Raw genomic sequence first — 122,532 nt, 5'->3', positions numbered from 1 at the left:
GTGGATGCCCGGAGGTGCCGCGGTGCCGGTGCCGCGGTACCGGTGGTCCGGTGGTGCCCGTGCCCGGGGATGCCGATGCTGGGGGTGCTGTCGTGCCGCTCGGTGGTGCCGGTGCCCGGGGGTGCCGGTGCCGGTGCCCGGCGGGGCTCGTCTCGCTCCGATCAAAGGCGCCTCCTTTAGGGAGAGCCGAGGAGTTGTTTGTTGGTATTAAAGGCGGAGATGGAAGCGGGAGGGGGGATCCGCAGGGTGGGTATTTAAATTTTTTTTATTATTGTTATATTCCCACTTTTTGGGGGGGGTGTTTTAGGAAATTCCTCGGCGGCGGGAGGGAGGAGGGAGGGCGGGCGGGGAGGTGGTGCGGGAGCCGCAGGGTTAACCCCTGCAGCCCTGCAGCCCGGCCGGGGCTCTGCCGGGCTGCACCTCGCCCTGGGGCTGCGAGCCAAGAGGTGACATTAATGGGGTACATCACCAAACCCCAAACACGGCCCGGCTGCTCCCCTTCTCCCTGTCAAACGGCACCTGGACACCCGCCTGTCCCCACCAGCTGCTTGACATTCCCTCGGCTTCATAAAGCCCTTTAAATGACCAGTGTAGCCCCTGCCTTCAGGAACCCCCCCGGCCGCAGCCCACAATCCCAAACCCTCCTCCCACCGCCCAGCAGCGTGGAGAGCAGCGCTCCCACCCAGCTGCCGTCCGACGGGCATGGAACACCATCCCCTGGAAAACCACTGCTCATGCCGTCATCCCTGCAGAAGCCACCTGGCCTCCACACAACGTTGCTCCTGTTCCTGCTGCTCCCCAGATCCTGCACGAAGTGGTCCAGCTCGGGCTGCCAGCCCTTCTCTACCTGCCTGTGGGGCTCAGCTTTCTGCTCTCAAAGATCCTCATGGAGAAGTTGGGCAGCACCGGATCCTCCCTGAGCAGCTGTGTTTCCTCAGCAGGGCCACTTCCCGTGGCTAGGATAAGCCAAGGCCACCAGTTCATTATGGAGGTGAGTTTCTACAGCTTCCTTAGACCTGATTTCGTGTGGTTTTTTACCCATTGCTCCTGTTCCACCCTCTCAACTCGTAGGACACTTCATTAGCACACGAAATACAGGTTTTAATGCAGCAATGAACACCTTCATGTTCCACCACTGGGAAGGCTTGGATGGAGCTCCCAGACCTTGCAGGACTGCTGGGATTCTTCTTTGCAAATTAATTCATGCCTACAACACAAGGTCTCTCTCTTCCCATCATCTCCTTCAGCTTTCTCCCAGCCAGGGAGGAGCTGTCATCACCTGTGATCCCTTTGGTGACAGGAGGTCTCCTCCATCAGACAAGTTATTCATTTTTTTCTCTTAATTCAAGCTCAGGATTGTGCTTTCCAGAGTGTGAGATCTTTGTGCCTGCTGCCATCCCACACTGAGAGTGGCACCAAGCCACTGGTTTGCCACAGTGTCCCCAAACCCCTTATCCTGGTCACACCAACCACAAGGCCCATTTCTTACAGAGAAGAAAGAAATCAAGGGCAATTTCTGCAGGAAAAAAACTCTTCTTTCCATCCATCTACCAATTTTGTCTGTCTCTAACTCTACCCCAGGTTCCAACACATCCCCGTGTACCAAACCATGTTTGCAGGTGCCTGTTCCTGGAGCTGGATATGAGGGAAATCTTTGTAATAAGAAAGCTTTTGATATCCCTTTAAATCACCAGCTTTGTTATTTTCTCTTTAAGCTGCCAGCAAAAGAAATCAAGATGCATTTCTTTGCCCAAATGGGCTGGACATGTGTTCTGGAAAGAAAGTGGGAAACACAGAATCCTGGTGATGAAATGCAGGTGAATCTTCATCCCACCTTGAGTCTCCCCCCACCCCGGAATACCTGTGACCCTCCAAGAGCACAGCCCAGTGTGCAGAGCAGAGGACAGAGCTGAGACATCTGCAGGGATGCTCACAATCTGTTGTTTACCAGCTCTAACAACAATTTTACCACTCGGTGCCCTCCCCTGGGAGTGGCAAGTGCTACTCTGCTGAAGGACCCGGGAATTTCAGGGGATTTAGGAGCCCGGAATGCAGGGATACTTTGCACATCGTCTGGCACCGACCCTCTACAGAAAGCACAAGCTGTGCTGTCACATTCCAGGGCCACCCACAAATGGGAATTCTTCTCACAAGGGAAAATTTCTTCCCTATGTCCAACCCTGCCGTCTGGCAGTGGGAAGCCATTCCCTGTGTCCTGTCCCTCCATCCCTTGTCCCCATTCCCTCCCCAGCTCTCCTGGAGTCCCTTTAGGCCCTGGAAGGGCTCTGAGCTCTCCCTGGATCCGTTTTCTCTCCAGGTGAGCACCCCCAGCTCTCCCAGCCTGGCTCCATCCCTGGAACATCTCTGTGCCCTCCTCTGGACTCTCCCCAGCAGCTCCACGTCCTCCTGCTGTTGGCCCCAGAGCTGAAAGTTATCCCCACCTAATGCCACTTCCCTTTTTTCCCTGCTCCATTCATTTCCAGCTCTCTGCAAGTTTTTCTAGCAATGCCCCTCTATTTTCCCCTCATGCCTCGATAAAGATGTTTAAAGGGGTTTGGGTAAACAGCAAACTCCTTCCAGCTCCCACCAGGAAAAGCTGGTACCTCCTCTCCCAGCTCTTCCCTTGCACAGGGCTGACTTGAAAAGCCCATTTGTAGCACAAGTCTGTGGGCAAATTATGAAAGTACTTAGAAAAATGGGGACACAAAGTCCAAGTCAATGAAGTTATTTTGTACCTCTGCTGCAACAGCAACAGCTGAATTCAGGACTGTAGATCCTGGCCTCACATCAGGGCTAAAACTTATGGGAAAGTTCAGGCATGTCCTAAGTGCAGACCCAGGAAATAAAGGCCAGCCTTGTCAGGAGCAAGGTGCTGTGTTACATCTCTGTTGGGTCTCATAAAGAATACATTCACCCTTTGGCAAAACCAAGGCTCTTTATCTTCATCTGTGAAGGAATATGTCTGACAGTTCAATACTGCCAACATCAATCCATCTGTGATCATGAATCAGGCTCCAAAAACCATGGCATTTGCCTGCAAATAATAAAACATGGGTCTGTTCTGTTTGTCTTCTGGTTCCTGAGTCTTTAGGTCAAATTCACTTTATGTTTTCTGGGCAATCAAGAAGACAAGACAATTCTCTCTCTTTTTTTTTTTTTTTTTTCTTTTTTTAATGAGAATAAAAACAGAATCTCCTGCAAACTACTGAATAAACAGCATGGGCTCCAATAACATCCCCCACCTTGCAAACCTTGTGGCTGGAGTGTGAGCTGGCCAGGCTGCAGGCTGGAGGAGCTGGCTGCACACTGCACCTTTCCTTGGAAGTTTGTAGCCCTGTGTCCGTGACATTTGATCCGGCGTGGGCGAGGAGAAATGCACATGAGAAGGCTGTCAGCTGTAGGCAACGGAGCTGGAAACCTACAGGACTCTGAACTGTTGGAAGCTGGTCTGAAGAAATTCAGCTGCAGGACTAAGTCCTGTGGTGGGAATGGAGGAGCTGCTGTCCTGCTTGGAGTGAGGGGCCTGGAACTGCCCCAGGATTTGAGGTGCTCCAGCAGTGCCAGGACGGGCACTTCTGGTCCTGCTGTCCCCCCAGTGCTGGGACAGGCTGGGGTGCTGATGAGGCAGCTACTGATCCTGTTGTTATCCAGGATGCATAATCCAGCATCCTGCAGTGAACACCACAGTCCCTACTCACACCCCTGGCCAGGATCCTTCAGCCAGCCCCACAATCCCAGCTGGCACCAACCTCCTTTCATCAGGAGAGGAAAACACCTCAACAACAGAATGACTTCATTCTGCTGTTATTTTTAACCATGGGCTGTGGCATGGGAGAGACCCTGGGCAAAACCATGCCAGCCATGTGGGAACTGTGGCCAGGAGGAGGGCAGATGGGGCTGCCCAAAGCAGAGGAGGGATTCTTGATTCTTTCTCTAATTCCATAGTCTTCCTCCACTAATCTTTATGACTGGTGACCATGTCCTTTATCTTTGGCCTGTGTTTGAGGAGGAGTCACTGCATCCCACAGCAGGCTGCCAGAAGCCCAAGCTATGTCAGTGGAGTTGGAGATGAGCATTAAATTGAATGATTCCTCTCTGCCATATTCCACAGGGTAAAGCTAAATTGAGCCAAGGCCATATTTCCTTTGTGTTACACCTTCACATCATTCCTGTCCTAAGCCTGAAGCCTCATGGGTTTCCCTTCCCCCCTAGGGATTCAAAAACAGGGCAAGATTAGGTGGGCTATTGGGAAGGAATTGTTCCCTGTGAGGATGGGCAGGCCCTGGCACAGGGTGCCCAGAACAGCTGTGGCTGCCCCTGGATCCCTGGAAGTGCCCAAGGCCAGGTTGGATGGGCCTTGGAGCAATCTGGGACAGTGGAAGGTGTCCCTGCCCACATCAGGGGGGTTAGAATGAGATGAGCTTTAATGTCCCTTCCAACCCAAACCAGTCCATGATTCCCTGCTCCCATCCTGCCTGAAGAGCTCTAAAGCCACACCTTCTTGAGGGTTTAAGGCAGTCAATGACTGGTGAGACTTAAGAAGATAATTTACTGATGGAAGCACATAGTCCAACCCGGAATGGGAAATCTGGTCATTTTTTTTTTAGAGTCTGAGCATGTTGCCAAGAACAAACCCAAATAAAATAGTCTATAATCAGTGGAAACCAGTGATACAGAGAGGACAGTGGGTAAGAGATTCTCCTCCAGGGATAGAGAGCAGCAACCAAACAAGAGGCAGGGGTGAAGAAAGGCTGAGTAAAGCAAGGGGGAAGGGATAGAGAGGAAAAATGGGAGAGCACAGCACCATGGGTCTGACTGCATCTCCTGTATCCACCAGGACACATCCCACCCGCCCCCCATGGAAGGTGTCTGCGTGGCTAGATGATCATTGCCGGCAGGACCATGAGGAGAAACAGTGATGGCAGCACGCTGCCAGCTCCTCGGGAGAGGTGCGAAGCAGGTAAAGGTGCCCCGCCGGGCTGGGCGAGGCTGAGCTTTGCGCTGGAGCCTGGCACGGGCTTAGGGCTCGCTCTGCTGGCCGGCCCTGAGCACCGCAGAGCGCTTCGAGCCGAGACAACCTCAAAACTCACACCGCCCCTGCCCTGCCCTGGGACACCTTCCACTAGCCCGGGCTGCTCCAAGCCCACTCCAGCCTGACCTTGAACGCCTTCAGGCACGGGGCAGCCACGGCTTCTCTGGGCAACCTGGGCCATTTCGTTATGACTCTTACTGTAAAATATTTCTTCCCAGTATTCCATTTAACCCTTCCCTCTGGCAGTGTAAAACCATTGCCCCTTGTGGGGCTTTGGGTTGGAGGGCAAGCTGGAGACACAGAAACCAAGTTCTGTCCAGGGCAGGCTTTATGTGCAGGAGTAATTTGGGAGAACAGCTGGCGGAGATCCTTTTCCAAATCCGATGTGCCTGGGACTCTGCAGAGAGCTAAAGCTTTGCACAGCTCTTTGTCCTACAGGTAGCTTTGGTGGGGAAGTGTCTCCTATTTCCATGTTCCCTGTCCCTCCCCGAGGGCTCCCCAGTGCCCAGCTCCCAGGTCAGGCTGATCCCAGGAGCAGCAGCTTTGTGGGGAGCTAGGGAATAACACACTCCGTCTGACTCTGGCCAGCAGCAGCATCTACGGGACAGACACACAAATTGCTGGACTAAGTCCAGTCCCAAACCGCTGCCATAAATCATCTTAATCAAGTCAGTACGAGTTTTTTGTTTCGTGAGAAGGAACTTTTTGTCAACTGGCATTTCATGGAGCCCACAGCAGCAGGGATCCGCATGCTGGTATCCTTTTAGTCATTCAACAGCCAGAGACAACTAAAGATAGAAGTGTGGGTGAGATGGAAAGTTAATGATAGCCCCCAGCAAGTTCCTGGCACACGTGCAGAGGCTGTTCCTTGGACATGGATCATCCCTTCCTCTCCCCAGCCACGGAGACTGGGAGCTTCCTCAGGGAGGCTCAAAGGTGTAGGGCTTCGCCTCTGTCTCTGCAGCCACATTTTCTCTTCTGCCAACCCAAAGTAGCTGAGAGGCTTCATCAGAGAGGGTGCTAAAATATGATGAGAAGAGAGATTGGTTTGGTGCCCCAGTAAAGAGACGAGAAGCAGAAGAGAAGTGCAAGAGATTTCCATAGCAACTGGTGCAGAGGCTGTGTCTCCTCTGGTTTGCTCTGAGTCACACTCCATGGTGGTTTAACTCTGGCTGGACGCCGAGCACCCACCAAAGCTGCTCCATCACTGCCCTCCTCAGCTGGACAGCGGAGGGGACACTGAACAAAAGGCTCATGGGTCAGGATAAGGACGGGGGGAGACCGGGACCCGCTGCAATCACGAGCTGGGGGTGCTCACCTGGAGAGGAGAGAAGGATCTGGGGAGAGCTCAAAGCCCTTCCAGAGCCTAAAGGGACTCCAGGAGAGCTGGAGAGGGATTGGGAACAAAGCGTGGAGGGACAGGACACAGGGAATGATTTCCCACTGCCAGAGGGCAGGGCTGAATGGGATATTGGACAGGAATTGTTGCTGGGAGGATAGAAAAGCCCTGGCATAGGGTGCCCAGAGCAGCTGTGGCTGCCCCTGGCAGTGTCCACGGTCGGACACCGGGGCTGGGAGCAGCCTGGGACAGTGGGAGGTGTCCGTGCCGTGGCAGGGGCGGCACTGGATGATCCTTAGGGTGCTTCCAACCCAAACCACGGGGGATTCCACGATTGCCCGTGACCGCCGGGCCCGTCCCGCCAGGGAGCGCAGCCCGCAGGGGGCGCTGTCTCCCGCGGCGGTTCATGCATATTCATGAGCGGGCGTGGCCAGCGCGGGGGCGGGCGCGGCGCGCGCGGCGCTCATTACTATGAGCCGCGGGGGGGCGTCCCCTCATGAATTATGTGGGAAGGGCGTGGCCGCCGTGGCCCTTCAAAGTGTGGGAAGATGGCGGCGGCGGCGGCGGCGGGTGCCGGCGGCCGGGCCGCGGTGCGGGGGCGGCGGCGGCGGGGCCGGCCCGCGGCCGAGGAGGAGCAGGACGCGGTGGTGCTGTCGGTGGCTGAGTGCCCGGTGTGCCGGCAGGCGCTGGTGGAGGCGGTGACGCCGCCCTGCCGCCATTCGCTCTGCCTCTCCTGCTTCCAGCGCTGCCCGCAGGGCCCGGGCCTCTGCTGCCCGCTGTGCCGCAGCCGCCTCTCCACACGGGCCCGGCGGCAGCAGGCCGAGCCCGCAGCCACCACGGCCGCCGGAGCAGCAGGCGGGGAGCAGCGGCCGCCGGACCAAGGTGCGGCTGCGGCGGCGGCGGCGGCACCTGCGGCCCCCCCATCCTGGACCGGGAGGGGCGGAGGGGCGCGGGGGCGGAGGCGTGGCCGGAGGCGTGGCCATGGCGGGATGTGCGATGAGTTCGGGGGTCTCAGCCCCAGGGGATGTGGCCATGGCGGGATGTGCGATGAGTTCGGGGGTCTCAGCCCCAGGGGATGTGGCCATGGCGGGATGTGCGATGAGTTCGGGGGTCTCAGCCCCAGGGGATGTGGCCATGGCGGGATGTGCGATGAGTTCGGGGGTCTCAGCCCCAGGGGATGTGGCCATGGCGGGATGTGCGATGAGTTCGGGGGGTCTCAGCCCCAGGGGACGTGGCCATGGCGGGATGTGCGATGAGTTTGCGGGGGTTTTGCTCGGGGGAGCGTGTCCAGCTCGGGGCAGCAGTCAGACGCTGAGGTGCAATGAGTTTGCGGGGCTCATCCCGAGTCCTGCAGGGCCGAGCAGGGAGGGGGCCTTGAGGCCGAGCCACCCTGCTCTGTGGTATCGGGAGATGGAGGGGATGGACAGCATCATCCCCTGGAGGGAATGCCCGGCTGGGGGGGTGTTTCCCCTCTTCCTCAGGTGTTATTGTGATAACCTTGCCCCCGAAGTGGATAATTCCAATGCCAGGAGTTGGGCAGGTTTGTACTGCATCATGACAGAAAGGGTTTTGCACCATGGCAAGTCCTAGTCCCTTGCTGACATAAAGTCCTTCATCCCTGTGTTCATGGCTTTTTGTTGCACATTTCCTCCCTGCCTCCAAAGCTAGGTGCCTTCCCCAGCTCCTAGAAAACCGCTCCCTGTGTTCCCTTCAAAATAAATCCTCATCTGAGACAGTGGCATTGCTCTTTCCCGGTGTGGGCTGCGGGAGATGCCCACCTTGCTGTTAGAACTCGGGACGCACTGGGATCTGTTGGTTGGAGAGGTGTTGCAGCAGTGCCCACTTCAGCAGCATAGCAGGGCTGAGGGGAGCCCTGTAGAGCAAACAAGGATTTAAGCTACAGATAAACATCCTTTTAGCCCAGCCCGTTCCTTTCCCAGCGTGTTTCTGGTCTCCCGGTTCGTGCTTATGTCAGCACCCTCTAATTGGCTGTGGGAAGAATTGGCAGGATGAACTTAAACAGCTTAAATTGGTGGTTTGAACTAACCCCACTAACCTGGAAGAGATTTAGGAAGCCTTCACACGGAAGGATTTGCTGAATCAATGAACAGATGGGCTGTCCAGAGGGAGCTGAGCTGGAGCGCTGGGAGCAGTTCCTCCGGAGGAGGCACAGTGGGAACTCCCCGAGTCAATCTCTGCTCCAGGGCAGTGCTGTCAGTCATGCTTAAATGGACTCGGCGTGCTCCAGGGGAGCTTGGATCAGAGCATCCAGCCATGCTGCAGGAATGCTTGTGCAGTGTCTTAGCTGGGCTTTTTTAAGTAGAATTAATTTCAATTCTCTGCTTGTCCTGTGTTGTGTGAGATGTGTGTGGGACAAAGGGGGAATGGATTCTCACTGCCAGAGGGCAGGTTTAGATGGGATATTGGGATGAAATTCTTCCCTGTAAAGGTGCTAAGGCCCTGGCACAGGTTGCCCAGAGCAGCTGTGGCTCAGGTATTTAATTAAATCACTTAAAATGTGCAGAATCGTTAGAACTACTTGGTATGACCACTTGACATACATTGATTATTCCAGCTTCAACTAGCTAATTAATCGTGGTTTCCTGTCCCAGTTTTTGTGATTCCCTTTGGGATTCTTCCATAATAGCGGGCCTAAGGAACTCTCAGAACTTGGCCGAGGCTGTGGATTCTGCACTAGGTGTCCAAATAGGTATAAAGTCAAAGTCTTGTTTTGCTAAGTGAGGTTTCTTATATTAAGTTGCTTAGTGAAATTCTTGGAAGACAGAGAGGAGCAGCAGATGGGAGCCTGGAGATTGCGGGTGTGTGTTTGAGGACTCAGTTGGCCAAGGAGAAGGAACAGAATATGTTTGCAGTGAGGTGCTCAGCCTGATTTGTGAGAAAATAAGTACATTCACGTTTCAGAAATCAGATTTCTTTTGTTTCTCCTCTGCCCAGTAGCAATGCACAACAATCAGTAACTGATGCTCGTGTAAGAGGAGTAGTGTGTTTTTGCCAGACTTGTAAAGTGACTTCCCCCTCCTTCCTCCCAGTCTTTTTTTGGCAGTGGTTTTCCCCTTTCCCTGCTGGACCAAACCAGTCTAGTTCTTGAGCATTTCCTGGTGATTCCTTCAGTTCCTGTAATTTCTGTTGTTCTGTAGCCTGGCACTGCAGTTATTTTTTTTTGTCTCAAGACCACAGTGCTGTAAGTTTGGAAGTGGCAATCCCAAAGAAGCCTTTCCCTGTCTTGGGAAAAGCAGTGATTTACTCCCCACATCAAACTGACTAAAACTGACACCATCTCTTTTCTCCTCATTGTCATAGTGTTGTATTGCTGGTGGGATGGGTTAAATTTAAGATTTCCTAGGAAGGCAGGATAGGATGCCTCTCTGGGGGCAGAGGCAGAGCTGTCAGAGGGCTTGCACCTTCATCTCTTTCCTCGCTGTCCTCTCTCCAGCCCTCTACAATACTTAAACTATTTTTAATCTGCCATTCAAGCCATTAAAGAAGAGAATGATTAGGACCAGACCCAGAGCTAGCCCCAGTGGTCATTGTGAGAGGCATGGTAGTGGATCATTAACTCCTGGAAAATAATTTTCCAGTTGAGTAGTGGTTACACCTGTGCTAGGGTCAGGAAATTCCTAACTTCTTGTTATGTGTTTTGAAAAACATTTAAGATTTCATCTTCATCTGGAAGTGTTAACTGCCAGGAGTTTAAAGGAAAAGTAGTGAAAACCTCAAGGGAGATGGAAGCTGCAAAGCCTGCTGAAAGTTTCCATGGAAGCTGGGGGCGAGGGGGATTCGCTGCTGCTGGTGGCAGAGCTGGGACTTGCCTGGTGACATTGGTTTGGCAAAACCCAGGAGCCTCTGAAAAACAGACAGGGAACCGAAGGGTTCTGAATCGAGTTCAGCTTCACTTTTAGTCAGCCCATGTTGCTGAATTCACCAGATGGAGGTTTCTGAATCTTTTGCCAGTACATGTAAAATGTGCTGGTCAGGAGTGCGGCTCTACAGAGATGGTGTGTAAGACACTTCCGAGCTGGCAGGGAAAGCATGGACTCGTTCAGGGGGATTGAGGCTGCAAGTCAGATGCCTCTTATAAAGAAAACCAGTGTTAAATAATTAGAAAATGTTTTGTCCTCTCAAATAGTGCAGAAATCAGTTGTTTTTTCCAAGGCTGAGCACAATAGGATGCAACCCTTGTCTGCCAGCATATAAAAGCAGGATGCCAGGTTTGATCCTGCCACTGTGACTGTTTCAGTGCTCTCACCAGGATGGAAGGAGCATCCCAGCTGCAGCCCTCCCAGCAGCCCTTCAGAGTCAGCTTTATTCAGAAACCAGTTCTGCTGACCCACAGATCACTCGAGAGGAAGGGCAAGCAGGAGATTTGCTGAAAAATCAAGCAAAAAGCCTTTTCTTCCGTGGTTTTGCCTGCTTTGTTGTTGTCTTAGGCTGTGGCACACCTTGAACCAGCTGAGCACCCTTGTCCTGGACCTGAACATCCAGAATTGGCACGGGGAGGTGTGCCAGAGAAAGACACGATGCTTTGGTCACCTTGTCTTCTTCCCAGTGTGAGGACTGGTCTGGTTCCACTTGGAATGGTTCTGTGCCGATAGAAACATCCTTGGGTGCAGCACCCTTCTGCCCTGTCATTGGGGGGGATGCTGCCCCTCTGCCCAGCCCTGCTCCTCTGCAGTGCTGTGTCCAGCTCTGCATCCTCAGCACAGCAGGGACAGGAGCTCCTGGAGCTGAGCGAGGGCCTGGAGCATCTCGGTGCTCAGGAAAGGCTGAGGGAGCTGGGGCTGCTCAGCCTGGAGAGGAGCCCCAGCTGAGAGGGGCCCTCAGCCCTGGGTGTCCCTGGGTGTCCCTGGGTGCAGGGAGGCCCAGGCTCTACTCTGGGGCCCAGCAATGGCACCAGAGGAACGGGCAGGGACTGAGCCCAGCAAGTTCCCCCTGGAAGGAGAAAGAACTTCTGCCCTGTGCAATGACCGAGCACTGAACAGGCTGCCCAGAGAGAGTGGGGAGTCTCTCTCACTGGAGATATTCCAGAACCCTCTGGACACAATCCTGTGCTCTGGGATGGCCCTGCTTGAGCAGGGAGGTGGCACCAGGTGACCCACAGCAGTCCCTTCCAGCCTGACCCATTCTGGAGTTGTGTGAAATACAGATAGACATACATTTTTGTTTTCATCTGTTCTATACCGAGTTGGAAATTTGAGGGTCTCATTTCTTTTTGACCCATCTGTCAAGTATACAAGTTGGTACATAAAGATACTACTGATGAAGTTGCCTCCACGTGGTGTTGGACCCCTTTAGCTCAACCACTACAACTTACACATAAATGTTATTTCATTATTTAAAATTTCTTCCGGCTCGCTGAACCCAAGTGAGACGTGAGAGAGTTGACGTGGCTCATCTTTCCTGGTGCGTGTTTCCCTTGGGTTAGCTTGTGCCCTGGAGGGGGAAGCTCCACCTTCTCAGCTCTGGAGACCAGCCTTAAACATTGAGAAGTAATTGAAGTTTGCTGCAGGCGAGTTCCAGAGTGCTGCTGCTCTTGGGACCGTCTCCCTGGAAATTCAGCTTGATAAAGTTCACAAAGAACTGGAAGCGCTCAAGGACACAATTGGAAAAAACATTTTGGGAAGCCAGGGGAAGGTTTCCAGCATGGCCGGTTGTGGGCGCAGGAGCACGGAATGCAGCCTGACCTCCCCAGCATCAACATCGCTTGGGATTTTTATCACATGTGTGGGGACACTTGGGATGTTTTCCTTTAAAAACAAGCCTGGCTCGTGCAGGCGTGTGAGTAAGAGGAAATAGCAGCTCTTTTATGAGAAAAAAGGCCTTATAATCTATATGCTTAATGTTTGCTTGCATGAGATGATTTTTCTCCCTCTGAAGCAGATATTAAAGAAATGCTTTGTGATTTGTGCAGCTCTGGCATTGGCAGCATTGCCTGCTCAGAGCTGTGGAGGCTGTGGGGTTTGCACTGCCTCACTGGTGGAAGGGACTGAAGTTAGAGGGCTCCCTAGGGACTTTGGAAGGGAATCCAGGGGAAAGCAGGACAGGTGGTAACGGGATTTCCCCAGTCTGTAAATGCCATGTTTGGCACCGGGGCTGTGGCCCGTCTGCAGGGACAAGGGAAACGTGGCCATGAATCAGGAGATGCCCAGCAAAACAGTCGGCAACTGGTCATTGGGTGTTTGATTCACCCACCCTGCCATACCTTTCATTCTGAGCCAAATGGAAACACTTCCTGCAGAAGGAAAGCTCTGTGAGGGGGGCTCAGCCTGGAGAAACCAAGGCTCAGGGGGGTCCTTCTGTGTCCCCACAATTCCCTGACAGGAGGGGGAAGCTGGGAGGGTTTGGGCTCTGCTCCCAGGGAACAGGGACAGGAGGAGAGGAAAGAGCCTCAAGCTGCACCAGGGCAGGTTCACTTTGGGAAGCAGGAGGGGTATTTTCACTGAAAGGGTGGTCAGGCGTTGGCTGGGGCTTCCTAGGGAGGTGGTGCTGTCCCCATCCCTGGAGGTGTCCAAGGAACAACTGGATGGGGCACTCAGTGCTCTGGGCTGGGTGACAAGGTGGGGTTGGTCACAGATTGGACTCAGTGGTCTCAGATGTCTTTCCCAGCCTAAATAATCTTGGGAATCTGTGAAAACATGTGGTGGATCTGCTGGTTTATATCCTTTAATTTTAGCAGAGTGGGAAAAGGAAGTACCCGTGGTGTTTGCTCCTTGCTCAAACCTGTCCCATCCTGACTGTAGCATGTGGGATGATGAACTGTGCTGCATCCTGCCTGGAATACTGATATGGACTGAGCCAGGATGATTGTCCAGGGGTTATTGTTTTGTTCTGGTTGTTCCCCTTTCCCTCCAGGCTCCTCCAACTGAAGTGCAACTTGCCCAGACTTGCAGTGCACCGAAGTGGGAGGGAGCTTTGAGGCTGTTACAATCAAGGGACTCCTTTGGGAATAACAGACTCCAGGGATGGAAGTTAAGCTATAACCCTGTGCCAGTATGCTTTTGGTTCCTGAATTCCCGAGGGGAAAGGGAGGAAGTGGGAGCAGGACAGGGGATTTCTGCCAGACAGAGCATCCTGCCCGCTCGGCTGCAGAGCGCTGATGTGGGGAGTGCGCTGCAATGCTCCGGATCCGCGGGACAGCACTGCCCGCGGCTGGAAGGGGATGTGGAGGGGACATTATCGGGAACACGGGGAGCTTTCTCCATGCATTGGTGTCAGCGGCAGAAGGGCAGGGGTGTGAATTCGGGGTGCGCTGCTGCTGCTGGCTGTGCCTGGGGTGTCTGGCTGCGGCAGGCACCTAAATCCTGGCTTTATTCCTGGGACTCACATTCCCTGTGCCTAAAGCCTGGGTTTATTCCCGGGACTCAGATTCCCTGTGACATCTCCGGGCTGTTACTTCACCCCAGTGTTTACATCCTCCCAATGCTCCCTGATTGCTTAACTGCTTGTCAAGGACTCTTGAGAATCTCAAAGGAAACTCGGGAAGTGCAAAGTGGGATTATTTGGCCATCTTCCTCCCGATGTTTCTGTATATTAAACAGAGCTGTGATAGCAGTGGCAGAATATAAACATCTGGACTTGAAAAAAGTGCTGCAGAAGCTCTTGTGCAGCCTGTGGAGATCTCACCCTTTTGGGGAAATAATGGCCCACACCAGTTATCCTGCACTAAAAGGTATTTCCTGTTTTTCCCCTTTTCTTTCCAGATTTTATATTCAGAGCACCCATTAAATTAAGCAAAACAGGAGAACTCCGAGAAGAATATGAAAGCCAGCTAAGGAAGGTCAGTACTTGGGGTAATTGTGGTTTTTCTTCCAGTATAACTTGGATTTTCTGCAGGAATGCCATCCTACCTGTAGGGAAACCTGAAGGGCTCTTTTTTTTCTGTTTTATAACAAAGGTCATTTATTCTCTTTATACAATTCAGCCAGTTCAGGAAATGGCTGTAACTGAGCATGTAGAAGCCAAATTTTGCTGTCTTAGTCTGCCTTCCAGAACATGGAAATGTACTTTCTTTGGAGTGACTGTTTGGTTGTGGATGTAATTCCATAAAGGCTTTTGCAGCATAAGGCATCTCCTTCTCCTCAAACATCTCTCTCCTCAAAAAAAAACCAAAAACCAAAACTATTCCAAACTAGAGCTTTCTATTTATTTTTACTGATGGGCAGTATCACTGCAGGTTACTGTGATAGCTTTGGCTGACTATTTCATTAACTGATCATAGGAACTGCAAACTGTTCTCCAGCTGAGGTGCCTTGCCAGGAGGGCAGGGACACTGTATGCAAAGTCGTGGCACTTGTGGCATTTTCAGCAGCAGTTCTCAATCAAGTTTAAGGAAGTGCATTTGCAGCATGGTCAGGCTGCAGCTGAAAAGGATTTTACATCTACAGTTTGACTTCAGTAAAAAGATACCGTGTGCAGCCCAGTGCAAACACTCCTCCCTTCCCTTCCAGTCAGAGGGAAATACTTTACCATGTTTCTGGCATTTGGGCATGTTTTTGTCCAGTTCTTGTTCAGCCTGCTGCCTTCCCCTTCTTGCTCCCTGCCAGATGGGAGATGGGTTTCTTCCCCCTGCCAGCTTAAACTCACTTTTTGTGAAGCTGAGCTGAAAGAGCCATGTGGGAGGAGATTCTGTGAATCGTCATCCTGGAGGAAATGGCAGTGAAATTTTGCTGGTAAAAATGACAGCTGATGATGCAGTTGCATTGTTTCCTTATTCATAGAACCAGAATAGAATCACAGAATCATTTAGATGGGAAAAGCCCTTTGAGATGGAGTCCAGCTATTCCCCCAGCACTGCCAAGGCCACCACTATCCCATGTCCTGTGTCACACCCACATGGCTTTTAAATCCCTCCAGGAATGGGAGCTCCACCATGGGCAGCTGTGCCAATGACTGGCTACCCTTTCAGGGAAGAAATTTACCCTAGTATCCAGACTAAACTTCTTGTCCTGTCACTTGTTACCTGGGGTGAGAGACTGACTCATGTGGCTGTACCCTCCTGTAGAGAAGCAAAATTGTGACTGTTGCTACTTAACAAGAGTTTCTTGGTATCGCTGAACTTCTGAGTTAGGCAGGAGGAAGCAGGAACTCAGGTTTGGGAACCTAAGCTTGTATATGATTGGGTTTCCTTCCCAAGACACGGGGTTTCATCCCAGCTTCCCTGCCTGTGCAATGGGGATGACCTGGGCTTCCCTCCTGAGGAAAGGAGAGGAGCATTTCCAAACCTTTTTACATCTCTCAGATGTGAGCTGCTTTTTTGTGTGTGAACTCTTGACCTGCTTCCCCACTTTTTGCAGTTGAAAACAAAGTGGTACCATAATTATGTACTGAAGAGATTTTATTTGACATGGATTATCTCATAGCTTAATTTTCTCAACTGGCTTTCAGGATGAGATAGATATTTGCTGTCTGTGCAGGATAGCAAGGTTGTGTTTTCCTCTTTTGTGCCCTTGGTGCTCTTGCATTTTATGTTTTTCCAGAGGAGGCTGTCGTTTCTGTGTACTAAAACCCTAACTCATCCTGTCCAGCTGTCTTTCTATCACAAGCAAGTCTGTTGCTTGTAAGCACACACAGTGGGAGGGAAACTCCTACCTGAGGCATGTGCTGACATGCAGCTTCCCAGAGCCAGGGCAGACGGAGCAGGCTCCAGGAGGCAGCAAGCCTGGACAGTTTGTGGAGGGAAGAGAAGATACCAAACGTGAGTTTGCCAAACTTTTACAAATTAATGTTATAGTCAGGAGTGATGGTTCTGAAATGGGCATTTCTTGAATGAACAATTATCCATTGCTTGTACAGCATCTTTTCCCTCTGCAGTCGCAGTATCCAAAAGGACTAAAATGCATTTTCTGCTAACTGTGCTGTTCCCAGCAGCTGTTGGTCCTGCATCCAGTATTTCAGAGATGCTACTCAGATAACGTGAGGTCCTTCTCCCAGGGTACGTGTTTCAGTTTCTTGTTCTCCTGTCCCAGCACAGCATTGCCATGTCTGGAAGGAAATTCTCTGGGAGACAGTTTACATTAAGGCTACTTCAAATTATTATTTTTGTAATTAGTACAGATTTTATCATTAGAGTTTGATTTTGTTTGCAATCTTAATTCTGGATCTAAATTTTTTTTTGCATCCTATTAATTAGGATTAGGATTCTATTGTTGCCTTATTGACTTCACTGTCAGCAAAGCTTGCATTGTCACCTCACACTAATTGTGCCATGTATTTCCCCAAAATCCTTAAATATTCCTGTGTGTTGTTACATGTTCTTGTGTCTTTAGATTTTATAATTTAGCCAGAAAAGTGAATTTTTCCATATAACTTTCTTCCACTTGAGAAATTCATGAGTGCTGGGTAGTATTTCAGGCAGCCAAGAAACAAACAAAGCCTCAAACTTTATGATCAATCTTGATGTGAATTTGTTTTTCAGATGCTTCAGAAAAGGCAGCAATACTGTTGACTTAGAGCAGTCTATTCATCATATCTGCGTCATGTGGTCACAATCTGTGTTAGTCAGACACTGTTGTAGTTATTGCTTGAGATTATTAATAGATGAGGAATTTAAAGATACATCTTAAAACAACTCTTAAGCAAGGAGTCAAACCAGTCTTTGAAAATATTTGCTGAACACCCACTATCAGCCAAACAGTGGAGTTTTTCCTGGTTTCTGCCTTGTTTCCTCATTGTTTTCCTCCTTGTCTTCCTCCTTGTTTCTCTCTTCCTTAGCTCTGGGGGCTTGGATTCAGTAGGATTCGGGTCTTTCCCAATTTGAAAATCACAATGTGCTTTTCCTGTAATGCCTCCTGAACTCTGTTTTCTTTGTCATCCTTATGTCCATACTTTTGGGGTTTTCCCCTCCTCCAGCAGGGAAGAAAAGCACTAAATATTTTTGACAGAATGAGGAATTGTTGCATCATCCCCCAGTGCCTTTTTGAGTTAGGGAGGTTCTGAAGCACCTGAGATGTCTATGCCCAAATAGGAGGAAAAACCCAGGAATGTGAATTCTTAGTGCTGTGGTTCATGAGCAGGATGAAGATGTGTTGATCAAAGGTCTGGATCACTTGTGGATGGAGGCAGGAAGGAGAATCTGTACTGTATAGAGATCCATGTAGACTATTCCTGGGCTGTGTCTGAGTTGAGGAAGAGCCAAGACACAAGATGGAAAAATGGCTGGGTGATGGAGGGAGAAGGGAGCTGGCTACCCTGGGCAGGGACAATCTGCTGGTGTTCCCTGGAGTGTGTTCATCAGGAAAAGGTAGTGGAAAGGAGGAGAAGAGGGGTATCGTTGGTTCTGACAGTAAGTCTGCAAAAAAGAAAAAAACAAGGTCATGGCAGAAAAGGGGAGTTTGATTCCTTAGGTGAGGAGAAAAAGTGCAGCAGAGTCAGTGTCCATGTGCCTTATTTCCCAGATGCTGGCATTCCCTTGCATTTCTCTGTGTTTGAAATTGAATTCAAGCTTTGAGTCTGGAGTCAGCTCTCAGGGGCAAGGTGGCCTCTCTGGATCCTCTGCATCCCAACACATCGGTGAAACAATGGGATTTCACCTCTTGTGTAGCTTTCAACATGGGAATTGCTGTATCTCACCCTTTATTCTAGATAATGCTGCTTATGTGTCTGCCAAACTGTGTGTGCTGCATGTCAGGCCATCAGAAGGCTAAAACCAAAATATCACAGTTTGCTTGAAACTAGTTTTGCACATTTTAATTTTCTCTACCTACAAGTAGAGAAAAGCTTCTGTCTCTCTGTTTTAGAAAATACAGTGGCAGAGAAGGCTTTGTCCAGCCCTGGGCCTCACAGTGCCTTTGTTGTTTTGCAAAGAAGATGAAATCCATGGTACTTGAGTATAAAACACAAATGTGGTATAGAAGCAAACCAATCTTCACATTATTGTTAGAGAAAGGCAGTAGCTCTACCCTGGACTAGAGAAATGAAGGCACAAAATTAAATGATGTGACCAAACTCTTGTCTTGCCAATATATAAGTGTAGGACTTTAAATTATAACTGCTCTACGTCTTTTTTCCTTATTTCCAGCTGAGAGAAGAGAAACTACAAGAAGAAAAGACGTCTGAGGATCTGATTCACAAATTCATTCTAGATGACATGGACGTAGGGAAAAGAAAAATGGAAGAACAGCAGAAAAAAGATGAATCTGTAGTGCTGAAAGGGAACCAAGACTGTGTAAGTAAGCTCATGCTTCTCCTTCCTGCCCACATAGCAAAATTTTCATTCTTTGGCTTTCCAGGATTCTTTGCTTGAGTTTTAATAGTTCATGAAGGGTATGAGCTGGCAGATTATAAAGATCCTTGTTAATGTCTTCTAAGGTCTGTTATGACTGCAGATGTTCTTCTAGAGCTTTCTGTCCCCCTTTTTACCCTCTAGTATGTGACTCTTCCTAACACAGCAGATCCCCTCAGCTTGGGGGATATCCTTGGTCTTCAGGCTTGTGTGCATTTCCATGGACATTTCTCCATGAGTCTTGTGCAGTGAACTTGTACAACTAAAGTTCAACACATTCTTCCTGCTGACTTCTGCCTATTTCCAATGAGAGGCTCTGCCAGAAATGCTCTTAAAATTTCCATTTGATAGGCTGACCCATGGGGGCTGAGTAACCTATAGTAACCTGTATTGTAGAATTTTCCCACATTTTCTTGATCAATAAATTACCTTTGTTTGATGACTGACAGCTATATATAGGAGCTGTGTGCTTATATTTGTATCATTTATGCCTTATGTCCTCTCAGTATAATCAGAAATGTGGGGGTTTGGGGATCTTTAACACTTTTGCAAGGAAGAGCTTTATTTTCCAAGTTATTCTTTTTGTTGTACATGTCAGCTAACTGTTCCTTGATTGACTTCAGTTTCCTGAACGTCTCTCGGATTCTGAGAATGAAGAACCATTCCAGGGCAAGCAAACACATCGGTCAGCTTTTGTTTCCAAGAGCAGTGCCTACTCCTTTGCTTTCCTTTCAGGGTAAGATGCTGAGACTTTATCTGGTGTCCCTTAAAGATGTCCTTCTGACTTGTTTTAAACACACCTGAGATGCTCTAATTCAAATGGTGGATCCATTCTAAAATAAGTGGTGGTTTTTTTTCTGGAATTTTAGAGCAGACTTGTTGGTAGAACGTGGTATCTGTCTGATTACTTCCTGCCTGGAAGTTAATGTTCATCCCACGAAGGAGGAAAATCATTGCCTGTAGATTTAAACCGTTGGTCAGAAATAAAAATTCTGTAGGGTGAACTCAAGAGTGCTGGTTCCTTCTCCAGCACAGATATGAAGGGATAGCATAGCATCAGCCCCAAAAAGCTTTTTCCCTGGAAAGATGTTGCTTTGATGCAGTGCAAGCAGTTGAATAACCAGGTGTGTTTCCATATGAGAAGGAAAGGGGTTTCCCCAGCTCCTCCTTAGCACTGACCTGAGTTCATTGTGAGCTGTGGGCAGAGGGGTCTGTGTGTTCAGTGCAGAGCCATGAGCACAGACCAGGGCTCTGCCATAAATCCAGGATTCCTGGATCCCTTTTCCCCGGGGGCACGGGAGGGATCTCTGCCAACCAGGTGCTGCCAAGGCTGATGCCTCTCCCACAGGAAGCAACTGCCAGGGCTGTTGAGCTGGTTGTTCCTAAGGTCACAAACAGTCTCCTGTTCTCACCCCTCTGCTTTTCAGGAATTTAACCTCCAAGGTGGAGAGGAGTCGGAGCTGCAATGACACCATTCAGGAGAGATCCAAGAGCAGGCAGAGATCAGCCCCAGCCACCAAAACAAAGGTACAGGCAGTGTCTGGAAACAGATTGTTGTATGTAAATGTTCTTATCTGAGGTTACACAGCACCAGTAATCTGGAGATATAAAATATGGGCTTTGTGGCACTGTGTTATCGCCACGGGGCCAATCGCTTCCTTGTGGCTCCCAATAAAACCTGCTTGGTTAGGAATTACTAAACAGAAAAGCAGACAGGTGTCAGGGTTCTTGTGTAGCATTGGAGGCTAATTGGAAGTTGAAAGGGTTCTCATCAGGCTTTTGTTTTGTGATTCATTTTCTTTTCAGGGCTAAATCCCCAGCCAGGTAAAGAAAAATCTTTTAGAAGTTTAGGAAAATAATGTTCTCTTCCTTTCCCTTTCTCTCCAAAGCTGTTCAGAGAGAACAAAACCCACTGCTTTCCTGACATCAGAGTACCTTGGCACTTCCATACTATAGAAGATCCAAAGGCCTGGTCTCCATAGGATCATAGGATGGTTTGGGTTGGAAGGGAGCTTAAAGCTCATCCAGCCCCCTGACCTGGGCAGGGAGACCTTCCACTATCTCAGGTTGTTCCAAGCCTCATCCAACCTGGCCTTGAACACTTCCAAGGTGCTGACACCCCTCCTTCTTGGGATCAGTTCCATCCCTGATGGGGAAGGAGAGGGTTCAGATCCAGAGATCCCACGAGGAGCAGAAACTTGTGCAATCTGCCATCTGAGCTGATAGGAGCTGGACTGAGACCAAAGCAAAGATCCATAACTTACCTTCCCCCCAAGGGCTTCTTTTTTAAGAGGATGCCTTATGGCCCAATTAGAGTTCCAGTACAGGGTATTCCAAAAACTTATTTTGACCTCAAAATAAGTGAGTAGAAAAACCCTTCTTTCAGACTAAGGTGGGAATGGCTGCTATTGTACACACTAGCAGCTGGATAAAAATACTTCATCTCAGTGCTAAGCATAAGACCATTTGCAGTTGTGTGTGGTGTTTCCTCTCTGATTTATTTGTGCTGGGATTATGCCCAAGTGTAGCAGCATTCAGGGACTGTCTTAGGGATGACAAGAAATGTTGCTCTTAATCAGAGAATGATCCAGGTTGGAGGAGAACCTCAGGGCCATCAAATCCAACCATCCACACGGCACCACCACAACCACCTTAACCCACATCCCCAAGTGCCAGGAGCCTCTTACACCTTGGCCAAATCTTTATTCTTTCTCTCCCACAGCTTGGAAGGGAGCAAAAAGTAATTTGGAGGTAATTTCCCTTGAGAAGCATGATTACTTCAGCCAGGACAGGGCAGTGCTTCTTGGCTTCTCCTTGTCTTTACAGAATCACTAAATCATCCAGGTTGGAAGAGACCTTTAAGGTCATCTAGTCCAGCCATCAACCTAACACCACTGAATGGGCAGATTTATCCAGCTAAAGAGAAAACACATTTCAAGGCCAGTTGGACAGGGCTTGTAGAAATCTAGTCCAGTGGAAGATGTTCCTACCCATGGAAGAAGGTGGAACGAGATGGTCTTTAAAGTCCCTCCTCACCCAAACCATCCTGTGATCGTGTGATTTTGCCATCACAGTGGCAAGAGCAGCTCTTAGACTGAAATAAATTTGACACCCAGGTTGTGCTGGACTCTGGAGTCTCTGCTCACGTCCCACACCAGCCGTGGAAGGTGCTGTGACAGCAGAGGCTGTCAGGGACAGCTGTGCAGGGCAGCCACCCGTTCTGCCGCTCTCCTCTCGCGTGCTTGTCCACGTGCAGCTCCCTGAGCGCCTTTCCCAGCTGTGCTGCCTTGCCTTGCAGGTGCTGCCCGTCACGGGCGTGTCCACGCCGCTGCTCGGGGTGCTGTCGTCCACGCAGAACCATCGCTGCCTGTCCGCCCCCGACCTGACGGCCGAGAAGCGCCTGCTGCTCAACGCCGTGTCCTCCCTGTCGGCCCTGCACAGGCCCGAGCGCTCCATCAGCCCCGAGAGCAACGACAGCATCTCGGAGGAGCTCAACCACTTCAAGCCTATCGTCTGCTCCCCGTGCACGCCCCCGAAGAGGCTCCCCGACGGCAGAGTCCTGAGCCCCCTCATCATCAAATCCACCCCCAGAAACCTGAACCGCAGCCTGCAGAAGCCAACAACCTACGAGGCCAGTCCTAGAATACTGAAAAAATGGGAGCAGATATTTCAGGAGCGTCAGATCAAAAAGACTCTCTCTAAAGCGACCCTTACGTCCTTGGCTTCGGAGCCCGGGGAAGACATTGTGGTTCCTGACATCACCAACTCCAGCAGTTGTGCTAAAGAGCAGCCACAAGTGCAGGATGATCACCTCCCACCTGACACAGCAGGAGAGCCTCGCCCTGAGCTGGATTTCCTCCCTTCTGTCAGTGAAATGAAGCTGGGAAGAGGGAGTGAGAAGAAGAGAGGTTCACAGGCCTTAACCGCCGATGACAGTGCTGCTGAACCAGATGTGAGATCAAATGTAACCTCCCTAAACACACGAGTGGCTGAAGCCCCTGACCTAAAAGTGAATACGTTCATGGACAAATCCTGTCTTAGTCTAGGCCCGAAAATGCTGAGCAGGAGACTCATGGGCGTCAGCGCATCGCTGCCTGACAACAGCACGCTCGGAGTCCCCATCAAAGCATCGGGGAAGAAGCAGCTGAAATACCTGAACAACAGCGAGCTGATCAATGTACAGAACAGCACCTGCAACTCCGTGGAGAAAATCATCGGGGAGCAGCCACCGCTGCTGCGGCGGGGCCGGAAGAGGCGCTGCAAAACAAAGCACTTGGAGCACAACGGCTCCGTCAAAAGACTGAGGCACGTGGCAGGGGAGGTGGGCCTGCCTCCAGAGGTTCTGGACGTGGAGCAGAAGCTCCAGCAAGAGGAGGAGGACAGGAGGTTGGCCCTGCACCTGCAGCGGATTTTTGACAGCGAGAACAGGACAGTGGATAGGCGGAAAGTCCGTGTGGATCGGTATCTGCTGCGGTCCAAGAGCACTCTGGGTGCCAAGTAGCACTGCTGGACGATGTTGCCTTTCTAGAGGACGATGAGGTTTATCAGATTATCTTATAGGAAAACTATTTTTTGCCCTACTTCCACCCACACAATTGTTTTTTCATTTCGGTGGTAAGACATTTCTAGGTCCAGTTCAGAGAGAAGCCAGCGTCCTTTCAGATTAAAAAAAAAAAAAAAGAGAGAGAATGAGAAAAAAAAAATCCTCCAGTCCTCTCCAGCCTGATTGTCTGAAGGATTTGTCTGTCATCCCTGTGAATACACTGCAAGGCCTCCACAGCAGTCGGGCACACCCGGGATCCCCAGCTAGGAGGGTTGTGAACGTGGGCTATGAGGACCATCCCTTGCCAGGAGAAATCTGAGCTCTGCTCATGGAAATTGTCTGAGAGTCTTCTCTCTGCCTGCCCCATTTTCTCCCTCAGGCTGCATCTGGTTGTGGGGTCAGCCTCTTGCCCATGCTCCGTGTTTCTCCTGGGGAGTCCTAAACAGAGCCCCCCCCATAGTACTTCCAAATGAATGCATCTCACTGTCTGCAGCAGCAGCACAGATCATTCATCACTTTCGTGAAGCAGAAAGCCAAATGCAGTGAAAAGAAAGACTTAAAATAAGGATTTTAGTGAAAGACATGATAGGGATTTGTAATTTCATGTTTGTGACAGGGGAGAGAGCTCAGGTGGAGCAGCTGGAGCCACATGCTGAGCACTGGGACCCAGGGAGCTTTTCTCCCAGTCCATGTCTTTTCCAAACCAAGAGGGTTTCCTGTTCTTCCCTATTCCCTGAAGAAAGGGAAACGCTGGCCAGGGAGTTTCTGGAAGGACATGCAGCTGCCACGTCCCCTGCTCAGTTAAGAGCTCTCTCAGCACACCTAAGGCCTGTCCTTGCTTGTCCCAGAGGAGCATCCTGAGAGATCCAGCCAGGCAGCCGATGGAACAGGAGCCCAGCTGTCCCAAGGGCCCTGCCCCTGCTCCAGCTTCCTGGCTTCAGCTTCAAACCACTAAGAAAGCTCAGGTGAGCAATGCACTAAAAACTTCCGGGCATGAAACTGGGCCTGGAGCAGAGCTGGCTCAGAGCCTGGGCTTGGTGGAGCGTGTGTGCTCTGCCCAGATGTGGCAGGCCACCCTCTGAGTGTTTCTAACCCTCTTCCATGATTAATTTCATGGATTATTTCCAGTAATGTAGCTCAAAGAGTACCGTTCCAAATCAGTCGTTGGCAGCTGCCTTGCAGAGTATTCACGGGGACCCTCCAGGCCCATGGGGACCTTTGTCTGAGGCAGGGCTTGTGGCATTACCCATCCTGCCCCCCCGTGTGCCGGGTGGCAGGGCTGTTCTTGGGATGAGCACAGGGCAGGGGCAAACTTCCCTATGGATCCTGTGAAGGGAGGGCAGCCAGTGCACATAAATAGACGGATCTGATCTAAGACAACTGCATTGCCCAATTTCCTCTATCTAAAAACAGTTGAATTTTCTCCCTCCATCTTAAACAGTCAAAAAGAAAACAGGAACTGGTTTTCTTTTTCACTGCAAGGACCCTGGCAGTTTCTTTTTTCCTAATTGAACTGGATTTAAAAAAAAAAAAAAAGAGGAAAAAAAGAAATCTTATATTTTATTGGGTAAAATTTATATATTTTAAATACTATATTTCAACAGATCGACACTTTTGTTTTGAGAAATCTTATAGCAATGATTCCATAATATATATCTCTATCTCTGTATCTCCTTGCCACACAAACTACTGGATGGTTGAAGTTGTACCTGGGGCTGGTGAGACCTGGCCTGCTCTGCCTTCCCTCTCCTGCACCACAGCCTCGGCAGGTGCTGCTTGAAGCAGGCACTTTTGACCCAAACCAAAACCTGTTCTTCTGTGCAGCTGTGAACTAGAAGGAAATTAAGGACTTGGAGCCTTGACTGGACCTAGAAGAACAGCACAGAGAGAAGTAGTGATGGCCTGGATCTGCCCTCAGAGCTCAGGAGGGAAAGCCACAGCTTTAACTCGGAATCCGTGCTGTTTTTCCCAACATTTTGAGCTACAATATGCACTTCCCAGGTGCATTTAGATTTAGAATTATTTTTACAGACCCCCCTTTTCTGCGGCTCATCCCTTGAGCCCCAAACTGACTTCCCTAAACTGTTTCCTTTTTTCTCGTGGTGTTTGTGGGGGTTCAGCTGGGCCTGGGCTGCTTACACCACAAAAAATAGATTACATGCTGAATGTATCTCTTCTTTCCCCTCTTAAAACAGATTTCACAGCCCAATGCACTAGGCCAGTGTCTTAAATACCTTCTTTTGAAAAGATTTTATAAATATTTTGAGGTTTGTGCGTTAATTTCCTGATCCCAAATCCAAGCTGGGCAGAAGTGTAGGAGGCAGTGCCTGGGCTGGAGCTTGTCCCCAGCCAAGAAAAGCTTCATGGGACCCCTCGTGCTCCTGGCTGCCCCCTAAACAGAGATCCCAACTCTCCAAGGATCACGCACAGGCCATGGCATCTGCGTTCAAGGAGACCTTTTTGGATGTGGAATCACAGTCCTGTCAGGGAAGGGTTGCGGCGATGCAAAGCCGGGATGAATGTTTTATTAATTTAACACTCTCGATGTTTGTGTTAGCTTGCAAAAAACAACAAAAATTGTAAATAATTACACTCAAAAGAGCGGGAATAGCCAGCCTCTCCCCTGTAAAGGTCAAGAATGTCACCACCTTTGCCAGAAATCGTGCCAGCTGAGAAGGAAAATACCTCCTGCTGAACAGTGGATGCAGCACGAGATTAAACCCAGTATTTATTCACACTTCTGTGAAAGTCCTTTGTAACCCTCAGCTGCCTTCCCTCCGGGTTGAAGGCATTCTTTGCTGGCTGTGGGACAGCACGGGCATGGGAGTGTCCTCCCAAGATGTGAAGCTGTCTAATCCGGAGGGGCTGGGGTTGGTTCCGTGACAGAAGGACTGTGTCTGCCAAAGATGCCACCGACTCCCAGAAAGTTGTTTTCTGACCCTCTGGAGCTCTCTGCCCGGGAAAAGCCGTACAGAAGGGTCCGTGTTTGGAGTCAGCAAGATGAGATAAATGAAGGAAAAGTGCCAAAAGGGATCATGCCAGGTGATTGTATGACGTTATTCTATATTGTCAGTATTTCTCTTCCAATGCTATTGTACATGCAGTGCACAGTAGTCATGAAGTGTAGCTTGAACAAGCGCTTCTTTGTATTTTCTCAGTGAAAGCAAAGGGGGAGATCGAAGCCTTAAAGACTCTCACTGATTTTAGAAAACAAGCCTTTAGCAATGCTCCGAGGGCAGGGCTCCTCCTGGGGCCCTCCGACAGCCCTGTCCTGTCTCCCAGCTGTCCAGCAGAAGGTTGGCAAAGAGCTCGTCCCACACATGAGGGGAAGCGTTTCGGAGAGCCTGGACCCTCTGGCCCAGTGGGAGACACGAGACAGAAACTACCCACTGCCCACGGTGGAGCCCCACGGGATGTCCCGGGATGGAAGCACAGCACGGAGCTGGGATGATCCCCGAGTGCCGCAGGCTCCTGGCACCGCCCTGTCCCCTCCCCGCGTCTGTGCAGCTCCGCAGTTCGCTCCTCACTATGCAAACGGGAAAGCCTTCAGCTGGTCACGGCCGGGGGAGCGCGCCTGCTTTCCTTGGGGTTTGCTGTCAAACTGTTCAAAACCAATCTAGATGTCGCTACACTTTCTCCAATAACGCTTTAAATCGTTGTGCTTTCGTGTTCTCCGCTCGCCAGCAGAGCACCGGCTGGCTGCAGACTCTCACGGTCGTTCTGGTCTCCGCTGAACCCCCGTGGCTTCACCTGAATGTGTTACAAAGCGATGGAAGGCACCAAAGGACCGCTGACTTGCATGTGTGAAATGTGTGAGTGGAATGACATGCAGGCATCTGTCATGTTGTGGCTTCTGTTGTTTGAAACAGAGTAAATCCTGCTTGTGAAACAATTGTCACAAACCAGAAATATGCCGACAAATGTGTACAAATAACAGTGTTTGTTTTAACAGCAACCAGGACTTGAACTGCAGGGCAATGGCCGAGGTTCAAACAGAATAAAACCAGATTCTGACAGTGAAACTCCCTGCTTCTTGCTGTGCTTGGAAACAAGCAGGATCCTACTGCTGCTTGGCCCAGACAGGTGACACTTGCCTCCATCTGAAGGAGGTTGCAGAGTAATTGTAGAATCACAAAATCAGTTGGTTGGAAAGGCTCAGAGAGCCAGGTTGCACTTCCTCTCAGGACAAACCCATTTTAATTCGAGGCTGATCTCTCAACAGCTGAGTTTGGGCTGGGGTTAATGCAGCTGTAGATCCCAGGGAGCCCAGCAATGTCCATGTGGCACCCTGGCAGAGCTGAGCCCTCTCCCACTGGAACACGCCTGTGCTTTCCATGGGGGCAGGGAGAGGCTGCTGCTCGCCCATCCTGTCTTGGTCCCTGACATCTGCAGCAGGACATACTCAAGCTGTCCTTTCTCCACTTCCAGCTCCTCTGGCACCTCCATGTGACCGGGAACGCTGCCAGAGGCTGCCCAAGGACTTGAGCCGGCTCAGCTCCCACCCTTTCAGCTCTCACAAACACTGAGGACAATGGGCCGTTTCCTCCAGGAATGTCTTGGCACAGTCAGGGCAACAAGCCAGACCCAGTTCCCCCCAAAAGGAGCAAAGGTACAAAGAGGTTCATTAATAACAGGCTTGAGCAAAGACAGGTGAAAACCATCACTTGCTGTCACTGTAGGGAGCTGCGTCTGCCAGGAGACCGGACTGGGGCTGCTGTTGATTCTTTTAACATAAAACTGACATCCTACATCAAAGCAGCTAAACTGGATCAGTCCAAATGGCCATCTAGCTTAGCATTGCATCTCCTGCAATGGAAAACAGGAGGTTCCTTGTCGTGGCAGCTGCGGCGGAGCTGTACATGAAGGGTCTCATTAAGGAGGAATAAGCACCATCCTCCTCACATGGCTCGGCCACACAACAGGGCTGCTGTATTGTGTTGGAGATCATAGAACCGTGGAATAGTCAGGGCTGGAAAAGGCCTCCAAGGTCATCGAGTCCCCCAGCACTGCAAGGCCACCACTAACCCCTGTCCCCAGGTGCCACATCCACATTGCTTTAAATCCCTGCAGGTATGGGGACTCCGCCACTGCCCTGGGCAGCTGTGCCAGGCTGGACAACTCTTTTAGGGGTCGGACGGGGCTTGGAGTAACTTGATCTAGTGGAAGGTTTCCCTGCCCATGGCAGGGGGTGGGACTGGATGGGCTTTAACCTCGCTCCCCACCCAAATTTGTGACTCCATGATGCGAACACCTTCTCCACGTCACAGGGATGGCGGGCGGGGCGGACTACGTTTCCCAGCGTGCCGCGCGGCGCGGGGGGGCCGCACTTCCTCCCGCACGACCAATCAGCAGCGCCCAGGTGTCGCGGGCGGGGCGGGGGCGGAGGCGGCGAGAAGATGGCGGCCAAAAGCGGCCGGAATGGGCTCCTGGACAAGGTACCGCGAGCGGGGCTCCTGAGCCGCCCCGAGCGTCCCCCGCCCCGGCCGGGCCCCTGGGCAGCGCCCAGCCAACCCCGCGCATTCCCCCGCCGGCCCCGGGCTTCCGCCTTTCACTCCTGGGTATCCCTCCCTCAGCCCTGGGCATCCATCCTTCACCCCTGAGCATCTCCCCGCCAGTCCTGGGCATCCTCAGCCCTGAGCATCCTCCCCAGTCCCTGATCATTCCCCCTCATCCCTGAGCATCCCCCCTGATCCCTGAGCATCCTCATGCCTGGGCATCCCCCCTCATCCCTGGGCATCTCCATCCCTGAGCATCCTCATCCCTGAGCATCCTCCCTTCAGGCCTGGTTCCCCCCCTCCAACTGCTGTAGATGCTTGTATAAGGAAAAAAAAAAAAGCGGGAAGAATTCGACCCTATCCTCTTACAGCAAAGGCTTTGGCTTCCAATTAACATGTGTGCTAATTAACCGTGGAAGAAAATGCTTCAAAAAGCAGCCACTTAAAATATTTGGTAGCATACACTGATGTGAGAGCTCTGTCCCAGTTCTCCGTGATTTTTAGATCCTCCTGGGCGTTGCTTTTGTGCAAACCTCGTGGACACGCGGTGACATTCACTGTGTGCCTCCTAATTCCCACGTGCCAGGCCTGGGGGATAATTGGGCTTTTCCCTCTGTGGCTGCAGGGGAAGCACATTGAGTTGTGCATCATATTTTAAAGTGGTTTTGTTCCTTCCAGAGGAGGGAAAGGAGCTCTTTGGACTGGAAGTTAATCAGTCCAGCTTGGGAGCTTCCAGAGCAGGAAAATAACACGAGTGAAACTGAGGATTGCTTTATTGGCAGCTAAGATTCCAGCTCCAGTCACTCACCTGTTTGAAATACGGGATGACTTAGGATACTCAGGGCTTGGATGGATGTGTCACCAAAAAATAATGTAGTTCAGGAGAAGGTGGACCTCTTGGAAAAGCTGAGCCATTGTATATGGGAATTGTTAATGGGGAGGGACCCATCCCTGCAGAAGATTTGAATATGGAAGAATGACCTTTGAATATGGAAGAGTCCTTTGCTTTTGTTCCAGAGAATTGTTCTAACTGAAATTTCTTGTTTGTGCCTTTTAATTCTCCTTTTGTACAAAGAGAGTTGAAATTTCCCTCCATCCCCCAAGAGCCCGTGTGTAGCAGTGTGGCTGGAAAGCAGGAGTACATCCAAAGGCAGGAATTCAGCCCAACTCCTGAGGAGTCACTCCTGGGGATGGCAGCGGGAGCAGCAAATGTAGAAGCAAAATGAAATGTGCTGTCAGAGCCACTGCAAACTTGTGATGAGGTGTATAAGCAGAAACCTGCCCAAGAACAGTGCTGCTCAGGCAGCTTTTGGGTGCAGATTGCCTCTGCCCAGCCAGGTTTTCCCAAACAGGCAGCTGCTTCCTGGTTTGCCTCCTGTCTTGGTGCTCACAGCAGGAGCAAGCAAGTGTTGGGATGAAATTCCCCTCACTCCACACCGTTTCCATTGCAGTGGAAGATTGATGACAAGCCAGTAAAAATTGACAAATGGGACGGTTCAGCTGTGAAAAATTCCTTGGATGACTCTGCCAAAAAGGTAGGTTCTCTGTCTGTCGAGTTGTCCCTCCTGGGAAGCTCTCTGATTTTCTTTCCTACTTTTTGGGGGTTGGTTGTGCCCGTTCCATGCTGGGTCTGTAGCATCTCTTGTGATTCCCACGTGCTTGTGCCTAATAGGGATCAGTTATCGAGATGCAGACATGAATTCCCCATAAACTTTCTGCTCAGTTTACCGCTGGGATTGTTCCCTTCAAACCTTTCCCAGAAACAGTGTGCCAAGTTCCTGAGAAGCTCCCAACAGACTGGGCTGCCTGTTTCTCCCACAGGTACTCCTGGAGAAGTACAAATACGTGGAGAATTTCCGTTTGATCGACGGCCGCCTCATCATCTGCACAATCTCTTGTCTCTTTGCCATTGTCGCTTTGATTTGGGATTACCTGCACCCTTTTCCTGAATCCAAACCGGTTCTTGCCTTTTGTGTTGTCTCATATCCTTTACAGATCTTGTCTTGGTTGTACCAAAAGGGTTTGATTTTCCACATGAACAAAAGCCTTGTGGATATTCCTGTTTTCAGGTCTGTGGGAATTACGCTTCCTGTCGTGTGGGGCTCAGCTGACAATCAGACAGTTTTCATGTGATGGGAAAATTCCTGCCTGTCTGGGTCTAATGCCCCTAAATTTGGGTGGTTTGAAGCAGATCCTTTTTTTTAAATTCTCTCCACAGTCTGGTTACAGACACGTTTGCTTTTCCCTAATACCACAGGTCAGATACTGAGAGAGGAAAGAGGAAATTCTTGCCAGCAGCTCTCTGCAGAGGGATCTGGACAGGCTGGATCCGTGGGCTGAGGTCACTCCATGAGGTTCAGCAATGCAAAGGATTAGTGGTGGCCTTGGCAGGATTGGGGGAATGGTTGGACTCAGTGGGCTCAGAGACGTTTTCCAACCTAAAAAATTCTGTGATCCTAAGGAATTTCGTTGTTCCAGGCTGTTCTGGGTGGCTTTCAGAACAAATGGGTGATTTGTCTTGCAGCACTTGAAATTGTTTAATTCCAAAAATGGGAAAGAGGAATTGCTTGGTCTGTGTTAGGAGGAAAGTCCAGCAACTCATTCTGGGGCTTGTTCAGTCTCAAGTTTTCCCACTATCTCCCAGCAAATGTCAGAGAATCCCAGACTGGTTTGGGTGGGAAGGGGCATTAAAGCTCATCCAATTCCACCCCCTGCCATAGGCAGGGACACTTCCACTAGACCAGATTGCTCCAAGCCCCATCCAGCCTCGCCTTGGACACTTTCAGGGAGTGAATAAATTAAAGTTTAAATTTATTACTTAATTTCTCATGCTAATGAAGCATCAGCCAAGCATCATGTTTGGAATTAAAATGTCACAAGAGGTGGTTGAACAGCAGTGTCTGAGGGGATCCGAGTGACTTCTCTGCCTAATTTCTTCTTCTCCTGGCACCTTCTTCATTTCCTTAACTTCTTCTGCACCTATTTTGTCATGATGGGAATCCTGACCATTTATACCTCATACAAGGAGAAGAGTATTTTCCTGGTGGCCCACAGGAAGGACCCAGCAGGGATGGATCCTGATGATGTCTGGCAGCTCTCCTCCAGCCTCAAACGGTACTTTTTGCTCTGGCAGCCCGGGCTGAGCCAGCAGGCACCACTCCCTCACTAGAGATTACCCCAAATACTGCCTTTTCCTTTAAAACCTGCAAACCCGTTCTGCTCCATCAAAACCCATGTCCTGCTCTAGGAATGGGAGCAGCTCCCGGTGGTTTTCTGCCACCAATGTTTCACTTTTCTTCAATGCAGGGTATAAAAGCCTTTAATTGTTTTCATTGTGAGTGCCCCGGTGGGGGCCTGCAGTCCGGGAGGGTTTTCCCCTTAGGCAGGAGGGGAGTTTCTGTCCCCACTGGGGTCCTGCTCTGAGGTGTGTCTGCCCTCACACAGGTTTGATGACAAGTACACCCTGAAGCTGACCTTCATCAGCGGGAAAACCAAACAGCAGAGGGAAGCCGAGTTCACCAAATCCATCGCCAAGTTCTTCGATAGCAACGGCACGTTAGTCATGGAGGCCTACGAGCCTGAGGTGTCCAAGCTGCACGACAGTCTGGCCCTGGAGAGGAAAACCAAATGATTTTGAAGCCCACCCGCCTCCCAGGAACCTGCTAAATTAACACCAATAAAGTCAAATGGCAAAGAAAGTGAATCATGGCCTCTCTTTTTGTCCTGAAGTCCTATTGCATTTTGGATAAGCAGGAGTTTTAATCTTGGACCCAAGATTTGTTGAAGCTCATGGCTAAGCTTGTTCTGTGGGCCTGTCTTCCAGGCTCTGGGGCAGAGCCCAGAAGTAGATTCTGGGCACCCTCAGGAGGGGAAACATCACCAATGCTGCCCCAGCATCCTCTGCTTTCCTTGGCAGTGCTCTGTGTCCAGGGGTTTTACCAATCCCACCTTTCCATTTTCTGTTAGGAGTTCAGGACAAAACCCTTCTGTGAAACAACCATCCTCTCCCAAACAAGTTTGCTTTATTTTTGTATTTAACTAACTGGCGCTAGTGGATTGTTTTTATAGTAAAAAAAAAAAAAAAAATGTGTTGGGAGGGAGAATCAAATATGCTACTTCTGTGTGCTCAGCCACAAAGCTTCCAGAAAGTGTAAAAGATTTTCCAAGCTGTGTCTGTCCGTCCTGCGGTTCCCTTGTGGCATCCCCTGTTCAATGTGTCCCTTCTATAAACGGGCATTTTTTAAAAGAGAGATTTTTTGGTTGTTTTTTCAATAAAAGGGAAGAACAGACATTAAACGTGTCCTGGAGCATCTCTGGGGTGTTTCACGCCAGGGGAGGGAATCCCAGTTCACAAAATCCTCAAGGCTGGAAAGTCCTGGCATTCCCGTGGCAGCACCACAACCTTGCCACCTAAACCTCATCCCCAGGTGCCACATGTTGATGAAGATGACTCCTCTTTTTATCTTGTAGAGCTGGTTGGGCTTGGCTGCCTCACCTCAGGGAACTCCCAGATGGACCTTCATGATTTTTCCAGCCCTCCCTCTCCACACCTGTTCCATAGGAGCATCCGGGAAGGCAAGGACAGCCAGGAAGGGATTCTCCTGCCTTCATCCCTCTCTTGGCTCCCCTCCTGCCTCTTGGGGACTTCTCGGCAGCGACTCCACCAGTCAGTCTCCTCCTGATGTTCCACCAGTCCACCTCTCCCGTGGGAGCGCCGGCAGAGGAGCGCATCCATCACGGGCTCACACCTGCACAGGTATTGTCCCTGCTGCCCTCCGGCACCAGCGCCAGGCTCTGGTACCCGACAGCTGGATCCCCGCCCGCTCTCTCGGTCGGCCGAGCGCCTCATCCGGCCCCTCTGGCTCCGGGAGCCGCAGGAAGAGGCGGAGCGGGGCGGCCGAGGGAGGAGCGGGGTGTGCGGGATGAGGAGATGCGGAAATGTGGGAATGCGGAGATGCGGGGAGTGCAGGGGGGTCGCGGTACGGAGGGGATGGGGGGTCGGTGCTTCCGAGGTGTAGGGGGGTGCAGGGGGACTGGGGCTGGGGGGTCCCCGGAGGCTTGGTGCATGCGGGGTGTAGGGGAGTCGGGCTGTGGGGGTGTCGGGGGGTACACGGGGAGAATCTGGGTACCGCAGGTGGATGGGGGCGATCAGTGCCTGCGGGGGCGAAGGGGGGTCAGGACATGTGAAGGGGGATGCACGGAGAGGTGTCTGTCGCTGGGGGGTCGGGCGAGCGTAGGGACATGGGGGTGCAGGGTGGGATCCAGGTGTGAGGGGTGCGGGGGGTGCGCGGGGAATGGAGGGGTGCATGGGCACAGGGACTCTGGGAGCGTAAGCAGCGGGAGCCTGGGGGTCCTGGCGCGGTGCAGGAGGTGCACAGCCCTGGGGAACAGCCTGGAGGTGGCACCGTGGGTGAAGCAGGGCAGTCTGTGCAGTACAGGGGAGCAGCACAGACAGGCAGGAGGGCGAGTGTGACCCCACCGAGGGGCTCTGCTCTCACCCCACTCTCCCACCCTGCTCAGGTCCCAGGGGAACCTCAGGGCGGCCACCATGTCCCAGGCCACCACCTGCCCCAAGGTGAGCCTTCATCCCTGTCCCCCCCCGTACAGACCACCCCCTCCTTTTGCCGGGATTTAACCCTTTCCATCTGACTTTTCCACCCTTCCAGCATCAGGGGGATGGCGGAGAGAGGCCCCCACCACTGCCACCACCACCAGGATCGCCGCACATTTTCTCTTCGGAGACGCTGTTCCGACAGGCAGGTGGGGTCACCTACCGCATCCCGGCTCTGCTCTACATCCCCCCGGATGATTCCTTCCTGGCCTTTGCCGAGAAGCGCTCCTCGGCCCGGGACGAGGATGCCAAGTACCTGGTGCTGCGGCGGGGCCGCCGGCACGGCTCTTCGGTCAAGGTAAAATCCCTCCGGGCTGTAGGAACAAGAGATGGGCGCGCTGCCGGGCGGCTGCAGGAGGCAGCGAGCCCCTGACTGATCCAAATTTTCCTCCTTGCCGGCAGTGGGGTCCCGTGGAGGAGCTGTCGGCGCTGGCGCTGCCCCGCCACCGCACCATGAACCCGTGTCCTCTCTACGACGCCAGGAGCGGCACCGTCTTCCTCTTCTGCATCTGCGTGGAGCAGGGCAAGACGGAGCGGTGCCAGATCTGGAGCGGGTGCAGCGCGGCGCGGCTCTGCTTCGCCAGCAGCGCCGACGGCGGGCGCGGCTGGAGCGCGCTGCGGGACGTGACGGGCGAGGCCATCGGCGGCGACCTAGCCCGCTGGGCCACCTTCGCCGTGGGGCCGGGCCACGGCGTTCAGCTGGGCTCGGGGCGGCTGGTGGTGCCCGCCTACGCCTACTACGTGCACGGGTGTCTGTGCGGGGCCCTGCGGCTGCCCTGCTTCACCCGCCAGCATTCCCTCGTCTTCTACAGCGACGACGGCGGGCGCCGCTGGCACAAGGGCGCGCTGCTGGACGGGGAGCGGACGGGCGAGTGCCAAGTGGCCGAAATCCCGGGCGGGCAGCAGCCCCTGCTGTACTGCAGCGCCCGTGCCCCGCGGGGCTGCCGGGCCGTGGCGCTCAGCGCGGACCAAGGGCTGCGCTTCCAGCGGCCGGCGCCGTGCCCGGCGCTGGGCGAGCCCCCGCGGGGCTGCCAGGGCAGCGTGGTCAGCTTCGCCGCCGCCGAGGCACGCACCTGGCTGCTCTACTCCCACCCCACCGACCGGCACGGCCGGCGCGATCTCGGCCTCTATGTGAACCCCTCGCCGCTGGACGGGGCGGGCTGGAGGCGGCCCTGGCTGCTGCGTGCGGGCCCGGCCGGCTACTCCGACCTGGCCGTGTGCCCCGGCGGCGTCGTTGGGTGCTTGTTCGAGTGCGGCGCCAGCAGCGCCTGCGAGGAAATCGCCTTCTGCCTCTTCACCCTGGACCTCTCTGGCGATCAGGACCTGAAGGCTTCCTAAAATAGACCCGTTTTAGGCAGTGCAGTCACTACTGAGCATCGGCAGCCGGGTCCAGTGAGCGCGGCAGTGCCGAGGCATCACCAGGATATTTCAGAGGCTCAGCGTCATGTACCTTTTATTTAATTATGCCTTTTTAATCACCCGTCAGATTCTGTCAGGGACCTGCGGCAGGGCAGTGGAGGATGTGCTCTGGCTTGGCCAAGGGGGATGCCGGCACAGCGTACAAAGTGCCGCTGCTTCTCCAAAAGGCAGCATTTTTCACCTGGTAGCAGCTGAAGAGCAGAAGGTGCCAGCAAGAGCAGCTGATTCGACGAGGAAAAAGTACCCAAAAATCTTAGTTCCGTTAAAAATGTTCCAGTTCCTGTGTTCCTGCAGGTGGCGGAGAATTCCCAGTTTTTACCATTTTTATCCTGTTTTCTTCACTTGCCTGCTTTAGGCTGAGTTTCTCCCTTCCTCCTGGGAAAAAGAGCTCTGAATTTGGGAGGGGGCGATGTAGGGGAGGGAGGGGACTGTTGGGGGGTGTTTCATTCTGCTCCGTAGGGAACAGGTTATAGCATCCCGACAGTGACAGTGACCTCTCACATCCCCGTGCTGCTGTCAAATAAAATTGTCCCAAAACACGTGAAATCCACTCAATATAGGGAAAATCCCAACATAGCTGACCCAGAGAGATGCAGGACGGCCCCAAGCGTGGCACCTCCCACTCGGTCCTGGTGCTGTGTTTTGTGTGTATGGAGAGGCAGGATGGGGCAGGCAGGATGGGCAGAAGATCAAATCGAGATGGGCACAGGCAGGATGTGGACAGGGACGGGCAGGATGGGGCCAAGATGGAATGAGGACAGGCAGGATGGGGCCAGGACAGAGTAGAGAAAGGGGCAGGGACAGGCTGGATGACTCTGGGGCAGGACGGGGACAGACAAGAGGGGGACAAGCAGGATGGGGACAGAGGCGCAGATTGGAATGTGGACAGGGACAAGCAGGACGGGGACCAGCACCACACCGCCCTCCGCAGCCAGCGTGGCGGATCCGGGGCACCCCCCACCCCTTTTCCCCCCAAAGGCGGGGCCTCTCCGCCCCTTTTCCCCCGGCTTCTCCCGGCGGCGGGCGGATGCGGGCGCTGCGGCTGGGGGCACGGCTGGGACTGGGAGTGCTGGGGCACTGTGGTGTTGGGGCTCCTGCTGAGGATACGGGGGGCACGGGGGGTACTGGGGCCACTGCTGGAGGTACTGGGGGTACTGGGAGCACTGACGGTGCTGGTGGCCTTGCCGGGACTGGAACACTGTGGGTACCTGGAGCATTGGGAGCGCGCGTGATACGGGGAGTTCTGGGGGCGCTGGGGATTCTTGGAGCACTGGGGGCGCTGGGAGCACTGGGGGCGCTGGGGGTGGTGTGGGTGGTGTGGGCGCTGCTGGCGCTGCTGCCGCCCCCTGCCCCGGCCGAGACGTTCTCTGCGATGCTGAGCGTGCGGGGAGCGCTGGGCGCCGAGCGCCGCCTGCTCCGCCGGCTCCGCTCCTACCTGCGGGACGAGAGCTCCCGCCTGCGCCGCCTCCGCAGGTACCGGGACCCCCCAAACAGCGCCGCGGCCACGGGTGGGGCACCTGCAGCATCCGCTCCCCTCCAGCCACCCATCCCGCCCCCCCAGCCCCAGGTGTGGGTGATTCCCTGGCTACGAGGAGGGCTTAACCTATCCCCACCTTCCCCGCAGCACCCAATTTTCGGGGGTGGCCGTAAATAAGAGGTTGGTGGGAGGACGGCAGGCTGAGACTGGACGTAGCTCACGTCCCCGCTTCTCCCTGGAGGGGACATGGTCCTCCCACCCGTGGGGATCTGGATTGCAGCATCCCCAAGGCACGGGCCATCCCCACACACACACCTGGGATGGGTCGGACAATCCCTCAGCTCTGGCTTGGCCAAAGAGTGGACGCTGAGGCAAAGCTGCCCAGCACCGGGGGGGAGTCAGCCCTCAGCCCTGGGTGGTGTCAACACTGAGGAGCATCGAAGTGTCCTCCGGTGGGTGCCTTGCAGGTTCTATGAGAAGGTCCAGGCACTGCACCAGGACCCCAAGGCCTCGGTGGACAACCCTTTGCTGGCCTTCAGCCTCATCAAGCGCCTCCACTCTGACTGGCCCAACGTCATCTACAGCGACGAGGCCACCAGGAACACCCAGGGTATGGGGAAGGTGCTCGGCCTTGTGTCCCCTCTGTCACCTGGGCAGAGCCAGGAGGTGGTGGGGAGAGGATGGAGGAGCAGGAGAATAGATGAAAGGGCAGAACATTTGGAAGAATGAGAGAACAGATGGAGGGGAAGGGTCAATGGGTAGAGGAGCAGAATGGATGGAGGAACAGGATGTGGGGTCCCCAGGAAAAGAGCTGATAAGGTTGATTGCACCTCATAATTTAATTTATTCCCCCCCACGCCCTGCACCTCTTTCCAACCCTGCAGCACTCCATGCTGGCCTCAGGGAGGTGGAGCAGGAGCTGCCTGGAGCTGAGGACCTGGATGGGGCAGCCAGGGCACTGATGAGGCTGCAGGACGTCTATGTACTCAGTGTCAAGGGCTTGGCCAGCGGTGTCTTCCAGAGAGCCGGGCACCCGCCCCTCTACAGCCCCGGCCGGCGCGTCCCCCTCTCTGCTGACGACTGCTTCCATGTGGGAAAGGTGAGGGAGAGCCCCACAAGCCTCCACAACGCTTTCCAGCTGTTGCTTCCATAGGGATAGACATGGGGGGTTCTTTACACAGGATGAGATGGAAGGGCAGGTGCAAATGGGGATGGAGATTGAGGTGGGGATGGGACAGGATGGGGATAATATGGGAGGGAATGGAGATGGCAACAGGGAAGTGACGGATGGGATGGGATGGGATGGGATGGGATGGGATGGGATGGGATGGGATGGGATGGGATGGGATGGGATGCAGGCCAGGCTGGCCCAGCTGGTGCAGGTGATGTGCTGCCTCGCAGGTGGCCTATGACACAGGTGACTATTACCACTCCATTGCGTGGCTGGAGGAGGCTGTCAGCCTCTTCCGCCTCTCCTATGGCAGCTGGAACCTGGAGGACCGGAGCAGCCTGGAGGATGCTCTGGACCATCTGGCCTTCTCCTACTTCATGGTACAGCCACGAGTCCCCTCCCCATTCCCAGCGTCCTCCCTCCCAAACCATGGGCAGGAGGATGGATGCTCATGGGGTCTCCACTTCTGCATCCAGGCTGGAAACATCTCCCATGCCTTGAGCCTCTCCAGGGAGTTTCTCCGCTATGGTATGTGGGACAACCCTGGATACAGCAGGAAGAGGGAAAAGATTTTGGGATGTCCCCATCACCTCTGCATGGCAACAGCCTCCCTCACCCCATTTCTTGCCCCCATCTGGGGTAATTCTCCAGGGACCGATGCCAGGGAAGGGGGTTGATGGGGATGCAGCAGTCTGGGTGACACCACCTCCCCAGCAGATCCCAGCAACCAAAGGGTGTCGAGGAACGTGGTCAAGTACAAGAAGCTGCTGGAGATGGGGACAGGGGCAAGTGCCAGCCCCCTTCAGCGCCCCAACAGCACCCGCCTGCAGAGCCGTGATGCCTACGAGGAGCTGTGCCAGCGCCCCAGGGGGCAGGTGGGACTGGCAGGGGTGCCGTGGTCCCCCACCACTGCTGTGCCCCCCTTATGCCCTCCTTGGTCCTTCCTCTTCCTCCCCAGGCAGCCCCAGAGCAGCTCCTGCACCTCAGCTGCTCCTACGAGACCAACAGCAGCCCCTACCTCCTCCTCCAGCCTGCCAAGAAGGAGCTGGTCCGGATCCAACCCTATGTGGCTCTGTACCATGATTTCATCACCGATGCTGAGGCTGACACTATCAAGGGGTTGGCAGGGCCCTGGGTGAGCCATCCCTGTCTCCAGGGATGTCCCTTTCCTGCAGCAGAGTGTCCCAGGAGATCATGATCCAGGGTGAAGACAGAGATAGGAGGGGTTTTAAGGCCAAAGCCTCCTCCAGGGAGTTCAGATGGGATGGGGCTTTGGAGAAACCTGGTCTGGTGGAAGGTGTCCCGGCCTATGGTGGGAAGAACTGGATGATCTTGGAAGGTCCCTTCCAACCCAAACCACTTCAGGATTAGATGACACCCTGGGGATGATGACCCTAGTTCCATCTGAGCCCCCCCAAAAGATTTTTTTTTTAAGAAATCAGGTCCACGGAGGCACCTAAACTGACACCCTCCTGCATTGGCTCCACCTGCTGTCACTGCTTCCCTCACCCCAGTGAGACACCTTGGGGTGGGATGTTTGGCAACTAGCTGGTACAAACCCACCAACTTCGACCTTGACCACAGCCTCTGCTTGGTGTGAGGGTCCCCATGTGTGGCAACATGCATTCCCCATGTGTTCCTCAGCTGCAGAGATCCGTGGTTGCCTCTGGGGAGAAGCAGCAGAAAGCCGAGTACCGGATAAGCAAGAGGTAGCAGCCTTGTCCTTGTCCCTCGTCCTCCAGCCACGGAACCACCTCTGAGGTGGCAGTGAAGCCATGCTGGGAGGCCTGGCTCCTCCAGCAGTGCCTGAGGGTAAACTCCTGCCCCACATGAATTCGGGGGGCTGACATGGGGTGGTCCCACAGCGCCTGGCTGAAGGACACGGCTGACCCAGTGGTGCGGGCGTTGGACCGGCGCATCGCCGCCGTCACCGGGCTGGACCTGCGGCCACCCTACGCCGAGTACCTGCAGGTGGTCAACTACGGCTTGGGAGGCCACTACGAGCCACACTTCGACCACGCCACGGTCAGGGAGCTGCCAGGATGGGCCGTGGGGGGACCATGGGGTGATGCCCAGGGTGGTTCCTATGGTGCTCCTGGGATGGACTCAGAGGTGGTCCCTGGGATGTTCCTGGGGACAGGCCCTGGGTTGGCCTTTGGGGGGATCCCTGAGATCCTGAAGGAGAACTCTTGGGTTGTCCCTCAGATATTCCTGAGCCCTGGGATGCTCCTCATGATGCTGCTGGGATGGTGCCCAAGGGAAGACCCTGAATGGTCCCTGGGGGTGTCCCTATGATTATCCCTAGGTTATTACCTGAAATGTTCCTAGTGATGTACCCTGGGATGGCCCCTGGCAGGAGTAGGATGGATGGTCCCAGGATGGTGATTCCTGGGTGGGTGCCTGGTGTGTTCCTGGGAAGGGAGAGGGAGGGATTTTCTGGGGGGGAGCAGTGTGGGGCAGCTCAGAGCTGCTGGGGTGTGAGGGGCCTCTGGGCTGAGCCATGTCAGTGCAGGACTGACCATCCCCACCTCCCCTTTTGGAGCAGTCCAGGAAGAGCCCCCTGTACAGAATGAAGTCGGGCAACAGGATCGCCACAATCATGATCTATGTGAGTCCTCCCTCGTTTCCGAGCCTGGAGACATGGCACTGGCTTGGCCCTCAGGGTGTGGGATGGGTGAGGGTAGCCCTAAAACACTGCAGTGGGTGGGAAGTGCCAACGTCTGTGGAGTATTGAGGAGCTTGTGCCGTCCCCAAGTGAGGGGAACAGAGCTGAGGCTCAAGGAAGGTTTTGTGCCTCCGTCTCTCTGTGCAAAGGAGCATCACAGGGAAGGGGGGATTAACGGCTCCTATTTTTGCTCCTTTTCCAGCTGAGTGCAGTGGAGGCTGGAGGCTCCACTGCTTTCATCTATGCCAACTTCAGCGTGCCCGTGGTCAAGGTGAGGGGTCTTGTGGAATCCCTGGGAGTAGGGAAGGGAGGATGCTGCTCTATGTGTCTTAGCTCTCAGGGGGAGTTGTGGTTAAGCCCAGCCTCAGGGCTCCCTCATCCTTTTGGGGTGCCAAAATTCAGTCTTGGAGATCTCAGCTCCGTTTTAGGGTACCAAACCCGTCTCTGCCCCGCAGAATGCAGCTCTTTTCTGGTGGAACCTGCGGAGGAACGGGAATGGTGATGGGGACACCCTCCACGCCGGCTGCCCCGTCCTGGCCGGGGACAAGTGGGGTGAGAGACGCTACCAGTGTGACCCGGGGCAGGAGGGAGGCAAGAGGGGCTGGGAATGTACAAATACCCTGGATAATAGGGAAAAAGTTTCCCAATACCAGCACAGGATTAGAGAAGGGCGCAGAGGGATGGGAACAGAAAAGGTCCGTGTCCTTGTCCGTTCCAGTGGCGAATAAGTGGATCCATGAACACGGGCAGGAGTTTCGGCGGCCGTGCAGTGCTGACCCACAGGACTGAGCCGCCGTGGGATCGCAGATGGGACACCTGCAGGTGGCAAAGCCACCCTGGCACAGCATGTCCCCAAGGGAAGGAGGGAGGGAGGAAGGGAGGGAAGGGGGCTGCAGCAGGGCAGGGGGTGGTCGAGAGGGGCACTTGCTCAACCACGGCCAAATTGGGTGGAAATAAAGTCAAAAGACACTAAACCGGAGTGTGTTCTGGGGTGCCAAACCCTATCCCCGGGGCTCCCATCTGTTTTGGAATGCCAAAATCCAGCCTCGGGGAGGAGGCAGCTCCTTCCAGCCGTCCTGGCCCCTGCCTGCCGGCACACAAATTCCCTTTCTCCGTCCCGACAGCAGCCCCTACGTGACTGGAAGGCAAAGAGCAGGCACCGGGATCACGGCAGGCACGGAGCCCGGCACTTTCCATGGGCACCGAGGGTCAGACTGGAGGGCACCGGGGCACAGCAGCTCCCCAGCCCCATCCAGCCGCATTGTCCTGGGGGGGATTTCTGTTCCCTGCCCATTGCTCTGTGCTGGACAGTTTTCAGCTCCCTGCCCATAGCTCCCTGTGCCCGGGAGCCCCGCGCTGTCACGGCCTCAGAGCCCGGCGGCCGCGGGGCCGTGCGGGCCGCGCTCCCTCAGCTCGCTTGGGTTTTGTTAGCTGAGGCAAGAGCTTTTATTTTTTTTCCTTTCCCTGGCCTTGGAAACTGTGGGAGCAATTCTTCGGCGGATTTTTTTTTTTTTTTTTTTTTACCCCTGAGCTGTTCGGTTTGGCTTTGGTCCAAGATCGGAGAGCCGGCGGGAGGAGCTTCGGCCAGAGACCGTCCGGGCCCCAGACCTCGGGACAGCCGAGCCAACAAGAGAAAGGAGATGAAATCCACCAGCCTCATCTGCTGTGAGGAAGGGACCCACGCCAGAAATTCACCAGGTTCCCATTTGTTTTGCCCGGACTGCTGCCTGACCCCTTTGTTTTCCCTTCCCCCACACAGGAGCCGCCGCCATTTTTTTTCTTCCCCCTCACGTTGCGGCCGTTGTGGTTTTGGTTTTTTTTTTTTCCTTTCCCTAGGATTTTGTTTTGATTTGGGGGATTTTTTTGTTTGGTTGGTTGTTTTTTTTATCGGGGGGGAGGAGGTGGGGAGTGGTGTTAAGGTCGGACAATTCAGTATCTAGCATTTATTAATTTTCTTTTTCCTTGCCCTGTGGGCACTCTGGCAATAAACGGTTGGGTTTTTTTCACTTTCACTACTGTTAACCTCCTGCTGGCAGAAGGGGATTGTTGGAACCCTTTCTTTAGAGGAAACACTCACTCCAGAGCGTTTCTCTCCTAAGCTTGTCTCTAAACCGAGACACTCATTTCGGTGTCATTGGGATGAGATTTAAATCCTCCGTGATGGGAACACAGCTTCCCAGGGAGCTGCAGGTCACCGTGTCACCTCCTGGTCTCCTTCCTAGCTGGAAGGAAAAGGTCAAAAATCGGGGAGGGGGATAGAAACAGAAGGCAGAGCTCTCCCAAGGCTCTCCTGGTTGCTTTGGGTTCAGAAATGTGCGATTATCACTCCTTGGCTGTGTTCATCCACCATGGATTAACCCTTCCGTAGGCACACGGGATAGGGGGTGAGCTGCAAGGAGCATTTGGCAGGACAGCAGGAGCTGGAGCACTGGGAAGAGGCTCCAGCAGCCCTTCGGGGCTGCTAAACCTGCCTGAATGTAAAACAGCCTGGAAGATTTCCAGTTTCTTCCAATTCCTGCTTTTCAGTCAGGAACAGCCACCGCAGGACTGAGAGAAGGCTGAATAGAGCACAGGTTACTCACCAGCCTGGTTTATTACCTCCAGATGGTTCTGTACTCATGGGAGTCATTGGTCATGGAAAGGAGGGGGAAAAATAAAAGCTGTGGCTAAATTCCCCCCTCCTCCCCACACTGGGGTGCAGGGAAGGGATGGGGGTGCATTCTGGATGACAAGAGGCTTCCGTGAGTCACCAGAAAAACCCAAGGGTTGGGTCTGGTGCAGGAACAGCTGGATCAGCCCCCTTCCTCCACAGGCTGCTCCAAGGAGCCCAAGTATCACAGCTAGGAATTCCTGCTCCGGACTTTTCACAAATGCTTTATTTGTAGGCGAGGGAAGCTGACACAGAACAAGACGAGACCAGGATGAGGCTGGCACGGGGCACAGTGTGTGGTCTCCAGAGAACTCACACACACACATACACATATATTTTCCTTCTGGGAACAGCAGCACGTGGCAGGAGGTCACCCTGCCACACTGGGAAAGCTCAGCCACGACTGGCCAAGCATCCAGCAGCAACACCTGGAGCCAACACCCAATGCCATTCCCGCCGTGTCGGATGCCACAGGGACACCGTGCGAGGGGACAGCATCGCTGGATGGACACAACCGAGGGATGCAGGTTTGGGCAACACAAAGGGCACTTCCAGGCTGTGAGCCGGGTGGTGGAATGCACTAGGGCCAAGGGTTCTGGGAAGTGAAAAGCCATAAACTCATGTTCTTGACCTTGCCTAAAGGTCCAGGTCTAGATTTCTAAGAGTGTTGATTACCAGTTCAAACCAGTGCATGGCTGGTTACCAGGCACCACCACACAGCCCTTTTCCCAGGCCCTTCTGCTCCCAAAAGAAAAGGCAATAGTGGAGAAGAGGAAAAATGTCAGTGCTAAAGCCACAGAATCAGAATACTTTGGGTAGGGACCAACCTTACAGCCCACCCAGTGCCACCCCTGCCACGGGCAGGGACACCTTCACTATCCCAGGCTGCTCCAAGCTCCGCCCAGCCTGGCCTTGGACACTTCCAGGGATGCAGGGGCAGCCACAGCTTCTCTGTGCAGCCTGTGCCAGGGCCTAAATTGTAAAAAAACTTCTTAATAACCAATAAATCCTCCCCTGGGGGGATTCTCTAAGGTCTGTGTTTCTCAGCTCCACCTTTTGCAAATCATCCCAACACTGCTTGCAAATCACAAACATGCAGAAAGCAGAGCTGGAATGGGCTTCCTCAGGTTGTCCAAGCCTTTCTCTTGCCAAAGGGGGGAAAATAACAACTTTACCTATTGCTGCATCACCTCTGCAGCCCCCTGTCACAGCCTGAGGGGAAAATTCTGGCTGGAGAGCCCCAGGCCCGAATTTAATTCCTTGCTCAAGGGCTGATTTATTCAAAGCAAGAGTACCTGCTTTGGCAATACAGGAAATAATATTTTTCCAACAGTCCCAATGCTCCAGTCATCTGCAAGTGCCTGATGGCTTTCTCCAGTACACATAATCTGGCAAAACCCATCCTACATCTTAGACATTTCTTTATTTAATTTATTCAATTCAAATGAAGCCTGCAACAAACGAGCGTCCTGAAGTGCATCTCCTGCTCCTGCCAAACCCTGGGATCTTCCACTGGGTAAGATGCCACTGATCCTCAATCCAACATGTGAAACAAAACCAAGAGAGGTTTCTGAGTAATTCAGAGGCTGCAGGAAAAATGCAAAACTGGGAGTTTTGCGGGGGGGGTTTGGGGGGTGGGATTTCTCTGTGTCTCTGTTTCTCATGGGCCAAAGAGAAGACTCCTTCTCTCTGCAGTTACTTTTACCACAGCCCGTGTATCCTTCACCAAATGCCATTTATCCATCTGCAGCCCCCTGGAAACTGCAGCCAGGAGCATTACTATTTCTCAGACAAAAACACAGTCTGAAAAATGTACATGGCTTGACAGAGCCAAAAGGAATTTCCCTTCCACCCACCCCCACAGTGCTGCTGCTGTCCCTGGAATCTGGTTTTTTTAATCCAGTACCACATGGGTCCCTGAACAGGCACCTACCCAGGGCAAGGCGGGGCTGGGAGCTGGCACGGAGCGACGCACCATTCAATTCAATAGGCTCTTGAAATATTTATTTTCTTGTCACTCACTCAATGTTAACAACAAAACAGAATCCCAGGGAGCCCACAGGATTTCAGAAATCATTCCTTTTCCAGTGGTGCTTCTACAGAATACAAAACTGATTTGCTTTCCACGGAGGGTTCTGTTTGGTTGGGCTTTTTTACGAGCTCACAAATCAAAGGGATGACGCGAGGAATCACTCCAAGTCAGACTCTCCAAGTTACTTCACCACGGAGGAATGTGACTTCACCACGATCATTCATGAGTATGATCCCGGGAAGTGAGACTCTGGATGTACACACTGGATTATTCAATCCCTAACGATCTGAACAAAGGAGTTGCCTGCAAAAGAGAATTTTGGCCATTTGGGGAACATGGCTGGGGAAAGAACTATTTTGCATCTCGACTACTGAAGATCATGGACTCCATCAGGAACTAAACCAGGGTGGACGCTACACCAAATTAATGCATTGACACAATGACTCACAGAGGGAAGCACAGAGAGCCAGCAACTGCTCCTGTAACACCTGAGTGCCGTGGCCAAAGTGCCAGGAGGGCATTCCTCTCTGGAATGAGGCTTTCCTGTCTCTAATCCAGGTGCTTCCCAGCCTGATGTGTCAGGGAGGGGACACGGAGCAAGGCCATGGCTGTGCCTGGTGAATCACAGCTGAGTGGATGTCCACCAGGCCCAAGGCCATGGTTAAACACTTTGCCCCATCTGCACCTCTCAAATGCCAAGAATTCCTGATGGCTCTTGTCATGGGATGCACAGGGCAGCTCCCAAATCACCATAGAACTCTGCCTCGGCAGAGCAGGGTTAAAATCATCGGACAGCAGCAAGGGGTTATGGACACCAGGCAAAAAAAAAAGGGATTTCAGACATCCACCAGCGAAATAGTGAGGAAAACTGCTTCAAAACAAGTCTGCTCTTACACTGACAAGTGACTCTTAGGTGAAAGCAAGCCCAGGAACTATCTGTGGATAACTGAACCCTGAACAAAAGCTCTCTGTGCACATGAAATTCTGGAAGGCAGGCAGCGAAATGATCTAGGAAGCAACAGTGGAAACAAGGTCCTTCCTCCAGTACTGGGGAGAACAGCTGCCTACACCTCTGCATCAACATCGGCAGGACTGACTCCAAGCTCTCCCAGGGTTTTCCCTACAGCCCATTCCACATTTTTCCATCCCAAAGGCGCTGATCTCTGCTCAGCTGTGTGTGGCAGCTACAAGAAGGGAAGAACAAACACATTCCAGGGGCAGAAAACAGCCAAACTGCCTGTTGACCACGTTGTCCCTGCTTCTCTTGGGTCTTCCCCATAAACACAGGTTCAGAGTCCTCTGGCCTGGGATGTGTCTGTAGCAGATGGAATTATCCAGGATTTTCTTCCCGGAGAGGACTCGAAACACGCATTAGAAAAAACTGCAAGACTCTGAAATGGAGCTCACAGTCCCCTCCTCGCCGTTTTGATTTACAATCCCGTCCAACTTTGCCCAGGAAAGTGGCCTCAAGGCTTTTCCCACAGCTTAACCCCTAAGGCTGGCGCTGGTGAGATGAAACCTGAGCTCCTAATGAAGCCGATTCCTCGTCTGCTTTAGGGGGAAAAAAAAAAGTGTATATATAAAACCCAAACCTAAGGGGCACTTCCAAGATGATTCTGTGATTCCACGGAGAAATCCTGAAGCCTTTGGCTGCACTGCAATGCCCTCAGTGGATCTGGACTGCCAACAGCCCTTCTGCAGTTGGGTCCAAGAAAGCCTGAGAATTGATGGAGATTGCTATGATCAACTACATGGGATTCCAGGAGGTCTTTCCTTGTGGCAGCAGAGAAGAGGATCCCACTTCCAAGGGCCTGAAGAGCTTTTCATGGTCTTCAGTAGAAGCTGCTTCCCAGCAAGGAAGTCCCTAAGAATTTAGATATTCTGGAGAACTAGTTCTAGGGGATGAATCTCACACCAACTTCTCACTGCTGCTGGGCTGGGAGATGAGAGGATATGGATACATCACAGTGGCCTCTGGTGCAGTTTATTTACAATGGGAATCAGTGCTGGAGAACACCAGGATATTAACAAGCAGGAAACACACTAGGAGGCAAAAAAGAGAATGGAACAAAGACCCCATGTTAGCATCAAGGTATTCTCTGCAAATTCCGTGACAACCTAAATTTAGCTGTTAAAGCCCTTAGGTCTTCTCCCCCTCTCCCTATTTACACATCAACCTACACTATCAAGCTTATCAATCACACCCTTCTCTCACTGCCTGGCTGATCACAGGCCCTGGCTTCCACAGGCCATTTTGATAAGAAAACACATGAGATTAAGTATGGAAAGTCTGTAAAGTGAAGCACACAGCTTTATCTGCCTGATCTCACCAGTATTTCTTGGCCAAGGGAGTGTGATGCAAATTGTTTCCACAGCACAGGGCCTTGGTTACTTAATGAAATACTATTTAAGCTAAATGGCATAAAATTTGTCATTTTGGTTTCTGGCAGGCTATAAAGAAAGAAATCTGCTTTGTTCCTCTCTTCCAAGGGAGGAGGTTTCATCAGCACATGTAAATACATGAGAAATTTAAAAGCAACACAAACACCAAATGTATTACTGGCTGTGATTCAGAGCTGTTTGTTTATCTGTGGTTTTTAGCACCATGCTAAAATTCCAGCCTCCCACCTCGAGAGCCAAACAGGCAGTGAGAGCAGGAGCTCTGCTCAGGGACACAAATCCATGCAGCCTTACCACTGGAATCCACCAATGGGCTCTGTAAACCTGTGACGGATCAGGAACGTTGCAACAGCTTCAGCAACCTGAGAGAAGGGAAAAAAGTAGCTCAGGATTTAAAGGGACACAAAGAGAACACGAAACCCAGTCAATTTTCAAAGCTTGCAGTATTTCCAACAACAGCTCACGTCCTCAGCATTCTCTTGCTGAACTGTTTGCTCCTTTAAAACAAGAGCTCTGTGTAACACACTTCCAGCTTTACTCCAACACCGAGCCTGCCATCAAGAAGGGACCAAACTTTCTCTCCACCCATTTCAGTAATTCTTAAAATAATGTCTAAGGTTAGCAGGGAGAAAAGGTAAATTCAGGATGCAACACAGTGACTGGAATGGTTTGGGCTGGGAGGAACATTAAAGCTCATCCAGTTCCATCCCTTGCCAAGGACAGGGACACCTTCCACTGAACCAGGCTGCTCCAAACCCCATCCAACCTGGTCAATAATGCTTAGAATGTATTAAAAAAAGAGCAACAACTTAAGAACTCAGTAGGTTTAGATAAAAATACCTATTTCAGACTGGTTAAAGTCAAGCACAGAAAGGCTGAGTTTTAACACAGCTGTCAGTGCAGAATGAGCTTTAAAACCAGATGTGCTCCCAATCACAGGCTCCACCGCATTCCTGCTTCCATCTGGACACAAACTCCAGCAGTGCCCAGAAGCAGCACTGCTCTGTCAAAGCTGCTTCAGGAACATTTGGTTTCTATTTGGAAAATGTGAGCCACCCAACTCAACAAAACACAGACCAACCCTAAAGCTGCAGCTTAGTGCGAGGGACAGTGGGGAACTGCATGAGGAAAGGAAGTGGGGAGAAATCCACACTCCACATGGGTAGAATTAGGTACATCACCACAAGCCTGACAGTTAAATCCATAGCCCAGCCCTGTGGCATGTAACATCTTAGCCACGGCTTTCCAGACAGCTAAGAAATCCAAGCTGCTTGTGAAAGCCAGTTGTTGTGCCAAAAAGTGCCCCTGAAGTATGATCTCTGCTCCATGGTAAGGAACAGATCCCTTTTTGCATTTCAGATCACAGCCTGTGTAGCTTCAACCCCACGCTGGGGCTCACCTTATCTGGAGCATCTTCATGGACTGCGTGGCCACACTGTGGGAGGACCTGCATCTGGAACTTCCCTGTGGATTGAGAGAGTCAGCACACGGATCTCATGCTCTGGACCAACTAACCTCACTAAATGTAGCTGGAAAAGAGGCCCCAGGAATGGCAGGAGGTCTCAGCAGACTCCACACCATGCACAGCCCATGGTGTCCAAAGAAAACATGGACGAGCTGCTTAATTCACCTTCTCCAGGTGTAACTAGGACAGGTTCCCAGGAGTGAAAATGAAGCTGAGCTTCTCAGAGCTTCTCAGTACAGGCAAGTGTCAGAGTTGGAACTCTTACTGGATTTACCTTAAGGTAATGTTTATCCTGCTATCCAATACTACTTTCCAGTACTGGTTGCTCTGCAAAGCCGGGATGGGGGAAAAAACCCCAACCCAAACCCCAAAACATGAATGAAGGTGCTTAATCTTGGTCTGCTGTCTGTCACAAACACTGGGAGATGGGACAATTTTGAATGCTTCCAAGTGTTCTAGCTAGGAACATCAGGAATGTAGTACTAGAAAAGGAAAATTTGGATTAGGAAGAAGCCCTCACAGACATTGATTCTGATCCAAGAGAAGTGTGGCACCTCCACTGCTGGGAGCACTGAATACTAGCTTGAACAAAACCCACAGCAACAGCCCTTCAGATGGAACCTTTCCCTCCTCATCTTCCCCACCTTTCCTTGACCACAGTAAGAGAACATTTTGGGATGGACAAATTCTTTAATGCCCATTTGTTTGGATATTGACTGTACCCATAGCAGCAAGCTGTCATGCAAAAAGAGCATTACAGTAAGGCTGCAGTAACAATATTAAATACTTACCTTGCATCTGTCCAATGGTCAGATCTTTATCCAGCCTGTCAACACCTACAATCAAATAAACAAATGTATTGGAGAATAGCCAGAAAGAACACAACTCTCTGAGCCAGGCTTTACTCCATATTTTAAAAGAGACATTAGCTTGAAAAACAGAAAATAAACACCTCTGACACCCACAACAAGGACATTTCACTGCTGCACTTCAAGAGAGTAAAGTGATAGGAAAGAAACACAGCCAGAAAATGCAAGAGCACAGCCCTCCCTACAACTTAAAAGGATATTTATGCACTATATTTCCCGCTGAGGTACAAAAAGGGCTTAAAGCTTTGACTTTAAGTATTTGACTTTCACTTGAGTTCACATCACACCACGCTCTTTTAAGGGACAGAGAAGCCCAGGTATCCCCAGGAAACACAGGAGCTGTTGTCTAAAATACAAGTGTGGCATCACTGAAGTGCACACCAGGACTGGAAGAGACACGTACCAGCTAAAAGCAAAAGCTTTGGAGTCGGGCAGCTCAGGAAGAGGTTGGATAAACCCCTGAACCAGCCATCCCAGTACTTTTCTGTTTTGGCCAGTTCGATTCTCCACGTGTATAAATGCTCCTTCTTTGTCTGCAGGGAGGAGAGAGAGCTCTGCATTAGAGATCAGTAAAACAGCAGAAAGAAAACCAACTCAGGGAGCCACTTGGAAATGCATACATATATAGATACAAAAAAATTAAAAATACTGGCTCCCTCTGGTGGATTACACACTTCAAGGGATGACACTCCTTGCTTCCAAATCTCTCTCCAAATCAAAGTACATGAGTAGGGAACAAGAAAGTCAACAAGAGCTACACCAAGAGGAGAAGAGCTTTCAGGAGAAGACTGCAGGATTCAGGGCAATCAATTTGCTATTTTTTACTGACACAAATAGCTCACAAATTGTCTGAACATTTGGGCTTGGCTCTTGTCCAGTTTTCTCTCCCTGGAGTGGCTCCCTTTCATGTCACAATGATTTGGATAACCACAGGTGACAGCTCTTGCAGGGGAAGCTGAAAACACAGCAACAAACTCCCTACCTCTGTGTCATCCTCTTTCTTCCTTTTGTTGACAGAGCCTCCCCCTTCCTCATCCTCGTCCTCCTCCTCCTCTTCCTCAATAATTCCCTCTACTATGGCTTTAGGGCATTCAGGGCTGGCAGGCCCTTCGCACCTGTGAAAATAAAATCAGAAACTGATTCCCTGACAAAAGAAAAAGCTCCAAAACACCACCCAGGATTAAACCACAGGTGTTCATCAATTTTGCTTGAAAAAAATTTCATTTCCAAGTGCACTTATGTAGCAGTGGTATTGTAAAACAGGAAAAAATGGTTTTAAAATAATAAATAAAATAAACCAAAGGCCACCTACTGTTTGACTTGACCAACCATAGAAACTCTGGCAGATTCGAGATTTCTTATCTGTCCACTTTTTACACTAGGAAAAAAAAACAATCAGAAGACAGAAATATTTACTGAAGAGATTCAAGAATCAGCAGGCCCAGAAGCAGGAGTTAAAACTCCTCTACAGCTCAGGATTTCCCCCAACTATTCCCAAAGCTCCTGCCCTCAGACTGAACAGAGTGGCTCACGCTAAATTTATGTGAACCTGCCGTTGTCACTGTAACTGTGACAAAGAGGGAGAAGTGTTGGTGGGGAAACAGTGCAACAGGGTTAAACCCAGGGCAGGGGGCTGGGAGAGGGCCTGTGAACAGCCAAATTATATAAACTTTGTTTCCTGCCAAAGTCAACCTACAAAAACAACCGACTGGAGACACTGAGCCCAAGATTTACCTCCACTCAATGGCATTCTCAAGTGACTTGAATGTTTTGGGACGACTCCTTAGGAAGTTCTGCATGCTGTTCAAGGCATCCATGGCTGTACCTAAAAGCAAATGGCATCATCTTCATCAACTTCATGGCCTCTGATGAAATCGTTGCCACATCCCTCTATACTAAACTGGCTGCAACACCCTCAGAGAGAGCTGGAGCTCCCCAGTGATTTAATGCTGCTGAGGAAAGTACAGATTGGTATTTCCAAGCCAACAGTCGTATTGGAAAATTACTATTTGAATAGGTAGGATGTTCAGACAGTAAGAAAAAGCAGCAATCATTTATCAGCACCAAGCATTACAGCAAAAGCCACCCTCTTCTCCACCAAGGAAGTGTTTCAAAGAAATTAGTGCCACGGTCTAGCTGACAAGGTGGTGTTAGCTCATAGGTTTGACTCGATATCAAAAGTCTTTTCCAACCTAGCTGATTCTCTGATTCTGTGAAATTAGCAGAAAAAAGCAAAGAGAGGGTAGACCTGGGAAAAGGAAAAGGAGGGGTCACACCGGTAAGATTTTTGTGTGCACAGGATCTGTTAGGAGGACGAAATGGGTTTAAAAATGGAGCAAACCGTTCTGTATGCAGGGATTTGGGGCTAAGAGAAGAGGTGTAAGGCAGAAGCCCAGCTGAGGGGCTGGGAGGGCACCCACACTCACCTTCCACGACGTCGATCATGCAGAGCCCCAGCAGGCTGGGCACCAGGTTGGCCACGGCCGTGTGCACGGCGATGGCGCCCCCCATGCTGTGCCCGATCAGCATGATGGGCGGGGGCAGGTCCCCGTACAGCGCCTCCACCACGTTGCCCACGTCTCTGCAAAGGGACAGCAAAGCCTGCGTGGCACCTCCGCCTCCACGGCAGCACAAGGGACACACCCCGACCTGGACTCTCCGAACCCGCAGGCAGCAGACACCTTTATTCTCCTGTCTCTGCTTCATCTTAGTAGCAAAGCAGGAAACCCTGCAAGCCAATGCCTTCCTGAACATCCATGTAATTTCTCTTGTTATTAACGCAATCCTCATTTAAAATATACTACTTTAAAAGACATTAAAGCAACCTGGTCTAGTGGAAGGTGTCCCTGCCCATGTGGAGGAAATTTAGAGTCCCTTCCAGCCCAAATTCTGTGATTCCTTGTAGAAAACATTTTAGGCTGACACTTGCTGGTGGGAATGTTAAATAAAAGGTGAGAAAAAGCTGTCAGATCATCTTGCATGGAAGCACAAACCAAGATATTCATTGTTCTTGAAAGAAGAAACTGGAATTAGAGAGAGAAAAATAACTGGGCCCTACTGACCACGGCAAAGGTGAACAACACTGAGCAAGAGCAAAAGGACTGAGACTCTCTGTAGAGCACAGATGCCACAAGTCAAGGGGCAACTTCTCAATCCTTCCCATAAGGCACCCACTGTTAAACTGAAGCTGTCACTTCTTGGCACTTTTCCCAGGAGGGGAGAGCTGGCTGGTATGATTCTCAAACCCCAAAACAGCAGCACAGCTAACAACTGAAATCTGCTGAGGAGCAGTCTAAAGACACCCCCACAACTGGCTTTCCTGGCTACAACCATTCAGAGGAGCCAGAGAACTGAGCAGTACTGAAAACGGAAAACAGGTGAAAAAAATGAACAGGTTGACCAGCTTGTTTGCTCAGCTAGAGAAAACTGCTTGAGGATTTGATTTAAAAGAACAAACAGGAACACTAGCTATAATTTAAGGCTCTTATTTAAAAGATATCCAGGACTAAGTTGGAAGCGCATTGCTAAGATGAGGGGAAGGTTTCAAAACAAAAGGAACTTGCTTTCCCCCCACAGCACTGCTGCTCCAGATCTAAAATATTCTAATTATTTAATCCAGCATCTCCTCAGGACAGTTACACATCAGGATCTGACAAGGCATAAGCAGCAGGAATAAGGTATACAATGGAAGTCAGAATACATTTCACACATGGCCTCCCTTTAACAAACCAAGTGGATTTGTCCATGGGAAGGTTACAAAATCCTTCATCATTTAGTTGTAGTCACAGCAAAGAGTCTCTTTGTACTAAATATGGGTAGAACATAATGTGCTTAGCAGTGAGTATTTGCTTTTCTTACAGTTTTGTCGAGAGGGGGATGGATTTGCATGCCAAAGCGGGTCATGACAGTTTGAAAAAGCAATTCTGTGCTTGAAAATCCTATCTATGATCCAGACTTCGGGGGTGTTACCAGGCCAATGTGAGCCCCCTCTGAACTCTCACTCCAAGGGTTGAGGAAGGGTCAAACTGGTGATTTCAGCCTGAAATACACCATGGATGTCTAAGGAAAGCATTCCACCTCCATTAGGAACTCTTCAGCATGTTGCAGGGTTAAAGTGCTCACTGTTTAAAAACTCAGGGTACTCGGAGAACAACTCCAGTTCTTGGAATCTGACTCAGCTGGGAGAGACATCATTTCAAACTGTCCCAGAATGGAAGGAAAGAAGGGATAACTACCAGAATCACTTGAAATTAAACTATCTTCCAGCTCCTTTGAATGAAGGCTGTGTGCTCTCAAGTAGTTTATTGTTCAGCCAAGGAAAGAAAATGGAGGTTTGTGAAAAGGGAAACGAGCATAAGTTTCCTTACTTTGACATAGTCTCTGCAGACAGATCTTCAGGATTCCTTACTTTTGTTTCTCCTGAAAAAAACCCAACCCAAGTTAAGTTCACTTAAGTTGAAAAACTTCAGGCCCCTCAGGACTTAGAGCAGTGATGATACAAAGCTTTTAGGCATAGATATGAAGAGCAAGCCTACTGCAATGAACATGAATAATTAAGGAACACAGAATTAACAGGAACACTTGGTACTATGGGTAGGAATCACTGCCCATAACTGTTCTTTATGGATCTTAAAATGAAAGAACAGTCCTTATTTCTCATGGCAAACACCACCTATAGGTTATGGAAATATTGAAATAGGGCTTGGTGGAAGGAAGTAGTCCATCCACACAAAAGTTCAGGGGGTCTCAGCTTCTGACAGAAGCCAGTCTTCCATCCCTGCTTTTGAATCAAAATTGGGATTCCTTAAGGAGGTTTTCCTCGTCATCCTGTGAGGAATTCATTGCATCTCCTTTAAAAAATGGGAGTGTGCAACACGCTGATTTGACTCCAGATTTATTTCTTTGACTTACCATGGCCTCGGAGGTCTAAAGCCACAATCCTACACTGGATCCTGTTAATAATTGCAGACTGCAAGGAGAGACACAGAGAATATTGTTTGCAAAGTGGGATTAGCAACTCCCTAAAAACCCTTCACAGCCACCAAAATGGCTGAAGCTGGATTGGATGGGGTGTTACAAGCAAAAATATTCCGTAAGACTGTCCTTCATGGGCCAAAGCCTCATCCTTGTTGCCACTGTTAACGTGGACAGTTTTTCACTGTGTTTAAGACATGATGTGGCTTTCCTGGGATCACGAATTCAAGCCCTGCAGCACCTCTGGAAACTGGAACAGCAGTGAGATTATTGACAGCAAAGGGATTCCCTTGCTTTTCAAACCCTACATGGTACAAAATTGCTCTTGGCTCCATGGCTGACATGGAGGACATTGCAGTGCCTGTTCAGTTTGCTCTTAAAGAATAGAATTTTACAGGCTGATATGTATAAAAATTGATTAGTCCAAAGAGGTCAGGGGGAACAGCTAAGGAATCTTTTTAAGGTAAGGACGAATATAATAATTGCAACACAATTATGGCTCTATTTGTCCCTGACAGATCCATTTAACTAAGTTATTTCAGGCATCACAGAGAAGTGGCATGTTTTGTTGATAGAAGACGTTGGTGTTAAGGAATCATTGATTATTTAAATACCAGCCTGGCAGAAGTGGGGGAATTTGCTGAGGGATTCTCAGTAGAACCACCTACACAATTGGCAAAAGCTACCCAGACCTCAAAGGTACCCAGTCCTCTTATTTTGATTTTCCAGCTATTCAGTTCTTAAATGACTGAAGCAGTTGCTTTCCCCAAACCCCCTAAATGCACAGAGTAGTTTGGACAGCCCAAACCCTCCATCTGCAAGGTGCCCATGCCCCTAAGCAATAACCCCAACCACACAGAGACAATATTGTTATCTTTTAGAATACTGTTTTCCCACGTTTCCCGGAAATGAATGGATAACTGCCTTCCACACTCAGAGAGCTCCATTTCCACACATTTATTTCTATAGAGCAGCAGCTTTACTTACAGTAAACACAGCCCAGGACAGAGCAGAGTGGCCTCCACCATGTAACAGCAGCAAGACAGGCCCCTCCAACCCACTTTTGTAAATTCGAAAAGTGTATGAACAGTTAAGGACATTTCACAGAGTTAATTCAAGGCACTAGAATTAATTTTGGAGCTTCCAATAGCCAACAGTATTTTATTTCAATTCTTCATTTCTCTGACCAACAGGAATATTCAAGCATTACCTGGACAAAAATGTAACTCAATTTAAGCTTCAAGAGTTGTATTCCTGCTGCCCAGGTTTTCTTCCCTCCCACTCTGTAATTTACTCATCTCCTGTCCTTTTCTCCCTGGGCACAACAGGGAAATGAACGAAGAGAAAACTAGAAATCCATTAGTAAAAAAGATAGTTATTTTTTATACAGGCAAGATAATGAGAGGACAAGGGAATGGTTTTAAACTAGCAGAGGGGAGATTTAGGTTCAATGTTCATAAGAAATTGTTCCCTGTGAGGGTGGGCAGGCCCTGGCACAGGGTGCCCAGAGCAGCTGTGGCTGCCCCTGGATCCCTGGAAGTCTCCAAGACCAGGCTGGACATTGGGGGTTGGAGCAACCTCGGGTAGTGGAAAGTGTCCCTGCCCAGGGCAGGGGGTGGCACTGGGTGAGCTTTAAGGTCTCTCCCAAAACAAACCATGCTCTGGTGACTCCATGATTCATGAGGGGCACCTCATGCACATTTGATGAAGGGCTGTGCACTCCCCCAGGGGTTTAATATAAAATAAAAAGGGTAATAGACCTATTTGGATAGGTTGTATATAGAAGCATCCCAAATTCAAGCAAATCTTAGTTGTTTGGGATTTATGCTGCTCCCTTCAGCAGAAGCTTGAGATGCCATATGAGAGGCTGTGGATAGATGTGAACTGTGGAAGCAGCTGAATGAATGACTGGGTTGGTGCCCACTGCTCTGTCCCAGGGACCTGGTCAGAGCTCCAGCACACCCCCTTTGTGGACAAACCCCAGCTGATGAAACTTGTCTCATGTGTTGGTCACAGTTTAAGGCACTGAACAGAGATCTCACACCTCTCAGCATGTTTGGAGAGAAGTAACTTGGAAATTTGGTTTTCCTAATGGCATTCCTATCTTGGAGAGAAAACAGCTGCAGAAAAATCTCTGGCTGGCACAGCCAGAAGACATTGATGGCATCACAACCTCTTCCTTGGCCAGAAATCTGGAAGTATTTATTCACATCTACATGTTTCTGTAGAGGTTTATCTGTTGTACTGCTGCTATTAATCCTGAGCAGACAGTTCACTGATTGCCACAGATAACCACTGAATTGTAGTTAATAAAAATCCATGAACAGCTTTAGTCCTGACATGGTTTGAATTACAAGAACCTGATGAGTGTTTCTCTGCAAAATATGCTATTGAACTGCTGGAAACACTTTTTAAAAATTAATGATTACTAAAGAAGCAGTATCAGGAATTGGCCTTGCTAGGTACAGTTTAACTGTCAGTCTAGAAGGGATAGTTCTAAATACTGACACTGAACTCTGCAAGAGACGTAATGGAAGATGAGAAGGGACACATGAAAAAGCTGGAAAACCCCAATAAACTGAACAAAATGTGATACCCCCCCAGTTTCTGAGATTATGACAAATTGAATATGAAAAAAAAGGATATATCCTTGCCAGTGTCATTTTCTACCACAACGTCCTCCATAGACTCAAAGTACTGGCTCCAAAGCACTGGTGAAAAATCACGCTTTCTTCCAGGGCTGCAAAACAGGAAAAATTCCATAAGAAAGAGTTATTTTTAAAGTCTTCCACTGAAATTGGCATCCAGGCCTCCTCTCACTGAGGAGAACATGCTGATGTTACACAACAGTTCACACTGGAAGCAAACGACGCCTCAGTGAAATTCCCATGCAACCACAATATTCAGAATTTTATTGTCAGTGAAGAAATCCTCCCCTTTTTTCCCCTCCCTATTGAGGAAATGTAGTGGAAACAGAGAAAAGAGTATTTTCCTCATCAAGTAATTCCAAGGAAGACTGAACAATGGTGATTTAGACTCCACAGACCCAAGCCAAGGGAATATAAACAGAACAGTGATACTGTCCCAGTACAACCTCCGAGTTTGCAGTGACCCATGGACAAAAGGTGCCCAGCTGACAAACCAATTTATGTTTTGCTTCCTTCAAAAGGTGCAGCTGTGCCCTCTCCTTGTACTCCCATTACTGACAAAAGACTCTGCAATGAGAATTTTCCTGATGACTCAGTTGATGCAGAATTTGTTTCTCAGGCTGGTATTTACTCAGTAAGGCTAAAAGAGTAGTGCTTAATTTTGGAAGTGGCATAATTAGCTTCAATTCGAGCCCAGGATACAGGATGAGTAACAGTGCACCATTTTAACCATGTTTTTGCACTTCAACTCTTCTGGGGGAGGCAGGCAGGCAGCACAGAATATTAAAATCAAGCATGGGCGTGAGGGGTGAAAGACCTTCACAGCAGAAAAATCCCTGCTGAAGAAGTTTCTCTGGAATTCTTTGCTTCCTAAAGAAATAGAAAATAACAGACAAAGCAGCTTTTCAATTTTGTAGAAACAAAATTTCTGGTTCCCCTGGTGTTTCTAGGATATGAAACATAAACCAGCCACCCCCTGAATGGACCAAATTCCCTCCTGTGGGCTTCCAGACTTCTTGTCAAATCTCAATTAAATAAAATGAGATGTCACACACCTACATAAATCCAGAAAATATTAATCTCTTTTACTGCCTCAGCTTAATCTCATTCTCTGATCAAGGAAAGAAATCTCACATTCAAAGCTTAATTTTTCCCTGGAAGCCATCCCAGCCCTGATCACATGCTCTCTCCATACCAGTTCTGGTTCTTTCTGGAGATGGAGAGAACTGCCTACAGCTTGGATGATTTCCCTTCTCTGCTTTTTTAATAGGTAGGATGTGCAGTTAGCGAAAATAAATTCCATCACCCTTTCAAAATGCAGCATTTCAACTGCAGTCAGACTTTTGCACAGCGTGTTACAGCTGGTTTTGGGTTCCATTGCCCTGAGCAATTCCAGGTGATCAGTAAATATTGTCATCTGCCTGGCTACACCCCTTCCCACATAATCCATAAGTCTGGTGAGCAGCAGGAACTCCCTGGTGACCCAGCCCCTGCACTACAGTGGCACCAGAAATCTGTAAGGAAATTCTGTTACCTATAGGAGAGGCGGAGCTCGTGCTGACTGACTGTGTCATGCTGCATGAAGAGCTAGGGCTGTGTGCCAAATGAACCCGTGTTTGTGGAAGGAGGGCTACAGGATGGACAGCCACTGTTACACAGGGGAGCACGGCAGCCTCTAGGCTGGTGCCAAGAATAAACCTTTCACCAGAGCAGGCTGCTCCAAGCCACGTCCAGCCTGCCCTTGGACACTTGTGAGGATGAGAATTTTTGCGTCTCCTTCGAGTGCCATTTCTGACAGCAGAGATCAATGCTAGAATTTTCCAGCAAGAGGCAGGCAGATGAGGATCCAAGGCAGATCCACGGAGAGATCTCATGAACTGCAAGAGGAATCCATACAACCAAGGCAGAGCCCTTCCCTAGGAGCTTGCCACACCCCGATGCGTTTAGCAATGCTTCAAATTAACAAGAGCAAACACCCTCGGAGAAAATGTTAGTAGTTGTGTCATACATGAAGTGTCTGGGAAATACATATAGCAGATCTCCTATGTTTGCAAGGGAATTGGAGCAGAAAGTGAAGAGGAGCTGGGAATTAAAAACTATCATCATCTCTGATGCAAATACGTGTCCATCATGGCTTAAAACAAAATACTCGTCTCCAAGCAATGCTGAGGAAACATGAGTGACCTCAGGTTTAACACTGAACCCCCAAAAGGGCAGAATAATCGTTTAGTTTCCCACAAAATCTCAGGTAACCACAGAGGGTCGAGCAAAAACATTTCTCCAAAGAAAAGAATCTTCGATTTTGAATTTTTCTAGAGCTGCTTTTTTTAGTGAAGCACCAACACACATTCAAAATTAGAAGTGTGCCCAATAAACAGCAGCTGTGGTTTTACACCTTCCTATGCTGAAGTCATATTTTGCTGACCAATATTTAAGCTGACAGAACTAATTACAGCTTTTAAAAGTATCCAGCAAGCCAAAACAGAAATGGATCTGACATAGTAACTTTTCTAGAATGATCCTTAAACTCCAAGCCAGACAGCCAGCATATTAAACTGGAATTACAAAAAAAATTCTGGGCATCCTCTGCAGATGTTTTATCCTATTGTGCAGTTTGTTCTCTTTATCATGTCCTCAATTCCTTGGACACCCACATGGCTCAGCAAATCTCTCCCCAATTTTTTAAGGGGTTTTCTTTCAGATATTTTCCTAAAATAAAAAAAAGATTGCACCAAGCAGAAGGAACCATTTTCAGAAAGTCTTTTTCTGCTGAGAGCCCCTATTTAAAAACTACTAAAGCAAATATAGAACAAGTGCATGAATCAAGAAATTTTATTCTCGCATCATATTTGAACCTAACCAAATCAAACATCATCTACAAGTAAGAACTGCCACGGCTGACAAGTTGTATTTAGAAATTCTAAAAATTGACAAGGACAGTATCTTAAGCTTTGCCTTAGAGATGCTGAATAGATAAAATGTTTTTGTTTTTTTTATTAAAAGGATTGCAAGGGGAAAAAATGGATTAAAAAGGAAAAAATGAGTTGGAATTTCCATGGTTGAATTACACAGATCTGATCCAATCATGCCCTTCTAGATAATTAAAAGATCTTCAGAGATTGTACATGATTTTTACTCACACATTGGAAAGAAGCAGCAAACTGACTTTCACTTTTAAATCCTATCCGGGTGCTTAACTCTGAATGAGCAAAAAACAAAAGGCAAAAAACAAGACAGGAAATGCAGAAGCTGCTACAGCTGCTGGGATCTGCTGCTGTGGGTCTGGGGCCTCTTGCTCCACCAGTAACTCTACAAAAGAATCAGGCCATAAAGCCTGATTTCGTTTCCATTTCAGCAGAGCAATTGGAAGGAATCCCTTGCAACATGCAGGCAATTCCCAACTCAGCCCTGGCCATGAGCACTCCTTAAAGAAATGGATGCTGAATTCCTCTCAGTGGCTGAGTTTCAGGTATTGGAAAGAGCCTTTTGGAACCATCATTTCATTGGACAGTTCTGCTGGAGAGCACTTAAATCCAGGAGGAGAGGACTGTGCTAGCAAAGCAGGAATCGATGCCACGTGCTATGAAATACAGTGAAATTCCAATCACACAGCCCATGCTCCCACTAAACCCAGTCCAAACTGTATCTCAGGAGCCATGCTGGATATCAGGGAAAATCCCTTCCCTACAAGGGTCTGTCCAGCCCTGGCACAGCTGCCCAGGGCAGTGGTGAGTCCTGATCCCTGCAGGGATTTAAAGCCATGTGGATGTGGCACTTGGGGACATGGGATAGTGGTGGCCTTGGCAGTGCTGGGGGAACGGTTGGACTCCAAGATCTTAGAGGGCTTTTCCAACCTGAACAATTCCATGATTCAATTTGCTTTGGCCAGTTTGACTTCTCAAATGAGACTCTCCCACAGAGAGACATTAGAAAGGGATTGTACTGAAAAATAGCAAAAATAGAAAAAGCTAGAAACAAGTTTATTTTCATATATTTAAATGCAGCAACAGGTGCCATTTTTTACGAGCTACTGAAACACACACCTTTTAACAGCATATTACCAAAAAAATGTATGACTTTATTTCGGTTAAGAAGTCCTCAGTAAATTATATTTTTCTGAAGCAATCTCACATGCTTGACCCTGTGCTTCTCAAGGTCTGCTTTCAGCCACACCACAGTCACATTAAGATGACCTGCATGGTGGAAAATAAAAGGGAATATAAAAAAAGTGCCCAACACACCAGTCAGGATTTAGCCATGGAAAAATCAAATTGCTGGCACTCTTGGATATTAAGTTTAAATCCATTTCTTTAAGAGAGCCTGGCTTGCAATTCAAGAAATTGAAAGCGCAGAAGTAAATCACATTTATAAATGTGAGATGCTTAATGCAGCAAAGAGATGTTTTCCTAAGTTTAGTTATTGGTGCTCCCTGTAAAAGTTTGAATTCTGAAGGACTATTTCAGTGCAGCCCTGTACATCTGCCAGCACTGTAAATCACTTTGTGTTTTCCTTGTACAACTAATCCCATTCTCTTTTGGTGGAATTCTCTTCAGGGGGAATCTTGCACTTGTTTGTACTGAACTGAATTTTGATAAGGCTTAAGCTAAATTTTCTATCCCACTTCCTCTTGTCTCCTTTTCACAGAAGCCCCAAGACCCTCTGGATGAGGCCATTCCATGTTGGATGTGCAGTGCCTCCACAACAGGAACATCACCTGTAAAGGGATTGACTGGGTGGCAAACTGGTAAATCGAAAATACAGCTGTGCTGTGCAACCACAGCATGATTATTAACTACTCCCCACTGCTTCCAAGGGAAGAATTCCAGGGGAATTCTTCATCCTTAACCGCAAGCAACACTGCATTTTGTATCAGTGCTCTCTGAAAGCTTTTGAAAAAGAAAAAAAGAGGTTTATAAAACTACAGAAGACAAACTTTGATTCATAATCATTTCCCTAACAGCGTTTACAACCCCTCCAATGCATGGTAAGAGAGAAGAATGATATAAATTATTACATGTTACACCCTTAGACACTGGTCAGACTTCTCCCACAGCTCCCAAAATGTGCTCTCAACCCCCACTTAAAGTATCGCAGACTTTTCCATCACGTGGAAAAGCAGATGTAAACTGGGATTAAAGTCAAAGAGCTCACCTACTCCACACAGGTGCCTGTGGCTGAGAAGTCTCGTTTCACAGACTTATGGAATATTGTGACTTGGAAAGGGACCCACCACAAGGATTATCCACAATCATAATCCACAAGGATTATGAAAGTCCAACTCCAGCTTAAGAATTCAGCTCCTGAGATTTTTCAACACCTCTCTCCCCAGCCACACTCTGAGGTACCACCCAGACATCGTGCCTGACCCGTCCTCCAAACACTGATGGCAACAGGACTGGCAGAAGAGGGCTGCAGAGTTGATCCCAGCACCTGCCACCTTCCCTGAGGATACTGAGGATACTCTGGGCAGTGAGACCCCAGCAGCTGGAGAAGCCGGATCCAGATGTCGTTCTCCTGGAGCACTGGGAAGCAGGACCAACTCTCCCTCCAGACCCCGTAAGAATGACCACCCCTCGCTCCAGATCCCCCAGCAATGACCATTCCCTCTGTCCAGAACCCCCAGTACGAGTCCCCCTCCCTCCAGAACCCTCGATAATGATCATTCCCTGTCCAGATCCCCCGATAGTGACCATTCCCTGTCCAGATCCCCCGATAATGATCATTCCCTGTCCAGATCCCCCGATAGTGACCATTCCCTGTCCAGATCCCCCGATAATGATCATTCCCTGTCCAGATCCCCCGATAATGACCATTCCCTGTCCAGATCCACCGATAGTGACCATTCCCTGTCCAGATCCCCCGATAGTGACCATTCCCTGTCCAGATCCCCCGATAATGGCCATTCCCTGTCCAGATCCCCCATGACGAGCCCCCCTCCCTCCAGATCCTCCACTCCGTTGTAACCTTTCCCCCCGATCTCCCCCCGCCACCCCGATCTCTGCATCCGCCCCTGCCCTTCCTCCGCCTACCCCATGCGCATCTTGGACCCGGACTGGCCGCCGCCGCCGGGCAACGGGGGCCGAGGCGGGAGGCGGCCCAGATGCAGCTGCTTCTCCAGGGCAGACATGACAGCTAGGGACGCACCGGGAACACCGGGACCCCCGAGCCACCCCCGCCCCGCCCCGCCGGAAGCGGCTCCCCCAACAGCGCCGCCACGCGGCACCGAGCACACCCGTCCGCAGGGCACCAAGGGAAATGTAGTCCGCGTCGCCGCTGTGCCCTGCCGGGCGCGGGGCATGTCGGGAGCTGTAGTCCTCCCGCCGTGGCGGCGGTTGCCGGGCGGGCGGCGCGGGCGGGATGCGGCGGAGGGGAGGTGCGGGGACGGACGGGGCGGCGGAGCTGGGGACTGGGGGGATGGAAGCGTGCTGCCGTGGGACGGGAAGCGGCACGGGTGCTCGGGGTGATGTACGGGCCGCTGACTCCGCCTGTCTCCGCAGGTGCCGGAGACCCCGGCGCCGCCGCCGCCGCCACCAGCCTGCCGCCGCTGGTGCAGGGCCCGCCGCGCTGCTTCCTGCGCTGCACCGTTCCCCGCGTGCTGTGGGCGGCCCCGCAGCCGCCCGCCGTGGTGCGCCTGCGGTGGTGGGGCGAGACCTCCGGCGGCACCGTGCTGCAGCCCGCCGGGCGGAGCGGGCAGCCCGCGGGCAGGACCAGCGCCCGCTTCGCCGTGCGCTGCGGGCCCCGGCAGCTCGCCGCCTACCTGGCAGGTAGGGACGCTTCGTCCTGCGAGACCCGCCACAGCCGGGCAGCCGCTGGGATTAGATGGGGGCGGGAGGACACGGTCCTGAGGGGTGCCGGGGGGGTGCAGGTTGGGCATCAGAGGGAATTTCTGCACGGGAAGGACGGTCAGGTTTGGAGGGGCTGCCCGGGGGGGTTGCCCCTAGCAGTGGTAAGGCACTTCCCTTTGTTCTGTCCTGAGCGTTCCTTTTCTGATCATCTTGTACTTATTTAGTATTATTTATCACCAGTGGTAATGTCTGTATTGACCCTTCTTTTCCTGCTGCCTCGTTGTTGTAATTTCCGTGTGCAAAATAGCATTAATCTCTGCATTTCTGACCTTTTAGCCAAAAAGTGTGAGTTGTGACCATGAGACTGACCTGGAGATTGATTTTTGCAGATATGGGTGTTCTTGTCCTGGAGGTTCTGACCAAACTGGACCACCTCCCCCTTGGCAGAGCACAGATCACTAAACTGTCCCAGCTGTCTCCCAGCCATCCCATCAAAGGCTCTTTTGCTGTGGTGTCACCAACATCAGAAAAACTCGGGGAGCTGCAGGTACTCTTGATGTCTTTGCTAATTGTTAGAAGTTCTGTGCTGTGACTTTGGTATAATCAGGTGCAGGATCAAGTTGTACATGGCACACTGCAGGCCTGCTCTCTGTCCAAGGCATTTCTGAGCTAAGGTAACAAATGAAAATCAAATACTGGTGCTGTTGACTTTATTTTGTTTAGAGGGATGTGGGGTACTTGAGCATAATGAGGAACATGTTGTCATCTGTACACTGAGAGTGACTATTAACAGTGGATTTAAAAGGGGGTATTTGGTTCTTACACTTCACTGGGCTGGAATAATAGAAGATTTGGACATCTGGAATTAAGAAAGTTCTGTCTTGCAGCCCTGGCTCTGGAAAATTGATTATGAAAGATAGTTGACTGAGATTCGAAAACATGGAACGAGAAACAAGTAGCTGCAAATATGTGACATAGCTGCATAATGTAAATATTGCTTGATGTAGAAAAGCAACAGTTTTCCATTGCACAAGTGAAATTGAATGCAGTATTTACTGCACTCAATTAAGAAAAGAAAAAAGTCGTATTTTCACATTTTGTCTTTCAGGTCTCACTGATTCTAGAGCCTCTGCCAGAGCTGTATGACACCAGCAACTCTGTGCCTGCCACAGAAGGAGCTTCAGATGCTGCTGCTGCTCAGGGAAACAGCAAGCCCCAGCTTCCTGCTCCTTCCCAGCAGCCCGGGCACACACGGGTGACTGTTGAACAGGAGTCTGTTCACAACAGCAAAGCCACAACTCTTAGGTACTTTTTTTTTTTTCACCTTTGAAAAAATTGTGGTTTGTTTTGCAGTTCAGACAGAATTTTTAAGTAATGGCAGTACACTTGTGAGTTATGGGATGCTTGATCTTTTCAAATGTGCATTTTATATGATATCCAGAATGTTGAGGGTTTCTGAGGTGACAGGGACAATTTCTTGTTTGATAGAAATTTGCATCTGATGCTCACTTAGTTCAAGTCATGCAGGTTCACACAAGAGGTGCCTCAAAACATCAAATCACAGAATAATTTGGGTTGGAAGGGGTCTTAAAGTTCATCTCACTTCAGCCCTGCTGCCAGAGCACCTTCCACTATCCCAGGTTGCTCCAAGCCCCATCCAGTCTGGCTTTGGACATTTCCAGGGCTGAGGCAGCCACAGCTTCTCTGGGTAACCTGTGCCAGGGTCTCATGCTCCAGCAAAGAACCTTCTCCTGGTATCTAAACTAAATCTACCCTCTGGCAGTGGGAATCTGTTCCCCTTTGTCCTGTCACAACAGGCTCTTGTGAAAAGGGTATTTTAAAAAGCCTTTTTTAAAAAAATCTTTTATTTGCAGTTTGGGTCATTCTCTCTGATGGTTTCAGTTGCAGGCAAGGAATCATTAAAATAACATGTCATGTTTCCTTTTGGAGCATGTCCTGAAGGGAGATTTTGCAGACTTCTGAATCCTTTCACCCACCCACTTCAGTTATTACTGAAATAACGTTTCATTTTTCTCTAGAGGAAAGGACCATTTGTTCTACCAAGAGAACTCTGAAAACATGCAGGACACCTTTTCTGCTCCTCATCCCCGTGTGATTTTACCAGATGAACATTTGAAGCTGAATCCTTCAAACCAGCCCCTGTCATTTCCAACCAGCACTGATCCCAAAGCACTTCCCAGAAGGAACACAGGGGTGCTCTCCATGCACAACCCAGCTACAAAGGACCTGCTGTCAGGTTTGTGTGCAACTGGCTTCATCCTTTAGATTTCACTACAAACAGCTCTTGATGATACCTGTGTGCCTGGCTGGAGATGAGATTCTCTGAAGGGAGAGAGAGACTTGACACCCTCCTGCTGCATTACACCAAAAAAACCCGTTATTTAAAAACCACTGTTGCCTGGGCTGGATTGAAACAAGCATTGGAGTAGGGCACGTTTCCAAATGTGCTGTCTTTTGAGTTTCATATTTACAGAAAACAACAAAAATTAGACATCCTAAAGTGGCAAACTACTCTTCCCTAAATTAGTCCTGCTTCTGTATCCTAATAATGCCCTTCCAATACCTGACCCAGTGTGTGCAGACAAGTTCTTTGTACAGCTGAGTGGGAGACTGATGGAGGATCACCCTTCCTCACTCCCAGCTGAGCTGTTTTCTGGTGTATAAAATGAATTTAATCCCCAGTGCATCAAGATCTCTTTTTAACAGCAGAAAACAGAAGTTTCTTGACTGTAGCTGACACATTTATTGTGTCTCCACATTGTTTTTAAATTGCATTTGAATGCTGAAATGTCATCCTTCTGCTTATTTCCCAGCTCTCTTGGATCAAGGCAGTAAACTCCGTGATGCCATGGTTGTTTCTGCAATGAAATCCAGCCCAGACATGGACATTCAGCTGAATAAAATGTCTCATTTTATAGAGAGAGATGATTTTAAAGCACCAACAAAGTGAGTTTGAATTGGGTGAAGTGAGATTCAAGCTCTAAACCATAAACATTGAGGCTTTATCTGGAAAACTGTAGATCCTGAGTTTCACAGGATGTGATTTAAGATTCATTTAGGGTGAAAGCAGCACATCATTCAAATGGGAAGTTAATTTCTATATGTGAATAAGTGCCTAAATTTTGTGTATTCATTTTAATCATCGTGTAGTAAGCCTTGATTTAAGTAATTGATTTTAATGTCATTTCTTAGTATATTTGTATTTAGTTCAAAGTTACTTGACAAGGAAATATTAAATGTTGGTAGGGAATAAGAGTAGTGCAAGAACATGCAAGTGAAATGGCACTGCATCACAAAGAACAGCTTTTCAGGGAAGTGTAAGTAATTGGTGACCTTAATGCATGTTTTTTCCTTAGGAGAAAAGAAACTTCGATTTCTTGGTTTTCCTTCGGAAAAAATATTAATATTGCCCGTTGTCCTGTGATAACCAGAAAACAATGTCATTGTCTTTGATAGTCAGTGATGCTATTGCAAACTCAGTTTCATTTCTTTCTGCACAAACTGTTCTGTGTTCTGCACCAACTATTTGTATTTTTGTTAAAGTAGATTATTTTTGACTTCCCAGAAAAAAATGATAGACCAATTAATGGATTAATCTTGAGTGTGCCTTAATGTCTTTATTTTTCCTTTTACTGCTCTCTGTGCTTCTATCATGGTTACCCAGGAGCACAAAAGGTTTGAAGTCCAGTTTTGTGCCCACTCCTGAAGATCCCCATCACTTTGGATCTGAAGTTTCAGGTCAGCAATTTGGCCTAAACTCTGAAGAAAGAGCAATCCAGCTACTGTTGGGCAGGTGAGTGTGATGCACTGGAGGCTTCTGCAAAATTGTCCTATTTGACCATTTTGGCTCTTCAAGTTGTCCACATTTTTGGGATTGTAGCCAGTGGCTCGTGTGCAAGTGATGGAGATGTGTTATAGCTCAGCTTTAGTGCATGACATAGCTCCAAGTCACTTGGTGTAAAAGTGACATCAGAAAGATTAATCATAGTCTTTGATACTAAGTTATTTGATAGTTGTAACTGTTGTGGCCTAAAATATTACATAAAGTAAGTACATAAAACAAATACCATGTTTCTTTGAAGAGGAAACACTGTAAATTAAAAATAATGAGAAAAAGTAGCTATTTTTAATCTTTCTCCAGATATTAAGTGGGCCTTTTCCTCTCATTTTGCCTAACAGGAGCATAAATGATGTTTCCATTGTGTCCATCTGCACCCTGAGCACACAGCTTCTGGGTCAGATATGGTTCAGAATTTCAGTTCATGTTTCCTGTGCCCTGCAGTTGTTTTTTCACTGTGGTTTATCAGTGGATAATACTGGAGTGTTGCAGATTATGAAATTATTTTAGACTCAGAGCACAGAGGAAACCCTTAAACCAAACTAACCTCAGCTTGTATCTAAAGATACTTGTATTTGCACCTACTGAGGTATACCTTGGGGATTTTTTAAATCTAAGTAAACTGTCCTTAAATGTTACTGCTATCTTAAAGCATTCCAGAAGTTATCAAGTAGTGAAGGGTAAAAATCAGAGGCAGATATTCATAGGTATATTTTACAACAAAAGTCATCAAGGTTTGGAGTCAGTTGCCCAAAGAGGTTGTGGAATCTGCAGCTTTCAAGATGCCCCAAATCCAACTGGACAGGTTTTTATTTGCATCCCTTCCCTCTGAGCAGGGGTTGGATCTCTGGGTGATCCCCAGAGATCTGTTCTAACCCGAGCTGTCCCTCACTTGACACACTGCTTTCCTGTTGGGGCAGAGATGTGATCCCAAGGTGACCCTTCTGGCTGGGTCCCAGACGTGCTGGGTGAGCACAGTTTGCCTCTGTGTGGAGCCAGCAGAGCCTAAATCCTGGATAAAATGAGCAGTATTGTCCACATCCCTCACAGACTGACTGCAGAACTTGGAACACTGAGGTGTGTTTCTCTCTCTTGTATCCACAGTGCTGATTTCTCTCCAGGGCATTTTTGGGATCAGACTGGCTCCCTGTGGGATTCTCTGTCCCTTGGCAGTGAGGTGTATGACAGTGAACTCGGTGATCCCCATTACGACCAGAGTCTGCTGGAGAGGCTTTTTTACACAGCTCCTGTAAGTGGAGATCCAAAGGAAAGGGTGCATTCCCTAATGTGCAGAAAAAGAGAAGTTTGCAGGATGAGTGAAACTACAGATTTCAGTATTTTAAAGCTTAAAGCATTAGGTATCACGTAAAAGCTTGTGAGTACATTTGTACATTGCTTAAAATTAATATTATTAAAAGAATATTGATAAGACTAAGAAGTCGGTCATCGAGTTGGGAAATTGCTGGGATTGAGGCTGTCCAGGACGACTTTTTGTTTTTTAAGTCCTTGGAATTTTGATACCATTTTATTTTGTTTCAGACGATGCAATGCACAAGTTGTTTTCCATTTTTCTGTTGTGACCATTATGGAACTCTCTGTACAATGATAATTAACTTCTTATTTATGTGCATTATCTCTGCTTTAGAAATCTGATTCCAGTTTGAGTGATTTCCTCAGTGATGATGATGTTAAATCCTCAAAAAAAGCGTCCAAGACAGAAACCCTCAAAAAAGCAGGTCCAGTGAATCCACAGAAGGATTTTCCTGCCTTTGATCCGAATGTGACAGAAACTAAACCCAGGTAGTTACATCAGTGACTTCTGTTCTGACCTTTTCTAAATTGTATTCCCTTTTTTTCATGATGGAGGCAATAGAAGTGTCCCTAAAGATCCAGTTATCAAACTTATCTTGTACAATACAGTTAGTGTAAAGGTTTTGTGGCTCTTTTTTTTTTTTAAATTCAGTTCCAAACAAGTATTTATTTTTTTTTCTGACTGATGTTTTTACATCAGAGAAAAGTAAAATTCATATCCCCAGAGGAACCAACACAAAATAATTTGCAATTCAAATCTTGCAAATTGCACAAATGAGATTTGAAATTATGGCAAAAATCCTGTGCTGTTCCTCTGCAGCAGAGACTTCTCCTTGTGTCTAATTGTATCACCTCCCTGCTTCTGTACATGGCATTTAATGAAGCTTTTCTTGGAGAGTTAGGGTCATATTTTTTTCAGATAAACAATGTGGAATGTGCACTTCCTGGGTTGTTTTTTTTTCAGTTATGGACTCCAGATAGTGTAGGATTTTTGTTACAGAGAATTACAGAGACCACCAAATTTGTTGTAAAAACATGTTTAAAAAATGTATATTTTAGTGAACCTTGGGCAGTTTTTCAGTAACATCCCACCAAGCTACAACTTTCCTTTCATGTGGTCATGTCAAGAATGTTTCTGCAGTCCTGAACCTCAGTTTTGTCTCTCCAGCTGCTCTCCCAGTGCTCCTCCAGAAGACCACAGAGAAATGGCTCTTCTCACACCCTTGGGTGCAGACAGGTTGGCATTGCTGCAGCAAATACACCTGGCCAGAGTCACCATTGAAAGCTTGAAAATCCCTCCTGAGAGCATCCAGATCTCACCAAGGAGGAAAGGTTTACTGGGGAAGCCTCCACGGCCCATGTCTGTTCATAAGTGGTAAGGGACATTGTTTCCTCCTGGTTTGTTTGCTGTGGGAGATTTCCCTGGGCTCTCTTGTGCAGTCCAGCTTCCCCAAGCTCTCCAGGCTTCTGAGACCTTGCTGTTTCTCTGCTCCTCTCAGGAAATTGCATCCCATAAACTCGGGAAAGTTAAGAGATGTGACTAATTTATCCTGATATGGACTCACTTCAGGCTGTGTCTTTCCCAGGGTTTTGGGGAGGTGCAGATGTACTTTGTGCCTGGCAGTACACTGAAAACAAAAGGGGGTTTTGTTGGAGGAGAATCTAGCATATATATAATCCATGGAAGGAATTCATAGAATAGGTGTTTCAATTATCCTAAAAAAAAATGTTACAGTAAACTGTGAGTCTGGAACTTGCCTGCTGTGTTCAGTTTCATGACTCACATCAGATTCTTGATAGATTGTGGTCCCCCTTCCACTTTTTTATTCACAGTACTTTCTTTGTGGAGTACCACTTTCCTGTGAGAGTCTCCAAGGATGATAAAGGACATGTCTCCGTAACAACAGAAGCAATTCGAGTAGCCTCAAGTAAAATCACAGATGATGGTAAGAGCACCATTTTTCCCCCTTAGATTGGATGTTGACTCCATTTCTTAGAAACTATTTATTATTGTTTTCCACATATTTGCTTTGCTGCCTGAAAATCACAGTGTGATTAGTGGCACCTCTGCCCACAGAGTTGCCATGCTGCAGGTGGAGGAATGATTCTGTCAGAAGGAAGCCAAGTGATATTTTAAATTATTTTTTTCTTCCAAGAAGTGTTCATACTGGGATTTTCAAATTTCTTCTCTTAGGGAAAGAACAAGTTAGTAAGCCCATTCCTTCATTTGAACATAAAGCCAGTATTCTTTCTGCAATAGTAGGAGGTTGACCAAGTGCTTTTAGGAATATCAGAGATACTTATAGCTCAAATAAATAATTTCCCAGATGTTGAACTATGTTGTGTAGTTTCTCCAGTAGGTCACATAATCTGCTGGATCCAAGGAATCTCGATTCCTGTGCTCAAATCAGCAGACATTAATCTTTTTTACTGAGAGTCACCAGTATTTGTATCCCTGAGAACAATTTCTGTTTCTGTTCCCACTGAGTAGAGAATTCTCGATGAGCAAGGTGCTCTCTGCCCAATCTTCCCAGAAACTGGAATACCAGGGTGACTTTCAAATGCCTCTGCCATGTGGTCATTCATTGGCTTTGCATCTTTCTGAGAGATTTTGAGTTCTCTTGTATATTCTCCATTTGTGGCCAGAGAAAACATGTTTCTTCTGAACTTTTGTAATACAACCTTTGTAATCTAAAACTCATCTGTCCTCCTGCTCTTTGTCTTGTGTGGAGTCCAGCTCTTTGGGGACCTAGAAAAATAGAATGGACAGAAAATAATTTGAACAAGACTTGAAGTCAATCCACTGTAGCATCATCCTTCCTGAGAGTTGTTTATGTCATTTATTCAAGATGCCTAATGGGAAAGATTCCATAGCCATCCCAGACAAGGTGGAGAAGTGCTGGGCATCCAATTGGAAATTTCCTTATGTGTAACCTGCATTTTTGTCATAACTAGAATATTTCCTTATCCCGTGTGAACACTGTTATTTTACTGCTTGTACTCTTTTTCAGACTAAATGCCAGTTGATTCTGTCTCTGCTGGCAGATACTCCTGTTCTCCTGAAGCTGTGATTTTTCTTGCAGCTTTGACTCTCTCAAGAACCATCTTGAACTCTGTTAGTTAAAATAAGGCAGGGTTCTCCCACAGAAGAAGGGCAAGTCTTACTGCATGCTAGAATGGCAGAGGCTTGGTGTCACCTGAAGTCTTTAAATACTGTTATCATGTTGGTTTATGTTAATGTATTTAATAATAATTTCTTAATTGTTTTTATTAGTTATTTATTAATTCATAATCTTAATTTTGTCCTGTTGGCCTATTGGTGTTTGCTGGCCTTCGAAAATGAAAAACAGTTTATTTCGGCCTTGATTTTAATAAATAATGCAGAATTAAATGACTGTGTGTCTAACAGAGCACTCTCCAGGGGAAAGTTGGAGCCTTCATTATGTCAGGGAATTTATATCAGGTAATTTTGGGTATTTGTTGCTCCTCTCTTCCTTCCAGTGGTGAAATTCCAACAGCGGTCTGTGTTCCCTGTGTGGTTCGGAGCAACGATGATCGAGCACTGGTGGGGCTCTGACCTGGCTTTTAAAATCTTCATGAGAAAAAGCACACAGAAAAAGGTACTCACTGGAAGTTGTTCCTTCTTTGTGTATTGAAAAGCAAAGGAATTCTTTGCATTTCCGTTCCCCACAGGCACTCAGTGCAGACAATCAGATATTAGGGGGGGAAATGACATTATTTGTAGATAGTTGGACTGATTGCTGTTCAGTCTTCACAGAATCACAGAATATTCTGAGGGACCCACAGGATCATCCAGTCCAACCCCTGGCCCTGCACAGACACCCCAACAATCCCCCCCTGGGCACCCCTGAGAGCTCTGTCCAAACGCTCCTGAAGCTCTGGCAGCCTTGGGGACTGTGACCATTCCCTCTTCCAGGCTTGTCACTCCATTAGAGGATTTTCTGAGTTTGAGACTGGAAAGCAAAAAAAAAATTGTCCTTCCCTCATCTTTGAGACTGCTCTCTTGCTGTTCGAGCACATTGGATCAGTTATAAACATTGTCCTTCAATGAGAACACAGCTCTTTTAGCACTGTAGTACGAGTTCACGTGGATGCAGTTTATAGCTTACCCTGCCCAGTGTAAGGGGAGTAATATGAGCTGTGAAAAGCAGCTGTAACTCGTACATTTTGAGTGGAAAAAGGTATATTTCTATGTGATAGGAGTATTTGCATAACCATCTGCCTGTGATGAAGATGGTGAGAGGAATTAATTCAGTTTACGTTATTTTAATCAACACCAAGGATATCTGCTTTTCTTTTAATGGGGGAGTAAATTGCATCTTTCACTATGGCAGTTTTGCTCATTTACTAGGATTTAGGTTATTCAATTTTTGCATCAATGTGGAATTGTTTACAGTAGGTTCTGGGAAAATTTGTCTTACTGTTCTAGTGAGACTTGAAATTGGAAGTGAAGGAGATTTTCCAAATCCCTGTTGGTACAACTGATGTTGGGAATGGGAGTGGGAGTGGGAGGGTGTGTGGCTGCTCATGGCTTTCCAGAAAGCTTTTATTTCACAAAAGTTCTTTACATCTGATAGAAATCTTGCAAAATTAATTCTTTGCCTACCCTCAGCCTGTGGCCATTGGCTCAGCAGCACTTCAGCTCCGCAGGGTGATTGAGGCTGAGCTGCTCAGTGTCAGCTGGGAAATACCTGTGGAAAAAGAGGGAGATCACACACAAGTTGGACCACTAAAGGTATGTCTTTTGCCATCTCAGGCTTGAATTGTTACTAGTTTGGCTGCACACTCTTACTTTTAACTCCTCTTTTCTCTCTTTGATTCAGTTTACCAGGTCTCAGATACAAAGGTTTTCAAGACCAGTATAAAATAACAGGAGCCCTTTTTTGTTCCTTAGGGTTTTGGAGAAATACTTTGAAACTCCTGCATGTCTAGGAATATTGTCAATGAGCTGGGACTCAAATACAGAAACCACACATATTCAGGGCTTGGAGCTTTTGCTGCTTTTTCATATGTGACATGAGCTGAGGTCTCTCCTGCTATGGAGGCCTGGTGTTCCTTGTCCTTGTCACTTCAGGGATTATCTTCTCCAGTCAAAAGTTTATACCAGTCTGCTCAGCTTCTGATTGAGAAGCATTAACAGTTTGAGAGATTTGACAGTTCTGAGGATCAGCAGCTCTCTGTATTAGCAGGTGAAGGGTTGAGAATGAGGTGAGCTTTAAGGTCCCTTCCAACCCAGACCATTCAATGATTCCTCTGTAATTGTGTGGTCTTGCACTCCAGTCTGGACTTGATTTCATAAAGCCACACGTAGTTTATTTTACAGCAGCAACTGTAGCTTGCAACCAACAGAATGCCTTAGGGTGAGTTCTCAAGCACAGGTTGTGATATGTTTTGCTGAGTTTTTGTTGCATCCCTTGTTTCTGGATGGGGCACATCTGGCCACCTCTGCCTTCCCTTGCAGGTGTCCCTGCAGCTTTTGGCCAACAACAAAGGCTCAGCGTGCGCCGCGGCCAAGTCAGCTACAGCTGAGCACCCAGCCCCAGCTCACGCCGTGAGAAGTGCCCAGCTGGGGCTGCAGGAGCCCAGCAGGACGAGTGCACATGCAGAAAGCCCTGTCTGCCCCAGGAGGAGCCCTGAGGACTGCCAGGAGGCAGGAGCGGGCAGCAGGGACGTGGCGCGGCCGCTGGGCACCGTGCCAGCCCCCGCAGCCCAGGCCGTGGCCACACACACAGCCCCAGCGGAGGAGGATGGCTTACTGCTGCACGTGCTGCTGATGGTGCCTGATGGAAAGGATTTTGTTGCTGAAGGCTGTGGGCTCCCCACTTCTTGCAACGTGTATTTAAACTGCAAACTGCTCAGCACTGAGGAGGCAACGAGATCCGCTGTCGTCTGGGGCACAAGACAGCCTGCCTTTAATTTTTCTCAGGCAAGTCACGTGTTCTTCATTTCACACTGGTGGAAGTGTGGTGTTCTCCACTCACAAACACATTTCATAGTTAAGTTAGTTTTATATACCTAGAAACATCTCTGCTTGGCTCTGTTGAATGCACATTTGATTTTTAACTTCTATCTCTAAAAAGCACAGTTCTGTAGACTGGAATAAGTAGACTTACCAGAATTCTCTGTACTTAGCCAATACTTTCCAGTGTATTCTGTGTACTAATTCTGCTTTAAACCTTTCAGGTGATGCCTTTTTCATTGACTTCCAAGCACTTGGAGCGGCTGAAGAACAATGTAATGATTATTGAAGCATGGAACAAACTGGGAAGCCCTGGCTGTGACAAATTGCTGGGATTAGTGAAACTCCCTCTGCATCAGTTTTACATCTCATTCAAGTAAACTTGATTTTTCCCCAATTTTTTATTGGGTTGGGAAATATCCTAATTGAATCTTAGAGGAAGAAGTCAGTGATGGTGTGTGGGGTTTGTGTGGGAGGGTTCTTAGTCGCACTTCATAGCATAAGGCACTTTTGCCCTGCCAAGCTTCCTGTAAGCCTTTCCTACATTGAGCAGGGTGTAAGTTACACTGTCATAGTCCAGAAGTACAGGTAGAGTGTGAGAAATAAAGTCACTGCTGCATCAGAGTTGGTGCCTACTTAATTTGTGGTCCTATGGCAGAATAAAACTAGAAGAAATCAAAGTGACTACACAGGAGAATGAAGTGAGGCTTTCCATCAGTGATTTTCCAAGATTGTGACTGATTTGGTTTGCCCCTAATAATGCTCTGCAGAGATCCCATAGGGATGTTGGTTTGCACAGCCTGGGTGTCAAAAAGACTCCAAAAACTTCATGTTTTAATTGTGTTCTCATCAGATGGGATTTTCCAGAGCTTTTGGGTTTCTTGGGTTTAGTCCATTGGCTTCTTGTTCAATTAAGTAATATACCTGCTTAAAACAGTTAAAGTTGCTGGAAATACTGGACAGAAGAAATTCTTCCTAATGCAAAGGATTTATTCCTTTTATTTTGGTCAGACCTGGTGACATGTAGAAATTGGATGGTGCTAGAGCTGGCTGGCCACTACTTTGTTAGTTATTACAGTGTCATTTGTATCTTTTTTTTTTTTTTTCTAAGTCACTGTAGTTTATCTATGTAGATCTTGGAATCCCAGAATGGTTTGGCTTGGGAGAGACCTTAAAGCCCAGGCAGTGCCACTCCTTGCCATGGGCACCTTCCACTCAAACAAGTTGCTCCAAGCCCCATCCAACCTGGCCTTGAATAACTTCAGTGTACGATTGGAGACTTTTACATCTTTCTGGGAGGCTGTCACTGTTCCTTTTCTTCCATCCCCAAAGGCACATAACTACCTCATCAAAATATGATATGGATACAGGGTGTTAATGGGAGTCTTGTTCCCATTCGTTTCTTCACAGATCTCTAGGCTGGCTCAAAGCAAAGGCACTGTTAGGTTTTGGGAAATTGTCCTTTGTCATTGCTGAAAATGACTTCTTGCACGCAGCAGCTCATGGATCTCTGCTGAGTGCAGACTGGATGTAAGTGAGACAAATTTCAGAGGAATGGAGATAGATTGGTTTTAATCAGCATTGAAAATCCCATCTAAAATGAGTTGTGTGTGATTCTACTCCTCCTCAGATGGCTCATGCTGATACTGGGGCTTTTTTGTTTGTTGTGTAGAGATCCCAAGATTTCCCACCTGCTGCTGCAGGCCCAGTACCCAGTGGTGGCAGTGGATGGCCACATGCCCGTGGTCGATGTTTTCAGCGGCAGCACGAGCGGCAGCCTGAGGGTCATCCTGGCCATGGGCTCAGCTGAGCAGATAGTGGCACTGCAGAGGCTCAGAACTGAGGAAGGAATGGCACCTCCAGTCACACAGCGTCCTCCTCACTCTCTGGACCATCCACCATCCACAAAATCCACAATGGTATTTATTCACTAATTCCCCATTCTCGCTGTTAAGGACTTGTGAAAAGGGTTTTACCAGTGGGTTCATTAGCACATCAATGATCCCCCATCTCTTGAAGCTGTAGCCAATTTTGTTATGTTCTACAAATTGTACACAGAATTATATTGTTTATACTCTTTTTTTACCAGCTTGCTCCACCAGTCTTGACATTATTGCCCTTTTTATTGCCTTGCATATCCACTGCTTCTAACTTCACAAGTCCAGTAGAAACAAAAAAATAGCAAAATTATAGAAAATCTTAATTCTCACAGCCTTATTGTGGAGGTTTTGCCATTACCTTGGAGTTGGATAGGTGGGGAACATTTATGCTTTTTATGTGCTTTGCAGGAAAAAAAATAGTTTTCTTTCAGGCTTTGAATGTTTCTGTGAACTTTAGGAGGAAAATGGCAGATAAATGTTTCTGCCCCCCATCTCAGGCTTCTTAGATCCTTAATGTAATCATTTAGGCTGGAAAAAAACCTCTATGCTCATTGAATCCAACCACTAACCTAGCCCTGCCAAGGCCACCATTAAACCATGTCCCCAAATGTTACATCCACATGGCTTTTAAATTCCTCCAGGGATGACTCTTCTTCCCTTTTTTTTATTAGCAGTTGGACCCAAAAGGGGAAGACCTGGTGGAGCATGTGTTTGAGATCCACGTGCAGGGTGTGAAGGGACTCACTCCCTTACAGTCCACAGTCTGGGGAGAGGCAGACTGCTACATCCAGTACCACTTCCCAGTTCAGGAGCCTGGCTGTGGGGCACTGCAAGGACCTGGAGTGCATCAGGATGGTAAGTTTGTTTTATCATTTTCCCTTATTTAGAGCATTGCTTTAATTAGATACTGTTTAATCTCTCTGCTTGAGTAAGAGGGGGCATGTTTCTCTGAGCTTTCATGCAGCCAGTGCTGGCTTTCTTGGAAAAACTGAACTTGGGCTGTGGCACTGGATTAAAAGCCTTGTTTGTCTGAGACTGGTGGCAAGTGGAAAAAAGAGACCTAATTCTGAATCTCTTCACATGGCACCTTTTGTTAAAGGTGCTAGAGGGCCGTGCCAGCTGATCTGACAAAAATGCAGGAATAGGTCTGCAGGGATTGTACACAGTGAAATTCATGCACAAGCCTTTCAGGGTGCTCATTTTGCTCTCCACAACTCCCTGACAGGAGAGTGCAGCCGGGTGGGGATCAGGCTCTGCTCCCAGGCAGCAAGGGACAGGACAAGAGGAAATGGCCCCAAGTCGTGCTAGGGGAGGTTTAAGTTGAATATTAGGGAAAATATCTTCATCAACAGGGTTATCAAGCCCTGGCACAGCTGCCCCGGGCAGTGGTGGAGCCACCATCCCTGGAAACGTTCAAAAAGTGTTTGGATGTGGCACTTGGGTACATGATTTACTGGTGGCCTTGGCAGGGCTGAGTTAACAGATGGATTTGATGATCTTAGAGGGCTTTTCCAACCTTAACAATTCTCTCATTTTCATGGATACACCAACAGAAGAGTTGCTTGGCTTAGATCAGTAGGATTAGCATAGAATGGTTTAGGTGGAAAGAGACCTTAAAGCTCATCCAGTGCCACCCCCTGCCATGGACAGGGACACCTTCCAATGTCCCAGGCTGCTCCAAGCCCCATCCAACCTGGCCTTGGGCACTTCCAGGGATCCAGGGGCAGCCACAGCTGCTCTGGGCACCCTGTGCCAGGGCCTGCCCACCCTCACAGGGAAGAATTTCTTCCCAGTATCCCATCTAAACCCACCATTTTTCACATTATAAAAGAATATTTAAATAATTGTAATCGTTGGAAAGAACATAATGTTGAGTGGTTTGCATCACTAACATGTATTCCCACTGAAAAATGACAGGCAGTAAATGGCTCTGTAGTGGCTCCTCTGGGATTTTTGTTACTGCCTTTTAAGCAGTAGCTCCCAGCCTGTGGCTCACAGGGTCATGGGGCTGCATGGATTGCTTATAAAAGCTTTGTGAAGTGAAGATCAGAAGAGCAAGCCTTGTTCCAGGAGGATTTCAGTAGCTGTCCATGGGTCCTGCCTCCTGAAGGACTGCAAGCAGAAAAAGGCTGAAAGCTGCAATTGCCACTGTTTTTAACCAGCTCTGCTTGACTTCTAGGCATCACATTAAAGCCATTTAGAACAGCCACCACTCTGTGTGTCCCTGATCCCATCTTTAATGATGAACATCATCATTCCCTGTCGGTTCCTGCTGATGTCCCAGTCCAGAGGCTCCTGGTCAGTGCATTTATGGCACCAGGAGCAGCAGGAGGAGGAATCCAGTTTGAAGTCTGGTGCAGGTACAGACCCAGGTCCTGTTCTTTGTAGGTAGAACAGCAATTAAGGTAGAGATAGGTCTGTTCTTGAAAAATCTCCAGCTCTGGGATGGATATTCTGTAATATTATTTAATAATAACTAGAAAAAAATGTAAGCTCATGAATATTTGGTGATAGTACCTGCACTTAAAGCCTGTGAACCTTTTTCCCCACCAAGAGTCCTAATTACTCCTTTTTATAATTTACTTGTATGTTCTTAGTTTGCTTTCTTCCATCTTTTAATCAGCATAACAATCTAAAAGTAGTGTTTAAATGCTTGACACATTTAAATTTTACTTAGTAGCACCCTGAAAGTTTAATTTCATTGTGCTGGGTTTGCCTTTTTCCCTCATACAAGTCACTGAGTACAATAGAAAGAATATAAAGTGTTTTTTTAAAGTTGAAAATGCTTCTTTGGCCACTGAAGCCAATTGTTAGTAATAATGGAGAGCAGAAGCCATGAAGACAAATAGCTTTAGGAAAATATAATAACCTGTTCGTTCATTCTATAGCAAACAAGTCAGGCTTTTTAAAATTTGTAAAGTCACATGAGAATTATTATGGGCTGTTTGTAAGATACAGTGCCAAAATTTTTTTCAAGATGAAGCTGAAGCCAAGTAATCCACTAAGAAAAGGTTTAGAGTCATTTTTTACACTCACAATCTGGTACTACAAATCTGTTCTGCAAGAGAGGTATTTTCATTTTTTAATGGGAAGTGAGAATAGAGAATATTTGGTGCCAGATTCTTCTCTTGTTTTTCTTTGAGATGCCAATTTTTAGTGGAGTTCCTGCTAGTTGACTTCTTAGGACTATTGTAAATATGTATTTGTAGCATTATCTACTTAAGCACTTAATAATTCTTTTATTCAGTGGAAATACATTTCCTTGAGTTTCTCCCTTAGCTGGGGAGGCTGATTAGGCTTTGAAGACACTCAAAATAAAATTGATGTGTGTGCAGTTGTGAGAGAAATGTTGATGCTGGCTTTTTGTGTCTCACCAGGTATTATTACCCAAATGTCAGAGACCAGCTGGTGGCCAAAGGGGCCTTGCCTTTGTCACGGCTCTGTGCCATGGTGACTCTGCAGCATCGTGAAGAAATAGGGATACAAACCTTTAATCTTCCCTTGGTCCCCCGGACTGGTTCCTCAGAGGAATTGCATCTGCACTCTTCAGGTGAGGAAGGCTCCAGGACTTTAAGTTCATGTGGTAAAACCAGGCTCAGTTGGGGGAAGCCTCTGAGCAGCACAGCAGTGTTTGACGTGTGTTAGCAAAGGACAAAGGAAGTGGCCTCAAGTTGTGCCAGGGATGTTCAGGTTGGATATGAGGGAAAATTTCTTCCCCCAGAGGGCTGTCCAGTCCTGGTGCAGGCTGCCCAGGCCATGGTGGAATCCCCATGGCAGGATTTTAGAGCTATGTGGACATAGCACTTGGGGACATGGGAGAGTGGTGGCCTTTCAGTGCTGGAGGAATGGTTAGACTCCATGATTTTATGGTGTTTTCTTGCCAAATCAATTCTGAATCTGTGTAAAATTCTGTCAAATTGTATAAAAATCAAGTCTATTTGCATTCAGGACAAATGAAAATACAGATTTCATCCATATCAGTGTTGGCAACTGAGACCACCCAGGAGTGGCTTTCCTCTCAGCTTTCTCTAAAACCATAATGAATAAAAAATCAGTGATTAGACATGGGGAACCCACAAACTCTCAAAAAGTTTTCAAAAGCCCGTTCTGTGTATTTACTTCAGTGGCAATAAGCCCCAGCCTGTAGTTATTTCTCCCATGTGAGGTGGGCAAGGAGGATCTGAAGAAGGGCTGTTTATGGTACATCGTGTAAGGACAGATGGAACAAGTCATGACAGGATGCCAGGGCGGGATTGTGGAGCTGTGGCACTGGGAGCAGAGCAGGGGACAGCATTGTGGAGCTGTGGCAGTGGGGGCAGAGCAGGGGACAGCATTGTGGAGCTGTGGCACTGGGGACACAGCAGGGGACAGCATTGTGGAGCTGTGACACTGGGAGCACAGCAGGGGACAGCATTGTGGAGCTGTGGCAGTGGGGACACAGCAGGGGACAGCATTGTGGAGCTGTGGCAGTGGGGGCAGAGCAGGGGACAGCATTGTGGAGCTGTGGCACTGGGGACACAGCAGGGGACAGCGTTGGGAGCACTGGGAGCACAGCAGGGGACAGCGTTGGGAGCACTGGGAGCAGAGCAGGGGACAGCGTTGGGAGCACTGGGAGCACATGCCAGGGCAGCGCTGCTGCATCGCCCCTTGCTGTGCTCAGCGTTCCCCACAGGAGGGTGACCCCGAGGCCGGTCCGTGCGTTTTCCCTCTGTTCCCCTGGGTCCGGCCGGGACTCCGGGCACAGACACGGCTGGGCTGAAGCGCAGCCTCTTCCACTGCCACTCTCAGTGGCTTAACGGAATCATCTTTTTTAGAAAAATACTCATTTAATAGAGTAAGTTTTGTATTGATAGGCATCGCTAAATATTGGTTGTGTTGGATGTTACCTGCATTAAGAGCTGACCATTTCTTTCCTTGCTTTCTTTCATTTAATCCAGGTTTGCTCGATGTGAGTGTGAGGTACCAACGATCAGTGAAAACAGCAGCCAGAGTAACTGCTCAAGCTGTTTCACTTTCTGTACAAATACACAGGGCAGCTGGTTTGCAAGCAGCAGCCAGGTAAAGCCTAATTCAAAAAGGACTATTTTTCACTTAGAACAGCTTTATCTGGAGGCAGCAGGCTGAGGCATAAGATTAAAACAAATTCTTGCTGGCCAATTTTCCATCTGCAGAGACCAAGATGCAGAGTAAGTTCTGCTCTAAAGTCTAAATAACTTTTTAAAGACCATCAGCAGTTATTCTGGTCTCTGAAGCTGCAATACAGGGTGGTAGCATTTATTCTGCAGAAAAATGCAGATTGGAAGGGTATGTTTTCCTATATTTCCACATTTTTCTACACCAAAGACTGATGTAAAAATTGGCCAATACAACATGGTGCCTACTGGGGCATTAGATCCTGGTGTTGCTGATGCTGTTTAAAAGCTAGCTGAGGTTGTTTTCTTGCATTTCACTGTGAAAACCTCAATAAACTAACTAGGAAATGAAACATGTTCCTTTCCACCTTAAGGCTTTTGCTCCAAGTATGTGGTATCAGCTGGACATAGTTCCAGAATATTTGATTTTCAGGAGTTAGGAAAGGGCTAGAATAGAGGGAGACAGTTCCACAAGAGAAGGATGGTTCCTGTCCTTCCAGAGCCGTGGTCTGACCCTTTCTCAGTGTTGCTGGGAGCCCCTGATCCATCTTAATTTGAGCAGACTCTGAAAGGTGAGGATCACTTTCATATGGTGCTTGGAGAGGTCAGGGGTATGGAATTACCTCGGACCCCACATCCTTGAGGTGTATGACCTGAGTAATGCCTGGGTCTGGTTTACTTCTAAATTATCCCATTTGCTAATTTCACCTCCTTTTGCTGGTCAGTACTGGTCTGTAAAAACAATTTGGCTTGGCCTTTGGCTTCTTTCTGGAGCAGGTTCTCTGGGAAGTTATTCTACAGTGCAGTGTATCCTTAAAGATGCTGAGCCCCTTTCTCAACCACAGATAAGAGCACAGCCACCACTGATGGACCTTGTGAGTGCCTCTCACCATTTCCTATCTGTTCCTAGTGTGTTCAGATGGAAAGAAAAGATGAAAATGCTGTGCAGCCAGAACCCACATACATTTTGGCTTAGAACATTCACCGTTAGTGCCATCTTTTCACCTTTTTTTTTGAGAGTGTTTTTTCCTACATTCCTCGTACATTCAATGCATTCTCTCCCTTCTTTTCTTTTTTTCCCCATGTGGAATGCAGAGCTGTGGCACAGAAGAACCCCTCTGTGCAGTACTATGCAGGGGTGGGAGTGAACACTTACGTGTGTGTGCTGCTGTCCTTCCTGCCCCAGTCACAGACACGCTGCACACGAGCTGTGCCCTGCACCTTCTGCCCAGAGTTTGAGCATCACCTGGAGTTTCTTTGTCATCTCATCACTCAGAAAAGCAGTGGGGAAGCCTCTTCTCTGGGCGAGCTCTTGCAGTCTGCCAATATCTTTTTTTCCATCTACCATCAGAGCACCAAGTCAGGTAAGGACAACAGGTGTGATTGCAAGGATTGAATAGTGGTGGAGAAATCCCCTTAATTTCAGTATGGAATAAAAGACCTCAGAATGGATGGAATAATGGAATAGTTTGGGTTGGGACTTTCAAAACCCCCTGCAATGAGCAGGGCCATCTTCTAGCAGGTCAGGTTGCTTGGGACTTTGTGCAGGGAAGTCTGCATTGCTGATAAATATAACTCTCTAAATTGTCTTTGGCAGAGACTGTTCCCCTTGTGCAAAGAGTTTTTGAGACTCTCAGTGATCAGATCACCTTTTACCAGCTGTTCTCCAGTCAATCACTTCTAAACCTTACCTACCAGTTCGCTGTATTTACAAAATAATTTCTTTTGCAGCCACTGACAAATTGGCTGATAGAACATCTAGAGATTATCTTCTTGGGACAGTCACTATTCCAACCAGAGACTTGCTGACAAGAAGATCAGGTAACACAGCAGTGCTATGGTGCTGGCAGTCTGTGTAAATGCTATTGTAATTCCTAAAAACTATATTCATTCCTGTTTTAGGGGGTGCGTTTTTGTTTTGAGGGGGTGTTCGGGGTTTTTTTAGACCAAAGTTCTTTCAGATGTTCCCCATGTGTTCAGTAAAAATTCTGTATTAGGAAAGTCACATAAAGATTGTTGTTTGAAAATCTGTTTTCAGGATGTAGGATGTTTAGTGGCTGAATGAATATTCTGGGGCTATTATGAAGATATTTAACTCCATGCCAGCTAAAACCAGCACCTAAAATCCTTAGGATTTTATTCACTGCTGTTTATTTTCTGCATAGAAAGTCCAAAAGGGATGTCAAGTCCATGACTTGTAGTGTTTAGTGCAGGACCAGTGACTGCTTTTCAGATGTCAAAGCTGGAAACAAAAGTCTTGGATAATTGGAAAGGAGTAGGACTAACTCTTTTTAAAAATATGTGTGAAATATCTCAATGGTGGTTTTGGGTCCCTTCCACTTGAGAATATTCTGTGAAATTTCTGTGAAAAAATTATTCACATATCTATCCATTAATTATCTCCTCTATCTAGCATTAGTTTGGGATTCTTTTACCTTGTAATAATGATGTTTTTATTATTGCCTTGGTTATTTCTACTTTACTTTCAGTAAGGTTCTCATTTTCTTGAGCTGGAAATTTTGGGCTTGTTTTTAATGGGAAAAGAGTAGGAAAGAAATGAAAATACAAAATTTTATAGTTGGATATCCCAGGGATGTAGTTTCATTGTAAAACAGGTGTGGTTAATGAAGTGAAAATCCTTTGGGATTAGAACTGTTGCTAAGGTTTTTAGAAGGCCAGTAACTGGTTGCTTTTTCAGATTAGAAATTATTTAATAAAATTCCAACTGAGAAATAAACCCGTGCCGTTCTGGTCCTTGGCTGATGACCAGAGAGGTGACCATTCTTCACTGACATTTTTCAAAAGCTGGGATAAGTCTGATGTGCTCTTCCCTCCCAAAGGAATTTCGGGCTGGTACCCAGTGACCCTCTCCGAAGATCCGATGCCTCCACACGGCACAAACGCCCCGCAGGCCATTGTGGGAGGGCTGGAGCTCTCTGTTGCCTTTGCCCAGCAGGGGGACCGGGAGCGTGTTTTGGAGGCTGCCAGGCTCCTGGGCTGGAGCACTGAGGAGCTCCATGAAGACAGCGAGGACGAGAGCAGTGACTGGGGGCCGAATTCCAGTCCAGTGGCTGTGACCATCTCCACACCGAGGGTGTGGCTGCCACTCCACTGCGTGCTGCTGGCAGGGCAGACACAGCTGCACAAAAGCACTCACTGCTACCTCAGGTACAAGCTGTACAACCAGGAAGCCACCTGGACGTGGCTGAAGCGGCCAAAGCTGAGTGAGGACGCAGAGAATGTCACAGTGACCTTCAGGAAACCCAGCAAGGTGACGCTCAGGAGGAGCCAGGGACTGCTGTGGTTCCTCAGAGAGGAGAAATTAGAAATCCAGGTGTGGTGGGCATATGGCAAGGAAAACGAGGTGGAAAGACCACTTGACACAGATCGTCTTATTGGATCTGCCTACATCGACCTGGCAGCGTTAGCAGAGAGATCAAGGAGAAGCCTGAGTGTCAGTGGTGAGTTCCTGAGACACAGAGTCACATTGCACTCCTCCTTATTGGCAATTCCATGTGGTTCCTTCTCTAGTCACTTTAAACAAAATGTTCACAGCTTTGTTCTGTCTTGCACAGAATCCCAGGGTGGTTGGGGGTGGAATGGATTTCTGGAGATCACCCAGTCCTACCCCCTGCCCAGGCAGGGTCACCTGGAGCAGGTGACACAGGAATTTGGGATTTGGGCATGTCTCCAGAGATGGAGACTCCAGGCCCTCCCTGGGCAGCTGTTCCAGGGCTCTGCACCTCCATGGAAAGAAGTTCTTCCTCACACTGATGTGGAATTTGTGTTTTAGTTTGTGGCTTCTGTCATCTACATGGTACTCATCAGCCACCAGATTTGTGGAGTGGTTGGCTCTTCTTATAGATAAAACAAATTTTTGTGCGGGGTAGATGTTGTATTCTCCATATATGTATGTAAAATTATGCAGAGTCACTGTTCCCAGGGCTTTCAGGAAGTTGATGACTTTAATCTGAGTTACTGGGGGAAAATGAAGGTTTGCCCAGTTTGGGGGATTGGTCGTGGTTTTTAATGTTTCCAGGCTTGTATTTCTGGGTGATAATTCACATAGAAATTACACTGAAAATCCAAATTGGTTCTGCTGGGCTCATGTGAGGTCTCTGCAGTAATGAAGTGCAGCAGCTGTTTCCCAGGCTCCTGCCTTTCCTTTGGCTCAGTCAGCTGGCTGTCTGTGCATTCCCCTGCAGGTGTTTATCCATTGTTCAGATGCAACGCTGCAGACCTGGCGGGAGCCGCCGTGCGTGTTCACATCAGCCTTGCTTCCACTCCTGCTGCTCTGCCCACACCCCCCTGTGCTGAGGAGGGCAGCAGCAGTGAAGATGAAGGCCCAGGGGAGACCCCAGCTCTGAGCCAGCAGGTCTCTGACAAGCAGCAAGTGGATGCTGTGAGTTCAGGGACCACCAGTGGTGAGCCACAGGAAGAAGATGTGATGTTTCTGGAAAACACAGTTGCTGTCAATATCCTTGTGGAAAGAGCAATGCATCTAAGTTTAAAAGGTAACATGACACACACACCCTTTCTTTTCTTTCTTTCTTCTCATTCTTTTTTCTTTCTTTGTTTTCTGTTTTTTCTGTCTTTGTTTTCCTCTGAGATCTGTTCCTACTCCAGCAAAGTTAATGGATGGATTTTGAACTTGGCTTCATGGTGTTGCAACCCCAATCACTGTGTAAGTACAGGGAAAACAGGAGGCTGAACTACTCAGCCTATCTTCATGAATAAAATCCAAAATATGAGTAACTTAATGTTACCCGTTAGAGATTACAGCTGAATTCTGAAATTTAGCATTATCTGAATAGCTGAACTCCTAAGTTAAGCCTTGACTGAATAACTAAATCCAAGACATCCCTATCTCAAAGACTCCTGCAAATTAGCACATAATAAATTTGGAAAGCTAGCTCACTGTACTCAGCTCTTGTTCCCCTGATAACACAACTAAGAGTCAAATGCAAGCCATGATTTTAGAGTGTGTAATTCTAAAAGATTCTGAGTCCTGCAGATGGATTTTTATAATGATTTTAGAATCTTCTAGAATTCATAGTCTTTGAAGAACTGATGCAACTTTGTTATTGCAAAGTTTTTGATGATATAAAGGTTTCTTTTGAGTATTGCAGTAATATTTAAATATTTCTGTCTTCAACTCCTTATTGTAGGGGATTTTTAGATGTAACTGAGAGGCAGCTGATCCACTTTAAACAATACAAGCTGGTTACAAGAAGAAATGTCATTCTTCATAACTGCCAGACAGGTGGCCCAGCAGGGAGAGTAGCTCAAGCACTGGAATCAGGACCTGGTTTTTATTCCTAGCTTTACTTCTGACTTCTCAGATGATCTTAAGCAAATGATTTTTCTGTTTCTCCCTTGAGTATTCCAGTTTCTGCTCTGTAAAAGGTTTGTGTAATATTTGTTTCCATTGTAAATATAACGTGCTACCAGCTCCACCAGTGAAAAGGGGTGTTTTCTAGATGTTGGGTTTCTTTGCTAATTGTGTGGTTTTAATTGCTGAACTGCCTTTAGATGTTGTTGTTGTTCATTTAAAAATCTGTGTTCAATTCTGTATCATTTCAGGAAGTCCCTTGACAGAACGTGAAGTAGCAGCCCCCAGTAGCTGTGTATCATTTGCTGTTGCTGGTGCAGATGCTGCAGTAACCACTCCAGTGATAGAAAATACAGACTCACCAGTCTGGGACTTCCAGCAGCAAGCAAGGTGAGAGATGGGCATTCACACAGACACTCCTGGGTCTGACAGCCAGGCCAGGTGTGAAAAGGATGTATGGTTTGGGGGTTTTTAGCTCAGATGTGCATATCTGAGCTTAAATTAAAACAGATGAATTGACTGCTTCAAGGAGCCTCAGCAGATCAAGTCCTACATGGCAGCATTCAGGAATTAACCTGTGTGATCCAATCTTGTGTGTCCTCCTGTGTTTCTAGTATCTGAATCCCTTCAAACACCTTAAAAACTGTTCTACATTTAACACTTCATTTTTCCTTTTTCTTTTTTTTTTTTTTTTTTAATTTCCAGGAATGAACTTTAAACATTATAGCTTTGAACCATAACCTCAGTGCTTTGTCACTGTTATTGAGTCATGAAATAAACTGTATTTCTGTTCCTTCATTATTTCTTTGTCCTATCTTTTGAATGTACAGCAAGAGTGAGAGGGAGGTAATTCTTGAATTAGCAGAAGCCCAAACTATGTAGAGATGTGTTATGCTTTGAGGCTCAGTAATTTTGGGGTTTGTTTTGTTCCTGCCCCCATCAGTACGGAAAGAAATTGATTTCTCTGGGTAGATAAAATGGCATTGAAACTTCAGAAGCATTTTACTGCATTTTCCTGCTTTGCATACAATATTATGTTTTTTGTTCTTAACAGATTATCCAAAGAGCTTCTCCTGGATCCCCAGCAAACCTTGGTCTTCAAAGTATGGCATAAAGCAGGTAAAGTTTGTAGTGCAGTATTAAGAGGAGTGTGTTTTCTGCATCCCCTTCCTTAGGTTGCTTGTATTTCATGCAAGGCAAGTTAATTCTGTTAAGTGAATTGGAGAATTGAATTGTAATGCCATCTTCTGCCTTGTGCTAGAAGAATGCTAGAGATAAATACCTGGGCCCTGGCACCCCTCTTTTCCCCATTAGTCATCTTACAAGGTTTAGTTCTTCCATATTCTCTCTGATTTTATTTTGACAGTGCTTTAGAGGTTGGATCTTTCTGCTGAAGGAAATTCCTAACTGCTTCCTTCACATGCTGTTTGTTGTTGCTGCAGTTGGTTGAAGTGTTGGTTGTAACCAAATACTATTTCTCTTTTTTTTTTCTTTTTACTTGTAGAAGTTCATATTGTACATATACATTTGTTTCTTTTTACATATTGAAGTTCAGCCTCAAAAATAAACTTCCTGTGTATCCAGAGTGCTGTGTGTACACAGTGGTTCTCCTGCCAATCCCTCTCCCTGCCCTGGGCTTTCACTGTCCTGCAGGGACATTTTTAGCTGAACACAAGCAAGATAATCCAAATAATATCCCCCTGTTGGACACGATTGTCCTGGACCTGGGGCCAACATCCAAGCCATATTTCAAAGGCTGTGTTTTGGCATTCCTGAAAATGCTTGGTGTCAGTGTTGGTGTGCTTTGTATCCTTCTCCCCCAGAGTCGGAGCGAGTGATAGGATTTGCATCCGTGGACCTTTCTCCTCTCCTGTCTGGCTTCCAGCTCGTGTGTGGGTGGTACAACATCACAGATTTCAGCGGCCAGTGCCGGGGGCAGATCAAGGTGGCCGTGTCCCCGCTCCAAAACATCAATCATCTCAAAGGAGAAAGGCAGGCCAGGGCCAGGAGCCAGCCAGAAAGTTCTTCTGTATGTCCTTCCATGTCCTCCCTTCTCACACTTCATTGGGTTGCTAATAATCAGCGTTCTGGGTTCCTGAGCAAAGTCACCACAAATTCACAGCACTGTCAGCACAGACCAGTCTGCATTAATGCACCAAAACCACGTCATTCCTAAGGAATTCTGCTCCAGGTGTCCATGGTAGCTGCTGGCCAGTGCTACTTAAAACACTCCAACCAAGTCATGAGCATCCCCATTAGCTTCACTCTGTTGTTGCTTCGTGGGTGTTGGAGAATTTTTTTAGGAGAATATTTTGTGCATTTGGATGTCTGGGAGCATGGCAGTTTTATTTGCTGCTTTGGGTGACTGCTGGTGCTCAAAAACATACAGTAGATTCAACTTTTTGTTGGTTAGGAAACATCGAATTTGGCAGGAATCTTTTTTTCTGGGATATTTGCCATTTTTTCTGGGTTTTTCTTTTTTCTCTAGACTCCCCAGATATGCTGGTGTGTGTTACAGGCATGTAATGCAGCCCTTATCCTATTTTCCATCACTTTACTCTCTGATAGCATGGAGGGAGTTAACAAAAGTGTCCAAAATGAAAGTGTTGGCTCAGTGCTGATAAATCATTTGAATATTTAAAACTATTTAGAAAGCCTAAGGTTTTGTTAGATCAGCAGGGGATAATACCTTAATTTCTCTTATTTTCTTGCTGTGAAAGACTCATGTACAGCATTTCTTTTTCCTTTCCATCCTAGGTGAAGGTCAGCTTTCCAGCATGTCCTAATAATTCTACAAACGTGTCCAAGCAGATGTTGAAGTCCTTGTCGAGGGAAGTCAGCAGTCCTGCTCGAGAACGGTAAGTCCATAGGCTGACAACCTTTTGGATTATTTTCAGGTCTCAGAAAGACCTCTGTAAAGCCAGTTGACTCTACTGGAAAAAAGGTACACTCTGTCAAAGTGTGTCCCCTGGGTTTGGCCTTAAAAATGAGTGGACATTGACTTTCCCAGTGAGAGGGACGTGCAGGAAGTAGCAATCTTGGGACAGATTGCTTTTGAAACAACCCAGATGTTCTTTTCCTTCATTGATACTTCCTTGATTTGTTTCATTTGCACCCTTGTAAATTAGGGTTTAGATTATGCCATTGTTAAAACTGACAGGATCTTTCTCTAGGCCCTGATAAGAATAAGGCTTGTGTCTGTATTTGGTTTTGGTTTTAGTAAGTGTAAATTAGAATAGAGTATTCCTGATACATCCCCTTTATTTTGCCTTAACTTCTGTCCCTGAGCAGTGAATGACAGCTGATGAAATGCTGTAGTATTGCATATTACAGGAGTAAAACTGTCAGATATCCTGCAGTAATTCCTGCTTTCTGTCCCTTCAAATGAGTGAGAGAGTGTTTTAGTTCATTATGTGTTTATTCAACCCACAGGGATGATCCTTTTCCCATATGTGTCTTTGAAGTTTAGAGGGACTGTGGGCCACCATTATGGAATGTTGAACAACTGGCTTGGGAGCTGCCAGCAGGCATGGAAAGCTCCCTACCAGCCCCACCATTAACTTGACTTCGGTATAAATCTGAAACACTAAATGACATTCCTGTGGGCATTTGGAAGAACTCGTTTCACCCATCGGTGGTTCTTCCCTGGATTTCAAGACATTGGATATTCTTAGTTGGCACACTTCCCACAGGTAGAGGTCCCAAGCCTGGCTTTTGGTATTAAAGCCAGGCCTGTTTTTGGCAGGATGAGCCCCCCTGGCACACAGAGGGCTCGGCACGAGGAGCACATGCAGAACGTGCGGAGATTCCACGAATCCCTGCAGCAGGCGGGAGGGAACACGCGCCGCGCAGCCGGGCTGGACTCGGCGCCGCTGTCCTCGCGTGCTGCTCTGCTCACGGCTCTCAGGTAAAGCACACCTGCGCCAGCAGGGCACGGCTTGGAAGTGAGGGATCGTGAGGAAACGAAAGGGAAACAGTGCAATAAGCGATGAAGAGATTCCGGTGTCATTTACAGTGGGTTGAGGCGAGGCTGGAACAGCAGGGACTGGGTGGGGTGAGGTGCTGCAGCAGTGTGGTGAGCAGCAACAGCAGTGTTTCCAAGGCTGGAGGGAATGCTTGGATTTATCCATCCTGCTACTGCTGTCACAGAACAGGTGCTATGAAGCCAATAGTCCCTTCAGTTGACTTCCACAGGTACAAGGACAAGGCTGTAAGCATTTCTGGGTTGCATGGGGCACTGTATCCTTTCCCATCAGGATGTTTTTCTTCTTGCTAGAAACACTGTTCTCTTGACTAGATTCTAGGTTTAAATGAGGGATAAATTTAGAAGAACAGTATTTATTATCTGTAGGAATATAGGAGTGAAAGAGACTTCCTGGGGTGCTTCATCCCTTCCCGTGCTGCCACAAGCAATGTATCTTAAAATTCCTAGATCTTAAACACATAGAAATCCTCAGATTTTTATCAAGCACAGCCATAAGTCAAGTAATATCCTTGGCTTTGACTTTATTGGAAGGTCATCTCAAATCCAACTCCTTTGATTAAGTAAGTTTAGAACTAGCTCTTTTTTAGCTTCCAGCCTAAGTTCCATAGCCAAGTCAGGATCTGTTCTGGAGTGTTATCCTCCTGCTTAGACCGACTTCAACACCTGCCTACTGATCTGCTTTTCAATAAAAGCCTTTGATCTTTTATTTGCAAATGTACATGTTGTTGACTGGAATGATCCAACTTAAACCCAACTGCCACAGGCTTATCTTCCCCCTCTTACCAAATTTCTTACCACTGCTTGCAGAAAAAACTTGAGCGAGCTGGATGAGGTTCAAAGATACTTCAGTGAGAAGCTGACCAGGTCTTTTCCTGACTTCTGCACATCCAAACCAAGCCATCAGGAGTGGGAGAGTGACCATCAGGGCTCGATGAGCAGAGAAGTGGATCCCAAAGGCTGCCATCTTTTGGAAAAATCCAGTCAGTTGGTGTCTCAGGTCAGCAGCCTCATCAATGGTAAGTTGTTGCTGTGAGGAGCAAAATGACAAGGAAATCAAATCCCTGCTGTTGCTTTTAAAATAACTTATCAGAGTAGAGAATAAACTGGAGCCCAGAGCGACAGTTGCTGCCAGTTGGAAAGTTATTCCCTGCTTTTTCTGCCCGTGGCTTCCTACAGGTTAGCAGCATTTCCAAGAGATGAAGTTGAAGGGCACATCCCTACTATGTCAGAATTTGCCATTCTTCTGCCGCCTTGATCTTCTCTTTTTTTTCCCACTCTTTATTCTCCAAGTTTTTGCTATTTTTATTTCCTTTCACATCCTTAGCAATTGCTTTTACTGCTCTTTTCCATGCCTTCCTCTACAATCTGTTCCAGACTCCTCCTTTTCCAAATATTCCCCAAAATAGTTGACTGCTTTACCCAATACTGCTGAACTCACTTTTCAGAGGATGCAAGCAATGAGTAGGATCTGCTCACTGGGAAGCAGGAATAAGTGGCTTTTTAAAGAATTTGTCAAGTTTCCCATTAATTTCATCCTTAATGCTTCTGTTTTTTCCTTGGCATTTATATTCTTCTGGCCTTGTCAGTGAGAAACAGAGCAGAACATGGTGACATCAGCAGTGTTTGCAAAGCTGTGCATGTGTAGCTCCCAACCATCCTTACATCTAGGACTTTCTGCCAAGCCCCCAAGTAAATCAGATTGAAGTTGAATTGTTGCTCCGTGCATTTACTGATACTGTTTTTTGTTAACCAGACTTGCAGACTATAACTAAAAACAGCAAAGAAGCTCCTAATGTACATCAGGACAGCGTGAGTGCTGTGGATGTGCCCAGCTGGCAGGAGGAAGGAGCCAGACCTGAAGTTGGTGCTCAGCTGGAGCCAGATACGCCCAGCATTTCGAGTGACACGCAGCAGCCGTGCACTGCTGGGAGATCTGTGTTTGAGAGACACATGCTGCACCAGCTGCTAGGCCCCATTGTCCCTGAAGATGAGCATCCAGTGTCTTATACCCAGGAAGATGAAGGTGCTTTTGCCATCCAGCCACACAGTGAGGAAGAATATGAAGAAGACATTATAGAACCACGAACTCTTAATGAAATAACAAATGTAACAGACAGGACGAGCCCCTGGTCCAGTGTGGTCTCTGAAGCAGGGCAGGGGGCTGAGCAGCATCCTCTGCACCCCAGGCCTGAAGATCAGCACTCCATAGATGCAGGTTGTTTCCAGAGAGGGAACAGCAGCACCTTGTCCAGCATCCTACAAGGGGACAGCCAGAGCATGCTCAGCACCCTGAGCCCACCCATGAGCCCCCACGCAGGTGGGAACATTCCCTGGGGAGCAGCAGGAGACTTCCAGACCTTCAGCAGCAGCACAGGAACAGCAGAGAAGGAGCTGCATCCACCTGCTGGACAGAGCCTCTGGAACAGAGCACTGAGCACTGAACCCATCAAGAGAAGTGTAGAGTTCCATGCAGGCTCCAAAGAACTGCTGCCCTGCCCAGGAGACATGGGTTTGACCAATCAAAAAACCACTGAGAGAGAGGAGGAGGAAAATGCTGAGGTTGTAAATGGAGATCATCAAGGCAAAGAAGGAAGTGGTTCTGATGAGAACTATGGTCAGAGTGTATCAGCCCAAGCTGGCTCGGAAAGAAACAGTGAGAGCTTCCCTGATGACAGCAGTGAAGACCCAGTGGAAGGCTCAGAAAACTCCATCAAACCAAAAATCCCTTTGTATCCTTTACTCTTTTCTTAAACACTCCTTGCTTTCGATGACTTCTGCTTAGTTAGAATCTCCCTGGCCTCAGGACAGAGATGGATGCTATGTGAAGCTCTTCCCTGGGAAATGAATCCAGAACTGCTAATCTGGGAAGGTGTTGAAGGACCCTATTACACTGTTTCACAGTGGTGATGACTTTCTTAAAACTTTCAGTCAAAAAAAATGGTGATTTGTCAAAATCACTTCATTTTGGGTAGTTCTGGCAGGTCTTCTTGCATTTTCTCTTCATGTTATTTTTCCCCATGTGTTAGAGCTCTTGTGTTTCTCTTGTATTAAAAGAAACATGCTTTATTTTGCTTTTAAAATACTTCCTAATGTTTCTTGCACAAATTACTAATCTTGGATTAAGTGTTGTAATTTTTGCAGGATGAAGTCTTCTACGAAATTGTGAGGTATTGTTTTAAAGCAAGTTGGTGTCCCATGCTCTGCGAGCCCAGGTGAGAGAAGCAAGTGTTAGAACAATGGAATATTGATTAAAACAAATGAAATGTTCTATTTGGGACCTGTTAACAGCTGAGGCTTTTTCCACATTTAGACCTCTGTGCAGCTGCTTACTGCCCAAGGTTGTTCCTTAACAGCTCTGCTCAGATCTGATCCTGTTGTTCCCAACTTCTTCCTTCCACCCCAGGAGATGGAAGCCTCCATGAGACTGCTCAGCACTTCTTCTCATCCTTCCACATCTCCAAAAGTAAGTATGGGATGTCCTTCCTTTATTGTCCAGCTTAGTCCAGTCCTTAAAGCAGGAACAAAACTTCTCCCTTCCTTTGCCTGCCAGCGCTCAGCTTAGATAATGATGGATTCCAAATTGTGTCAAGGGGAACCTTCCCAATAGCTCTTCTCTCCGTGAGGATGGTTTTTAGCAGCCATGCCTGCATTGTCTGTGATCCTTATGCCTTTGTCTCAACCAGTTGTTCAGTCTGCTCTGGAAGTGCTGCTCCATCAGGATCAGTGGAAGTGTTTCTCATCCACACTTCTTTGTGCTTTAATGTGAGGTGACATGCCTAGTTTTGAGGAGTTCTAACTTGTAGTTATGGCTTCAATTTCTCTCTTTTAGATCAGGATGAAATGAGGGAGTTGCAGCAGGGGGTTCTTGTAATGGTTCTGTGACCCAGGGAGTAGTAGAATAACTTGTGTGATTGCTCCTCCTGCACCAAAGCTGTGGATTGCTGAGGATTTGCTTTTTTTATGTTCATGAAGATGTATTTACTGTGAGAGGTTTGTGACTCAGTTGTTTCAACATTTACATGTTTATCTTATTTTCAGTTCATAGAGAGGGTTTATAAAAAAAGAGAGAGAGCGACTTTTTACACAGGCAGATAGTGATGGGATAAAGGGACACAGTTTTAAACTAGAAGAGGGGAGATTTAGTTTGTATATTGGGAAGAAATTCTTCCCTGTGAGGGTGGGGACGCCCTGGCACAGGGTGCCCAGAGAAGCTGTGGCTGTCCCTGGATCCCTGGAAATGTTCCAGGCCAAGTTGGATGGGGCTTGGAGCACCCTGATCTAGTGGAAGGTGTCCCTGCCCATGGCAGGGGTTGAAATGAGATAAGCTTCCTACCCAAACCATTCTGGAATTCCATGATCCTTTGCCAGCCCCAACTCTGCTGTGGATGTGGGTGTGCAGCAGCTGGGCTGTTTGTTTACCTCTCCCAGATAAGGTGATGCCTTCGTTCCTCTCCATTTGACCTACGAAATAAACACTTTATGGAACATCTGTGTCACTGGGAACAGTTTGCCTGATGAATCAAAACAGACTCAGACAGGCTCTAATAGCTCTGAAGTCATAGAAACCTGTGGTTTAATTCTGATACTAGCTTTACTTGAATCCTCTCTGTGCAGCTCTGAGCTGAGTGGCTGGAACTACAGCCCTGCAAATTATTACTAATTAGGTAAAACGTTAGCAATGCACTATTTGGATATTTTGATCCTGAAGCACTTAATTTGAGGATTAGCTGGCACTTTTTTGCTGCAGCACTTGTAGGATGTGCTGAAACAGGATCCGGTTGTGCCTTGTGCATCACATTCTCTCTGTGAAGAACCAGTTTTTCACTGCTACCAATATATGGAGTTTAGAAAAAATGCTTCCTCATAGTTTTGCTTTTAATTTGCCTTAGGGACATCAGCTTCTTAATCTGGACTTGGTTTGGTTCTGCACACGTCAGCAAACACCAAGCATGACAGCAAGTCTGAAATCTGAGCTGTTCTTTGGACATCACCAGAGCCCTCACTCAGTTGGCAGCTGGCAAATGGCTCTCCTGGCCTTCCCAGTGCTCCTGCCACCTCTCCCTGGCTTGTCTGACTCCCTGCTTTCGCCATCTTCCTTCCTGGAATGACAAAGCAGTGGTGGGATGTGGAGCTGGGCTAGAGAATAGGTTTGAAAAGTCAGATAAATCAGATAGAGGAACTTTTCCATAAAATGCCAGAATCCCAGAGTGGTTTGGGTGATAAAGAACCTCAGAGCTCCTCTTGTTCCACCCCTTGCCATGAGCAGAGACACCTTGCACCATCCCAGGGTGCTCCAAGCCCCAGTGTGCTGCCTGGCCTTGGACAGAAATGCAAGGGCAGCCACAGCTTCTCTGGGCACCCTGTGCCAGGGCCTCCCTACCCTCACAGGGAACAATTCCTTCCCAATATCCCATCTATTCCTGCCCTCTGGCAGAGGGAAGCCATTCCCTGTGTCCTGGCACTCCAGGCCCTTGGCTAATGTCCCTCTCCAAGTACTGTAATATTTTTTTTCCCCTCACCTCTAGGAATATTCCAAAAGGGTAAAAAACTTGTGTGGAAACCAGTTTTACTCAGAATAATTCTTATTTATTTATACATGGACTTACCTTCAATGTAAACTAGAAATAACACAGCCTTGGGCAGATTTATAATAACAGGCTTTATATGTTCCAAAAATGCTGGTGGCAGCAACAGCCAAAACATCCTTTGTCGGTTTTGTTGTTTCTTCTTGATCTGCTGGATCTTCCTGGTTTCCTGCCTGGAAAGCAGGAGTAGGTGCAAGGCCAGTGCCAGGGTAGGGTGTATCCTGTTTACACAGATTGGTTTGCCCTCCATCCCTGTTTGCAAACAAAACTGCCAGCAAACTTGCTGAGCCACAGTGCTGAAACATCTTCTGCCTCCAGTGCTGGAATTCTTTGACCTTGGAAGAGGCCATGGCCTCTCATGACATGCTCATGAATCTGATTTAGTCCAGCTCCTGGCACACAGGGACTGAATAATCCTAGGCTGGTTTCAGTGTCACTGCCATTCCTATAAAAAGAAGAGTGAAGTGTGATCCTTGGTGCATGAGTCCCCTTCCCTCTTGCATCTTCCCCGTGGAACACGTGTGCTTCCTGGCTGAGCACCAGACACTTGGAGTGTGAGAGACAGAGGGAGAAACCTGGGATGGGCACTGAGCTGAGCCTGTTCCTGGGGTGAGGAATGGTGTAAACACATTTTAGATGTGTGCTCTGGAAACTATGCAGGAGGATAAAGCTGGTAGTCAGAAACGGCCTGTGAGATGGATCAAAGGAAGGTTTGTTGTCCAAAAAAGAGCAAGGGAGCTGGGGAAGGGGCTGGAGCATCAGGAGCAGCTGAGGGAGCTGGAAAGGGGCTCAGCCTGGAGAAAAGGAGGCTCAGGGGGGCCCCTGTGGCTCTGCAGAACTCCCTGACAGGAGGGGACAGCCGGGGGGGTTCGTGCTCTGCTCCCAGGGAACAGGGACAGGACTGCCTCAGGTTGTGCCAGGGGAGGTTTAGATTGGATATTAGGGAAAATTTCTTACCCCAAAAGGTTGTCCAGCCCTGGTACAGCTGCCCAGGACAGTGGTGTGTCCCCATCCCTGGAGGGATTTAAATCTCTGTGGATGTGGCACTTGGGGACATGGGATAATGGTGGCCTTGGCAATGCTGAGGGAACAGTTGGGCTCCAGGATCTTATGTGTCTTCTCCAAACTCAATAATTCCATGATTCTGTGATTCTGGTCATCTGTCTCAGCTGTGAGTCCTAATGGTGCTTTTAAACCTCGTTCATTTTGTGTCCCACCTGTACTGTAAAATAGCAGCAAGAACTGGTGTTAAATCTTTCCCACAGCTGGCAGTTCATTTTTAGGAAAATTATTAGGATAGATACACACATCTTAACACCACTTCATCCTGCACTTGAGGCAATGGTAGGAAAATGGGAGGAGTTGTATTTTAGGTGATCATCTCTGAAACCACATGCCAGTGGTGTGTTTTCCAAGCACACCTGGTTTCCTGACTTTGGGAGCAAACAGACTGTTCTCCTTTGCCTTGGTGACATCAAATAGCATCAGGCACCTGCTCTTGTGTTTTGGCTTTGGAGTACAGAGCATTTTAGGGGTATGAGGTGTCAGGAAGGAATTATTGACTGTGAGGGAGGTCAGGCCCTGGCACAGGGTGCCCAGAGAAGCTGTGGATGCCCCTGGATCCCTGGAAGTGCCCAAGGCCAGGCTGGACAGGGCTTGGAGCAACCTGGGACAGTGGAAGGTGTCCCTGCCATGGCAGGGAGTGGGACTGGATGGGCTTTAAGGTCCTTTCCCACCCAAACCATTCTGGAGTTCTGTTCCTTCCACTGGAAATGGGAGGTGCTGGCATTCCATCCCCGGCTGTGCAGGACATGTGGCACATGGGAAAGGAGAGCTATGGGAGGCAGGGGATGAAGTTTCATGCACCTTTGAAATAGGATTAATTGGCAGATTGGGGGAATTTCCTAGAGATGCTTTCAGATGCTGTGCAGAACTCAGGGATCAGTCACTGCCCCTCTCCAGCCACTCCTGACCTTTTGGCTGTTCCTTGGACAGATGGGCAGAAAACAGCATGGCAAGAATGAGCTGCTGTGCTGGTCTCTGGACAGCCCTGTCCAAGGAAGGTGCTTAGCCCAGCAAGCAGCTCTCTCTGCTGATTTTTAAGCTTCTACTGTAGCCAGGTCTGGATTTAATCTGTCTTGGCTCCTTACATATTGGTTTAGGAAATTCATCCTGGAGAATTGTGCAGAAGAAAGAATAGCAAAGCAAAGATTCTTGTAATTATCCATGTCTGCTATTTCAGTGTGATAGACAGGAAGTGTTTTGAAGTATTTTACCTGCAGGCTGCCACCTGAGTCTGTAATGCTAATGCACAGGTTACCAAACACGAGGACTCACTTATTCCTCAAAAAGCCATTTCCCTCTCCCAACAGTGCATATCGAAGTGCCCCACAACAGATTCCTGGTGCTGTTTGTCTTGGGAGGGAGCTGGGCACTTCGGGAGACCTTTGCCAAGGCTCAGAGAAGCAGCCCAGTGATGTAGGTGAAAGGCCAGACTGGTGTATCAGTTTTCCAAAAGGTCTTCCTGGCCCCACAGCTTCCTCCCTTAAAGGCTCCGGGAGCAGGATCACTTTTCTCAGTGCTTCACAGGCACAGCCCAGCTCTAAACTAGCTGGGGAGAAATGTGTTTCTTTGTATGCTGTATTTATTCCTCTTCTAGTGCTGCTGGAACATCAGGGACAAAGCCAGGCTGTGAGAGGCTGCTGGCAAAGCAGGGAGGAGATGACTGTTTAAAGCAGGGCTTTTCCTCTCATGGGCTGCTGCCTGGGGGTCTCTGCAGGCAGCTGAGCCTGGGCCATCCCATTTATCATGGAATCACAGTGATGGTTTGGATGTGGGGGTCCTTAAAGCTTATCCAGCCCTACCCCTTGCCATGGCTTCCACTAGACCAGATTGTTCTAAACTGCATCCAGCCTGGCCTTGGGCACTTCCAGGCATCCACTGGAAGCCACAGCTTCTTGGGCACCCTGTGCCAGGGCCTCACCACCCTCATAGGGAAGAATTTCTTCCCAACATCTGATCTAAATCTCTCCTCTTGTAGTTTAAACCCATTCCCTGCCCTGTCCTGTCAGCAGTTGTGACAGAGCATTGTCTCCCCTGTGAGGAGATTTGGTCTTCAGAGTTCTGCAAAGTATAAAGTAAAATAATAATTGAAAGCCCAAATGCAGTCAGGTCCCAGTGACTACACCACTGTCATTCCTTTGGCTTCATACAGGGAGGCTTTGGCTGAGGGTGGATGCTCACAAGTTCAGAGGTCACACACCAGAGCCCCTTTCTGGTTCATATCATTCTCTTTCTCGTGGGATGGTTTTTTCTGTGTGTCCAACTTGTCACCCTCTGCATAGCCCGGTGGTTTGCCATGACATGAAACCAGGGCAGAGCTCTCACACCTGCTCCCTTCTCTCCCCAGAGCAGGAGTGGAGCTGTGCCTGGAGGAATCCCCTACCGAAGAGCAAACCATCCCAGGCCCAGCCCCGAGCTCTCGGAAGAGGAAACCAAAAGAATCGCCAGGATCTTCTCTGCTCAGCTCTCCAAGAGGGAATAGTGCTGGCCAGAGGCCGTGCACAGCAGAGCTTCCTAAGCCATGGCTGGATGCATGGCAAAGGCTGAGCCCTCCAGCAAAGGGGAGTTGGAAGCCACAGCTTCCAGGCTCTGTTTTTATTTTGCCTAATTGGTTACTTGAAGTCCCCTATTTAGAAGGGCTTAAAGCCTGTGGTCACCCACAGGGAGCTGCATCTTGTAGGGGCAGGTCCCCCATGAGATGCACCCCTGTGGGTAACTCACAGCCTGTTACCTGCTCTCCAAGTAGTCTAGTCTTAGGATTTATTCCTGTGAAATGGCCCTTTCAGAAATAATTGGTGGGCAACACAATTCTCTGGTTCCACAGGTGCCCAAAGTGCTTGTGTGAACATAGGCCAAGGGCACTGTAAAATCTGGTGGGTGTACAAAAGAGGGTGACTAGGAAGATGAGACTTTTATATTTATATTTAAATTATTTTTGTACACCTTTCAGAGAACAGACTTTGATACCAGCAGAGCTCAGTTATTTTTGTACTGCTGTCTCCAGAGTTTATTTCAATAAAACTCCCCTGGTTTCTTGTCAGCCCATGCAGTGTCCTTATGCCAGGGCAGGAGCTTTTCCTCAACAGGGAAGCACAGGGAAGCTCTCTGTGCTTCCAAGTCAGAGAAGTGCTGCTGGAAGCTGGGGTGGCCAGGAGCACATGGAAAGATCGCTGCTTTGCCAAGGAATTGAGTATCACCGTGCAGCATAGCTCCATGTGGGGTGAGTCGCTTCCAATCTGAGCTGCTTTTCAAACCATGCATGGAATGCAGGATTTAAGGTGCCAAAGGATCAGCATCCCATTTTTCTCCCACTTCTGCCGTGTTGTTTTTCCCAGGGACCACCCTGAATGCGTAACTCAGTGCTGGTACAACTTGCCCTGTGGTTGTGGCCCTTTTTGCTGCCCTCGCTGTGTCGGGATGGCAGGTAAAAGCACCCAGTGTCCTCTGGAAGGACAGGAGTGACGTGCAGGCTGCTTTCTCCTGGTGGCATCCCCCCAAAAAACTCAGGCAGGATGCCAGCTGGGCTGGGCTCACTGTCGCAGAGGAGGTGACAGCACTGACCCTTGAGCTGTATCTTGGGCATGAGGTAAATAGCATTTTCCTTTCAGGTTTAGGTCAGCAGTGGAGCTGGGCAGGAAAACAAGGCGGGAGCCAGCTGGAGAGGAGTGTTGGTGCCAGGCAGCTTGGTCTGTAGCCCGAGGGATGGAGCAAAGGTGGCTTCAGGGTGGCAGGAGCACTCAGAGTCCCTCTTGTGCAAGGCGAGCTCAGGTGCAGGTGTGGAGGCTTGCAGCACATCCTGAGGGACCTCTCTGCATGTGGGGCTAATGAGAACCAAGGGTTAAACGCAGAGATTTTTAAAAATGGAGGAAAAGGGGTCTTTCTTCACTGCACCTTGTCTTACAGCCTCTTGTCCTGAGCTCAGTTACTCCCAGCAGCCTCAGACCCAGTGCCTGGCCATGCTCTGAAGGGAATTGAGGGTGGATTTCACTCCAAGGTGCTCACTCGGCCCCTGCTCCACCAGAGCTTGGGGAACACATTCCACCATGCAGAGGCAATTCTGCTGGGAGCTCGGCAGCTGTCTGGGGTGGATTGTGGCTCATGGTCTGTGTCGGGCAAAGGGATCCAACCTGCCCTGCACAAAGAGCTCAGTGCTGCGCTGCCTCCAAACCACTTGCTTGTCAAGCCTTGGGGTGAGGCTTTTCTTTATCTGGTCCTTCCAAGAGTGGTTTTAGGGTAAAAACCGACATTCCTCCTCAGTCCAATGCAGGGGGTCTGGGCAGGACCCCCCTCCCCAAGCCTGAGCCCTGTGACGGGGGCAGAAGGCTTAAACAGCCATCTCATCATTGGTGCCAGGTGACCCAGTCCCATCAGCTGAAATGCCACTGGGGCAACACTGTTTTCCTGTCACCCGATCCCTGGCTGCTGGAATGTCTTCTGGGTGCTATATAAGGGTGGGGCCAGGGAGAGGGCTCTGAGGGCACTGCCTGTGCAAGGCAGGAGCTGGAACACTGTGCCGAGGTCCCTACGGTGAGGCCACGGAGGGACATGGCTCCGGGCAGGTCACTCTGGGGGAGATGATCTCACCCAGCAAGCCCTGTTACGGCTGGGGTGGGATAGGGAAGGGTGGGCATTGGTGATCCCATGCTGAGCAAGCCCTGTGCCTCAGTTTGCCTGGGATAGAAGGGAGGAGACAGGGCAGAATATGTTTTTTGGGATTGACCAAAGGCATCAAGAGCCACTCTGGCACATCGTCACCTCCGTCGCCGAACAGGACATGCACATGAAGCCGTGTCCTGATGCACCCTCCTGGCTCCCCCACAAATCCCTCCTCTCCTTTCAGCCTCTCTGCCACCATGGTGGGTCTGAAGCCCCCCGAGGTGCCCCCGACGGCTGCCATGAAGTTCGTCAGCGCAGGGATGGCCGGCTGCATCGCTGACCTGTGCACCTTTCCCCTGGACACCGCTAAAGTGCGGCTGCAGGTACGATCCACTGGGTCCCCAAAGCCCCGCGGGCAGAGGGAGCACCTGGTGCTACCACAGAGTGGTGGCACCTGGGGAGGAACAGAAGGTGAGGTGATGCAGTTGGCACCCCACAGATCCAGGGCGAGGTGAGGATCCCCCGGACCATCAGCTCCGTGGAGTACCGGGGTGTTTTGGGGACGCTGAGCACCATGGTGAGGACAGAGGGAGCCCGTAGTCTCTACAGAGGGCTGGCAGCTGGGCTGCAGCGCCAGATGAGCTTCGCCTCCATCCGCATCGGGCTGTACGACTCTGTGAAACAGCTCTACACCCCCAAGGGTGCTGAGAGTGAGTGTCCAGGCAGTCTGGACTGCCCTGCACACCCCCTTCCTGGTGCACAGCCCTCTCCCATAGAGAAACTCACCCTGGGGGGCACAACCCCCTGAGATGACCTTCGGTGAAGCACCACAGGCCACTCACCCTGGGGTCCCTGCAGGGCTGGGGGTCCCTGCAGGGCCAGGAGTCCCAATACGTGCCCTCTCCAGACACAGGCATGAGCACGCGGCTCCTGGCTGGCTGCACCACAGGGGCTGTGGCCGTGGCCTGTGCCCAGCCCACCGACGTGGTCAAGGTGCGGTTCCAGGCCAGCAGAGCCGTGTCAGACAGTGCCCGCCAGTACAGCAGCACTGTGGATGCCTACCGCACCATCGCCAGGGAGGAGGGGATCCGCGGGCTCTGGAGAGGTAAGAGTGGACAGGGATGGGCATGGGAAGGGTGGGAATAGAAATGGAAATGGAGATGAGGAAGGGAACAAGGATGGGGACAGCAGGGCTGGGTCACCTGCCCAGGGTACTGCAGGAGAGGCTGTGAGCAGCATTCCCAATGCCACCACCCTCCTGCCCAGGCACGCTGCCCAACATCGCCCGCAATGCCATCATCAACTGCGGGGAGCTTGTCACCTACGACCTCCTCAAGGACGCGCTGCTGCGGACACATCTCATGGCAGGTGAGGACATGGGGGGACATGGCCACGTGCCGTCCCTGTCCCTGCAACATCCAACCCCCAGCTCTTCCCCACCTTTAGACAACGTCCCGTGCCACTTCGTGGCCGCCTTTGGTGCCGGGTTCTGTGCCACTGTGGTGGCATCACCGGTGGACGTGGTGAAGACGCGGTACATGAATGCCAGCCCCGGGCAGTACCGCAATGCCCTGAGCTGCCTCCTGGCCCTGCTCATGCAGGATGGCCCTGCCGGCCTCTACAAAGGGTGAGTTGAGCACCTGCCGACTCACTGCGATCCCTCACAGAACCCCAAATCTCCCAACCCACGTGCGGGACTTTGGGGATGGGGATGTCCCCAGCGTGTCCCCTTCAGCACTGCTTTTGTCGGCACAGCTTCGTCCCGTCCTTCCTGCGCCTGGGCTCCTGGAACGTGGTGATGTTTGTGTCATACGAGCAGCTGCAGCGTGCCATGGTGCTGGCACGGCCGGGCCTGGCCTGAGCCCCTCAGCACCTCTCGCCGGCCCAGCAAGGCTCAGCATCAATCACATTAATTCATCAATTACATTAATTGCCAAAGCACCGGGGAGGAGCGAAGCCACACGCTCGGGGAGGGCCTGGAGGAGACAGAAGGAGAAAGGATGCTGTCTGAGGAGAAACGTGGGAAAACAGAGGTTTTCAGAGAAGAGTTTTAAGGGATGAAGGAAAAGTTGTTTGTTGGCTTTCCAGCCGGGAAGAGCAGCACTTCCCAAGGGCAGTAGTGTGGGCAGATGGGACCAAGCTGAGGGCCAGGGAATTCCCATTATTCCTTACTGGCACTTAAAATAAACCGCCCCTATGGGGTCTGATCACAGCGTGGCTCAGGGTTTCTTTACCTCTTCGGGGTGTTTAGGGTCATTGTTCCAGCTCTATGTGTGACACCAGTCAAGCTGACATTCTCTATCACTTTTGGTGCACTGAGCAATTTCCCATTGATCTCTAATTATTCAGGTCTGTCACAATCACAAACAGCAGCTCCACCTCTCGCCCTGCCAAGGCAGCAGATCCTTGACCCATGCCAACCACTCTGAAGCCTCAAGTGGTCCCTTTTTAGCACAGTGAAAATGTACATCCTAAGCACGAGAGGACATAGAATTCCCTTTCTCTGTTTTCCAAGCCTAAGACAGCTGGGAATTGCTTTCTTCCCATGGGTAACTGGCAGGAAGGAGATTTCCTCTGCTATCACTCCAGCTGTAGCATCCCCATTTGTCACAGACATTCAGTTCTGTTTCGAGGACTCCCATCAGAAAACTGACTCCAGTTCTCAGAAGCGAATTCCCAAGGCGGTTTTTACTCCCTGGAAAGAGCAGGGATGAGCAAGGCCGGGAACGCCGCCGGAAGAGCCGGCAGGGCGGAGCCGCGGGCGGTGCCGCAGGGGCGGGGCCCGGGCCGGACACGGAACCGGCCCCTGCGGTTCCGGCCCCGCCCGCGGCCGTGTCCGCCCGAGCGGCCCCGCGGGGCAGAGCGCGGCTCTCGCTGCCCTGCGGCCGCCCCGATCCTGCTGTGCCAGCGGCAGCTGCGCCGGGAGCGAGCTGTCCCGAGCCTGGCATGGGCGCAGTCCCCTTGGCTGGCGCAGCGACGGCCGGAACGAGCGAACGGCGGCTGTGGTGAGTGGCCGGAGGGCAGAGAGCGCCGGGCGGATCCGCGGGGGGATGTGAGCGCTTTCAGCGCTGATCCTCGGGACCCAACTGCTCCGTGGGACGGGTTTGTCCCGCACTCGGCGCTCTCTGGGACCACGTTTCACGGAACAAAGCTCCTGCCGCGTTCCCAGGTGCGATGGAAACGTTTGTGGGATGGGCTGAGCTCCGTTTTCCGGGAAGCAGCGGGACGGGTGTCCCTGCGCCCACCCCGCGGGTCGCAGAGAGAAGCTGCTCCTGTGGCCACGGGCGAGGCTCGGGGGGAAAAAACTGAACAGTCCTTATGGAAATCCATGGAAAAACAAGTTTTGCTTGGTTTTGGACTTCCCCAAAAGTTTGGGTTTTTTACGTTTTCCCTCTGAGCCCACCTGTGTGTTTTACCTTAGGGAACAGGAGACAGAAGGGGGAATGGGGACGAAGATAATTTGTTACCCCACAAGGGACGAGTTCATTTATATTTACTTCCTGACCCACCTGGAATGATTTGGGTCTCAGGAGGCACCTGGGAGCCTCCATTTGTATCGTGGGTGGGGCCGTGGCTGTAAAAGGGGTAAAGGATGGAGGGGGGGGGATTGGAGGGGCAGGGGAGCAGTGATTGGGACCAATGATACATTGAGAATTTGCATCTGGAAACAGCCATCATTTCCCTGATGGGAGTCCTGGAAACAGAACTGAGAGTCCATGAGAAATGAGAATACTGCAGCTGGAGTGCTGAGAATGGAGAGTCTGCAGGGAATATTGCCTGGTGAGTCTCCTGCTGTCCCATATCTAATGCTGTGCTAGCACCGAGTTAATTCTGATTTAAACTGTCTTGAAATATGCTAAATTTACAAATTGTACTGCAAAATGCACATGGGAACTTTCATGTTCCTAAGGGCATGCTCTCAGGATCAGGAGGAAATGGTGTTCGTGCCCCACTGGGAAAGCAGGGTCAGTGCTGTAGCTGTGTCTTTGTCCTGCTCTCTGCACTGTTTCAAGGGTGCCCTGGAGTGCTGTGGCTCGTGGCAGGATAATCTGTGTGTGACGGCTTGCCGTGCCTGTGTGTGCAGCTGGGTCACTCACTGGGCATCCCATGGAATCCCTGAGGTTGGAAAAGCCCTTAGTGATGCTGAAATGCCCCCAAGACAAAGCTTCCCAAGCTGGAAGCAAAGCCAGTGGCAGAGAGGGAAACGCAGGAGGGTGGTGGGAAGGGCTTTCTCCCGGGTCTGGACACCCTCAGGGCAGGGGATTTGTAAATGTTTGTCTGCAGCAGCAGCTCCCTCAGCCTGGATGAGTGTGAGTCTATCCAGCTCTTCCTTAGGGCTTGGAGCACGGCAGAGCTCATGGTAAATCTTGTTTAAACACTTTTAACATCAAAATATGTTAAAACATAGACTTGGAGGAAATAACATACAAAAATCTATTGCAAGCCTAGGTACAAGCTGTCCTTATTAAAGGTGCACACGGATGGATGTTTTGTCAAACCTCTCTGAGGAGAGAATGTGTCCCAAAAGCTTTGTTAACCCCTTGTCTTCTGCTGGCAGGGCGGCGTCTTAGCCCAGGTCTCGGGGGCTGTGTGGAGATTCCTCCCTGGAGCAGGGTCCCCCCGTGAGGAGGAGCCAGGGACTGGGACATTGGACCAGGTAAGGATCTGTTTCTCTTTAGCCATTGTTTTTGCTGGCCTTGAATGTCCCGGCTGCAGAGCTCCTTCAGACGTCGTGTCCTGCAGCAGCAGTTCAGGCTCCTGAGCTGGGCCGGGAACAGTTCTGGGGTGGGGCTTTCAGCCTCCTCAGTGTCCATTTCAATCAATCATTTGTTTTGTTTCCATCGGTCTCTGGGGTTTGCCACCCTCGGTGGCCCGGGACAGAGCTGTGCAAAGGCTCCGTCCCGGCTGTGCAGAGTCCTGGGCGGTGCTTGCAGGGGCTGGAGGCATCGGGGGCTGCCTTTCGAGCCTTGTTCTCCCCCTGGCATTTACAGAGTGACAGGCTCTGCCCTGAGGGATCCAGTGTTTCTTTTGAGCATTGATCCTACAGCTGGACAGTTCAGGTCAGAGGGGTTAGAGTCAGTTCTTGGGCCCAGCGCAGGTTTTGTCCCACCAAGACTCATTGATTTAAAATTTTGTCCCACAAAAATGATTGATTTAAAACTGAACTTCCTGAGATAGCACACAGGTGATGCACTGGGACTTTGGGCTTCATAGTAAGTGTTGCCAGGTGATTTGGTGAGGTTGAACTGATCTTCTGGCTGAGAGCTGCATGTCCCCTGCTGCAGGCAGAGGAGGCAGAGCTGGGACAGGAGAGCTCCTCCATTCCCGGGTTCCACAAAATCCCGTGTTTTATTCCCGGGGCTGCTGGGGGCATGGATTCTGTGAGTTCCAGATCAAGGCTGTGCTTGCTGCTGCACTGAGGCTGGTGTCACACGGGACCTGCTCCTTCATCTGGGAAGTGTCACTGAGGGTGTTGTTACAAGGGAAAGGGCCCTTTCTGCCAGAGGTTCTGCTGTGGCTCTTGTACCAAGGACCCTGATCCTTTCTGTGCAGTGTGTTACTGAGGATGTTACAAACACCTGGGCTTTTATGTGGGAGGTTTTATAGAGGATGTTGGTACAAGGTAAATGGTCCTTCATGTGTGAAGTTTTACTTCCCTGTGAAAAAGCCTTGGGAAGGCTCAGGAACGCAGTGTGGGATATTTGACCTCTGAAATGGGTCCTGTTTGGTGTAAAATACCCATTTTTTACTGGTTTCTGGTTTTCCTGCCCTTGGAGGAGTGTGAGGCTTTCTAGTCAGGTTGGTGTCTGAGAAGGGGAGGGTGTTCTGGGTTCCAGCAGTACTCCAGGGCTGCTGCTTTGGGATGTAATATGGAAACCCAGCAAGATTCCTGCTCTGCAAACGTGGGAGGGATTGGAACAGCAAGTGGCAAAGCTGGGCTTTGCTCCTCAAATCCCAGAACACCTGGGTTTAAGTTCCATCAGCCAGAGGAGGGAATGGAGCCTGGTGCCAGCCATCCTGGGGACACTGGACTGCTGTGACCCTCTTCTCTATTGTCTTTTGCATGATGTGATTCTCCCTTGATAGGAGAAGGCACAAAGTGAGGCAGGAGGGGGGAGCTTGTTTTGTTTCTGTGACCTCCAGGCTTGGAGCAGCTGCAGAGCACTTTGGTTTCAAATAATCCTGCCCAAACACAGCGAGCTTGAACCTGTCTTGGGCACTTTTGGATCCCTCTGTGCCACTCCTCCTCTGATCCTTGACCTGCCAGGTGTGGGCTCAGAAACACCTGCCCCTACTGGACGGGTTTTTACAGGTACAAATTTATTTCCTTGGAGAAGCCATCAGGTGTAATGAAAATCTATGGGAAACAGGTGGTTGGTACAGTAGGTGGTAGTAGGTCTTGGGCTTTTCTTCTTTTCTTTAATGTTTTTTTAAGAGAACCCTTAAACTGGAAAATTTAAAGGGGTGGGGGCAAGTTGCTTTTCATTTTTTCAAGTATTGCTGTGGATTTTATTATGTCAAGTGACACCACCAAAATAAGACTGCAATAACTAAATATCAGGACTCTGCACTAAATTCTTTTAATATGTTTGTGTGGGTGCAGGAAATGCCAAATCCCAAGGCAATTCTATGTCTGTAGCATTAAATGCAACGTCTTTAAAGCCACGTGCTCGTTGTGGGGTTTTCACCTATGTTTTCATGGTCTAAAGGCTTTTCTTGTGCCCCAAAAGCCACCAGGAACCTGCCAGCAGCAGGCCTTCATTGCATGTTGGGATTTCAGTTTGCTCCTGGATTCTTCTCTTGGGTCTTTGTGCCAGAGGGGCTCTGACCCCAGAGCCATACAGGGTGGCTGTTGCCTTGGTAAATGGGAATCAAATTGGCCAAATGAAATGAATGAAATGCCAAAGAAAAACATCCTGGGCTTTGTTTGGCCAAGGACAGACCATGACGATGTCCCTACTAGCAGGGGGTGTGAGTGCTGATCCTTTTGGCTTGTGTGGTGCCTCTGGCCCCTCAGAAGTCAGGGCAGGGCTGAAGGAAGGAGAGAAGCTGCCACAGCCCCAGGTGAGGACAGGGTTGGCTGTTTCAGACTGCTTGGTGCAGAGCTGGAAGAACAGCTTTCCTCCTTTCTCTCCAGCACTGGGCAGAATATTAACACGATGCTGCCCTAAGCCGTGGCTTTTGTGGGCTGTTGTTCAGTTGAGGTTTTTTCTGGCTTTTGAATGTGTTTCTAAGTCGTGCAGTGAGGAGCAAGTTGCTGGCTTACATGATTTCTGACTGACCTGTCCCAGAATGGGCATCTGTGTGTGCATGTGCTTCCTGGCAAATCCAGATGTGATGTGGAAATCCTAAGGGAGGATTTCCAGCCTTGACTACAGGTGACAGAGGCTTCTGAAAATGGAGCTGACCTTGGCAGAATAGCAGCTGTGAAGGGAAGCAGAACTGAAGTAGATGGCAGCAGAACAACCAAGTGAAGTGGTGCTTCTTGGTCCTGGGGCACCTCGTGCCTCTGCCTGCTGTGAGCACTGGGTGTTGCAGATCAATAGAGTCCATTTCAGTGTTTGTTGGGTTTCATTTTTGTGGTCAGTTCCTCCAAATGACTCACCTCCTTTACTGGACACATCCCTGGAATGGGACCAGACTCACCCTTACCCTGGAGGAATTCTCTGCTCCTCTGGAGAGGGGGTGAAGCCAAGGGTTATGAGCAAAGGGAAACAACCAAACATCGTGGGCATCGTGTCCTTGATGCCTGCAGCACCACGTGTTTTCCAAGTTCCCAGCACGGATGAATCTGAACAAGAAAATGCCTGTTCTTCCCTTCTCCAGCTCTCCCCCCACACCTCCCCTGCTTCCCCTGCTCTTACCCTTGGTGTGCCAAGGTCCTGCATCTCCCTGGCTCTCCAGCTGTAACTCACCTTGTCCTGCCTGTGGCTGATAAAACATTGGGTTTTAGATGTTTTTTAGCAGCCATCCCTTCTTTTAAAGAGCACAAAGAGCATACAATGCAGCAGAGTCTTTAGGAAATACATCCAAATAAGGGACTCTGCTTTTCCTGTACTTCTCCTTCCTGTCTTCACCTGGGCTGGAAGGAGGGGCATGGCCTGTATTTATCATATGAAAGTGATGTTACTAAATTTGTCCAGAAGTTCTGATTATTATTATTACTCATTTTCTGACAGACAGCTCTCTCTTTTTGCCTTTCCCACATTGTTTCCAGGTGCTGCCCAGGACGGACATCTGTGCTCTCAGACAGTGATTCCCGAGGAGCAAGGGGAGCCTTTGCCTCACCTGCACAGCTCAGGTGGATGGGACAGAATTGGTGTGGCCTGACAACGTATGAACAGCTGTCTGTGTTCTGGAGTGCCTTGAAACCTTTCTCTGTCAGGTTTGGAGGGGTTTCTCTTTGGGATTTCTTGTGATGCAGCACCACGGGTATCCCTTTGTGCCAAGTCCAGTGGTAAAGGATGGAAGAACTGACAAGTGGGGTCTGGGATGAAAATGGTTCTGTTAAAATTAAGCAAAGAATGCAATAAGAAAAATGAGCATTCTTTTTATGTCTGAAATAGTTAGGAATAAAAATGCTGGGAAAAAGCACTTTAATATTTGAATTGGTGTCACCTGTCATGGATAAAATCCCAGAGTGAGCAATCAGAGCTGAAGTGTGAAAGCTGGGATCTTTTGACTTCTGCAGTGGACTAAATTTTCTTTTCCTCCTCTCTTTCAGCACATGGAAAATCACGACACTGCTGCTTTCTTTGCCAAGAGCTGTGGTGTTTGATCAGCCAAAGCCCAGAGGCTTCAGCACCAGAGGTCTGAGCCTGGAGGGCTCCTGGTGCTGCTGTGCTGTGGGGTAAGTCAGAGGATGCAGGGTTCCTCTTTGCCTCCCTGCTGGGATTAACTGCCATGGGAATGTGGGATCTGGGTGAAACTCCAGCTCTCCTGGTGTTCAGGGGAGCAAGGGCTGAGGGACTGTGCTTACCCGTGGCTTTCCACAAGAGGAAATGGGGTGCCAGAGCCGTGTCCCATCAGGCTGTGCTTCCCTCTGAGGACAGACAGAGAGTCTGGGCTGAGGTGAGAATCCTGGGAGTGCTTGGATGAGCAATCCAGGGAACAGGGAGCTCGGGATTGCAGCTGCTGCTGGAACCATTGCCTTAGGTCTGCTCCCTTTGTGCCTGTGACAAGTGGGATTGGTGCTGGAGACAGAGGTGCTGTTGGGAACAAAAGGTGGAGTAAATCCTCTCTGGGGATGTGCAGTGAAGGACTGAATAGCATGGAAGGAGAGTATTAATCATCTCTATCACTATTTCTCCCAAAACTGGGGTGGAACAGTGACGGGGGTGATTTGGTTTGGTCTAGGCCTGTTAGTTTTGGTGCAATTTTGAAGTGCTATTGTATGATTTACTGTCCAGTATCTTTCTAACAAAAGCTGACAGAATTTAGGTTAAGCATTAGAACTCGGGGCCATTCACTGCAAAAACTTGCCAAGGCTGGAGGACTGGGGTGGTGACTGCTCTGAGGAAAGGTTACTTATTAATACCGTGTCACATTTCCCTCAGTGACTGTCAGGCCTGAATGGCTGTAAGTTCGTGCTCTTCTCACTGGGGAATTGGAAATAATTGCATTATAATTAGAAATTTGAGAAAAATCCAGCTAAAAATCTCACCTCTGTCCCCTCTAAGTTATCCCAGGTTTTCCCACCTAGAAGCTGCACAGAAGTCAGGCAGGGGAAGTGACAAGAAGTCAGGCAGGGGAAGGCACAAAGAGGAGATGTACCAGGAAAGGGGAAAGGTTTCAGAAAGTATTTTTGTGGTGTAATTAATAATAATTTCTGATTGCCCAGTGAGAAGAACACGAACTCACAGTTATTCAGGCCTGACAGTCCCTGCAGCAAGAGCTCAGCACACATCCACGGAGGCGAGTCCAGCATCTGAAAGAAAAAAAGACATGAGAAAAAGGTGATTTATTTTGCTTTCAAGTTCTTAAAGCCCAAGCAGCATTTGTTCTTGATTTTGGTTGGGTAGCTCATGAGCAGTGGGCACGGGTCAGGCCATTCATTTAGCTGAAAACTTGGAATAATTTAGAGGGGACACAAGAACTGTTTTGTGTAGGAAAATGTGAGGGGATGTCAGGGGGAGTGAGGTGGCATTTCTGAGGGGAGTGCTGAGGTAAGGGAAGGGAGCCCAGCAGACAATTGGTCTGGGAAGTCTGAGGCCCCTGGGGATCAGGGCTCTGCAGGGGCAGCAGGGAGGGCTCAGCACTCGGGACTCTCTGTGTCCTCCTCCCTCAGGCGGCCAGGAAGGGACAGAGGCTCCGTGCGGGATGAGGCCCGAGGGAGCCAATGGAGGAGCAGCCTCGGGCTGGAGAGGGGCAGGAACAGAAAGGACCCTTGGATGATCAATGGAGGTGAGGAGTGGATCCGAGTTCATCTACAGGGAAATAAAGAGGGGATATTCTGGAGGGAAAAGCTGAGATAATGAGTTCACCCATCTGGGCACAAGTTGTGTTTGCACAGAGTGGGACCAGAGGTGAGGGTCAATCCAAAGTCAATCCTGCTTGACCTCTGAATTTCAGGATCAGTTTTACAAGCTGCTAAATGAGGGATTAAAAAGACATAGAAACAAAACTAAGAGCATTGATGAGGTTCCTGGGAATCCCATTACATTGTCGTCATGGAATTCATAACAGAGTTTTGAGCTTTTAATGACAACAATGCAGTTCTTCATTTGGGTTAGTCACTGTGTGGGATTTGGGGTTTATCTGGATTTTAAAGCCCTCATCGTGGCCCTGACAGACACTGCTCAGGAGCTGGTAGGAAAAGCAGAGTCCAAGCTCCTGGCAGGCACAGGGTGTTCTCCCCCAGAGTGGATTGTGGAGGAATTGTTTGGGACTTGGATTGTCCCTCTGGGTGATGCCAGTTGCTCTGATTTGTGTAATTCCATACATTTGACTCCCAGCACTTCCCAGCCCAGGGGCTTGAGCTGACAGGGCAGCACAAAGATTGTTCTCTGTGCAGTGCCCAGATTTGGGGTTCACTGTCAGCTTTGCTACTTCCCATAAATTATTATCCCATAGCCCCGAATTCCCTGCTCAGTTCTCGCTGCCATAACCTCACAGTGCCTCATGGAGTGTGGATATTCCCATGGAGAGCTGCCACTTGAACACCAGCTGTGCCAGGAACCTGCAGAGCTTCCAAGGAAGCCCAGCAGCACTGGGACAAGGACAGGTATGTATTCCAAAGAATTTGTTATTTAAAACCCTCATCCCCCAGCCCCACCAATGTCCCTGGGGGGCACTTGACAGAGTTGCCTGGAATTGAGCTGATTTAACCCCCTAAGCTCGGGCTCCAGGTGATATTTTAAAGCAGGAGAAGGCAGGGACCAGAGGCTCTCCCAGCCCGTGCTAAGGCAGCCCCTGTGCCCAGAGGAGGACATCTCTCTCTGCAGCATCTCAGTTCTTTCCAGAGCCTCAGCAGTGACCTCTGCACGTTCTTTTCCTTCAGGAAAGGGATGGACATCCCTGCCTTCAGTGCATCTCCAGTGGGACCCACCTGCAAAAGCTTTCCATCCCTTCTGCACTTCCAGCTGGCTCCCTGAAAAACGCCCACCTTCATCCAAACAGAACTTCATCCCACCCAAACCTTTGATTTTAAGGCATTTCTGCAGGCTGTTGGTTGGGTTTTAATATCTGTGAGAGAAGATGGCCTTGGCTTTAATGCTGCTGCTGGATGATGGCCTCAGGCTGGAAGGGAAGGGATTCAGGGAGGCCGGGACATACCTGGGAGCTCCGAAGCAGGAAACGTTGTCTGTGCTCCTCTGCAGGTGGCCCGTGCTGCCATCCCCAGGACATGCCAGCTGTTCACTGGGGGACTCTTGGGCTCTCGGTGGCCTCTGTCCGGGCTGAAGCATCTCCGGGTGCCTGTTCAGAGCAGCCCCTGGCCCAGGAGCTGCGGGCAGCCCTTGAGCCGTGTCCGTGCCAGCCCTGGCCGGGTGTCCCAGCGCCCATCCCCGGGATGTGTGCTCGGCACAGGCGGGACACTGCAGGCACAGCCCCTTCCCTGCAGAGCCCAAGGACAAGAGGTGCTGCTTGCCTCACCCCCCTTTCGAGGGCTCCCAGCCTCTTCCTACCCCACATTCCCCGCCGGCTGGGACCCACAGAAACACCAAGGAACGTTACTGGCAGAGAGCAGCAGACACTGCAGCCTCTGCGGCTCTCGGCCACAAAAGCAGCCCCAGCTTCAGCAGCTGCCATCATTTTGCCCTGGCAATACTCACCTGCAGGAAATGTCCTATTTACTTGAGAATCAGATTTTAGGATCGCCCTCAACCTCACTATGTCCTCAATATAGCCTGTGTTCTGGAAACAAAGAGGAAAGATCTCAGCTAAATTTTAATAAAAGATTTTACCATTACAGAGCTTTTTTGAGTTACAAAGCAAGGGGGAGGGGGAAGCATCTCACCTGGCAGGTGTTGGAGAAGCAGCCTGAGTGGAACCGTGCCCAGCCCCAGCCGAGAAGCTCTTCCCACCCACGGTGCTCCAGCCCCGCTCGTTGCACAGGGAGCCCCACGGGTGTGCGGACACGGGGAAGGGGGAGCCGGCGCTGCTCTCCGCTGAGGGCTGAGCACACCCGCGGGATGTGCGGGCAGTACCCGCGGCATTCGGGGCTCCCAGGGCCGGCACAGCGTTCCCCGGTCTCCGGCCGGTCCAGCCGCGATCCAGCACGAGGAGATCCCACCCGGGCACGGTTACCGGCACAGCCCCGGCTCCCTGCAGCGGGACCGCGCCCGGAGCCGGAGCGGCAGCGCCGGGCTCGGCCCCAGCGCCCGTCCCGAGACGGCTCCTGCTGCCCGCGGCGATCCCGGTCCCGGCCTGGCCCCACGAACCGCACGATGCCGGTCCGGGGAGAGGCGGCACCGCTCGCAAACCCCCAGCGGACACCGACAAGACCCAGAACCGATCCCTGGACCCACCGGAGTACCTGGGGCTCCGCGCAGCACCGGGAGCAGCCCCCGCGTTGGGCTCAGCGCTCCGAGCGATGGTCCCGCCGCATCCCGGGAGAAGCATCCGCGTATGGAGCGGGCCGGGAGCGGCCCGGCCGTATTTGAAGGGCGCGGGTGGGGCGGGACCCCGGGGGGCGGGACCTGCACAGGTGTGGGGGGCGGGGCCTGCACAGGTGTGCGGGGCCCCAGAGCGCCTGCGCGGGGCGGGGCTGAGGGGGATTTAAACCGCGGGGCGAGCACGGCGGAGCCATTTGTTCCTCGGCGCTCGGGGGGGAGGCTGCGCCCGGGCAGGGCTTTATATCTCTTTTTCTTTACGTTTCTTTTTTTCTACAGCTTTTTTTCTCTACACCTCTCGTTTCTCCCCTCCCTTCCTCCCCTCCCCCACCCCCCTCCTCCCTCCCCCCCCCCTACCCCCCCCCCCCTCCCCCTCCCCCCTAGCCCTCCCCTCCCTCCCCCCCGGCCCGGCTCCCCCCCTATACCCCCCATGCCCCCATACACTCTACCCTACCCTACCCTACCTCTCTCTCTTCCTACTCCTCCTTTCACCCTTGCTTCCCCCCCAGCCCTGGCCCCCACCGTGCCCTCTCCCTGCCCCCGTTCCCCCCCCATTCTTCCCCACCGGCCTTCAATCCTCCCCCTCCTTCCTCCACCCTCCCTTTCCCCCCACCCCACCTCCCCCTGCCCCCTCTCCCTGCTGCCCTGCACACCCCAACATCCCCACCTGCCTCCGTCCTTGGCTCGCCCACCCCGATCACCCCGTCTGCCCCCCTATTCCCACCCTCCATCCCCCCTTTTCTCTCTTTCCCCCGCAGCCGCGGGGTTCGGGGTGCCGGATAATAAAGCCCAGAGGGCCGGAGCCGGCGCCCCGCACCGTCCCTGCCCCACACGGGGACTGGCCCGCTCTGCGGGTGTCCCCATGCCGGTCCAACACACCGCCCGACAGCGCCGGGGCTCCGGCTTTCCCTACATCACACTGCGGGTCCCCGGGGGCCGGGGTGGGGTTGGGGGGGATCCCCTCATTAGGAGGGGTCCCGGGGTGGGGGGTGCGGGTTAGGGGGGGCTCCCCTCATTAGGAGGGGTCCCGGGGTGGGGGGTGGGTTAGGGGGGGGCTCCCCTCATTAGGAGGGGGGTCCTCGGGGGGGTGGGGGGTGGGTTAGGAAGGGCCCCCTCCGGAGGAGGGGGTCCCGGGGGGGGTCGGGGTGGGCCCCCTCCGGAGGGGGGGGTCCGGGGAGGGGGGCGGGGCGGAGGGGGGGGGGCTTCCCCCCTCCACGCCCCGCCTCCCTCCTCGGGACCCTCCCCTCCGGACGGGGTCCGCCCCGGGCCCCTCCCGGGGACCCCCTGCTCCGGACCGGGGCCCGGGGGGAGGGGCAGGAGGGGAGCGGCCGGTCGTTCGTCTGGCGATTTTTTTTTTTTTTTTTTTTGTGTGTCTGTTCACGATGCAGAGTGACGTGACCCCCTCTGCTTCCCCCCCCCTCCCTCCCCACCCCCCCCTCCCTCCCCACCCCCCCCCTCCCTCCCCACCCCCCCCCTCCCTCCCACCCACCCCCCCCTCCCACCCCCCCCTCCCTCCCTCCCACCCACCCCCTCTCCCAACCCCCTCCTAAGGAGGGGGTCTCCCCCTAACCCCCCCCCGGACCCCCTTCTAAGGAGGGGGCCCATCCTAACCCCCCCCCCAGCACCCCTCCTGAGGAGGGGCCCCCCCGGCCCCCCAGTGTGATGTGGGGACAGCCGGCACTGTGGGGCAGTGCTGTGTGCGGGGGGATTCCCGCGAGGGGCGCCGGCTCGGCCCTCTGGGCTTTATTATCCGGCACCCCGAACCCCGCGGCTGCGGGGGAACAAAGGGACAAAGAGAGGGGAGAGCAGGGACAGGGAGGGGAAAGGAAAGGCTGGGTGGGGGGAGAGGGACGGTGGACAGAGGAGGGGGAATAGAAGGGGGGTGGGGTAGGGACAGGAGAGGAAGGATGGGGGGCGTCAGGTTTGGGGAGAGGGGAGGGGAGGGTTTGCGGGGGAAAGAACAGGAACAGGGGGAGGAAGAAAGGTAGAAGAGGGAACAGGAGGGGAAGCCGAAAGGGGAGAGAAAGCAGGGCAACACAAGGAGGAAGGAGGGGAAAATAGGGGAGGGTGACAGGAGGGGAGGCCGAAATGGGAGGGGAAGGGAGGGAAAGGCAGAGAAAGCAGGGGAACACGAGGAGGAGGAAGGAGGGGGAGAGGGTTGGAGAAGAGGGGAAGCCGAAGTCCGTCCTGTCCCGGTGTGCGGAGCTCCGACAGCATCTCCCCGTCCGCAGCGAGCTCATAGTGAGCAAATGGCGGCCGAGCCGCTTTCCGGGGATTAAATCACCTCGGCCCCACCCCGCGCAGGTGCCCTGGGGACCCGCACACCTGAGCCGGACCCGGCACCGCCCCTGAATCACCGCCCCGGTACCGCCCCCGAATCACCGCCCCCAGTACAGCTCGGCACCGCCCCCGGTACCGCCCAGTACCGCCCCTGAATCACTGCCCCCGGCACCGCCCCGGTACCGCCCCCGGTACAGCTCGGCACCGCCCCCGGTACCGCCCCTGAATCACCGCCCCCAGTACAGCTCTGTACCGTCCCGGTACTGTCCCGGTACCGACAGGGACCGCCCCGGGGCCGCCCCTGAATCACCGCCCCCGGCTCCATCCCGAGCCAGCCCCGGGGCCCCGCCCTACCCGGGCTGGGGCGGGACCATCGCTCGCGACCCGGCCGCTCTCCCCCGGGCCGAACCGGGGCTGCTCCCGGCACCGGGTCTTGCCAGCGTCCACTGGGGCACTGGCACCAGGCCAGAATTCCTGACCAAAGCTTGGGGATTCCAGCACAGCCCCCAGCACAGCCTGCTGCTTCCCGAAGTCTCTTTAAATTGGGATCAATTTTTGGGGCAGGGATACCCAAACCTAGCAAAGTTGGATTTCACCAGTCTTGGGAGATCTCCCCTCCTCACCCAATTCCCGCTGCCGAAACCCAGCCTGAGGCTATGCCCTCCCATCCCCTTAATCTCTCCAAGGAATTGCACGTGGATTTCTCAATCCAGCAGGGCAGCAATGCTGTTCTCCTGACGGGGGATCGGGATCGCAGACGCGTCCCCGGCGCTGTCTGTAAATAGAGGGGAGGGGCGAAGGCGAGCTCGGGGTGCCCAGGGTCGCCCTGGCCGGGCAGGACGAGCCGGCGAGCGTGGGGAGGGCGGCAGTGCTGCCTCCTTGTGGACACAGCGCGGCACTGCAGCCACCACCCGAGCCGGCGCCCGGGCAGTGCTGCCGCCTTGTGGACACAGTACGGCACGGCAGCGTGTCCCCACATAATGGCGAAATCAAACAGGTGCCGAGACGTGGCAGCACTCCCAAGATGGCGGCCGGGCCGCCACTCCCCTGCCCTTCCCAATATGGCGGCAGAAATAAGGACCGCGGGCCGTCTACTAGACTGCCTGACGGAAAAAATCGACACCGATCGCCGAGCCGCGATTTTTCCGCGACGCCTCAGAGCCCGCGGATTCGGGCTGTGGACTCGGCGGCGCCGCGGCTGCGCGGGAGCCGGGCTGGCGCGGACAGGCACCGCCATGGACGCCTATCCCTGCCGGGGTCCTATTGCGACCGCCATCTTGAGCGTGGCGGCACTCCCAAGATGGCGGCCGGGCCGCCACTCCCCTGCCCTTCCCAATATGGCGGCAGAAAAGGGCGGGAAAAATAAGGACCTCGGTCCGTCTACTGGACTGCCTGACGGAAAAAATCGACACCGGTCCCCGAGCCGCGATTTTTCTGCGATGCCTCTGAGCCCGCGGACTCGGGCTGTGGCCTCAGCGGAGCAGCGGGTGCGCGGGAGCCGGGCTGGCGCGGACAGGCACTGCAATGGACGCCTATCCCTGCCGGGGGTCCTATTGCGACCGCCATCTTGAGCGCGGCGGCACTCCCAAGATGGCGGCCGGGCCGCCACTCCCCGCCCTTCCCAATATGGCGGCAGAAAAGGGCGGGAAAAAATAAGGCCCGCGGTCCGTCTACTGGACTGCCTGACGGAAAAAATCGACACCGATCGCCGAGCCGCGATTTTTCTGCGACGCCTCAGAGCCCGCGGACTCGGGCTGTGGCCTCGGCGGAGCAGCGGGTGCGCGGGAGCCGGGCTGGCGTGGACAGGCACTGCTATGGACGCCTATCCCTGCCGGGGGGGGGGGGGGGTCCTATTGCGACCGCCATCTTGAGCGTGGCGGCAGTCCTACAAAGCAGGGTCCCGGCCCAGGACAGTTTCCGCCATGCTGGGAGGGGCACGCTGCATTACGGCGCTGTGTCCACGAAGCGCCCGCACTGCCAGGACACCGGCTCGGGGGGTGGCTGCAGTACCGCGCTCCTTCCACAAGGCGGCAGCACTGCCGCCGAACTCAGTCCGGGGCTGCGGCGCTTTGGGGATGGACGAGGCGGGAGGGGGGGAAAGAGTCCCAAGCCTTAAAAAAAAAAAAAAACTACGAAAACTAAAAAGACTTCCTGCCTCTAACCAAATAAATTCAGAAAAAGAATCCCCCTTTATATATATATATATATGTAAAGTTTTATATATTTTATTTATTTAATTTATATTAATAATTATTAGATTTCATATATTCTATTTAATTTGTATTATATTAGAACATATAAACAGTATTATTTTTATTATTTATTATGTACATCTTTATATCACTAATATTTATTTCTAATTTATGTATATTTATATCTTTATATATGTTTGTATGTTTATATTTTAAAATATTATTTATTAGAAAGCACTGCCTCTAGCCAAATAGAAACAAAAAACCCTTTAATTTTAAACTCTATTTAAATATATTTTTCTATTTATATTTTTCATATTTATACCTGTAATTTACATATCTATATTATGTATATGATATACTATAAGAATATATACCACATTATTTATATTTCATCCCACATATATTCATATATTCATTTATATTTTATGTTTATATATATTTGTACTTATATATGCATATTTATATTTGCATATATATATATTTATAATTTTATGTCTCCATATGTTTTATATTTGTACATTGTGCATTCTCCACCCACCTTTCCCTGTGAATGGTCTGGCACCCTTGGGTCTCTCTGGGAGAGCGCACCCAGCGTGCTCCCCCTCTCCCCACTCACCTGCTCGTCCAGCGCAGCCCGGCTCCCTCTCCCAGGGATTTTGGGGTTCCTCAAACGACTTCGGAGCCCCCGAGTCTCCACCCCCTACCCCTCAGCCTTTTTTCCTCACCCCAAAGAAGGCACAGAACGACTCCAAGTGCCCTGACAGCAGCAGGGCACTTGACTGGAACCCTTTCCACCGAAAAGGGACTCTGCTGTTTGTTCCCCTGCTACCCGTGGTGCCGCTGACTTTAAAATCCTTTTTCCCCAGACAGATTGGTTTCATGTTCATGGATGTTCAAAAACACAAGTCCCTTGTTTTTCTCGCAGTCTATGCAAGATGCCATGTAAAGATCTGCTCCGTGTCCCCAGCGGAATTAGAGCAATCATTCCTACCCATGTGAAAGCTTTTGCATCTTTTGCCAGACTAGTTGTTTTCAGCCCTTTCAAGACAGATTTTCTCCACAAAACTGTGAGCTATCCTCCACAGTTCCTCGGGGACGTGGAAGGAGTTTATGTTGTCACACAATCCAAGATTCATCAAGATACCAAATTTACAAGCCTAGATGGAAAAGAACATTAATTTTTGTGGGGCTGATCAGCGTACGTCATTCCTTCCCTTTGTTTCCTCAGACCACTCACTCACAAAGGTATCTTAATGTTGTTGTTGTTGCCACTTCCAATTTTACAGTATTTTGCCAAACCAAAACTCTGTGGAAGGAGAGCTGATCCCACAAACGTGGAGCACTGCCCTCATCCAGTGGCACTCACTGACACTCCCCAGGGCTAAGAACAACAAACTGCAACAAACATTCACCTCTGGAGTCTTCCCCCACATTGCTGCCAGTCATTCGCACTGAACCTGCAAAAATGTG

General features: G+C 49.8%; 7 protein-coding genes and 1 long non-coding RNA gene across 26 annotated transcripts; 7 read left to right on the top strand and 1 right to left on the bottom strand.

The window, feature by feature from the left end:
- Positions 1-11,254: 11,254 nt before the first annotated feature.
- On the top strand, positions 11,255-27,174 carry RNF169 (ring finger protein 169). 3 transcript variants are annotated; one of them, XM_088158802.1, is made up of 6 exons: positions 11,255-12,167; positions 14,090-14,166; positions 18,406-18,552; positions 19,233-19,345; positions 20,037-20,136; positions 21,908-27,174. In XM_088158802.1, the coding sequence occupies exons 3-6, from the start codon at positions 18,475-18,477 to the stop codon at positions 23,108-23,110; spliced, it is 1,494 nt and encodes a 497-aa protein (XP_088014928.1). In that variant the 5' UTR covers positions 11,255-12,167; positions 14,090-14,166; positions 18,406-18,474; the 3' UTR covers positions 23,111-27,174. The 3 variants fall into 3 exon arrangements, with proteins under 3 accessions (XP_088014928.1, XP_014744194.2, XP_088014929.1); XM_014888708.2 differs by lacking the exon at positions 11,255-12,167 and having other exon boundaries at positions 12,204-14,166; XM_088158803.1 differs by lacking the exons at positions 11,255-12,167; positions 14,090-14,166 and adding an exon at positions 14,215-16,083.
- Positions 27,175-28,473: 1,299 nt separating this feature from the next.
- On the top strand, positions 28,474-32,938 carry SPCS2 (signal peptidase complex subunit 2). Its single transcript, XM_014888712.2, has 5 exons — positions 28,474-28,587; positions 30,099-30,182; positions 30,469-30,629; positions 31,627-31,761; positions 32,092-32,938. Exons 1-5 carry the CDS (start codon positions 28,549-28,551, stop codon positions 32,276-32,278), a joined length of 606 nt encoding a protein of 201 aa, XP_014744198.2. The 5' UTR covers positions 28,474-28,548; the 3' UTR covers positions 32,279-32,938.
- A 592-nt stretch (positions 32,939-33,530) lies between these two features.
- On the top strand, positions 33,531-36,216 carry NEU3 (neuraminidase 3). The gene is made up of 4 exons (XM_014888691.2): positions 33,531-33,626; positions 34,168-34,222; positions 34,314-34,556; positions 34,661-36,216. The coding sequence occupies exons 1-4, from the start codon at positions 33,586-33,588 to the stop codon at positions 35,594-35,596; spliced, it is 1,275 nt and encodes a 424-aa protein (XP_014744177.2). The 5' UTR covers positions 33,531-33,585; the 3' UTR covers positions 35,597-36,216.
- Positions 36,217-36,689: 473 nt separating this feature from the next.
- P4HA3 (prolyl 4-hydroxylase subunit alpha 3) lies at positions 36,690-46,880 on the top strand. Of its 5 annotated transcripts, XM_088158798.1 has the most exons (14): positions 36,690-37,150; positions 37,622-37,764; positions 38,039-38,253; positions 38,556-38,705; positions 38,802-38,853; positions 39,040-39,200; positions 39,284-39,460; positions 39,910-40,034; positions 40,191-40,350; positions 40,871-40,933; positions 41,193-41,261; positions 41,446-41,542; positions 41,709-41,812; positions 42,547-46,880. In XM_088158798.1, the coding sequence occupies exons 1-13, from the start codon at positions 36,705-36,707 to the stop codon at positions 41,777-41,779; spliced, it is 1,929 nt and encodes a 642-aa protein (XP_088014924.1). In that variant the 5' UTR covers positions 36,690-36,704; the 3' UTR covers positions 41,780-41,812; positions 42,547-46,880. The 5 variants fall into 5 exon arrangements, with proteins under 5 accessions (XP_088014924.1, XP_014744176.2, XP_088014925.1 ...); XM_014888690.2 differs by having other exon boundaries at positions 39,043-39,200; positions 39,970-40,034; positions 41,709-46,880; XM_088158799.1 differs by having other exon boundaries at positions 39,043-39,200; positions 41,709-46,880.
- On the bottom strand, positions 45,628-64,225 carry PPME1 (protein phosphatase methylesterase 1). Its single transcript, XM_014888707.2, has 14 exons — positions 64,058-64,225; positions 58,027-58,120; positions 56,368-56,460; positions 55,318-55,375; positions 54,774-54,825; positions 52,833-52,987; positions 52,141-52,231; positions 51,719-51,784; positions 51,389-51,521; positions 50,810-50,939; positions 50,329-50,373; positions 49,472-49,536; positions 48,367-48,434; positions 45,628-47,715 (listed from the first exon to the last, which is right to left on the bottom strand). The coding sequence occupies exons 1-14, from the start codon at positions 64,153-64,155 to the stop codon at positions 47,697-47,699; spliced, it is 1,167 nt and encodes a 388-aa protein (XP_014744193.1). The 5' UTR covers positions 64,156-64,225; the 3' UTR covers positions 45,628-47,696.
- A 247-nt stretch (positions 64,226-64,472) lies between these two features.
- Positions 64,473-101,979, top strand: C2CD3 (C2 domain containing 3 centriole elongation regulator). 2 transcript variants are annotated; one of them, XM_014888700.2, is made up of 32 exons: positions 64,473-64,792; positions 65,203-65,360; positions 65,922-66,118; positions 66,853-67,070; positions 67,648-67,780; positions 68,499-68,627; positions 69,777-69,921; positions 70,318-70,472; positions 71,152-71,358; positions 71,817-71,929; positions 73,485-73,603; positions 74,617-74,739; positions 75,466-75,930; positions 76,188-76,339; positions 77,636-77,882; positions 78,515-78,698; positions 80,023-80,203; positions 81,221-81,393; positions 82,781-82,901; positions 84,071-84,339; positions 84,707-84,796; positions 85,816-86,436; positions 87,181-87,489; positions 88,559-88,697; positions 89,362-89,426; positions 90,131-90,336; positions 91,065-91,165; positions 92,053-92,214; positions 93,100-93,308; positions 94,046-95,021; positions 95,656-95,755; positions 101,292-101,979. In XM_014888700.2, exons 1-32 carry the CDS (start codon positions 64,492-64,494, stop codon positions 101,484-101,486), a joined length of 6,963 nt encoding a protein of 2,320 aa, XP_014744186.2. In that variant the 5' UTR covers positions 64,473-64,491; the 3' UTR covers positions 101,487-101,979. The 2 variants fall into 2 exon arrangements, with proteins under 2 accessions (XP_014744186.2, XP_014744189.2); XM_014888703.2 differs by having other exon boundaries at positions 101,287-101,979.
- Positions 101,980-102,018: 39 nt separating this feature from the next.
- On the top strand, positions 102,019-105,747 carry LOC106860722 (putative mitochondrial transporter UCP3). 4 transcript variants are annotated; one of them, XM_088158794.1, is made up of 7 exons: positions 102,019-102,159; positions 103,780-103,918; positions 104,035-104,245; positions 104,394-104,640; positions 104,802-104,903; positions 104,982-105,162; positions 105,291-105,747. In XM_088158794.1, exons 2-7 carry the CDS (start codon positions 103,793-103,795, stop codon positions 105,594-105,596), a joined length of 1,173 nt encoding a protein of 390 aa, XP_088014920.1. In that variant the 5' UTR covers positions 102,019-102,159; positions 103,780-103,792; the 3' UTR covers positions 105,597-105,747. The 4 variants fall into 4 exon arrangements, with proteins under 4 accessions (XP_088014920.1, XP_088014922.1, XP_088014919.1 ...); XM_088158796.1 differs by having other exon boundaries at positions 102,122-103,918; positions 104,443-104,640; XM_088158793.1 differs by having other exon boundaries at positions 102,122-103,918.
- A 588-nt stretch (positions 105,748-106,335) lies between these two features.
- LOC148224660 (uncharacterized) lies at positions 106,336-115,944 on the top strand. Of its 9 annotated transcripts, none has more exons than XR_015801158.1 (9): positions 106,336-106,540; positions 107,207-107,315; positions 108,094-108,192; positions 111,754-111,870; positions 112,261-112,386; positions 113,377-113,491; positions 113,824-113,939; positions 114,651-114,759; positions 115,036-115,944. It is a non-coding gene; the product is annotated as an uncharacterized LOC148224660 (long non-coding RNA). The 9 variants fall into 9 exon arrangements; XR_015801162.1 differs by having other exon boundaries at positions 112,261-112,607; positions 114,682-114,759; XR_015801161.1 differs by having other exon boundaries at positions 112,261-112,607.
- The last annotated feature ends 6,588 nt before the right edge of the window (positions 115,945-122,532 follow it).

This window comes from Sturnus vulgaris, chromosome 2 (assembly GCF_052056855.1).
Source record: "Sturnus vulgaris isolate bStuVul1 chromosome 2, bStuVul1.hap1, whole genome shotgun sequence".
Lineage (NCBI taxonomy): Eukaryota > Metazoa > Chordata > Aves > Passeriformes > Sturnidae > Sturnus > Sturnus vulgaris.
Note: the sequence above shows the minus strand (reverse complement) of the source record. Positions and strands in the feature narration are given on the sequence as shown.

Bases quoted from the DNA above. Each gene is read 5' to 3' on its own strand.
- RNF169 (XM_088158802.1), top strand. From the start codon at position 18,475: ATGGACGTAGGGAAAAGAAAAATGGAAGAACAGCAGAAAAAAGATGAA. The intron at 19,346-20,036 runs GTAAGATGCTGA...TCTGCTTTTCAG, and splicing joins TCCTTTGCTTTCCTTTCAGG to GAATTTAACCTCCAAGGTGG. The intron at 20,137-21,907 runs GTACAGGCAGTG...CTTGCCTTGCAG, and splicing joins CCCCAGCCACCAAAACAAAG to GTGCTGCCCGTCACGGGCGT.
- SPCS2 (XM_014888712.2), top strand. From the start codon at position 28,549: ATGGCGGCCAAAAGCGGCCGGAATGGGCTCCTGGACAAG. The intron at 30,183-30,468 runs GTAGGTTCTCTG...TTTCTCCCACAG, and splicing joins TGGATGACTCTGCCAAAAAG to GTACTCCTGGAGAAGTACAA. The intron at 30,630-31,626 runs ATATCCTTTACA...CTTCTTCTGCAC, and splicing joins CTTGCCTTTTGTGTTGTCTC to CTATTTTGTCATGATGGGAA.
- NEU3 (XM_014888691.2), top strand. From the start codon at position 33,586: ATGTGGGAATGCGGAGATGCGGGGAGTGCAGGGGGGTCGCG. The intron at 33,627-34,167 runs GTACGGAGGGGA...CACCCTGCTCAG, and splicing joins GGGAGTGCAGGGGGGTCGCG to GTCCCAGGGGAACCTCAGGG. The intron at 34,557-34,660 runs GTAAAATCCCTC...CCTTGCCGGCAG, and splicing joins GGCACGGCTCTTCGGTCAAG to TGGGGTCCCGTGGAGGAGCT.
- P4HA3 (XM_088158798.1), top strand. From the start codon at position 36,705: ATGCGGGCGCTGCGGCTGGGGGCACGGCTGGGACTGGGAGTGCTGGGG. The intron at 38,706-38,801 runs GTACAGCCACGA...TTCTGCATCCAG, and splicing joins TGGCCTTCTCCTACTTCATG to GCTGGAAACATCTCCCATGC. The intron at 41,543-41,708 runs GTGAGAGACGCT...TGTCCGTTCCAG, and splicing joins CCTGGCCGGGGACAAGTGGG to TGGCGAATAAGTGGATCCAT.
- PPME1 (XM_014888707.2), bottom strand. From the start codon at position 64,155: ATGTCTGCCCTGGAGAAGCAGCTGCATCTGGGCCGCCTCCCGCCTCGG. The intron at 51,785-52,140 runs GTAAATCTTGGG...TTTTTTTCCTAG, and splicing joins GAGAATGCCATTGAGTGGAG to TGTAAAAAGTGGACAGATAA. The intron at 51,522-51,718 runs GTAGGTGGCCTT...TTATTTTCACAG, and splicing joins ATGGTTGGTCAAGTCAAACA to GTGCGAAGGGCCTGCCAGCC.
- C2CD3 (XM_014888700.2), top strand. From the start codon at position 64,492: ATGTACGGGCCGCTGACTCCGCCTGTCTCCGCAGGTGCCGGAGACCCC. The intron at 71,359-71,816 runs GTAAGGGACATT...TTTTATTCACAG, and splicing joins CCCATGTCTGTTCATAAGTG to TACTTTCTTTGTGGAGTACC. The intron at 95,756-101,291 runs GTAAGTATGGGA...TCCCCAGAGCAG, and splicing joins ATCCTTCCACATCTCCAAAA to GAGTGGAGCTGTGCCTGGAG.
- LOC106860722 (XM_088158793.1), top strand. From the start codon at position 103,736: ATGCACCCTCCTGGCTCCCCCACAAATCCCTCCTCTCCTTTCAGCCTC. The intron at 103,919-104,034 runs GTACGATCCACT...GGCACCCCACAG, and splicing joins CCGCTAAAGTGCGGCTGCAG to ATCCAGGGCGAGGTGAGGAT. The intron at 105,163-105,290 runs GTGAGTTGAGCA...TTGTCGGCACAG, and splicing joins CCTGCCGGCCTCTACAAAGG to CTTCGTCCCGTCCTTCCTGC.